This window comes from Ptychodera flava, chromosome 21 (genome assembly GCF_041260155.1).
Source record: "Ptychodera flava strain L36383 chromosome 21, AS_Pfla_20210202, whole genome shotgun sequence".
Classification (NCBI taxonomy): domain Eukaryota; kingdom Metazoa; phylum Hemichordata; class Enteropneusta; family Ptychoderidae; genus Ptychodera; species Ptychodera flava.
The window spans coordinates 515,237-659,415 of NC_091948.1; the positions used below are offsets into that span (position 1 = coordinate 515,237).

The window sequence follows — 144,179 nt, forward strand, 5'->3', positions numbered from 1 at the left end:
GAAATTCCTACTGACATATTGTTTTATGCCACAGCCAACTTCTTCAGGACAGGACAAGACTGCATTTGGGCATTTACAGATTTCTTTGGAAGTTGTTTTTGTTAGTTTATTGGATGTTTTCATTCAGATTTATTTGAATTGTGATGAAATTACAGCATTGCATCCTGAGGAACATTTTCATCACAAGTGTAGAGTTGTAAGAAAGTGGACAGTAATTATATTTATGCATTATCGAAAAACTATGATGTGAGAAGATATTGCAGTAAGATTGTCAAATCCAAATTGCTTTTGATGTTGTATGCAAAGCAGAGTAGATTTACAAGCTAATTATCCCACATAGGTAACTCATAGGACAGTGCCTTGTCTTCAATCTACCAAAGCCCATGGCTATATATGGTAAAAACACAGTGCACTTTGTTTTTAGAAACAGACAGAAAGTGCCTTTCTGAATTTATATTGTCTTAGGACACTAGCAGCATGATTCAGTGTCATTTTTCACATGAGCAAAGCCTGCTTGTTGAATGAACAACACTGACTCATAGTTCAGCAATGATGTTCATTTCCAAGGAGATTAACTGTTTCAGTTTATATTTTTAACTCACTTTTCAGTGCATATAGGTGATCTACCATTCCCGTGTTCACATGTACACAGACTGTTTTTACTGTATTTGGAAACTTTTCATGCCATCGTCCACTCCTGCAGCAAATTTTACCACCTGGAGTATGTAAATGATTTTGCATCATTTGAATTTTTCAGCTTTACAAATAAGCAGATGTTATGCTCTGATATGTTGCTGTGCTGTGTATTCATTGATTGCCAATCAAAGTTACATGGATGCAAGATGCCTTTCCATCTTCAGAGATTCATCAAAGTTGTGACAAAAATCATCTTTTAATTGGAAAATTAATCAAATGTACATATGAGTGTTACAAATAAATACTAGTATGTTTTGTACTACAGTATTACTGTTTCTTTGACCTTTATTGTATAGAAAAATATATATCACTGGTATAGCCCAAACAAGGGACTATGTTACCCAGGGCGGTGACAATTTGCCCTACATCAGAAGGCCAAACGGTCTCCTTCTTTGAGGATATATATATATATATATATATATATATATATATATGAAGGTATAATGCTTTCATTACATGCCCCTTGTTTTAATTTTCCCTGTATTCTTTGTTTATATGTGAATGACAATTATATGCTTTATTTGCATAATGGATGAAAATCCATAAAAAATATAACTATTTTCATCATTTAATGGCAGATGACTACATTTATCATTGATATATGGTTTATTGATTTTATTTTGCACAATTTTGTAAAATACCATATTCCTTATGTCATGTAATTTGATTATTATTGTAATCAAGCTGAAAATAGTTCTGGGTTTATTCCAGTCAAATGGTGACTATGTGTCCCACTACATCAGTAACAAGTTCCCATTGAGTCCCATACAATACATGATATTCGATATTCAATGCATGTAATGAAAAGGAGATAAATACTCCGATTTATTAAAGAGTACACATCAATCAAGGCTGATATGTATTTTGAAGTCCTCAGAGTATTAAAAACAAATAAAGTTGTGGTACAGCTGATAGAGGGCGCTAACAATTTTCGTTGATTCTGAGTCGGGTGGACCTCTCTTGCAGTATGTATCTCCCTGCTGTGTATTTTCTCAAAATACTTAAATGTATGAATGTACCCAGTAATATGGTATGGGATGGTACTCAACTCGTCTTTCGGATAACAGATGCTGTATCAATCTGATTGAAATGAGATTTAGCGATGGCGTCGTTTCAACCTTTGTTTTGTCCTTGAAATTTTCTGTCAAGTTGCCATATGGTCGCCTCAGGTATTCGACTTTTATAGATTTATGTTCACATATATATTTCTTATTCTCTTATTTTAGCTATTCTTCCGACAGAACTAGCAAGATTTCAGCTGATTTTGAAGATGGCAACTTAATTACTCCCCTCACATTTTAAAGGGATGGTTGAGTGGTACTTGATATTTGATTGATAAATGTGGATTAAATGAGTCTAAAAAAGACCGACGAAATAGCACATTCAGAAAGTTATGTTCAGACTGAAATTATTATCTAACCGGAACATTGAGGGGGAGGGGTGGGCCGTTAAAGTATCGGCAAAGGGCAAGTGCAGTCAAAGAAATCAGTATAATATGACGAACTTGAAGGGTATCAGAAATCGACTTCTGGCGTACTTTCTATTCCTGGAGGATGGGCAGGACTAAATAAGGTGATTTACATCATAAATGAGACAGACAGGAAATGCGCAAAAAACCTCCTGACACTAAAAACAAAAGATTTAAAATATCTAATTTTAGACTAACAAGCCCAAGGACGTCAACCGCGGCAATCCCGCTTCCTGATTAGTTTACTATGGTGGCTTCACCCTTCGACAACCACAGAATCATTGCCGACAGTGAGACAATAGAGTCCACACTAGTATTCAGGTATAAACCGACATTTGCATAGCACTTAAACAATACTTATAGGCTGATTTTCAAGTTACTGTAAAGTTTCTCCAGTTTAATTTTAGTACTTCACCGACGTGGCGGCCAGTTGTGATAGCTATATACTAAGTTGTGATACTGTCGAGAAAAGTATCTTTGTGTGGGAACGGATGTTGAAACACCCGCCTTTCCCTTGCTGGCGACGTCATGAGGCATTAGTGGTCAGATCGCTGTCTTGGGATGACGTCATTACCCACAGTCCTCTTCAGTTTGAATGAAAGCGCGCAGCGCCATTGCTTCTGTGTATCGTGTGTTCCGTTGGAGGTCGCGGGGAACCGTGAGTAGGTGATTGTTTACCGAAGAGAAGTTTCACAGAATAGACAAAAGTACTGCTATAAACGCTAGATCGACCACGTAGGACCTAACCAGGTCGAAGTTATAATTATGGCAAGTAACGGGGATGTAGCTAATCCTGCGTACGACCGTAAGTATCAGAAACAACGTTTTTATCACATCTGGTGGTAGCTTTTTTGATTCATGGGTGCCCAACGTACTGTCAATGCCATGCAACTCTCTTCCTGAAATTATTATGCGTATGCGACTCAGTCATCGATAGATTTGAAAGTACGGGAAATAATAGCATCATCAGACGAAAAGTGTCTATGTTTACAAAGTTAAGATCCATATAAATGGACCGCTGTCGAGCAATCAGGATTGCTGCCACTGAATATTAAACTGAGTAAAGATTAACGACTGCTCGTCGAAATTTGACATGGCGAGGGGCTGGACATTAGACCTGCATAAACGATGATTTCACCCACGTTTTTTCCCATCAGATGAAGACGAAAATATGCCTCACCGGGCGTCGGGCATGGAAATGGATGAAAAGCGACGTGAAAACGTTGCGTACGAATATCTCTGTCATCTCGAAGAAATGAAATTGTGAGTATCAATCGTTACCCGCCCATAGCTTTATGACGGAAAATAATACTGTACAAGCTAGTGGTGAAATTAAATTAAGATTTTAATTCCAGTCGCGTGCGATCGATGTCATATTATTTGTGGCTGTAACCCAATCAATTGTAGAATTGCGACATGAATGAGACTGAAATTTTTTGCGATCAACTTTTGAATGTAATTAGTTGAGAGTTAAAGTTTAATAAGGGAGAATTCAACCTATATTGATTAACGGTAATAACAGCATCGTGAATCAAACTGGTGACTTAATAAATTGTATCCGTTATTAAATGAATTTCCAACAAAATAGATTCAGCAGTATCTAAATTTACTTATGGATTTAAAATTCAAATGTTGGTTATGCAATAATTTCTCACAATTTTAACAACTTATTATTGAAGTTATACACTTTCTATAAAGGAAACTAAAGAAAACCAGACATAAAATTATCTGATATTTTTACCACAAAACAATCTTAGATAATTAAATACATGTAAAAAAATACACAAATGATTGAAATGTAATTTTGCTGAAACTAAAGCTTATTCAGTTCAAGCTAAATCATTTGTGTCAGGTGTTTTGACCTTTGATCTTTTATGATACTGCTTGTGCCAGCCTCTTTATCAGTTTGGTTGCCAGGAATGACTGTATATTGACATGTCTCTTTTTTACACACCAATCTTGTGGTGAAATTTGCTTCCATTACATTACTTGGATTAAAGAATTCAATTCAAACTCAATTCAGAAGGGAAAGCTGGAAATAAAAATATAACAGGGCAGTCCTTTTTGCTTTTGTATACAGTAAAAAGTCAGTATGCCGCATTTTTAATTTCCATCTGATTTTGTTTTCTTTGATTTTTAATTAAAAATGAGGAATATATTATCAATCACAACAATGTAGATAATCAGAGAAGTTCCTCCCCATGTTATAAAGTCTACTTAATCCTCTTTCTCCCAAGTTGTATTTATTTCTATGGAGCATTGTCGTTTGTTCAATATGAAGATTTCCTTGTTTCAGGTGGATTGAAGCATGTATTAATGAACCACTGCCACCCTCAACAGAGCTTGAGGAAGGAATTCAGAATGGTGTGTTCCTGGCCAAACTCTCACACTTCTTTGCACCAAAAGTAGTGCCACTGAAGAAGATCTTTGATAAGGACCAAACACGATATAAGGTGAGTCACCTTCCAATCAGAAACCTGAACAGTTTCATAGCTTGGTACCCATGATTCTGAAAGCCTGAGTGCTTTACATTAATTATCTTGTAGGGTCATACCTGAACAATAGTGGGCCCATAATTGTAGCAAATTTTGTGTACAAGGGGCCTTTCATTTTAAGGGGAGAACCATTTGATTTCTTGGGGTTGGAGGATATTGGTATGACAGAACTATTTCCTGTCACTGTGTCTGCAAATTTTTTTGCTATTGCCAACCTCTTTTCCTGCAAACCATTAAAGGATCAAATTATTTTTCCCCCTTCATCTGATAACAATTGTTTTCTCCAAAAATCCTTCAACCCCCCATAAATCAAATGGTAATGCCCTAAGCAGACTCATGCATACTTCTGTGGAACATGTACCTGGTCAGCGCTCCCCATTGATGACAATGGGTTTGGGCTAAACCATTGTGGTGAAAGGGTTGACAATATGTTGCCAGTATTCTTCAGTCCAGCCTTTTGTTTTCATCAATCAGTAATGAAAAAAGTTACAGAATTGACAGCCAGCATGTGTTTGTAATTTAACCTTCCACCAAGTACATTTCCCATAAGACCTGACCTCCCTCAGAATTCAAAACAAAATAAATCTAAGTATCCTGGTGAATTGTGTGCACGGCGGTAGGACAAATTTTTGTGGTCCTTGGTCTTAAGGAATGTACTTAAAGTAGCATTTGTCACACATTAGTGGTTTTAATAATTACCATTGCATGGTGAAAGCATTGTTCAGATAGTGACATTCGAAATTAAAAGCAGTCAATGCTCATTTCTGTAAGATTGAGTTTTGTTATCATTGTAATCTGTTTTTTCAGCCAAGCTTTGTTGCTACCGCCATGTGAAATGTTAACATAAGGTACTGGATTATACATATATGTGTAAATTCCATGCACTCCATTCCTGTACTCATCTAGAAAATCAGATTATCTGATAACCTCTAAGGCATACTATGAGACTGAAGTCCAATTGTGAATGAGTAGCCTGTATTCAACACAATTTGCTATACAGCAATAAATTGACAATTGCTTTTGCTAAAGTCCAGAAAAGATAAATAAAAAACTTGTATGGGTGTACCTGGTAGTCAGAATATTTTGGTTGACATAGTAACTACATTTCAGTATCTTTATAATTACAAAACATTTAGTTGTAACAAGAAGTGTCTGTTGATTTAAAAATGCTCTTCCTTACCAGAGGAAATATGAGATTATATCCAGCACAAATTTTTTAATGATAGTTTTATATAGTGTTTATTCTTTGACAAGTTGCCTTTCATACCAAAAAGGGATCAGAATTATTCCTTATTCAACCAGGCTTGTTATTTCCTCATCATCTGCCAAGTCAGTACAAAGCAGTTATGAGCTAAACCCTGTATGCATTTTCACCTGCTTGATGCTCTATGTTATAGCGTAGCAGGTTTAGTCAATAAAAATTTAAAATGCAACATATAGGACATGTAATGCCTCACTGGTTTAAACCAACTTGACATGATCATTACATTGATAGTGACTTACAACTTGACAAGACAGTGGTGAAAAGCTAACATGATAAACAGAGCCACCAAAAATGATAAAGTACTAGCTTCATTCCTTGTAGGAACAATTGCCAACATCCTCACATCAAAACTTAGAGATTGAAGAATATTTTTAAGTGATCTCATACAAGTAACCAAAGAAAACCTAGGACTTGACTCAGAATTTAAATTAAGACCATTCAGGGCTGTCAATTATAGCCGGTCACCGGCGGCAAATCGCCGTCTGACACAGGGCTTGCCGCCGCCTGTTTTCCTATTCAAGGCCTGCAATAATGATCTTTACACACGTTATGAATTCTTGCCTGTCCAAATTCTACCGTTGGCTGCGCTGTGCTACAGAGGCGCAGCCCCTAAGGCTCGTTGGTAGCCGATTTCTGATTGGTTTCAATCGGTACTGTCAAAAAACTTACGTGTTCTGATTGGTTTTCGGACGTACACGATCGATATGGCTACGAAAGTCGACAGCCACGTTGGATTTATGGGTCCAAAAAAGACCCCGAGAGGCTTACACTAGCTCTGGATATAAAAGTAATGTCAATATTTGTAAATCATTTTATTTTCCTGAGGAATTTCAGTGATCGGGGGTTCAATCCATCAATGGTATAGCATGCAATGTAGATTTCACGCCGCGTCTGAGCAAAGTGCCATAGCATTACATGTATTTAGCGACTGGAATTTTTTATTTGTTTTCCCGTTTGAAGATCGTGAACACTCTTTACAATGAGTAAGAATCGTTTACTCAACGCAAAACAAACTTTGGTGGGATTGACACAATTTTTAGTGAGTTTTGACTACCACTGAATTTGTTTGCACCAAGCCGCCGTTCTATGAAATGTACTCTTACGGCTGTGTACTGTGGTTGTTTCGAAGGCCCGAGTATTGAAGTTTGATAAATATTTTCCGACATCCGAAATCTTTCCTCAAAAGCAAATATCGGTATTCCGATCCTTCAAAATCATTTACCAAGACCAACATTTATTAATGTTTAGGGCAATCAAAAATTTTAGCTAGGCTTGACTTTATACTTTCGCGGTATCTTGCACGTAACGTATGTGAGGCGGTAAACCATGTTTGAATATGGATATAACATGCATGTAGCGAGCTTACCCACTTGGCTGGCGTGAGTTTCGACAAAACTCTGACTACTGTGAGGGATATCAGAAGAGATACTATGATAGTCACCAGGAGAAAATATTTGATCGTTAACTTTCACGCGCAAGGATTTACTACCTAAATAAATCAACATATTCTCATCTTGTCGATTGAGAGGCCGACGAACAACGAAGCCACGCAATTTCATTAGCGGATGTAAACTTTAGTATTGTAATTGTTTGTATGACGTAGCGTCTACTCAAATTGTCTCTGGTAATGGTCTCGTATTTACCCCATAACATTTGTAAATTTTCACACTGGAAATTCATAGCCGGTAACTCTGAGGAGAGGTCTTGAAACAGACAAAATAAAATTACAGTATCAACCAGACGTAGATCGGAATTTTTTGTCGTTACGTTATGACATCATTTTTGCAGTGGGGACAAGATTTTTTTAAATTCTAATACGATTAGCTGTTTTTGAATGGGAACAAATTACAATTATTGAATTACTTTCTGCAGATGTTGTTTCTTAAGAAATAGTTTTTGCAGATGTAGTTTCTGAAGCTACTGTTTCATCAGCCTGAGAATCACACAATATTGAGGTATTGTCAGCTGGTACTGCCATACAAGCCTTGGGCTTAGATGAGTACTCCAGTGATTCTGATTATGGTTCAGATTATGATCTTTATTAAGCATGGCAGGTTGTAATTCAACAGAATTTGTATGCAAATAATAATAACCTGGTGTATCAATAAACATATAAACTCTGTAATACTTCTGTTTGTCTTTCATAATTTTATTTCACAAGATTCAATTTCGTGTTGCTTTTTATACTTCAGTTATAATAAACTTGACAGTAAATTGCCCTCAAAAGTGCCACCACAGGTCACCACCAATTGAAGATGAATAATTAGAAAAGCTTCAGCTTCAGGAGGGGGGACACCCCCCTCCTGGCCTCCCCCCGCATGCGCTTGCGCGCACGCCTTGCTCCGCTTCGCTCCGGACAAGGCTGTACCCTCCTGTTCTTTCACTTGTACCCTTCTATTCAGAAAAACATTGACAGCCCTGCCATTACTTGATAAGAAAGTATAGATGTAGTATTGCAGATAGACTGTATGGTGAAAGCTGAGGTCTCAAGGTAGCTGTGTTAGGTTATGCTTATTTTATTTGCTGTGATAGTAAGGTATGGATATTGATGGCAATTGAATGGTACTAATAAATCAGTAAATGTGACTATATATAAAAATCACAAAACTCCAAAGATCATTATGTTAATGTTGAAGTACTTCCCCATGATTACATGCAAGTCATACAAAATGCTAAAGTGAGTCAACTTAATTTTTGAACATTTTATTTCTAATGTGTCATGCATTTTGTACTGTCAATCAATAGAAAAAAGGGAATTGAAAGTATTTTTTGTCAAATTTTGATAGAAATTTTCGAAACTATCATATGGAAACAAATTCAAACCTCACATAAATAAATCATGTTGAATTTTATTCAAGAATAAAATCACAGAGTTTAATAGTTGGCAGGAATGGTAGTATACCTACTAAGGGAAGGAGCATGTTTAGTCAGGCAGAAAAAGTAAGGGAGAAGACAATGTTTTCATAGTGTTGGCCGTGTACCACCTGTATGTGAAATTGAATAGGGTAGTTTGGTATGCCGTAACAAAGCAGTGCATTCATACACCACAGCAGAGGGGTTTACGAACAAGATTTTCCCTCTACAGAAAAGAAAAATTTCCTAAATTTAGAATTAATTTGCACTGACTAGTGTGATTTTGCTGTGTAGTTTAGGTCCACACTGGTTTAATTCCCATAAATCATTTGTGAATGCCAAAGAGTTGATGACTATCACTCCAAGGATAACATCTACATATACAGTTTTTGTTCTGATTGTGTTTTACAGATAAAAAAAATTGCCCCACTTCATTAGAGGTAGTATTGTGTTCACAGCAATCATTAATCAAAGAATTGCACAATTGCAGAATAAATCCAGAAACGGTATAGATTTCAAAAGTAAAAGTGACCTCATTGAGTGTAATAGGAAATTCTAATCACAAGACATTGACAAGGCCAGACTTTAAACTTGATATTGGTCTGTGTAATATCCTGTTTGGTTTTCATGAATTGAGTGTCAGCTGTGTGTGTGTGTTTTAGAAAAAACATCACCCTGCTCATGTTTTTGGAAAAAAGGAAAAAAAATGAGCATATACAAGAGAGCCTCTTTGGTTTCATTAGAGTAGCAACTGCATAATATATAGGGAATGAATTCCTCACTTGTGAGTGAATGTCTAGCCTATTGTCATCTCAGACCCTTCAGTGGAGACACAGACTGCTGTAATGTAGACAGAAATCATTCAGAATAGAAATCCCTGTTGAATGTAAAAAATGGCTGTCAGTGTCAAATAATGAAAATGTTAGAATGTTACAGAATGCAGCAGAGATTACAATGATATGTTCGTATGAATAATATAAGACAGGAATTTTTATCATCATTGTCACGGTAATGAATATTAATATTTCCTTCTTGCACGAGGTTACCACATAATACGTGGCTACACAACAGTCTAAGGTTAAAAAATATTATTACACAGAAAGAAGGAGTCTGCTGGTAAATTGTTCAGTTAATTCAGATACGAAATTCAAGTATTCAAAGAGTCTGTCTCAGCCTTGGGGCATACATTCATCATTGATGCTGACAAATGTACATCTTTAATACCCAATGCAATGGTAAAGCTAATAACCTCACAATGGTGTAGGGCATTTCAACACTAACCAATAAACATTGACTTGTCGCACTGAAAAACATTCCTAGAAGCTGTATATAGAAACTAGCAGAGGAATTCACACCTTTAGTAATAAGCATAAGTTTGCTCATGCTAACTTTACAATTTGAAAAATTAGTCTAGGGGTAGTCGCCTAACCTGCATCTATAGGAGGTTAGAAAACATATCTAAAGTTTACTAATAGTTTCACAGAAAACAGGACATAGAGAAAGAGAGTGAAAATCCTGCTATCAACAGTGCTTTTAAAATAATTCAATCTGTCATTAGCATAGTAGAATGTTCATAACATATTGTGACAGGCAGATGAGTATTGCATGATAAGTATACAATAAGTAAATAAATACAAGGAAACAAAGTGATTTCTGTCAAACACAAATCATCGTCTGAAATATTCTGATATGACGGCTGTCTTTACATCTTTACAGATCTGTATAGCACACTGACACTTACACACACCGGAACACAAAGTGACACACACGCGTTGACACACATATGTATATAGTAATACTAGTAATTTCAAGTACAAAGTAATATCTGTTACTTAAGTTTCATGCATCCTACAATCATTAGACAAAACTCTCTCTCTCTCTCTCTCTCTCTCTCTCTCTCTCTCTCTCTCTAAATATATATATATATATATATGTATATATATATATATATATTTATATATATATTTATATATATATATATATATTATATATATATATATATATATATGTATATGTACACAATGTGCCCTCCCGGTTATCACCATAATGGCTTTATGGCAACCTCTGAACTTGGGCACAGAGAGTACGGTTATATATATATATATATATATATATATATATATATATATATATATATATATATATATATTTATATATATAAGCATACTGAGATATCAGCTATAGAAATTACAGTGCTTGATGCTAAAAGCAGAGCGTCATATAATAATTCAAATTACTTCAAGTACAAAGTCATAATGTCTGCTACTTGAGTTTCATGCAATCTGCAATCTGTCTGACAGATAGACATATTATTACTTTGGACTTGAAATAACATATATATTATGTTTGTCCTCCAATTTAATTCCATAAATTTATGCACACAATTATTTTGCATATAACAATCTGTTCATTAAAATTTTGAGACGGAAACTAAAATGTGCCAGGGATGTAGACAATTTTCGTTACAGGTGGCAAAAATAAAAGTACAGGTGGTTACAAGTAGTGTATGTGCACATAAAGTTTGTGCAAAATGTCCTGATTTTTAGCTCCCATAGCCATATGTATATATGGCAATGGAAGCTATTCTTATAGGCTAGGGAAATGTCTGTATGTATGTATGTCTGTATGTCTTTGTGTCTGTATGTCTGTATGTCTGTATGTCTGTATGTCTGTATGTCTGTCCGTCAACATCAAAAACTCCAAAACCGCTGTACATTTCATCTTGATATTTGGTGTGTACATGGATGATGGGCTGTAGATGAGATTTTGTTCAAATGAAGTTGTCATTGCCAAAAATATGCAAATTAAGTGAAAAAATGTAAAAACAGTCAAAATTGAAAAAACTCAATAACCACTGAGCAGATTACATGAAAAATTAGCATGTAAGTACTTTGGGCTGACATGAAATGATTGTGCACATCTTGGGTCAGTATCTTGGACTTGCTATTTTTCATGAATTTTTTGTAATTTTCTCCCATTTTGGTCAAAAATCTTCTTCTCTGAAACCACAAGTCCGATTGATTTGAAACTTGGTATGGAAGTGCTTAGGAATGACCTTTCCAAAATTTGGGCAAATCGTGGTGAAATTTGCATATTTTTAGTTTACACGTCCATAGACTCCCATGTATAAGGCAGATCTCCATAGACTCCCATGTATAAGGCCACAAAAAATAAAAATTTAGTTTCTCATCATATTCATATTGCAAAAAGGATGCAGTGACACAATTTTTAGTCCGCACGGATGAAGTCCAGTGGGCTTATAGATTGGGTCATGTCCGTCTGTTCGTCCATCCGTTCACGCAGATATCTCGGATATTTGGACAAAATGTCATGTGACCTTGGTGACCTTTGATCTCAAATATACATATTTGTCCATAACTCAGTAACCACAAGTGCTACCACCCTTCATATATGGTATATGGGACACCTTATGACACCACATATTGTACCTCATTAATTATGTGCATATCTAATTTTGAGCGAGCCAATAGAGCTAGAGGTCTGATTTTTGGTATATAGGGATAACTTAGCAATACAATTTTTTTGACAAAATGTCACGTGATCTTGATGGTTGTATCACAGTATTCGATATATCTAATTCTGTATTTTTCCATTTTATATTCTGAATAAATACATTAAACATATTTCACTGTCTCCAGTACATTACATTTAAGTATTTTCACTTCATGCACTTTATCCCTTTCACACATGTTCAAATATCTGACCGGAGAACAAACACTAAATAGTCCAGGATGGGAGCTACAGTGTCATTGACGCTATTTTTAATAAAACTAAATTTTCACAGTCGGCAAATTTTAGCTGACAGCTGGTTGTTTTCTACATCCCTGAGTGCAATGTTCCATGATTAACAATGGCATGATAGGTGTGATTCCAAATCTAGGGGTAGTCATTGTGGCTTGTATTTGATGTGTATGTATAAATTAAGAAATACACATGATATACATGGAAGTCCAATAGCAATGTAAAGCTGCTATAACATTTAGTTTATTGATGTAGACAGCAAGCTCAGTTTGTCTACCCAGAATTCATCAGAGAAAACATAACTGCAAATGTTGTGCATGCAGTGTCATAGATAAGTTGACCTTGCATTACTCACACAACTATAAAGACCATCATTGTTTTTCCCTGTGGGAAGAAAATCACCTGATGAATTAACTTGGATTTATTTTGAGAGATGCAGTGTACAATGCAATCTAGTGTCTCATGGTCTAATAGTAATAGTAGAATCAATCATGGGTGTATCACGGAAATGTTGTGATTTATTGTCTTTGTTTAATAATAGATGGCAAATAGGTTGATAACACCAGTTCCTTATTTTAGAAAGTGTGATTTGTACAGATATTTCTTTCAGCCCTGACAGACTTCCATGCTATTGTTTTAATTCTCACTACATATTTGACAAAAGTAATCGGCATGAAGTGCTTTAAGTAACTTCAGTGTTTCCGTTAACGCAAAATCCTGCGTATTTTACGCAAAATTGTTCGGAAATACGCAAAAAAAATCATGACTGCGTAAACAAATACGCACTGAGAAATGCCGCCCAATGACACGACGTACTTGGCCCGCACTACATTGCCTGAACATGGTTCAATGCAGGACAAAAATAGAACATATGCACCTGCTTGCAAGTGACATTTATCATGATATTGCAACATTTTAGACTTTAGCAGACCGCAGCACTTTATGCAACATTGTATTTCATCATCACAAAACGTCATGTCAATCAGTTCTGTACAGACAATGGCACTACAGATGCAAAAAATTCGAGAATCGATCGAGTCTACGTTGTTGGTAACACAATACAGTTAATGGTCATTACTTCGCATGTTATTTGGAAAGTGTTTACGGGTGACCATTTAGACTCTGTCGGGTTGCATTCTTGAGAGGTCCCGCTGGACTTTGAACAGTATCTACTTTTTGTTGGCCCTTTGAAAACACTTATTTCGTAGCCAGAAGGTATTTTCTTTGAACATGAACTCATTGGGCTGCTCAACGATCATATACGGGACATACATAGCGGCATTGCAAACGTTCAACTACACCTTGAAGCCCCCCAGGTTGTTGCTTTTTGTTAATAGAGCATGCGCATTACAGGAAACCCCCAAGTTCTACAGAAAAGACTGCCCAGCTCACTTCAGATACTGATTCCTACCGTACGCATTTTGAATACATTTTACGCAAATAAAAACTCAGTTGCGTAAAATCGTACGCAAGTTTTGAAATTGTAACGGAAACGCTGGTAACTTCAGGATTCTGAAAAAGGCAATATTCCTAGTTTAGGACAATCTGAACATATTCTGAGTAAGCAGTCAAGTGAAAGACACAATCAATCAAGAAACAGAATATTATCAAAATATTTGTAAACTATACCTGTGCAATGCATGTGGCTTCAAGTCCAAGGCTGGATGTTATGTATGTAATACATGCACAGCATCCATGGCCAGAAGTTGGGATTTTTTCATTTTAGACATTTTTACATTTTAGTAGTGCATGTTTGACATGTTAGGTCGGAACTAACAGCCGAACTAACGTGACCAAAAAAGCCAAACTTGCAAACCTATCGTGTATCGTGCAGACCCAACATATCCGCACCTATCGTTTCTAAAATGTCTAACGTGTATGCCAGGATGACTAACGTGCCTAAAATGCCAAACGTGCAAACCTATCGTGTATCGTGCAGACCTAACGTTAAAGAACCTATGTCTAACATGTATTGCATTTTAGGGCGTACAAATAAGTCCTATTCTATCATGCCAATCGTGCAAACCTATCGTGTATCGTGCACGCAAAACATGGATGCACCTATCGTGTCTAAAGTGTCTTAAGTGTATATCATGACTGCACGATTGACATATGGTACCATTCGACTTATCTGGACATACACGTTAGACATTTTAGACACGTTAGGTCCGTACACGTTGGGTCAGCACGTTACACGATAAATTTGCACGATTGGCATGATAGATTTTGACTCTTGGACAACCTAAAATGACATACACGTAAGACATTTTAGACACGTTAGCTCCGTAAATCTTAGATCGGCACAATAGCTTTGCATGATTGCCATGATAGATTTTGACTCGTTGACAACCTAAAATGACATACACGTTAGACATTAGACACGTTAGCTCCGTGAATCTTATGTCGGCACGTTATACGATATTTCTCAAGACTCACGTGATGGCCTACAAACACGGTAAGGTCTACCTCTATCATGCCAATCGTGCAAACCTATCTTGTATCGTGCAGACCTAACGTATACGCACCTAATGTGTCTAAAATGTCTAACGTGCATGTCATTTAGGTTCTCCACATGAGTCAAAATCTATCATGCCAATCATGCAAACCTATCGTGTATCGTGCAAACCTAACGTGTACGGACCTAACGTGTCTAAAATGTCTAACGTGTATGTCATTTTAGACATGACTCCAATTTCTATCATGCCAATCATGCAAACCTATCGTGTATCGTGCAGACCTTACGTGTACGGACCTAACGTGTCTAAAATGTCTAACGTGCATGTCATTTTAGGTTCTAAACATGGGTCAAAATCTATCATGCCAATCGTGCAAACCTATCGTGTATCGTGCAAACCTAACGTGTACGCACCTAACGTGTCTAAAATGTCTAACGTGCATGTCATTTTAGGTTCTCCACATGAGTCAAAATCTATCATGCCAATCGTGCAAACCTATCGTGTATCGTGCAGACCTTACGTGTACGGACCTAACGTGTCTAAAATGTCTAACGTGCATGTCATTTTAGGTTCTAAACATGGGTCAAAATCTATCATGCCAATCGTGCAAACCTATCGTGTATCGTGCAAACCTAACGTGTACGGACCTAACGTGTCTAAAATGTCTAACGTGCATGTCATTTTAGGTTCTCCACATGAGTCAAAATTTATCATGCCAATCGTGCAAACCTATCGTGTATCGTGCAAACCTAACGTGTACGGACCTAACGTGTCTAAAATGTCTAACGTGTATGTCATTTTAGGTTCTCCACATGACTCCAATTTCTATCATGCCAATCATGCAAAACTATCGTGTATCGTGCAAACCTAACGTGTACGGACCTAACGTGTCTAAAATTAGGTTTTCAACATCGGTCAAAATCTACCATGCCAATCATGCTGACCTATCGTGTATCGTGCAAACCTAACATGTACGGACCTAACGTGTCTAAAATGTCTAACGTGCAGACTTTTACAGTGTTTAGTCATGCACGTTTGCCTTACACGTTTGGGTTCTATAAGTACAATGGCATACAACTCCCCATAGCACGATAGCTTCAACAATGTGAAACGTGCATTTTTACCAACTACTGGCCATAGCTCATGCACAGACAGTCTCATGAAACTTATTTGCAAAATTATTTTCATTTGGTGATAAGCAGTATTTATGTAGTACAGTACATCACTGCTGTTGAAATAATGTCGAATCTTGAATAAAAACAGTGCTCCAGACTGATACTGCTTGAAGGAAAAGGTTTTTCCTTCTGTAAATTTCATGTATTGTACTCTGTGTGTTGTTTCTTCATTCATGGGTGAAACATTACCTTAGGACTTGTACAACGGCAGACGAATATTAATCACAGTGTGTGACAGACAATCTGACCTGAGAAAATAACCTTTTCTTCCACAGTTTTATATTTCTCACTGTACCCAGCTTAATGAAGGAATGATTTTATAAAACAATAGTCAGATATTAGAGATCTGATAGGATCATCATAACTGTATTCAAGAAAAAATTTGTACTTGAATATGACGGTTCTCAGTCAGGTAATCAGAAATCCTCCCACAGGAGTATTTATCCTAAAACATCAGTAAGTTCCAATAGTGATTTGTAAAAGAAACTGAAAGTTTGAAGTGCTTTCAGTCATTCCTAAACAAACTCTGCTATTGTAATCAAATAAGAAATATAGCATTTTCAGTGCTGTTGTATTTCAGTCTGTAATGATTTCTCTTCAGTCTATGGAAACAGTAATTAGATAACTGTTTATTTTATTCTGTGATATGATTAAATACAAATCAGTTTCAGGATCAATGCAAACACTTCATAAAAATTTGCACTCCCATAATACACTGACTAGCTGACTTGTGAGTGTTGTAAGTCCCTGAGAGTCCCGTCAACTGCAAAGTTAGTAGCCATTGTGTTTCAGTCATTATTCAAGTGTTTTCTTCAAGCATTCATACAGTGTACAATCTAACATGCCAGAAGTATTTCCGCCTGGTACGTGTGAAAAGCTGTGTTACATGCTACACACTAAACAATAGTGTCTTGTTTTCAGCCATGGTGTGTCTCAAGTATGTGTTGTTTAGAATTACTCGGTATTTCAGTTAAACTCACTTAATTTGGCTCAATGTTTTATTGGCCGTTTACTTTTTTTGAATTTTTTTCACCAACGTCTGTGAATTATTTCAAAATTCTAAGTAAGAGATCCAAGAAATTAAAAATATGATTAGAATTTGAGAAATATTGAACTCAAAAGGTAAAAGAACGTCTATTAATGAGTAATTTTGAGCAAAAATCAGTAAAATGGTCCTTTGAAGAGAAGGGTGCTTTGGATTGTGCCACATGTTGGATCAAGAACTTTGCTGTTACAAATAGTTTGTTACTACATTTGCACAAGCTCAACGGATGAAAAAAATTGGAATTCTCATTAAATTTAGAGCAAGTTAAAAATACCTAGCTACAGTTGGAAACATGGGTAAAATGAATGAAAAGCTACAGTAACATTTTGGCCGTCTTCTCATATGAATTTTGTACACTGTCATTTCTCACACGACAGTGCAACTTTAGAAACTGGTTACTTTCTCAATAGACATCCTGTCAGATTTCTTTTATACACAAATAACATCGTAAATTGCAGAATGTATTGCAGTATATGACATGTTGTGTGTATAGTTGCAGAGTTTATTAGTACACCAGACCTACATGTATGGTGTACAGTCGTAGAGTGTATTGCAGTATGACACACCTACATGTATGGTGTACAGTCGTAGAGTGTATTGCAGTATGACACACCTACATGTATGGTGTACAGTCGTAGTGTGTATTGCAGTATGACACACCTACATGTATGGTGTACAGTCGTAGTGTGTATTGCAGTATGACACACCTACATGTATGGTGTACAGTCGTAGTGTGTATTGCAGTATGACACACCTACATGTATGGTGTACAGTCGTAGTGTGTATTGCAGTATGACACACCTACATGTATGGTGTACAGTCGTAGAGTGTATTGCAGTATGACACACCTACATGTATGGTGTACAGTCGTAGAGTGTATTGCAGTATGACACACCTACATGTATGGTGTACAGTCGTAGAGTGTATTGCAGTATGACACACCTACATGTATGGTGTACAGTCGTAGTGTGTATTGCAGTATGACACACCTACATGTATGGTGTACAGTCGTAGAGTGTATTGCAGTATGACACACCTACATGTATGGTGTACAGTCGTAGTGTGTATTGCAGTATGACACATCTACATGTATGGTGTACAGTCGTAGAGTGTATTGCAGTATGACACACCTACATGTATGGTGTACAGTCGTAGTGTGTATTGCAGTATGACACACCTACATGTATGGTGTACAGTCGTAGAGTGTATTGTAGTATGACACACCAGGCCTACATGTATGGTGTACAGTCTCAGTGTATTGCAGTATGGCACACTTACATACATGGTGTACAGTCAGGTGAGTTGTATAATGTATTGCATTATGAGTACTATGACACAATTATGGTGTACAGGCATTCATATTGTGGAAATAATAAACTCTTATTTATTGCACATACTCAATTTAGGACTGTAAACTACTATAAATTCTTGTATTGGTGCAAAAGAAAGCATGTGCTCTGGCTTGAGGATCCCTTGGATCTGATCCTAGCTGGTATGCAGGTTTTCAAGGAATTTAGTGAAGGTAGAATAATTGATACCTGCATTGGCTAAAATTTCACTGAAAGTCTGCATGTGTGTAGTTCCCTGGTATTTCATTTATGTATGTTAATGAACCATGGGAGGTCACAGAGACTGATAGAGTTTCATTATGAAATTTACATTTACCTTTGACATTGGCTTTGGACAATAGAATTTGTCAGTTTAATAGTGGAGCCAGATTGGAAAAAGCAGCTGGTACCAGCATATCTTGCACTAATGGAGTAGTTGTTACATCATCAAGGTTTGGGTCAGAAATGCTGATCTCTTTTCCCAAGGGCATTTCTCATATACATACTTTGCTAATTGTTTTAGTACAGGAAGCTTGTGGGAGGTTAAACAATGGTACAAAGTCGTTCAAGCTGAGGCACATGCTTTCTTTTTGAACACAAAAAAGTCTGGTGAAAGTACATTCACTTATTATTTCCAGCATACAAAATGTCTAACATGAATATTTAAAACCATGTTTTTAACAGGGTCCCTATGCTCTTAGAAAGTACTTGAATATATTCAAGCCTCCTGGAATAAATGCCCTTGAAAATGAAATTGAGTCCTGGAAAGTCTTTGAAACTTTATAATCTGGCAACAATTTTTGAAACTCAGAAATAATTGGTCATGATATTGTGAGAAATGATATGTAAAATGATATTGCTATTTTGTAAAAATTAAACCTGGAAAATGGTATTTTGGATCTCAAAAAGTCCTTGAAAATTGCTGAAGAAAATTCTTGAATTTGAAGTGACTGTGTGGACCGTGCGGTAAGCAGTGGAAAGATGTGTCATACGGTTCATGAACATGATTCAACCAATGAATGAAGAGCTGATTTGGCCATATTGGTATTCTTACATCACACTGTTCACTCAGATAACAGAGATCTCAGTACGCGAGGGAAATCCCTACAGTTGCTGCATGTTGTATTGTAGCCATGACATCATACTCTACTATGATATATTACACCATTACATAGGAGATAGGGTCAAAGGTTATTGCACCTTCTGTTTATACAACCATATGTTATCGATAGGTGTGTCAGCATGTTCTGTCATTCTCTGTTTAATATGTAGATATTGAATTTTTTCCTCTCTTGATCTTTTGTGTACTTCATTTTTTATCCCCAATGTTTTTTTAGTTTATCAGATTTTTTGTGCTTTACAGAGGAACTATTAGTAAATACTTTGATAATAGGAAAACATTGTTAAGCACAGCATGTCAAAATATTTTTTGTGATCAGAAAGTACTCTGGTTTCAATACTTGTATACATATTTATTTCAATATAAAAATGTGCTGGTCTCAATTTTGTTAAATATCAGGTCTTTGAAAAATAATTGTCAAATTACATTTACTGTTGATGTATTTACATCTTTGAATTAATTAATCATAAAAAAATCTTATATCTGTTGGAACTTGTTCTGGTCTCAATAACAACTTAGAAAATAATGTATCTAAAAAATAATAGTCAGGTTTAGCATGAATGTTTATACAGCTTGGGATTAACCAATTATAACTTTTGATGATATTTATGTACTGTTTATAATTGTAACAATGATGGTTTTTCCTGCTCCATAAAGTATTTGAAATGAAAAGTAGTACGTATATGATTTCAAGAGTTGTCACCGATTGAAGGAGGGAAACTGATTATATGAATTCAAATATATTTTCATGTTGTATTTAGTATTCAGTGTTAGAAGTTATTTGAAGTCAAACATCGTGATAGGCTCAGATTTTCTTTGGAAGTAGGAGAGATTTGAATGATGAATGCAAAGAAATCATTGTGTTCCCATCACAAAGAAAATGACAATCACTTTTCACTGGCCCAGTATCACCCTACTGTTGTCCAATGGAATGAGGAAGTCAACTCCCATGACATCAACAGTCTATTTTTATGCCTGCCTTATGCAACCTCAATCAGCTATTTTTTGCTTCACAAACATCAGTACATCAAGTGTATGTAAACAACATACCACTCTTATCATAAACATTTATGTGGTGTTATTGATTTGGGGTCAAGATAAATTTGATAAATTGATAACTCTGTGAGCTGGAAAACTAAGGAGAACTAATATGTGACCAGCTGTTTGTCCAGTATGTGGTAATGGATGGCTGCAGTGAAACCCTCTGCCTTTGTTGTTGTAACAATAGATCAGTGTTTACACATTGTTTACTGAATGAGTTACTGTGCAACTTGTCCGATAAAAACTGTTACTTTTCACTTCAGTGCACATGTAGCTGCCAAAGTTGTCGGAAAATTTCTGTAAATATTCACAATATATGATATACTTTTGTGAAAATTTATCTGTGCACAAGTCCTCTCCTATACTTATAGCATTGCATCCATACCCAAGGCCATCAGAATGATGCAAAGAATTTCTTATTTGTAACATACCGGTACTACAACTGTTATTACCATAATCAGCGAAACAAAAACACCAAAGTCTATAACCTTGATGGACTTCTGGATAATTGCTCCTGTAGAGTTTTCTGGATGTAGTTTCACATAATCATTACACCCCAAGAGGTTGTCTGTCTCATTATCCAATAGGCCTACTCCGGAATAAAATATTACATCGATAATTCTAATTCCAGCAGCATTCTTTTGAAAATGAGTCATTCAAAGTCTTGTTACAGTGGTACAAACAAACAAATACATACAATGTATATAACATGTGCATAAGAGTACTCATATTTCTGTTTTGGTTTTTTAGCTCCCATAGCCATATGTATATATGGCAATGGAAGCTATTCTTATTTATATATAGGCTAGGAAAATGTCTGTATGTATGTATGTCTGTATGTCTGTATGTCTGTATGTCTGTATGTCTGTCCGTCAACATCAAAAACTCCAAAACCGCTGTACATTTCATCTTGATATTTGGTGTGTACATGGATGATGGGCTGTAGATGAGATTTTGTTCAAATGAAGTTGTCATTGCCAAAAATATGCAAATTAAGTGAAAAAATGTAAAAACAGTCAAAATTGAAAAAACTCAATAACCACTGAGCAGATTACATGAAAAATTAGCATGTAAGTACTTTGGGCTGACATGAAATGATTGTGCACATCTTGGGTCAGTATCTTGGACTTGCTATTTTTCATGAATTTTTTTGTAATTTCTCCCATTTTGGTCAAAAAATCTCCTGCTCTGAAACCACCAGTCCGATTGATTTGAAACTTGGTATGGAAGTGCATAGGAGTGACCTTTCCCAAATTTGGGCAAATCGTGGTGAAATTTGCATATTTTTAGTTTACACGTCCATAGACTCCCATGTATAAGGCAGATCTCCATAGACTCCCATGTATAAGGCCACAAAAAATAAAAATTTAGCTTCTCATCGTATTCATTGCAAAAAGGATGCAGTGACACAATTTTTAGTCCCCACGGATGAAGTCCAGTGAGCTTATAGATTGGGTCATGTCCATCTGTTCGTCCATCCGTGAGTCCATCCGTTCACGCAGACATCGCGGATATTTTGACAAAATGTCATGTGACCTTGATGACCTTTGATCTCAAATATACATATTTGTCCATAACTCAGTAACCACAAGGGCTACCACCCTTCATATATGGTATGATGGGACAGCTTATGACGCCACATATTGTACCTCATTAATTATGCACATATCTAATTTTGAGCGTGCCAATAGAGCTAGAGGTCTGATTTTTGGTATATAGGGATAACTTAGCAAAACAATTTTTTTGACAAAATGTCACGTGACCTCGGTGACCTTTGACCTCAAATATACATATTTGTCCATAACTCAGTAACCACAAGTGCTACAGCCTTCATGTATGGTATGATGGGACACCTTATGACGCCACATATTGTACCTCATTAATTATGCACATATCTAATTTTGAGCGAGCCACTAGAGCTAGAGGTCTGATTTTTGGTATATAGGGATAACTAAGCAAAACAATTTTTTTGACAAAATGTCACGTGACCTCGGTGACCTTTGACATCAAATATTCATATTTGTCCATAACTCAGTACCCACAAGTGCTACAGCCTTCATGTATGGTATGATGGGACAGCTTATGACGCCACATATTGTACCTCATTACTTATGCGCATATCTAATTTTGAGCGAGCCAATAGAGCTAGAGGTCTGATTTTTGGTATATAGGGATAACTTAGCAATACAATTTTTTTGACAAAATGTCAAGTGACCTCTGTGACCTGTGACCTCAAATATACATATTTGTCCATAACTCAGTAACCACAAGTGCTACACCCTTCATGTATGGTATGATGGGACAGCTTATGACGCCACATATTGTACCTCATTAATTATGCACATATCTAATTTTGAGCGAGCCAATAGAGCTAGAGGTCTGATTTTTGGTATATAGGGATAACTTAGCAAAACAATTTTTTTGACAAAATGTCACGTGACCTCGGTGACCTTTGACCTCAAATATACATATTTTTCCGTAACTCGGTAACCACAAGTGCTACACCCTTCATGTTTGGTATGATTGGGCACCTTATGACGCCACATACTGTACCTCAATAATTATGCGCATATCTCAGTCTGAGCGAGCCAATAGAGCTGGATGTCTGATTTTTGGTATATAGGGATAACTATAGGAGAGAAATTTTTTGACAAAATGTCATGTGACCTCGATGACCTTTTACCTAAAATATATGTTTATGTCAATAAATAAGTAACCACAAGTGCTATGTCCTTTGTATTTAGTAGGATGGGAGACCTTATGACAACACATGCTTTACCTCATTAATTATGTACACATCTAATTCTGGGCAAGCGAATAGAGCTAGAGATCTGATTTTTTGGCATATAGGGATTAATTAGCAATATAATTTGTTTTTTCAAAATGTTATGTGACCTCGATGACCTTTGACCTTGATTATACATATATATGCATATCTCAGTAACCACAAGTTCTATACCCTCCAATTTTGATAGGATATTAGACCTTACGATGTCACATCTTGTTCCTCATTTATAATGCGCTTATGTATTTCTTGGCTGGCCAATACTGCTAGAGGTCTGATCTTTTTTCCGATTTAGAACCATAACTTAGACATGCCTCATGTGTTTCAAATTGGGAACAACGACATAGATCTATGTGCCCATAGATCTCAACATGTACACTCCAGTGATACTTCTTAATGACCACATTTTCCTGCCCCATCAAGACTCATACTCCTATTACAAGTGGGGACTATGTCATTGTAAATGACTTGTTGAGTTAATGGTTGTATCACAGTATTCGATATATCTATTTCTGTATTTTTCCATTTTATATTCTGAATAATTACATTAAACATATTTCACTGTCTCCAGTACATTTCATTTAAGTATTTTCACTTCATGCACTTTATCCCTTTCACACAGTCAACATGTTCAAATATCTGACCAGAGAACAAACACTAAATAGTCCAGGATGGGAGCTACAGTGTCATTGACGCTATTTTTTTGTTTTACCGTGGTCTATTCAAAGTCTGGGTTATAACCACTGTATGCTATGGTTCAAAAAAGAAAAAGTGTTCTCTGGTGTATGTACTTAGTCTTTCTTGTTTCGGAAAGTACATGTACGAGAGAGAGAGAGGCATAGCCAGGAAAGCTACATGTACTTATTGAAGCAAGCCGGGCTAAGACTGTGCAATTGAATCAAGCTATTAGTGTATGCATGAAGAATATTTAATACTTGATTGTCTAGCTGAACTTGTCAGCATTATCTAGAACTTACCAGAGTTATCTCTGCAGAATACTAACTATGTAGTACATGCTTCCAGTCAGCATTTCATGGCCTGTTGAGCTGTGCTTTACTCTGACCTGAGCAAGACATCAAGGAAGTGGGTCAAATGAAGGATTGATTTTCTCATCGATATAGACACTGGGTGAGGTACTTTATTTATGGCTGTCATCATCATATTGTGGGATTTCATTTGATTGGTGATGTCATCATCATTATACAGAAAAGAGAACTTCAGGATATCCTGTCAAGTCGGCCGGACTTCTTGACATACATGTAGTATATAAGCTTTCACTCAACCAAACACCATTACATCAAAAACAAAGGGAAAAAATTAATTGAAAGAAATATCTTTTGAGTTAAAATTCCAGCAGCAACTTTTGATGTATGTTCGATCATTTGCAAAATTAAGTTTCTAGCTCCATTCCTGAAATCAAGTCCCTATGTCTGGAGTTCAAGTTGTCAACACAGCCAGTATATCTGAATGTAACAGCCAATACTATTGTTATTTTACTAGAATTCATTTGTCTGCAATAACATTGTATATTATATCATAGATCCTTGAGATACAAATGTACTCAACAGTCTATGATTGTATATTATACACTGTGTTTGTCAGGTAAATGCTGTGTTACGTAATTTACAAGGAGACGAGTGAGAAAACGTACTGTCATATGTTTTATGGATAAACTACTAATGACACTATTATCAAAATTTACAGCTAGTTGACCTGTAAAAGTAACTTTTGTCATAAAACTGCACTTGATCACTAATAAATAATCCCCAGGCCCATTTATTACCAGTTACATTTCAAGACTCCATTTTAGTCAGGTATCAGTAAACTTTTACAAATGGAAGACTGATAGTTGTTTCACTCTTTCTGGTACACCAAATTGTTTTAATTCATCAGCTGGATGTATCACCAAGTATCCAGTGAGGGAAAGCCATTCATTTAAGTGAACAAAGAAGTACTGCATTGTGCAGTAGCACATTATATCAAAACTAGGGTATAAAATCTCAATAATTGGTAATCTGATAATTGTTCGCATCAGAATCCTGTTCGGATTTGAATATCGAATAACAGGGGCACATGTATAAGAATTATCAAGTAATTCTAACTAGAATTGAAACTATTCTGAAAAGTTGGCTGTTGAAGATTGAAAGAAATATTGGAGAATTACAAATGCCAGGAAAACGGGGCATGACTGAGGAATCTGATACATTTCCATTACTGAAAAGATTTTGTAAATGACACTGACAAATGGCATGTAGACTGGTCTTACAAAGAAGGCAAAATATGACCGGGAGTGTTGTTTCTTATTCCCTTGAAAGCCCACTTTTTATGTCAGGCGTAAATTGACGTATACTTCAAAGCCTGTAGCAGTGCCTATTAATACATGTATACTGTTTAGAAACAGAGCATCCATAAAATGGCTTGAAAGAACAGAATCACTCAAATGTCATAATCATGTGATTTTAATACTATTTTGAAATCCTGGAAATGCATGAATCTGCCATGTTTGTGGTGCTATGTTTTGTGATCTTGCAACATGATAAAATTCTGGCTATCTGATGTCAGTAATCAAGTGTGTTCATCTGTATGATTGATTCATCAATCATGATTTTCCGTTACTTTCAGAAGAGAGTGTGATTTAAATTCTAAAAGCAAGGCTTTGATATCGATAATGTGTCCCCAGGCTTATCTGTCTACTTCAGTGCAGTCATAAACCCACAAATTCTCATCATCTGAAGAGTGCATTCAAACTGTAAAACATTTGTGCCATCTCAATATTATCCTGCAATAACTCTTACATTGTAAAAATGTATACTTATTTGAAACTTGTCAAAGCATCTTTTGCCTGCCACAATTGCTATTTTCCCAGTGATGTGTATGAATAGGGAAAGAGGTCATGAAAATTTGATGTCATGAAGTGTGACTCGGGCAAGTTTCATAAAGGAGTACTTTTTATGAGTGATAAAGAAAGTTTTGAGATGACAGAGTGATGCATTTCAATCAGAATGCTGATCTTACAGAAGATGAAAGTTTCTGACACATGAGAGCACTGCAGTTGGCAAGAGAAACTGGAGACGCGCCCTAGGAAATCACTGGAAAAGTTCCAGGAAATCACCAAAAATATCAGAAACACCCGATGAGAAATGAAAGCCTAGACCTACAGATTGCATTGTAGATAATTAGTACTGGAGGTCAAGAAGGAAAACTGGTTATCCGTAAAATACAGGATATCATTCCAACTGTCTGTTTAACACTTGATCAAATTAGATGGTAATGTCCAGCGGGAATTGATGAAAGTAGAGGAAATGTCTGCAGGGAAGGGATAAACCTGTAAGGTTTCATCAGAATCAAATTTGATACAAGCTGCATGTACATGTCAGAAACAACTTTGCCCACGCCTAGGTAGTATTATAAAACACAGATGTGACATACTAGTATGATGTGATTTCTGACACAGATTTCCCTGTGGTGAATTTATGCATTTAACTGTGTGTCACAGGAGATTAATTTTGAAGTGATTATCATAGTTTTGCATCAATAAATACCAAACGTTGTGAAAGTGGTAGAGTTCAGTGACCTTTCCCTGACACTGTGTATTCCATGACAGGAAACTCCACGTCACTTTCATTTCCAACATCAGTATAACATTGAGCAAATTTCAGTAACAGGCTATAAGCCATCTAGGTTTGATTAACATCAATAAAACTGACATCATTGGGAGTTTTCCTTCCCATTTAAAAAAACCATTAAAAATATGTTTGACGTTTCATTCATGAGTCAGAAACACAGAAGTATATGTGTTTACCAGTCAGGTTCAGACTTCCAGTTTTCATGACATTTTAACACATGTACGTGTATCAAACAATGTCAGATTCCTTCTTTGACTGAAAGACTGTGTCTTCAAAACCCTTTTATTTGGGTGAAGACAGATGTTTGTTTTGTGTAACTAGTGAGGATCTTTCTCTGTGAAAATTGCCATATGTTGAATTGCATGTCATTTTCTAGGGTAAGGTGTGGTAAGCTCATATTCAAAATAGAAATATTGCGTCACTTGTTTACAAAAAGATTGACAAACCAAACTATTGCATGTAAAGTACCTGTTACAGTGTAAAATGTTCAAATATCTAAAAATTTCTAGAAGTTCAGTTTATAGGTAGCTGGTTGGCACATACATGTAGCTGATACGTAATAGTTAAAAGTAGTAGCATACTGTAATGATGTTACCTTTGTTTACCATAATTATTTATGACTGATAGCTTTCTATAAGCAAGATTATGAAAATAAATGGACAGGAAATGACAACAATATATCCAGAGTAACAAGGGTTCTGTTCTGATAACAGAGGACTCACCTAAAGCTGGTGTATTTTACAGATAGCTCTTTATGGCTCCATAGTGAAAATAAAAATATACATGTTGGAATCCACAGAAAGTATTATTTTCTTTATTCCGCATTCTAACCACAGATTGCACATGGAATGACATCTCTATTCTTCTTATTATTATTCCAGACTAGAGGCTTGCATTTCCGATACACGGATAACATAAATCATTGGTTGAGAGCCATGGAGGAAATTGGACTGCCGAAGGTGAGAGTACAGTCAGTGTGTTTGATACATAAACATTGCATCATAATTTAGAGATTACTCATGGTATGTTATGCATTACATGTCTGGTGAATCGATAGTGGTCGGAGAACTTCATGCAGATCATGAGCTTTGAAGAAATACTAAAGGACTAATGTGACATTCAGTTGTACCCTAAACGTGCTGTAGTTCTTGTGTACAAAATTTTTACTATTTTATGCCACTTTTTGTGTAATTTTAGGCCTATTTGTCATTAAAATGTTTTCAACTTTGATTCTGTTTGCACAACGTAAGGTAGTATTTTGGTAACTGTTCCCAAAACACCTAAGTGTGAGTTAAAATTCTTTGTTTTTGAGATTTGGCAGTAAACTCTTAAAATGCAACTTAAATGTCACAGTACATGTATGTATTTGCTGTTTCAATCAGATGATTACTCCGACAACTATCCAAATCTGTGCCAAGAGCCATGGAGGGGATGTCCTGTTGTGTAGAACCTCTGAGACTTATTCATATTTTTGATCAAATTTGGAGGCAGTGAATAGTTAGTAAACTTTCTGTGTGTTTACTTAATATGTGATGTCACCTGATCCATGACCATAGCAACAGAGTATCTGCACATGTGTTTCATGATCCTGTATTCACTCACAATAACATTATGACAATCCTTATATTTTTAATTTTACACATTCCCCCTAGCAACTGTTGCCTAGCAATTTGAAACTTGTAGTATCACCTTTATGCAATGTCTTCCATGATTGAAAAAAATAATTCTCCTATGTGTATCCACCTACATGTACCTGGTAGAATAAAGCAGTATGCTAACCGTAATTACACAATACCTGTATTCTGATCTTACTCTGGTGTATTGTGTTGCAGTGTTATTATTAGCAAGTGAATTCTTGTCAGGATTCAAAGTTACAGTAGTTTTTTAACAATAACCTAGAATATTGCACACATGATTTTAAGGAACACAACAAGAATCTTCATCTTACAAACAGAGAAATAAAGGCTGGAAAACTTGTCAAAAGTTATTACTAATTGAACTGTAAATGAGATTTCTCATGCTTCAAAATAAAATTTATCATATTTTATTGGTCTCTAGTGGTGTAATCGAGCGAAAGGCGAAGCTTGAAATGTGTACATAACACCTAGAAATATGAAAGAATCGGAATTCTGACAATACATGGCAGATGTTTGCATTGCAGTAGCATAAGCATGAACAGTCAGTTGTCTCGTAAAGTAATGATGAACATAAAATTAGAATTCACCTCGTGTTGCAAATTCTTGAAAAATGTACCAGCAGTGTCAAGTAACTCTAAATATATGGGAACCGATTGTTCACGGAATGATAAGCAATTAAATATTTATGAAATGAGTGATGTACTTTTTATGCAACCTACAAACAAAAAGAGAACTAAGCAATTCATCACAGAACACAAGGAAAACATTCTGAAAGGGTATACATGGACTTATGGGATAGATGTCAGACTGGTTATGAGATAGATATCAGACTGGTTATGAGATAGATATCAGACTGGTTATGAGATAGATATCAGACTGGTTATGAGATAGATATCAGACTGGTTATGAGATGGATATCAGACTGGTTATGAGATAGATATCAGACTGGTTATGAGATGGATATCAGACTGGTTATGAGATAGATATCAGACTGGTTATGAGATAGATATCAGACTGGTTATGAGATGGATATCAGACTGGTTATGAGATAAATATCAGACTGGTTATGAGATAAATATCAGAGTGGTTTTGACATTAAGTGTTTGTGTCACTGTAACACTTTTCCAGTGGTTAGCTGCATTTGTAATTTTAGTCTGCAGCACACACAGAAGAAAACTTGCATTTCTTTTAAAAATATGAAATTCTTCATCCCATGTTCAATGGTATATTATCCTTTGTTGCCAAACATTTCCGTGTTTAAGGTTGTATTTGCCTGAAATTGAAAGATTAAACTTTTGCTCAAACTTTTCACAGTGAAACTTTAAACCATCCCTTTTCAAAATCAAGAATAAAAATCAGGAGTTACAGTGCAAAATTGGATACTAGAGAATAAATCAGCCAATAATTTATGGACACTTGAAATTCAAAATGGCCGCCATCCCTGTGTTAATTCTATCAATTTCACAAAAAAGAGCCGGTGAAAACTAATTTACTCTATGAGCTTCAGAATGAACCCTCACAAGTGGTTGTCCAAAATTGTAAAACTTTTAGAGTAGCATATAATTTCATGTTACAGTAAAACATATCATATAAAAATTGTAATACAGACTACAACATCTGATCCATTGTGGCATTACATGACTACATGTATATGCATGAAAGGTGAAAGGTTAAACCTCAAAGTTTGTTGGGTAATTTTATCTAGAGGCAGAGGTTAATCAGGATCACTTAAGGAGAATCTTTTACGTTTATATCATAATCGTAAGATACAGGAGAAATATTTGAGAGCAAGGAATCTAATTTAAATACAACATTCCAAGTATCATCAATTGGTTTGACTCATGCAATAAAAAGTGACATATACTGGTAGAGTCATTTCGGAATTTTAAAAATGATGAGTGGGAAATGTTCCATCTGCAAACAATTTCATGAAATCTGTCAATCACAATACTTTAATATTCATAATTGGCACCACAGAAATAGTAGATTCATTGAAAACATGCTGTAAAGTGGAAATCTGTCAATTACTGTGAAAGGATGTTTAGTAAGAATTGTCTGTTTCAAGTAGTTACATGTGTAAATGCATTGTGTGTGCATGTACTGGAATGACCTCTTGTTGCTCTGCAACTTTGTAAAGCTCTTTCCATCCTGAAAATGTGTCAAAGTAGGGACAACGTATGCACAGGCTGTGTCTGAACATTCATGTTGACACATTCATGCAAAGCAATAAAAATTGTCTGTCTCAACAGAAAAAAAATTGTGTTGAGTTTCTAGCATTGAAATCATCAATATAGTTTTGTGTTATGCTCTCCATACAACTTTTCCATGTTTATTTATTTGCAGACTTTCTATCCAGAGACAACAGATATCTATGATCGTAAAAACATGCCACGTGTTGTGTACTGTATACATGCACTGAGGTAAGCTAGAAACCAATATGGTGGATTGAACTGTGTGACATTAAAATCTGCCGGAAGGCAATGGCACAAACTAGACTAATTGTTTTTAGCACTGCAGTTTATCACAGTGTATGTGAATATGTACTTGGAAGTTGTATAGTAACAGCTACATCAACTTACCTCCGCACTTGACAAACTGAATCAAATTTCAGTCAGTAGTGTTTTTCAAGTGCTCAGGTTTCAGTTGCCTAATATTCATGGAACCAGAGTTCGTACGGTCCTGGAAAACCCTTGAATTTTATTTTAGCCCTGGAAAACCCTGGAAAATTGTGATGTAGCCCTGGAAAACCCTGGAAAATGAAGATACTTGAGACTGATAATAAATATTCCAAGAAAGCTGAATCTACAGGGAAATGTCTTTTGTCACAAAGTTAGATAGTCTTAGGAGTGCAAATTCTAAGACTGCAAAAGAGAAAAACAAACTGAAATACAGTCAGTAGCTATACAGTTAGAAGAAAAAGCTCAGGAATTAAAGCAGTAGATAGGTACGGTGTGTCGATAGAAGTCGAGTATAAATTTGTTTTCATGGTCAAGAGCCCTGGAAAATTACTTGATTTTAGTTGAAATAGCCCTGGAAAACTGGTCAAAAAAACCTGGAAAGCCCTGGAATTTTATTTGTCCCAAGGTGTACAAACCCTGTGGAACTTATACAAAGTGCAAGGTTTTCCGTGAAGGAATAATTATTATTACAAAATTCACCATGGTTTGACATCTCAACAAAGAGTATCCCTTATCAATGTAATAAGTTCATTGGTTGATATGTCTGTATAAGTGTTGACATTCTGTATTATGAAAGAGACAGTAGCTGTAACTTTTGATGATGTAGTCACCATTTTTGTTTTGTATAATATCAACAATATCTTCCTTGTCTTCTCCCAAAGCATGTTGAAACAAACTATTCAGTTGCTAGTCAAGATTGCATTCATACATGTGTGTGTAAAGGGCACTGTTATTGTTCATATGGGAAATGATCTATGGACTAAAATTCACTTATCAACAAGAATATTGCACTTTGATGACAAGCTGAATATCTGTGTATCTCAACATGCTGTGTGGCGTAAAGCAAGAAATTGTAGTTGACATATAAAACAAAAATCATCAAAAATTGCAGCTGCTGTCCCTTAAAATGACTGCCTAACAGAACTATGTCAGTTGGTGTATTGGTAATGTAAGTTACCAGATGCCTGCATCTAATCTACATTTAATATATTGATGGCTGACCTGTTAGTTTCAGTTGTGCTGTGGTAGATGTGATTGTTCCAAGAATTACCAGACAAAATACATCTCCATAACCCAAATATTTACTCAGCAAAGATAGCCCAAGGCTGGTACACTGGTAATTGATATGTTGTTTTGATTTCAAAGCATGTCCCACACAGGGTCAGGGTATTGCCACTGCCATGACCCTATCTCAATAAACCTAAGTGAACTTTCTGCTGAACGCTTGTGTACGTACATGTACCAGTATGCAAAAACTTAAGGTTAAGGGTTCAAAGGTCAGATAAGAGCTGTTCTGTATCCAACAATGTGATAAGGTCACTGAGGTCATCCCTTCAATGCAGACCAGCCTAAAAGCTGGGCTTTAGCTCTTTGTATGATGAAAAGAGTTTACTTTTTAGCTTATCAGCCGTGGCAATGTGATTTGTTTATATTTGTGTGTGCAGCTTGCCTTTGGCATCCTTTCTGATTTTAAATGAATTAAGCTCCATAATTTTGAAATAAAATTTGTTGATTTATTTGAAATGTTATATTTTTTGATAAATTTACCTTGCATCTTCATATAAAATGTACGTATACAAATTTGAAAAAGCAACAGGTTTCAGAGGTTGATGTTAACTGGATGGAGACTGCTATTTAAATGATGTAGCCATTGTAAATGTATTTACATACATATTATTATCCCTCAACAGCATAATATGTGTACATACACTTTCACAATTTGTGCATCTGTGGCTCTATATATAAATATAACGTGTACAGGTAATATTACTGCACATGTACATGTACATCTGAGAAAATATAAAATTACACCAATGCATATGACAGCCAATGGACTAAACAGGATCTAATATTTTTGCTAACAGCAGAAATGTCTTGAACTTTGATTACAAATTGGTTTTGATCAGAATATAATGAATTTTAATGCAATAACATATATTTGATTGATGGCTTTTTTCCTAACCGTCATAATTATCAGTGTTGTAGATGTTAGATTTAACATACTGAGGAAGATGATTATTGGACCCAATGCTGATTTCTAAGCCAGTGATAGTGATATCTATCAATGTCAGGAAATTGACAACCTTCATGAGTTGTGAAGGACACAGTATCACACAACTTGGCAGTGCTCAAAATATGAAAAGCTTCAACGGCAATGACTTTGTTGATCATTTTGACTCTGAGATACTGGTGGAAATGAAAAAGTTTCATATAAAAACGGATACAAGTTCAACGGAAAGAGGTGATGTATTTGGTGGGTTAATGTGATAATATAAATCTTTTTTCTTTCCAATGAACAAACAACTATATGCTTTGTCTGTCTCTGAAATTGAATTTCATGGTCACAGCATCAATACAGAAACATCTTTGAAGGATGAAGGAACCAATCGTCTCTTAGCACCAGCCTGACACTATCTCACTCTTACAAATGTAAACTCAGTGAATTGTAATCTGAATATTGTGCTTTCTTGAAATCTCACTCTGTAAGAAGAAATTCTCCTATTCATACAGTTACAACTTTAGTTGAAGTGGATGTACATTTAGGTTTGACGATTATCAATGAAAAATTTTTGTCTCTGTACATCTGCTTGTGTATGTGTGTAGATATATGTGTAACTACTGTTAAAATAATTTATTGTGACTGATAAGGGATACTATGTGTGCTGAAAGTTTTATGTAAATCTGGTGTGCTCAGTGTCAAACAGGATTCTCAGTATCCAGTCCATTAATTTCTTGAAGTCTTGAGGAGATTTTTGTCTCTGATTTTTGTCTCTGTACATCTGTACATCTGTTTGTGTATGTGTGTAGATATATGTGTAACTACTGTTAAAATAATTTATTGTGACTGATAAGGGATACTATGTGTGCTGAAAGTTTTATGTAAATCCGGTGTGTTCATAGAGATTCCTCAGTGTCAAACAGGATTCTCAGTATCCAGTCCATTAATTTCTTGAAAGTCTTGAGGAGATTGTTTTGTGGTTTCAGAAGGTGTTCATAAAGAATGCGGCCATTTATTCAATCTCTGAATGACCTGTAGTCATTTGCATAGTGTAAATTTCATGGTACTATCACGTGGATTCAGACTCCCACCACTTTGTACAACGTCGCAATTCTCAAATATTAGTGATTTTCCACGTACGCTGTATTTACATGATCAATTTCAGCTATTATGTTTCCAAAAAAAGTATGTGTTAAAATAACCCTGTCTGAACAATTTCCTTGTGTGGCTGAAATTCCAATATGTTGACATTGTGGTCCAGGGTAAGCAAAGTATACACGTAGTTACCAGTCATACCAGAAAAACCCCCAAGAAAAAAGTTTGAGTGTGAATTCCCATCCAAGAATTCACAATAGAGTGAAATCAATTGTGAATGGTACATTTCATTATGGATGCCATTCACAATAGAGTGAAATCAATTGTGAATGGTACATTTCATTATGGATGCCAGCCTAAGGATAAACTTTGTCAAAATGCAAATGTTTTATCCACTGTGGTCATGTGAAAGATTGCCAAAAGTGTTTTGGCAGATCGTCCATGTAGCCGACACGAACACGAAGTGTCTGTGACTGGCTACCAAAAAGTATGAAAAATCATAAAGAATGAGCTACAAAATCACTATCAGTTTTAAGTTGCAGGTAGAATAAGTCTGTGCCTTTGTATAAATTACTATAAAAATAGTAGAAAGTGAACAAGCAGCTGAAAGTTAGTTGAGGAGACCTTAACCGCATATCATTTGCATCTCATTGTCGGCTACATGGACTGTGTGCCAAGCTCTTTAGATTTAGTGAATACATGTAGGGGTCTGTCCATGTCGGTGTAGACTTCTTGCCAAGATTACCAGCAACTGAAATTACATCATGTCTTCAGAATTCCTGACTTTGTCATCATGGGGATGATAGCATTTGTGTTTTGTTTTTGTAATGGAATCTATATCGTGTGAAGATTGACAACTAATTTGTTCTCATGTATTCATATTTGGTGACAGACTTTTTCTCTCCCAATGTTGAATCAATTGAAAATTCATAACAAAACCTGTGTGGTTAGTTTAATTAGTTCAATCAATACCTTTACACATAATCATATAATTATTAATAGACAATGTCAAGTTAGGATTTTGACTGTAGGGTGAAAGAAACAGTCTCAAATTTTGACTCAAAAGTACTCTTCACTTTGACAATGCTGTTTATCAACAAATGGAAGTGCCATTGTACTTAAAGTCATTGTTTTTGTCATTTTTTGTTTCATGATAGCAATACTGAGCACAGATTCATTGCATTTCAAATAAACTTTTTGGTGATAAAGTCTGCTGGGGATTTTTGTCAGTGGATGTGACCATTAGCAGTCATGTGTTGTAGGACAAAGATCAGTAGGTGTTAAGGTTCCCAAATTATTTCTTATCTCTCTCTAACCACATCTGATAGATGCGATTGGAGAGTGGTCCAGATAATATTTCCATATCATACAAAGAGATCAGTGATCTGACTCAACAATTAAATATGTTACATTGCATGTCTGACCCTGTCAATCCTGATCATTATCCAATTAGGTTATACTTTGCAATTGAAAACAATAGTATTATATCAAATTGGTTGCAAAATGGATGATGTTTTTATTTTCAATTTTCAGAATGAGCTCAGAGGGAGATAGAAAAATCTTGTGTTTTTGTATGTAATTTCAAGTGTGTTGCACTATGCCCTTAAAGACCAACGTTAGGTTTCACAAGGAAATGATGATATACAGTTTATATGCAAAAGATTTATTCTTAACCAGCATGCAACAAACACTGGGAGATTTATGCATCAAATTACAAAACCGTGTTTCAAAGTTGGTTTTCAAAGCGTTGTCTTCTTGTCTAGAACAGGTGAACAATGTACATGTACATTAAAAGCCAAACCTTTGTTGTTAATGGACATGTTTGTTGTATCATCATATGTGTTAATGGGTTCAGGTCAGCCACTAGGTCAAGAGTAAAATCATTAAAGATGTAAATTTTGATAATGTTTACATCATTCATGTTTTTGTAGAAAACGAGAATGTTTTCTTCTGCTACTCCCAAAGAGATTTGACATGTGCAGTGTTCTATCAGCCTTGCATTCTACCAGCCTTGTATTCTACCAGCCTTGTATTCTACCAGCCTTGTATTCTACCAGCCTTGCATTCTACCAGCCTTGTATTCTACCAGCCTTGAATTCTACCAGCCTTGCAAAAGCAACATTGACATGTGCTGTACTCAACCAGTCTTGCAAAAACATGTTGTGTATATTACATTATGGTTTTGTGGACAAATGCATTTTTGTTAGAACGAAAATTCTGTTGTCAACATTAACATCGGACACTGCATGCGCACAGGCTGGGATGAAAAACTGAACACTAGGCATATCCACAATGTGTATGGGTAGAACATGAAACATTAGTGTGCATTTAGACAACTGACAATTTAGTGTTTCACAAAAAGTATGACAAAATCTGTTCCAATATTTGACTATCTTAATAACCTAAATAGAATCAAAACGTAAAAATTTAGACAGAGAAGTAAAATGCTACCATTCCAATAATCACATCACTGAATCAAGAGATTCCAATTTAATTATGTTCTTAATTAACACAATGGATACAAATTAGTAATTGTCTTGATCTAATTAAGATCAACACAATGATGGAATACATGTATTGACTGATATCATACATTTTCACTGTCATAGTATCATTGACAATAAATAAATAAAATAGCAAATATTTACAGTCCACAGCTGTAATCAAATATATAAGCATCAATTTGAAAGAGCCAGGCATTTAATACAACGGTAAAATTGTGTTCAGGGCATTTCTCATTGTTGTTAAATTTTACTCATTCATATAACATACTGTCAGCTGACTTGTGCAATGGAGCACTGGCCAAGTTGACTGCATTTCAAGTTTAAAACCAACATTTGGACGAAGCTTTAACATGAATGTGCCCATAAGTGTTGAAGTATGAATTATGAACACTAATTTGTCAAGCAGGGTTTCCAAATAATATATATTGGTTAACAGACTGATACTGATAGGACAGCTTACAGAAAGGTCAAATGTGTTATTTAATTAGCTACTATAGACTATAGTCTATAGAAGCTATTGGGATGGGTATCCGTCCGGCGTCCGTCGTCAGTCTGTATGTATGTATGTATGTATGTATGTTGTATGTATGTATGTATGTATGTATGTATGTATGTATGTATGTCCGTTTGTGAGGCGTCCGTCCACTCAAATATCTTGAGAACCGCAGTACTTACTGATTTGATATTTGTTGTGTAGATGAAAATATGATTTTGAGAAACTATTTTTTTTAATTTTTTGATATTGTTGAAAATAGGCAAATTAATGCAAAAAAAGGTGTTTTTGGTAAAAAATCTTCTTCTTCATAACCGCTGGTCAGACAGCTTTGTTATTTGGTATACAGGTCCCTAGGGGTAACCTTACTTAGACTTGTTCAAATTGTGATGAAATATGCAAATCTGTATTTTTAAGGAATTTTTTGGTCATTTTTGGTCAAATTTGACTTACATTGTATGTAATTCTTGTACTGTATAAACCCTATCAATTCACCCAGAAAAAAATAATTAATATGATTTTAAATAATTGAATTAATTAGGAAATCATCAAAGCCAAAATAATTTTAGTGTAGAATTATCAGAAAGTTCAACTTTTTTTGACAGTTCATAGTGAAGTGATTACCATCTTGGAGGATTAAAACATGTAAAGGCAACTTTCCTGAATCCCAACTTTGACATATTCTGAACCGTCATTTATTGTGCCCTGTATGTTATCTAAAAGAAATTGCTCAAAATAGTCAATAGAGATAGAGATAGAGATAGAGATAGAGAAAGTTCTAATTCCATTTATGGTTGACTTGGTAAGGATAAAATAAAATTACTTTTTGAGGAAAAAAATAGAGTGGTCAATTAAAGAGTGGTCAAAGTGATAGGGTTTTATGGTAAAGCTGGGCTGTATAAAGATTCCTCATGTGCTATTTATAGCAATTATGCAATCTGTGTAAACAGTGCAATGATAGTGTAACATGATTCCTTATTATGCTTTTGATGACCTTGAACTTCTTAAGTTTCAAACCTTTGTCTCTTCAGTGTGCTTTCTCTGAGTATGTACAGTCTCAACTTATTAAACAGAACTCACAATGTTAATCAAAGATATCCACCTTCTTCATCAATACATGTGTCACAAAAGGTTATTCTCTACATAACTCAACAGAGCTCTGTCAACTGTTGAGTTGCTTGTTCTTTCAAAAACGCTGGTCAGACAGCTTTAATATTAGTTTACTTGTCCGTAGGATGACCTTAGTGAGATAATTTCATACAGTAAGGAAATACTTAATTTTGTATCCATGTCTATAGTAGCTTCAGGACTTTGGCCCTATGTTTATGATTACATGATTGTTATTCATTTACACTATGGATTGACTCAATGTACAGATTTTGTTTAAAAGGCGATATTTTATATAATATACTGTTGATTTTTATCAACAGTAAATATATAGATATCGCCTGATCCATGATTGTGTCTGTAGGATGCACAGTAGCATGTACTGTCATAGAAATCATTAACTTTGATGAGTAACTGTCATGGATGACACCATCTCCACGTATTAATTGATCACCTTTTGTTTGTATTGCAGTCTATACCTGTTCAAGCTTGGCATCGCCCCGCAGATAGAGAATTTGTATGGTAAAGTTAATTTCACAGGTATGTGACCTTCTCAGATGTGAGATTAGGTATTACTATCATGGGTATAGATCTGGGTTAATTGCTAGGTGGAGTCACTCAGTTAGCTAGAGTGGACCAGTGTGGTATCATCACTGACAAGGATGCAGTTGATACTACTACGATATTGATGTCATTGTTGTTAATGTTTCAACAAGGTATCTGAGTGTGTTCAGGATTAAATGATTATTTTATATTAAGTGCTGTTGTGATTGTGTCCAGCAACAGTTGCCAATAGTGCTGATCCAAAAACACAGAAGATCAAATTTACATTGTTTGAGACCGTACAGCAGAACATGTTGACTCATTTCATTTGTTTATTCTGAATGAGGCCAGCTACCCTGGTCCCATCATTCTCAGTTTCTGAAACAATGTGAAATAAGTAAATAAAATAAATTGTGATTTTGATTGAGTACATAAAAAAAGAAAGAAAGAAATGAATAATACATACATGTAAATGTAAATAAATGAATAAACTATAAAGTTGTGACAAAAAACATTGAGAACTAAAGATAAATTGTACCTTTTGGTCTGAATATACACGTGTGCATAGCTATTTCTGTCTGGTAGGATATTGATAAAAATTTGAGAAAACATATAAGGACATAATCCAATTGACCATGCATGCAATTTAGATGATTACATTTTTAACAAACATGTTTACACTCAGCAGTAATCTTGTTAGCTTTATAATTTTAATGCAATCGATTGTCTAAATTCAACACCAAATTGCAGTTAATTATGTTGATTGCGTGTCCCGAATAATTGCCACATGTGAGTTCAATGGCCAAAACCTCATGAGGGCCTTGTAGTACTAGTAGCCAATACTTGATAGACACATTAACCCTTTTCCTGCCAAGTCGGTGAAAATCCGCTTGAAATTCGGTGTAGCCAGAATCTAAGCACTGGTGACCGTTATTCTCCCAACCCGGTGGAAATTGGGCCCTTTTTGGGTACCCCCTTTCCTGCCAAGTCGACGGCACTACGTTTTGCTATCCCCTGTGCGTTTAGGGGTCATCGGAGGAGAGGTTTTCTGACAAGGAACGCCTTTTCCCCTCGAAATGGGTTCGCAGGGAGTCGATAGACAGGGAAAGGTGCAGAAACCTGTCTGCCAGTCCCCCACACCCGAGGGGGCTGGGGTTTTTTTACCGCTTTTTAGCGGACTTGGCAGGATAGCATGGTGACGTTTTCTGGCGGAGTTGGACGTACTTGGCTGCCTGGCACTATAGAGATTGCTGCCGAACTTGACCAACTCGGCAATGCTAATCTAGAAGGCTACCTTTCGTAAACGACTTGGCAGATATGCCGATGGTGCGAGACGAAAGTCACTTATTCAGTTGTGCGTGACTGAAAATGAGAACGTATTTTTGACGGGACAGCTCGACTTGTTCCTCCGATGGAACGGATGTGAACGACTCGGAAATACCATTACAAAACTGGTGTCCGACGTACTAAGCTGGTCTTCAGCTCTGCAAGTTCAAGCCAGGCAACGTCCTCCACCGCCTTGGCCGTGCCATTCAATGGACGTAGCTTTGGATTTTTAGCTCACATTTGGTTATACCAATGTGAGTTTATCGTATAGGCTGAAGTTGATGGCGTCTGTATGTATGTGTGTATGTATGTATGTATGTATGTATGTATGTACGTACAGTATGTCCGTCAACATCGAAAACACACAAACCGCTGCACGTTTCAGCTTGGTATTTGGTGTTTGGATGCATCCTGGGCTATAGATGGGATTTTGTTCAAATGAAGTCTGCATCGCCAAAATTATGCAAATGAGCTTACAAAATGTGAAAATGGTTAAGAATTTATAACTCAAGAACCACTTTTTGATTGCTTTGAAAATTTGTGTGCAAGTACCTTAGGTGAACCTTATACAGTTTTATGAATATTGTGAAGATATCCTTAATTTTGTATTTTTGCTGAATTTTTTTGTGATTTTTCTCATTTTCAGTAAAAATTCTTCTTCTCTGAAACTGCCAGCCCAATCGCTCTCAAATTTTGGTTGTCTTTTTGCAAGGGTGTTACTCTTCTAATTTGTTGAAATTATGACAAAATTGGGAAAATTACTATTTTTGAGCAATTTTGTCATTTTTGGTCAAAAAATCTTAAACAGTATTTCCTTTTTAAAACCCCTGGACAGACAGCTTTCATATTTGGTACACAGACGTACAGAGATGACAATAGTTAGATATGTGGAAATTGTCCTGAAATATAAAAATTTGTATTTTTAAGACAATATTGTCATTTTTGGTCAAGAAAACTTTATCTCAAAATTACTTGTTTGATAGCTTTGTAATTTGGTATAAAGTCCCTTGTTTGATAGCTTTGTAATTTGATATAAAGTCCCAAAAGATGTTATTAGATAAATTTTCTGCTCAAAGTGTTGGGAAACCCCAAAATTCGTATATTTTAGGTAATTTTCTCAGTTTGTGACCTTAAATGACCTACACCAACCCAGGATATGTTGTGAGACAATTTTGAAGGCTGTGAACATAATTTTGTCATATTTGGTATCAATTTGTAGGAAAATTTGATCCAGAAAACAAAGCTGAGGTGATTTTTTTTCATTTTGGACCAATTTTTGCAACTTTTCTGTGTAAGACATACAAGAACTGATGAGAAATTTGGATCCAGGATAATTCCAGATGTTGTAATCACTGCCCACAGTTGAAGGCATTTCACTATCTGTAACTACCTTAAGTGCTGTTTACATTAGAATGATAACACTCATGACATTAATTAAAAAATCTCCAACTTCCTGTCATTTGGTCTTATGTAATACCAAGGGGTGGAACATTTGATATTCAGGAGGGGGTAGGGTCTAGAAGATTGCTGATGTAGCATTACTTTTTTACCAGATCCCTTGTGCATTTTTTGCCCACTCCCACCTTTTCTTTTTATCAAGCCTTGTCTGTTTTTTGTTGTTGACATTTGCTTATGTATTTAGGATCTGCTTGTCCCATTGCTATAGAAGTTGATATGCATGTTCCTAAAGATGACCTCCAGTACCTAAGTTGGATACCTTATTTGCTTTTGTCATTCTTGTTTTTCCTGGTTTAAATATTTCTTGAATGGACCAATTCAAACCGAATGTGAGCACATAGTGTCCTTGACGGTATTTTTTATTTATTCCTTCGTCCGAAGTATTGGCTCTGGTTTGCAGGCAAACGTATCCTCTTGCCGACGCATTGGTAACTACGTACGCTGTTTGCGTACAGAGAATTCATAAGGTCAATAAGGTCAATGTGTAGTCTGCTACGGGGATACCGCCTGCATTTAGCAGGGACTGCTTTTGTTATGCAAACCAGCTAGCAGTACAATATGGCTGCCAGGCATGTGGACACGTCGATGGCTAGAACAATGGAAGCATATAGCGTTGCACCGTGCATCGCAAAAGTGAACTGAAGACTTGGGTGTAGTGACTGGTTATCACTGGTTAGCTGCAGCCCAAGCCTTGTCGGTACAAACCCGTACCTGACTGAGGACCACTCGATTAAGTCAGTAATGAACGGTAACACTCGTAAACCAACTCCCAACTGAGCTGGCTAAACTGCGTGGAGCTGTGCTTCAATGGCTCAGCCATGTCGTTAATACAACGGCAAAAACGTAGTTTTTGTGCTACACTGCCAAGTCGTTGCAGGTACGTATTCAATTGACCCTACCCTGGGGAAACAGGACAGGTTTGCCGGTGCTGCTGCACCCCTAGCACGACCCTCAGGGTCTCTGACTAACAGACGAGTGAGGTGATGTTTGTGCCTAGCGGACGTGCGTAATACTGAAGGAGTTTATTTCCGAAAAAATAAACATGAAACGGCAATAAAATGACGCACTCCCAGGGGCAAACAAAGCCGTGACCTCAATTTTTTTCTGCAGTAACCCTTGAGCTCCTTCCCCTGTCTACGGGCATGTAGAAATTATCGAAGTCTAACACGTATAAGTACGGCTAAAACAAACCTGAAAATGGGCGATTTCTGCCAAAATGCCTGGCAGGATAACATGCAGGAGAGCCAATCTTTTACAGGCACATATTATGGGGCGGTTTTCTACTGACTTGGCAAAATAACGGACAAGGGCGCTCGGCAGGAAAAGGGTTAAACCATAGACTGTTGAGGGTCTGCATGTATGATTAAACTCTGCACTTTGAGTTTTACAATGACATCACTTTGACAAGAGGCATGACCCTTGTAGCTTGTATGGTAGCACATTTGAATGTTGAATGCTTCTTGGATGGTGTCATTCAAGTTTTCAGAATAACATCAGCTTGAGCATTTGCTTGAATACAGCAGCATCTCTCATACAGGAACATATTTGAAAGTTGAACATTTCCTTGTAAATATCCTTCTCAACCCATCCATGGTGAATGATTACTAAAAAAACCCCGACAAAGTTGAAGATGTAATTATATCACAAAATCTGACCACTTTTTCATCTCCTCTCATGGTCTCAGCTCAAGAGAGTGAACAAAAGGGTACAGAATATTTAAATCAGTATTTTCTTGCTTCTCTCTCCAGATGAAGAAATCAGTGCCATGAGGAAAGAGCTGGACAAGTATGGCATACAGATGCCGGCATTCAGTAAGATTGGTGGCATATTAGCTAATGAGGTAAACCACCGTCATTATTGGGATCAGTTTTACTAAAGTTGAATTTAGGAATGGGAGGCCAATAAAAAAAACACAAATTGATCTCCTCAACCTGTCCACCCTGAATAACCAGTAGATAGGTCCACAATGACCAGTGATAACAATGGGTTTTGGGTCAAACCATGGTTGCAAAAGGGTTGAAATGCATATGTGATTTTTAGAGTGAAAACTTTGTACTGGAAAAGGCATATTCCTAGTGAGAATCAAGATTGAAAAATTTCAATTCATTCAAACGAAACATATAGCATATAAAGTCCTGAACAGCGAATTTATTATTTTTCAATGTGTTAGAATTACTGCTGCATTGAAACATGTCAGTTTTGTTGTTTTCATTTTAGTAGTTGGATCTTGTGACCTCAGAAAAAGGATTAAAGTAGAACAAATTATGTGGTTGCATCAATTGAACCAATCATTCAAAACATCTATGATTTTTTTTGGCCAAGGAACACTAACAGAGCAATAGCTACTCCGTGTCAAGAAATGAATCACTTTGACAAGTACAAGTATATTAGTTTAGAGAAAGCACTGGCTAAAGAACAGAAATGGAAGTTAACCCGTTCTCACCAAGTTTCCTGTAAATAGTCCATAATCACCATAGATTTCAATGGGCTTGGGCCAAACCATGGAAGTAAAAGGGGTTAGAGATGGCTTGTCTTTGCATGAGGATGGCAGTTTTGTGGTATTTAGCTAAGAGTTGTTAGAGCTTTTGTGAAAATCTATGGACTGATGTTATTGTTTGTAAATGCTGGCTTAAAATATTCCAAGGTACAGAGTATCTGCATGTTATGAAATGTAACAATAGTGGATCTAGTAGTGGCCTCTGGGTATGACAAGATAAAGACAACAACACACATGTAGGTCTCAGGTACAGTTTGGTATGTCAGCTATATGCTGGACACTCTAAAGCTACTGTCATACTCTGTATTTCTTCGTGCTAATCATTTCTGCTACTTGCAAGACCTTTCCTGTTCATATATTTCCTCATTGTGTTTTGCCTTTCTGTCTGACATCGTATTCATGTCTACCAAAACACGTTACAGTATCTGGTGCTCATGTTATACAAACACTTTGTAAATAGATACAGTTTGTTTCAGTGTATGATGTGTGTCCAACAAAATTCATGTCAAGACCTGAATTTATATTTTGCCAATAATGCAACCAATGTATGCTGTATGAAATATGCCCAAGGTCTGGCTGTCGCCACATGTATATTGTCATCTCTGTCTGTTTCTTAGTTTAACACACTTTGGGTCTTCAAAACATCAATACAGTAAAGCAGCTTGAAAAAAAAAAAGTTTAAGGCAGTGTGCACCTAAAAATAAATAAAAGTTTTAAACGCCTTCCATACCAAATGAAATGTTGAATTTTGATTTTGTCATAAACAATAATTAAGGATCACTGTATAAATTTTTAAGTGAGAAGTGAATGACCTCAAATTTACTGATATTTACTAGTAAGCCAAAATTGATTCTGTTCTATAGGAAAAAAATTAAACTAAATTTTATCAAGGACAAGATGGTGGAATAAGTTCCTATACAGTTTTCAAAGGGAGTCCACACTGACCAACAAAGTGTTGTAAGATTTTAGATTTTGAAGGTGTGTCTCAGTGGCACATTTCTACCTAATGTAAGGCCAAAAAAAGAAAAAGAAATGTTTCTGGTCAGCGCGCGCGTCACTTGAACAACAGCGCGTCACCCTTTTTTTTCCTGTTTGTGGCCGGCGGCCGTGGCTGACACCAAACCAAAATGGCTGAAGAGAAAGAGAAAATTCTTTGGGGGGCATGATCAGTGACTGCATGAACAGTATATATGTGACTATATTGATAAAACTATAAAACTGACCCTCCTCCCTCCCTTGAGGGAAAAAAATAAAAATAAAAAAAAAATAAAATGCGCGTCGCCGCACCATTTTTAGCTCCCATATAATATGCATATGTATATATGCAAATGGGAGGTATTCGTATAAGGTGGAAAAATGTCGTCTGTATGTATGTATGTATGTATGTATGTATGTATGTCCGTCCACATCAAAAACTCCTAAACCGTAGCACCTACTGTCTTAGTATTTGGTGTACAGGTGCACCTAGGGGTGGAGATGTGAATTTGTTAAAATGAACATGTCAGTGACAAAAATATGCAAATGATGGGGAAAAAGGAAAAATCCTGCAAATGTCTAAAAATCAGTAAGCAGTAGTCAGATTTGGTTGAAACTTGGTATGCAGATTTCTTTAGGTATTCTAAAGTATGTGTGCAAAAATTGGGATGAAATTTGCATGTTTGTATTTTTAGCGTATTTTTTCAGTTTTTAGTCAAAAAATCTTGTTCTCTGAAATCGCTAGTATGATTGCTATGAAACTTCATATTCATGTTCCTCAGAATGACCTCAGTCATGCTTGTGCAAATTGTATTGATATTGTCATATTTGTAATTTTGGGGCAATTTTCCCAATTTTTGATAAAAAAAATTTTTATCCAAAAACTACTCATTTGATAGCTTTGATATTTGGTATACAGGTATCTAAGATTAATCCCAATATAATGTATTGAAGGTATGTTGAAACTGGCAATTTTTTTTTTATTTTTGGGGCAATTTTTGCTTTTTTTGGTCAAAAAATTTTTCTCCTAAAACTTGTGATCTGGTAGCTTTGATATCTTGTGTACAGGTTCCTAGGGTTTATGTTAATGAGATTTTAACATGTTAATGTTAATTTAAAATTAGGATGAAATCTGCAATTTTGTATTTTGGGGGGCAATTTTTCTCATTTTTGGTCAAAAAATTTGTTTCTCAAAATTTACCAGTCTGATTGCTTTGATATTTAGTAAACAGGTTGTTAGGGTTTTTGTTAATAAGATATATTGAAATTAAGTTGAAATCCGGAAATTTGAATTTTTGGGGCAACTTTGCGAAACTGTCAGTTTTTACTGGGATATCTTTCATTTTGTATTTTTAAGATTTTTTTTGGTATTTTATACCTACTGGAATTAAGAGTATATAATGTGGTGATTTAGTAAGCATTTGATATGGTTAACTTTATTTGGTGTTGAAATGCAGTAAAAAAAATCCTGGCAGATTTTGACACAATTCCAAACAAATGCCACTAAAAAATTCAGCTAGAGAAGGTTTGACAAAAAGAAAAGGTGGGAGAGTGGGAAAAAAGAATGTACAATGGATCGGATAAAAAAGATAATGTACCTCATCGATCTTCCAGACACCATCCTTATCAAATGGTCCACCCCGATGTATTTTTGTGCGTAATTAACCATGCAGTGTATTTTATTTTAAGATGTCAAGTTAGGTAAGGATTTGAAAGGAATAGTCAAGTTCACCACAGTTTAACTTTATCTCTTGTGTCATCATCCTTGTGTACTTGGTTAAGTTTGTAAGCACCAGCTGTTCTGGAAGAAAAGTATGTTTACTTTTCCCTGTATAGGGTTTTCTGAGTAATGATTTATGTTGAAATTTCTCAATGTATCTGGTGTATGGGCAAAGTGTAAACATTGGTTGCATGTTATGTATTTCAGTCCATGTCAAATATTGTAAATGAAAAATCAAGAACAGTTTACTGTGTGCTTGTAAAAGATAACATATTTGTCAATACATAAACTGCCTTGCAGATTGATTTTCTTAAATATTATCACAGAAGTAGAAAAGGAAAAGAAACTAATCAAATTGCTGTAACATATTCACTCTCAGTGCCTGTATAGGCCTATACTTAACTATTTTATCATTACATTCAGCTGTTTGTTATATCTTTATCACTCTCCATGGGCCAAGGCACACTTGGGGTCAATGTCATCACTCTGTACAAGTCTGTGTATGTCAGTCTGTCTGTACATGTATGTCCATGTTCATACAATTGTTAACTTGTTTTGATAACTATATGGGAGCGAACAGTGATGTTGTCACCATTTTTTAAAGAAGGACCTGATCAGAAACATTCCTTTTTTTTTTGGCCTAACTGTACACTGTAGATCAGTGTTCATAGTAGATAACATAGAGATGTCTGTCCCTAAGAAACAAAAGTTGTAGGAACGTAAAACAAGTTAACTAGTTGTGGACAAAGCATAAAAAAGCCACTACTGCCTGTACAAGAGATAACATTTGCCAGATACACATACTGGTATTCCAACACTAGCAGAGTTGTTAATACACATGTAGTGTGTGTGTTTATCACCCATTGCATAGACCACAAATGGCAAATTGAATCATGTTCTGAGGCTTTGCGAAAAGCCAGGGTAAACTAAGTAGAGATAATCATAACTGTGTTTGTGTTGAACATTGCAATGGCATGTATGACTTTTGAAAGAGAGAATCTCTGAAATTCTAAAGCTAAGCCATATATGAAACACTCTGTGACATTTGGATACAGGATATTGATATAATAATTTATGTTTTGGCTGTGCTTCTTCACCGACATGATTGAGTGATTTAGCATTTTTGTGGTTTTGCTGAGACTCCAAGCCAGTCTTGCAGAGACTCCAAGCCAGTCTTGCAGAAACTCCAAGCCAGTCTTGCTGAGACTCTAAGCCAGTCTTGCTGAGACTCCAAGCCAGTCTTGCAGAAACTCCAAGCCAGTCTTGCTAAGACTCCAAGCCAGTCTTGCTAAACTCCAAGCCAGTCTTGCTGAGACTCCAAGCCAGTCTTGCAGAGACTCCAAGCCAGTCTTGCAGAAACTCCAAGCCAGTCTTGCTAAGACTCCAAGCCAGTCTTGCTAAGACTCCAAGCCAGTCTTGCTAAGACTCCAAGCCAGTCTTGCAGAAACTCCAAGCCAGTCTTGCTGAGACTCCAAGCCAGTCTTGCAGAGACTCCAAGCCAGTCTTGCAGAGACTCCAAGCCAGTCTTGCAGAAACTCCAAGCCAGTCTTGCTAAGACTCCAAGCCAGTCTTGCTAAGACTCCAAGCCAGTCTTGCTAAGACTCCAAGCCAGTCTTGCAGAAACTCCAAGCCAGTCTTGCTAAGACTCCAAGCCAGTCTTGCTGAGACTCCAAGCCAGTCTTGCAGAGACTCCACGCCATTCTTTCTGAGACTCTAAGCCAGTCTTGCTAAGACTCCAAGCCAGTCTTGTTGAGACTCCAAGCCAGTCTTGCAGAAACTCCAAGCCAGTCTTGCTAAGACTCCAAGCCAGTCTTGCAGAAACTCCAAGCCAGTCTTGCTAAGACTCCAAGCCAGTCTTGCAGAAACTCCAAGCCAGTCTTGCTAAGACTCCAAGCCAGTCTTGCAGAAACTCCAAGCCAGTCTTGTAGAGACTCCAAGCCAGTCTTGTTGAGACTCCAAGCCAGTCTTGCAGAGTCTCCAGTCTTGCAGAGACTCCAAGCCAGTCTTGTTTATGTTTTTAATAACAGAAGAAAGACGAGTCTCACATACAGACAGTTTCTCATAACCAGACAATCCCTAAGTTCATTAATTTCCTTTTTTTTTCTCTTTGATTTTCTGACAGATGCCAGTTGATGAAGCAGCCTGTAAGTATTAACAATTTCAATACATTGTAAAATAAAGTATTCAAATAATTTAACAATCCAAGTACCTCTAAATTAAAAGATCTTCATCTATGAAAAAAATCTATCAGATTCACAAATATGTAATTTACAAAACAGCAGTTTATGTCAGAATCAACTTGCTCATGAATTTTGTTTACATTGGAAAGAAAATGCAAAGATCTGTTTCCCCTGCCCTATAGAGTATTTTCAATGTATTGCCACAGCATTTTTGGCATGGCACTTGTCAAATATCTACCCACTGGTATCTCTTTTTCAACACAACCAATTGTGGCCATCACTATACTTAAAAACCATCTACTGTTGATTGACCAATCAGAGTGCTCAATTCAGGGTGTTTTACCTACTCGTAAAGCCTTGGTCACCAAATTCCGTAACGAATGACAGCGCCGTAGTAAAGTGCTGTCCAATCAAAAGTGAACATGTCATATTCTGTAGACATCTGGTACGTTTTAATATTCAAATTTGGTAACACAGCGGAAACCAGCTGCAACACAAAATCTGCTGTGCCTAGGGCATTTATATAATGTGCCCTAGGGCATTTATAGGATGTTCCATTACATTGGAAGGCTATTTCACAAATAAAAGTTTTAATTCATATCCTAAACATGTTACATTGACAAAGGGGACGGTTGACGTAAAGACATTGAAAACGAAAACATATCAGTTAGGGGAGATAGTTTTTAAGTCGGATAAAACCCTCATACTCGGGCTCTTCTGGTATATAAAGTCCAACCCTATGATAAAATGTCTCTGCCTGCGGCCTCGTCACATTTTATCGTTGGGTTGGACTTTATATACCAGAAGAGCCCTCGTACTCGGGCTTTATCACTATACAGAAAAGTGTATGAAGAAGCCATGTGTTGAAGACAAGTGTACCTCTGTTAATTTTCTGATGAATAATATCATTGAAATATTATTTCATAAATTTGCTTTTAGAAGCACTTCCCGTACTCCCTGCTGCAGTTTTAATGATTTAATTTTTCCTGGGAATTTCCGTAGGGTAAGGAGCAAATGAAAATGTACAACATTCAAAATAGATTTATAGAAAGCTAATTTAGATTTGTAATCTGTCCTGCTTGATGTGAAAGAGCACTCATATGTTGGCCTTGTAGAAATTTCAAGCCCTAATAGAACTGACATGTGTACCTTAAAATCTTTAACCCTAATATTGTGGTGTTACTTTGGTTCCATAGTACACGCAGCCATCATTGCCATCAATGAAGCCATAGACAAAGGCCAACCAGACGTCACAGTGGCAGCACTGGAGAATCCTAGCGCCCATCTACTGAACATCCGATTTAAAAATCAAGATGGCTACCAAGATATCTTGGCTGCAGCTAAAGCTAGCAAGGCAGAAGCTGTACTCAATAAGGTAGATACACTGGTGTGAATTAGAATAACCTAAGATATCCAGCTTGCTTTTCTATCATATACTGATGCAATGTTAGCGTGTTCTTTGGTGTGTATGCTTTGATCTCTTTCAGAATGTCAAGAAAGCAAAATATACTTGAAATGAACTATGTTAATGAAGAGAGACTGTTGAAGTCCTGAGCATGTTAAGTCCTGAGTACAATAGATGCAAATTTGCTCCAGAGAAATGAACAATGTGACTTGACAGTACTGGTGTATGATGTGATTTTTAAAATGTTCAAGACATGGAAAGTAACCTTGGTAGAAGCTCCTTGATGATATTAATTATATGACATCTTTTGTTGTTAGATTTTTAAAAGGAGAAGAGTCTTATTTTCACATATTTCAAGTTGCATACAATGAATTTGACAGTGACCAACTTGAAAACGTACTCTACAGGTAAAATTGACTTTAACACATAGATGCAGGGCATCTTACCATCCTTTGATTCAGGCCAGCATCTATAGATATCTTTCAGTTTCAAAGGTTTTAAGTTGGTTGTATTGTCATGTGTTGTGTTATACCCACTTTGAATTCCTTGACCAGTGCAATCTTGAAATCCCCAACCCAAACTTGAAGATCTACACTGATCATACATTTAACAGCAAAGGATTTCATTGTAAATCTGAGTATTACATCTACAATGGTAGAATTTGAATTCAAGAATCTTGTTTCCAGAGTTTCTTCTACAGACTGTAATTAACATATAAATTTGAACACTTGTTTAACACTAATGTTACATTAATTGTTCTAGTGTTCGTAGGATGAAATAGTTGATGTAGTTTGTTTGGTTCTGGGTGTTGCATGCCTAAAACGAGGTAAAAGTTGGAAATCTGTACACCACCTGAGATGATAAACTACTTCATAATAAAATGGGAATAAATTCATCAATGGGTCAAACAAGTCAGAAAACCTTACACATTTTCAAAAAATCTTCATGTTTTATTTTTTGTGATTCATACACACCAAAATGAAAACAACTTGAAGGGGTGAGCAAATCCTTTGGTCTTTGGTCCAGGGTAAGTGAGATGTCAGCTCAGGTCAGTTCATCTACAGTTCTGCAAAGTGGACAGACCAGTTCAAATTAAATCGCTTTTGTGATAGATAATACGGGCAACCACTGGACAAGGTTGCAATCAAAACCACCAAATGTTGTTTTGGATTTGCCCACCCCTTTATCATACACACACAAGCATGTGATTTTATCAAGCATGTCATGTGACTTGCATGGAAACACCTCATTGGTTTACACTCAGGTCATATCAATGTGATGTCATATCATGTCTATTTCCCTACACAGTCATTACGTGAGGGTGAAACGTTTGAGGAACGTGACGTGTACGATACATTACTGACACAGGCTGAAATCCAAGGCAACTTAAACAAAGTCAACTGTAAGTCAACATCCATCTTCACTCAGTCATACTCACTACACCACATAACACTCCAATTAGAACTTGATCTTATGAAATTGAAATATATTTGCAGATTTTAATTGTCAGTTGCACATTATATTGATGATCACAGAATGAATCTTAAAAAGGCAGCTTGCTAGTTTCTGCCAATTGATGTGGAGTTGAACAAACTACGTTTAACATACTGTGGTGAAGTTTAACAGACATTACTATACTTGTAGGCCCGTGCACATTTAATTTAGCCCCTGTCAACTAGATTCATCTTTCTAGGAACACTGCACTAAATTGTAGTTTGTTTGATAGAAGTATAATATACACAAAGTTCTCTCTCAGTGCCTTTGATTGGCTAGTCCAGTGTCACTCCAGTTCTTTCAACCAATCAACCACCACTTTCCATTCACATTTCCACACAATTCCTGGTATTCGTATTGCAAATGAATCACATTGGCTGTAGTGCATTGACCCATTGGCTGTCAATATCTCCACATTTAGTATCTATTGAAAATTAATGAATTTCTACACTGATGTTGATTACCAAATTTCATTGAACAACACTATTTTTTTAGGTCCTGTAATTTTCCATTGCATAAGTAGCACTTCCATGATATAGCTCTCCCTGGCGAATGTTGCCCGAAGGTTATGCACAAAACCAGTTTTGAAATATATGTCAAAGTAACCTTTAAACTTTCAAGTGAGTGTATAGATTAAACTTCATGAAAAAAGTCCGACAAAAAAGTATCTGAGTGATAAAATGGCATTGGAATGCACATCAAGTCATGCACTGGTATGCTTTGCAAACTAAACATAGACTTTTGAGTTGGATCTGACTCCAGGGGGCTATGATGAAAGAGCATTTGCACTGCAATCACTTCTGTTCTCTCATGGGTATCAGGACAGTCATCCCCTTAACATTTCCCACCCTGACATTTCCCACCCTGATGTAGCCCACCCAGTACGGTAGTTAGGGCTAGGATTAGGGTAAGTATCTGGTGGGTAAAAATCCAGGGGTAACTGACCTATAACCTTCTCATGTACTATTGGGTATCATAATGGTTATTCCTTGGACATTTACCACCCAGACACTTCCTATTCTGTAGTTCAGGCTACAGTGGGTACAGTTCTTTTGGGTTGGGTGGATACTGTAGTTTGGGCTAGGGTAGGTACAGTAGTTTGGCTTTGGATGGGTAGTTATTTAGGCTATGGAAGGTACATTTGGTTGGACTCGGATGGGTACAATAGTTTTGGGCTAGGGTACAGTAGGTACATTAGGTTGGACTGGGATGGGTACAATAGTTTTGGGCTAGGGTACAGTAGGTACATTAGGTTGGACTGGGATGGGTACAATAGTTTTGGGCTAGGGTACAGTAGGTACATTAGGTTGGACTGGGATGGGTACAATAGTTTTGGGCTAGGGTACAGTAGGTACATTAGGTTGGACTGGGGTGGGTACAGTAGTTCAGGCTAGGGTGGGTACAGTAGTTTGGGCTGAGGTGGGTATAGGTCTCAGATAAATGTAAAGGTCGTAACCATCCCAGGACCCTTGCATATTTACCACTCTGTAGAAAAAGTAATCGTACAGTGTTGATAGCCATTGGCGAGAAGGAAGGGGCAAAGGTTCCATCATTGTGATTTTTATATCACTAATCAAGTGCACGTTTTGAACGTTATGGTACATTAGCCATGCCTATTGTGTCCCATTCAAAAGGAATAATGTTGAAATATAGAAGATAATTTAAAAATGCCAGGAACCACATCAAAATAGCTTTGCTGTACATGCCACAAGTCCTATGAAAGGTGAACACCATGATAATGGCATGTACTTAAAGGGCCAGTAATGCTAACTTTTGATGATTTTTTCATTATTTTTATTTCATATGTCAACTGCAACTTCTTGTCTGACTCCTCAAAGAATGTTGAAACACCCACTATTCAGCTTGTCAACTTAGCGTCTATATGTATGAAATGCATTGTAATTGTGTACATTTGAATTCTAGTCTGGACCATACGTCACTTTTCAACAATCACAATGCAGTTTACACATGCACAGACTGAGTTGGCAAGCTGAACACCGTGTTCATCAACATACCTTGGGGAGTAGAACAAGGAATTATGGCCAACATTCAAAATAAAAATGCTGAAAAATTATCAAAAGTTAGCATTACTGTCGCAGCAGTTCCATGGGGTGTAAAATCAATGCTTGCAGTTTTTCAGTCGAAAAATAAACCCTGATAAGTTCTTTATTGGAATAAAATGCAAGACAACAACACTGTCACTTTGCCATTTTGGTTTAGAACAGACAAAAACAAGAGCCTTTAGCTTCACCAGTGACTGCCTGTTCATCTTACTCAAACTCAAGTCATGCTATTTCAAACATACTGTACCACAGTGGAGTACTTTATTTTGTGACAAAGTGTCATATGTCATCTTAGTCCTTTACATATGAATATTAGAATAATGATTAGCCAAACCAGCACTTTTTTCTGTCTTTTCTTTGGGAAAATTGCGAATTTCTGAGCTGACTACAAGTACTGCTGTTTTCAAGCAGCATCAGTAGATTTTTCATACAAGGAAATCATTCCATAGGATGAAATGATAAGAAGTTGTTTCTTTTAGAAATTCCCTTTTTCCAAGTGAAAATAAAATACTCCACTATAGAATCATAGAGGTAGTGTAGACCTTCAATACCAGGGACTACAACCTTACTCACATTTTACATACTTGTCCATCCATTGCTCACCATTATCACCCTGCTGAACCTGATCACCCCTTCAATCTGCTATACAGTGCAATGTACCCATTGTTCTGTATGGCCGTATGGATCATACTACAGGGGAACAAAGGGGTGGTCATGTTTGAATATTCACTGCTTTCTTTGTTTTCACATCAAGTAATCGTTCAGCTCGACATCATTAACTCTGCCATTGACAACGGCGACGAATTGGAGTTGTACGACGCACTGTCAGTTGCAGATGCCACCATACGTGACCTTGAAAAAGACAATGCCGATTGGTATCTTGATGTGTTGCGAAAACTTAAACAGGATAAAATGGAGGTAAAAAATAAATGCTGAGTTGAGCATAGTCCTAGAAATGGGAAAGTTAGTGTAGGTATTAACTATTTGTAGCCTAGATTAGTTTAGAAAGGGGTACTTCATATTTTGTAAAATGTTCAAAATCTAACCGCTGTTCTTTTCTGTAGCATGAATTTAAAACTAACAACATTAATTAAGATTTCCCACTCTTTCATACCATTGGCATATTTGTATTCCTACATCAAAGTTACAAGATGTTCACATTCAGTTTTTGGCGACACTTCTGGATATCTTCTAAACATGTCAGATTTCACCAAAGTGAGCATATCGAGTTGAAGTTCACTTAGTAAACATGGCTTTGAAATGAACATTAAGTTGGGTCAAACTAATTTATATCAGGATAAATCAACCGAACAAACCAAGGGATTATTAAATAAATGTTACATTTCTTGCACAATTTATTGCCATTCCCTTTCTGTTATGCTGAGAATTCAAGAAAAAGATATTCAACCACCTTGTCTGTGTTGGTAAGATGCTGTTTCATTACTTTGAAATGGTTCAGTCCCTTTTATGTCAATATTTAGCCATTATGCTGTGTGTATATCAGTTACCATTACATAAACAAAAAATCTTGATATCAGTGTTTCTACAAAGCAGACTTTGACTTTCGTGATTGTCCAGACCTATGGTAAAAAATTTTAGGATATGGTTGGGTAAAATTTGATGTAAGGAACACACATGTGCCAATGTACACTGACATTCTAATCCTTGGTAAGGAACTTCTTTATCTCCTGTGCTGTAAATTTCTCCTCTTTAGTAATATTCTATGTATATCTTAATACTCTGTTCGATTCCTGTGACTTAGACTTTGCATAATCATAACGTTTCTAAAATAATCATTGTTTGTGGCGTCTTGCAACTTGCTACTGTTGCTGTATAATCAGATGCTGTTGACTTTAGCATTTGTGTTAGTTTTTGCGAAGGCTTAATATACACAAATTACCCTTGCCAGATACTTACACCTTGCATATACACAAATTACCCTTGCCAGATACTTATACCTTGATATACACAAATTACCCTTGCCAGATACTTATACCTTAATATACACAAATTACCCTTGCCAGATACTTACACCTTGCATTGACCATCCAGGTATAAAGTTGAGTGTTTTGAAAAAAATCAAGAATAACGGGCTGATGTGCAGCATGTCAGAAGCTTTTATCCCATTGGTTGGCTGAATCTTTCTGTTATCATTGAATGATACACAATAGACTCCCTAAGTTGCTGTGAATGGTGGCAATCGACCAATCAGATATAACCTTCCGAGCCAGCTGCACATTGGCAGAGAGTAACGGTCTTCAAAATGGAATGTTTTGTGAAAATTCATGAAGTAACGATTTTTATGGCAAGGGGAAACTGTGTATGATATACTGTTTAATTAAATGCTGAACTCAGAATGTCTTTTCTCGACCAAGATGTGTTTAGAATATTATCTTTGAACATGGTAATAATTCTAAATGCATGTCAACATTAACAGGCTGTTCATATTGCATGAACACACAGCAATCTTGCGCATGTCCTGTGTACAATACCATTACTGATGATTCAGTCTGAAGACACAAGTTTGTATGTTATGTGTGTATGCAACTACTAACTTTGTCAGAAATGCTGGTTTCTAGCTTTGCTATGCATATATACTTTGAATTTCTAACTACCGACGCTCTTCACATTAATGTGTATTTTTCTATACTTTTACTAATCTAGAAATACATGTTATGTGTTGGTAGTCATAAATGGCATGGATCAGCTACTGCATTTTTGTGTCGGAGTTCTGCATTGAAATTATTATTATTTAAGCTGGCTGATTTTTTTAGGGAAGTGCACCCAAAACAGATGTGCTGTAGTATTTACAGACACTGTGTACATATGTTTAAAATGGTCTTCGTACGGATTTGAAACAGAAGAATGTATAAAAGTCTGTCATCATGACCAACACACACCATGAAATTGACTGTTTGTGTCATATGTATGCATCCCTTCAGGGTGTTGCAACATAGCTGTGTGCTCACATTGAGTGAGATGGGCAGAGAACTCATCACCAGGCAAGGCAAATAATCTTGGATTGAATAAACAAAGAAACAGAAAGCCAATTCTATTTTGTAGCTCATTCAAAGAAACAAGCTTGCTGTTTGACATTTATATTCAGTTGTGTGTATCATCTGATTCTGGTCACTGACAAAAAATGAAAGGAAAGAGCATTACATGTGCATTCATTATTTACAAGACAGGTTGTCAGTGCTGATTTCAAATGTTCTTGAAATGTTATCAGGAAATGGACGGAGGAATGGTGTTCCTTGACAAAGATGATATCCAGAGAGCGGTCCACCTTGCCAACAAATCAGCCCAACAATACAACAGCTGTGAGTATATCTCAAGTACCACTCTAACCCTATAACCCAACCCTCCCCATTTCCCCGTACACTCTTATTGGAAACGTCCCCTTTACAAAGTATACCACAATGTAGTCATCAGAGGGTTGAACCTGTTCACCCCTAACTCCTAGTAAACATGCCCACAATCACTATCGATAACAAAGGGTTTGGACAAAACCATGGTGGTGAAAAGGTGCAGACATTAAAAAAGTAGCTGTAAGCAAAGTGGAATTTACAATTAAAGAATGTGGAGTTGTTATGGATTGAACCCAGTACAGTCAAGTGGGATAGAAATTTTATAGAGTTTTATGACTTTATTTCAAGTACTTCTGTTATCCTTAAAGAAGGTAATCATGTATAAGATGTATAAAACCTACTTCACCAGCACTTCACTCTCTTATCGGTACAACTTTCTTGCATGTAACATCTGCCAAGATTATTGTATTTATTTGTCCATTTGCATAGATAAGGTTGTATCACCCCAAATTCTTTTCTACATGTAATGTAAACAGGGACTTTTTGATTGATTCCCCAATTCAAAAGAGTTTAAAAATGAACCAAAGTACTTCTTCTGTTTGGCTCATGGGTGAAAAAAATGATTACATTGGGGATAATTAAAGTATAGTAAAGAAAATCAAGAATGAGCAGTTCAAAGGATACCTCCACTGCAGTAGCATACATGTACATAACATACCACATGTTGAACGTCATGCACATTGTGGGATTCAATAGTAACTTGTTGATGATGAAGTGAGATGCATAGCCATCATTTGACTGAAAGTGAAGGAGAACTATTTGCAACTTGGCAACTTGGGGATTTAGAAATGATCAAATTACATGTTTTGAATAGGAAATACTGTTTTTACAAAATTATGGATGAAAAATCGATAAACTGCATAACGTTGATTTTAATATATTAATACACTGTCCGATGATGAAAATCGTTCTATCGGATTATCATTTCATGGAAATAAAGCATATGATTGGCACTTACATGTAAACCAAACATTTAGAGTGAAAACTATGTAAGAGAGGCAAAGAGAGGCATGTAATAAAAATGTTATACCGGTAGTCCAAACAAGGGGCTGTGTACCCTTGAGGCAGGAGACCATTTGCCCCGACGTCAAGAGGGCAAATGGTCACCTACCCTCAGGTACCTAGTCCCGCGTTTGGGATATAATATATGGTACAGATCAAACGAAGTGAACTTTGAGTAGTTTTATCACATTTGCCAATGGTAGCAAAGGTCAAGAGGGACTGAACACAAGGTTTTACACCTTTTGCCTGTGTATTCAGGGCTTGACTTACAAATTGCTGTGTATGTAGCCCTTGACAGCTCTAAGTGAAATACTGGACCACTATTGTGTGCCTTGTCAGACACTGTGAAAACCCCAGTAATTTCTTTGAAGTGTTTCAATGTTGCTGTACACTAGTATACTCATCATGGGACAAACTGCTGACAAACTGCACAATTCACAAAAATCTGCCACACTTGGGGGCCAAACTGCACAATTCAAAGAATAACTGCCACACATAGGGGCCAAACTGCACAATTCACAAAATATCTGCCACATATAGGGGCCAAACTGCACAATTCACAAAATACCTGCCACACATAGGGGCCAAACTGCACAATTCACAAAATACCTGCCACACATAGGGGCCAAACTGCACAATTCACAAAATAGCTGCCACACATAGGGGCCAAACTGCACAATTCACAAAATACCTGCCACACATAGGGGCCAAACTGCACAATTCACAAAATACCTGCCACACATAGGGGCCAAACTGCACAATTCACAAAATACCTGCCACACATAGGGGCCAAACTGCACAATTCACAAAATACCTGCCACACATAGGGAATTTCCACAAATGATTCAGTTACTTCTGGCATTGAGATAAACTACCATGGCTACTGTCCATCCACAGTTACACAGGTCATGACAACATTTCTATCATAGCAGATCATAAAATGATTTATTTAAGTCAGTCATCATCCCCTTTGTTTTGGAGATTTTCAGTCTTCCCTGCGCACCATAGGTCATCTGGTTATCTACCCACCTGCTGGCAATCACATAAACTGCCTTTAATGAAAATATTGCCCTGGTCCTTTCAACACGATATCTCACACCTGTGACAAAATATACTAAAACACATATTCTCTGATATAAACATCCTTATATGTATCCCTACACAAAGAGGTGGTAAATCAAATGCCAAGTTCACTTTTGTCTTCAATTTGATTAGCTTCCCAGTCACTGTCAACAGTGACAAAAATCTTATTTCAAAAAATAAAAATCAGCTGTTAATAAACTCAGAGAATACTATGGATAGTGTACCAACATGGATGTCCTTACACTTCCTCTCCAACACAGTGGCCCTAAATAGAGATAGAATTTTGACATTCACCCACAGTCTATGCATACAGTGATATTTACCTTAGCACACTACAACCGGGAAGTGAAGATTTCAAAGTTTGTGAAAAGACTTGCTTCTCTCAAAAGATTTTAAAGCCTTAGCAAAACATTTGATTGTATAGCACATTGTAGGTTGTCACCTTCCCATAAATCCTCATCCACACCACACCATATCCACTCCCTCATATTTGTTTCATCTCACACACTTCTTCTTCTTGTTTTCAAACAGTGGTTGTTGCTATGAATAAAATCAATGAAGCTATAGACCAAGGAGTTGCCGTGGAGACAGCTGCATGGCTGATGAAACCAGAGGCCCAGCTGCCCCCAATTCTACCAGAGTATGCTGCCCTCTATCAGTCTCAACTGGCTAATCTCAAAAACACCAAGGAAGGGGTAGGAGTTCAAATTTGAATCCATGATCCACAGTTTCTGTAACTTTGCCCACATTTCAGCCGGTCAATTGTAGAATCTTTACGTTTTACATGGTAAACAGAAGGAGTCATAAAAAGTGAAAAATTCAAATCGATAATGGGTTTAAAATGACATCACTTCAATTGTCTGATAACACATAAACAATCTCTCAGCTGTCTCTTTTCAATGTTGTCATCCATCAAATTTTACTTTCACTTCCTGTACATCACACAGCTGATGCAATTTAGGCTTTGGCAGTGATGTCGCCCTGTAGTGACCTATCATATACAGTCCAGCACTGTGCAAATTGAAATTTCAACTATGATCTTCACAACACCATAATCAGAGGTACCATGCTTTAATCACAGAATAGCTACTGAAAAATAACAAACTTAACTGCAGAGTTTGTCAACAAATAGAGAAGGTCCAGCTTGTTATACTGATTTGTATGCTTTGAAAGTGGATTGTGGGTGTATCTTCCCAAATGCCATCTACGCTAGTTGTACAATGGTGGCAGTATTTCCTCAGGTTTTGATCCAAATACCAATATCAACACTGAAATTTGGCCACATGTATTCTGTATGAGTGTTATAACAAGAAGATACACATCACTTAGGGAGTTAAATAAAGTGAAAATACCAGAAAAGACGGTGGTGTTTGAGCTTGATCAATTGTTGTGACAAATAAAGTTGAAGGAAGTTTCCTTTCGGTACATGTACTTGTTCCCTAAAGTACACTGAACTCTTGTCATTCTCAGCTTGAAGCTGTTTTTAGTTTCATGCACCTCATGTTGTTCAAACTCTCTTATTTTTTCAGAAACATTTGAATCATGATGAACTAACTGTCTCTGTTCAAGGTATGCTAAAACAGACTTCCTCCATCCAAATGAAATATAAGCAGTGCATCTGTTTGATTGCTGTATTTAAATATGGCGTTTTATTTCAGTTCTGGTTTCAAGGGTTTATTTCTAGCCAAAAACATTAATACCAGCCTACACAGTGCTTTGAGAGCATGTTTATGTTTACTGCTAGCCTGTGTGAGTGCTGGGTGTGGTTTCTGTGAGTGCTGGGTGTGGGTGCTGGGTGCTGATTGTGAGGGCTGGATGGGAGTGCTGGGTGTTGACTTGAACCTGAGTTTGCACAGCAGTGATCTAATTGTGAAATTTCTTCCTTTGATGTACCCTATATGTGGATTTTTCACAGTCATTCTAATACAACATCACTAGATACAAGTGTGTAGAATTTTCACATAAATATTAGTGATAATCAAGGTTATATTATATTAATCATAGGTCTTTCACAAAAGATAGAATTTTGACGTACGATTTTCATGACTGCCTTTCCACTCAAAGTTGCACCTGCTTTAACCCTTTCACCACACTTTTCTATGTAGAGGTCCAACTTTGCCATAGACAACGGTAGGATTGGGCTAGACCATTGTGGTGAAAGGGGTAACATTTTGAGGTATGCAAGTTTTATTGAGGAAGATTTTTGTGTCAATTGTTTGAAAAGAGCATTCATACACAAAGTTCATGAAATTCAAATACTGGTAAACAGAAATAAAAGTGCGACAAAGATATCTCTTTGTTGATGATTATCATTATTTTTTGTTGTCTCCCTCAGCCTTCACTGGTGTAGCTCTCATCAATAAAGCCATTGAGGCAGGTGACTCAACTGAAACTCTGCTAGCTCTGAGCAAGGCTGATGCTGATCTCAGAGGTGTTGATGACTCGGCACAGGACAGATACCAGGAACATTTAGCTGCTAATAAAGAACTTGTTGCCAAGGTAAGACAGGATCAGGAAAATTTGAAGAATTTTCTTAAGGTCAATCAAGTTTACCATGTTTGTGTACTTTTCTTTCTTCTATATATAATATGCATGTCTCCACCTGACAATATATTTAAATAGTACATATATTTACAATGCAAATTCAAAACCATGAAATTCTGCAGACTGTACAAAAACCAGTATTTCTCCATCAGTTTCAGCAAGATTTACATCATCATAGTCATGGCCAAAGTAACGTTTAGTTTCAAGTGAATTTGGTTTTCTGATAGTTTTTACCACCGATTAAAAGATTAGCAATCTACTCATGGATGGTACTGCAATGATGACCTTAAAACAATTTTGTGTGTGACTCTGATTGCAGCAAGAAGACCGTGATTATCTCACTCACACTGAAATTCAACGAACTTTGCACCAAGTCAACCAGGAACTTCAGGAAGAACAAGACCGTAAGGATAAAATTTTACATCAATAATTGACATGATTTTTGACTTTGGAAAGAGAAGTCAACGTATTCGAGTTGTTCATAATGCAAGGCGAAGCGAAAATCTTACAAAAACATTGTGTGTGGTGCAGAATGTAACATGTAATGGTGCCTGTCGTCACAGTGTGATTTCAAATATTTTATTTGTTTTTTTCTTTCAATCAACTTATTTTGATATGAAGTAAACTATGTAAATTTTGCCAGTTCAAATGACCAAAGTCACCAGATGATTTATTTTCTGGTAAAAATCAGAATATGTGCTGTGTTATGCAATCTTTCTGCACCAAGGTAACATGTACGTGTATAGCAGTGTGCATGTGGGTATTTCAAGCCCTGCTCTTGCACATCCAGTGAATAGTGCCACCAATGTTGATTTCTAAGGCTGAAAACAATATACCCTTTGAGTTTTGAGATACAATCATGTCAGCAGGGCTGGTAACTTGGCTTTTGAAAATGTTGTGTCAGCAGTTTTACTGAAATACATAGTCTTTAGCTTGCTAAAGTCTGAAATGTTTGTTTGACGTCAATATCTTTTAATAGAGAAGTGAGAGTTCTCTCAACCTGAATTCAGGTGTAAACAATACAGTTCACACAGTTACACAGTTTGAATAACAAGCCAACAACATTGAATTCAGTATGCTATAGGGATTTGATTAAGAAACAGTCATTGATACATCAAACAAAATTACTGACAGAGATAGTGCAAAGTATACAGCTACTTACGGTTGTTTTATGCTGATACACTTGGAGAAATCTCGTACTTGCTACATTTTCCGTCTCTGCTTATCTCAGGAGTTCTTGCCATTGGAACAATCAATGACGCCATTGATAAAGGAAATGCTGCAGAAACTCTACAGGCATTGGTGTTGCCAGAAGCCCAGCTACGCAGCGTTGAGGAACCACAGGCAGATCTGTATCAGGCTATATTAGCCACTGAAAAACAAGACAAAGCTAGGGTGAGAGATTGAAAAAAATAGTAAAAAGTAAAACCTGATCTAGTACTTTTTGAATATTGTTTGATAGGAGGAGAGGGTGATCATTGAACATTTGATGTTGTACACCAAAAACACAAATGAGTTGTGAGCAAGCATACATTACAATAGTATACACAAGCATAGCATTAAATGTCTATCACAGTGCAGTACCCAACCATGTATGTGTAACCACATTTACTTGTAAGCACTTTTCCATGGCGATAATCTACCATGCTAAATTTCACAGAGAACTCAAGATGAAGCAGCAGTGTTGTGGCTTGAAGAGATCCAGAATGCTATTGATGATGCTAACAGCCAGACAGTTGATGCCAACAAAAGTAAGGAACAATCCCATATGCCGTATGATATCTTGATGCAGAGAGAAGCTCAATGTTTACCCTTATAGGACCATGGTTTACCCCAAACCCATTGTTATCAATGGTGTTTGAGGACCTGTTTACAAGGAATTGGGGTGAACAGGTTAATTCCTTAGTCATTAGCAGAGGAGCACCAACATGTTGAAAGCCATACTAAAACTCCAATGCTCCAAAGTTGAAATTCACATATACCGCGTTTTCATGTGCAAACCTTTTAGATACTGCAGGAAATGCTTTTTGTCACGTCTTTTTTCTCTCCTTGACATCATACCAATATGTCATGTGCAATTTTTGTCGCATACAAGGCACACTCAACCAACATATTTTTTCTGTGTAATTTATTTTATTCTGTCCAATTCTGTTCAGTGGCTGTTGGTATTGCTACCATAAACCTTATGTTGACTGATGGTAACAGCCAGGGTTTGGTGCAGGCGTTGAGATCCCCTGACGTATTCATTTCAAGTGTCACTCCAGACTGCAGGGAGGAGTACCTCCGACTGCTAACTGGGCTTAGAAACGCCAAGAAAGAACAAGATCCACGTAAGTTGAACTCCATTTTCACTTCATCTTGCGTGAAGTCATTAGTTTGCATTGACAGCTGTTAAGTGTTATCAGTAGAAGAATCAGTGATGTTGTGGATACATTGATGATGGTGATGATGATGATAATGGTGGTAGTGATGATGATGATGATGATGATGATGATGATGATGATGATGATAATCATGATCATGATCATGATAGTAGTGGAGGTGATAATTATGATCATGATCATGACCATGATGATGGTAATGGTGATGGAATCGTGTTGTTTCATGGATTGATGCCATGCTCATGGTGGTTGCACCAATGATCATACCTTCCATAAATGCATTTGATAAGTGGGTGTGATCATTGAAAGTATTCAATGGTACTGATTAAAATGCGTTGAAGTGCGTTCTGATGTTGACAATCACAGTTGTAGTTTGTAACGATGGCAGTATGGTACTCCATGTATGTGTGATGATAGTGTAGTAGCAGGCATTGATCATGTGCTTTCACTTACAGTGGCCTCTGTTCTATCCCCGCAGAACTTGCTGATCATGGCTGGATGTGTCATTCCACAAGGGATGGCATCCCATTTTACTTCAATAACATGACAATGGAATACAGATGGCTGCCACCGGAAGACTACACAGACCAGACCAGCTATCTGAACAGAGATGAAATACAGGTAAGGCTGAATCTCATGAAATGCATACTTGATGTGCTATGACACTGAGAGGCCAATTATTTTAGTTTCAGCAAAGTGCGTGTAGGTTTCCTAGGGCAGATGAGTCTGCTACGATAGAGTGGTATCTGTTGCAGCTGTATGGGAAGAACTGAAGTGTTGACAGATGTTATTAGAAGTTTTGTATGTTCAATACCTTAAGCCACCCATTCTGCAGACCATGATCTGGATTATACAATTTTTGAATTTATGTGTCGATAATAGTTAGTTTGTGTATTATGCTGTGGTCTATAGGAGTCAACTGTTTGGTCAGAGATTCGAAATCATGAACACAAATTATGTAGTTGAAAGAATCAGGCAGTTTGCAGATCAAGTATGTAGATACTTAGGGTACAAAGGTTAAATTGATTGGTCAAAATGAAATCCTCACCAGCACTTTCATGAATGCTGCATTCTTACAACAAAGCGCCCTCATAAAGTGACATTGAAATTCTTTTGTTTTTTTACATTTTAATAATATTTGACATGCAACATTACAGCAAGTACCGGTAGTGTTCATTTTAATTTCTGCCTTTTTTCTTTTAATGTTTTTTCACTGTAAACTCTGTGTTTTCTTCTGTTCAGGGTGTTGTCAGTAAAGTTACAGCTGCATATGATAGACAGCTGCTGTTCAAATCAAATGAAGGGTTAATTACAAAACTACAAGCACATACCAGAGGGTTGCTTGTGAGGAGAGAGTTCAATACCAGAAAAGAGTTCATGTACAGACAATTGCCAGCCATCATCAGGATTCAGGTCAGTCTTAAAAACTAGAAAACTGTTATCAGACTTTTTAGTTTAATTATTTTTTATGAATCTCGTCATTGAATCCTTTCCTATAAAAAATAATTTGCTGTTATCAAAATTTGGGAAAATAATTGGTCAAAATTACTTTTAAGAAGGAGAGGAAAAGAAAGTCAAACAGGTAATTTTTTGTGTGAAAATGTTGCAGTTTAACTAGTAATTTACATTACATGTGCCTCCATATCACTGAGAAATCTGTTGATATTCATGGCTATTATTCTGCATAATTTGTCATTTAGAGTTTTTAACAGTTTTCTTTGATCATCAGAATTCACTCCGAGATTAACTTTCCCAAAATAGCTCAGTAATCAATGATAGGGCAAAATTCTGATCATTTGATGCAAATGTAAATCAAATGTACTAATGGTTACACATTTTCTGGCAGATGCTACGTAAAATGAATGCTATGGCATATGGCAGTATTATTTGAATGTGTGTTTGTGTCTATGTATGTGTTTGTATATGCATGTGTGAACTTGTGTGCAAATATGCAATTCAGTGTAAGGAAATAAAAGGGTACACATCTTTTATCCAATATTACAATCAGTGTTGATATCAATAAACTTTGTTCCTTGCAGTCATGGTGGAGAATGATCAAACAGAGGCAAAAATACCAGCATAGAAAGGGATACTTGAACTCTACTGAGAAACAAGTTGTAAAGGTAAAGCTGATTAAAGTTGTTCCCCTCTGTAAAGAATTTCATTGACTCAAATATCCAACACTATTAGTCTCAGCTTTCTATAAACAGACCCCACAGCCACTAGGCTGACTATTCTGATAAATAGCAGCCTCTGTATTTTTTTCCTTCTTTTATGTACCATTAGTAGACCAAGATATGCACAATGAAATCAGTAACGAACTGCCAGGAATATTTCTGTTCTCCTTATCAGTTTTATTGACACATGATATGTCACCTACTGTGAGCGGGTTACAAGATTATCTCTGTAATGGCTCATTCAGTGGAAGATGAGAATGTAAACGCTTCTGTATTGACTCTGTCTTTATCTCTTTGCCTGTTTCCATGGTATCATGAGACAAGGCATACTCTGACCTCAATTTGAACTTTTCTAGACATTTATTTTTCTTTTTGTCTCTCTGTCAACATTCACAGCTTCAAGCCTTGGTCAGGATGTGGCTAGCAAGGAGGAATTTCAAGGAGAGGCAAAACTTCTACCGAGACCATGTAAGTAGTTGCATCAATACTGTTATAAGTGATTGTCAAAGTAAGAGGTTATTACCCAATATCGCCTGTTCCTGTGTCGTATCAGCATGAGTGTCATTTGTGCTGCGTCAGACACGAGACGAAGTCGAGTGTCTGACGCAGCACAAATGACACGAATGCTGATACGACACAAGGAACAGGCGATATTGGGTAATAACCGATTTATCATATACCCATGCCCATAATTTTAGGGAATTTTTACTAATAGAACGAAAAACCTTTAATTTTGAGGCTTTACTTTATTACGCCTTGCGCATAAATATCATAATATTTATGTGAACAGGCTTCATTCATAAAGTATACGACGAAGATGTCAACATCACGCGCGACACCGCTGCAAGTCGTCCATATCTCAATGAAACCCAAGAAGAAAGACACCGGCATACAACAATCGTCATACAGAAGGAACATTTTAAGGTGCAATATGCTATTACAACTGTAACCGATCATCAAAAACTGCTCAGCTTTAAATCTATCCTGACTTCGATCGTCGTACGGCACGGAGCTCGCGCGGAAAGGGGACGCTATTTTGTTGGTTTACCTTTAGAGTTGCCATGTCAACAGTCATCGCGCGCGCGACATCGCTGTCACGCCACGCGCTCACTACCTGTTCGGTGGAGACCGTGCACAGTGCCGGCGCCGTGCGAACGGCAGAACGTTTGCTAGAATTTGACCAAAAAAATACCATGGGAAAACATTTCAAGACCCAACGTGATATTTCCGTAATTTGCAACCAGAAATACCCGTGTTCCTCGAAGCCCTTCAAGTTTTTACGTCGGCGACATCGCTTCGCAGGCGGGGAGCGGCAGCCATTTTGTTGTTTACGTTGTTTACCAACAAACTGCTAATGTAGTTCGGGAAAACTCTAAAACTGATGACGTTTATCGTGCATATCTCGACGTTTACCGTGAAATATCACAGCTGATATTTTACGTTGAACGTCACTAGGATGTAGCAATATGGGCATGGGTATATGTTATAAGTGATTGTCAAAGTAAGAATGGTATGAGTATATTGGGCAAAGCCAGTACACTGTTACTTTTATGTTGCTTTCCAACATTAGTATGGCAAGACATTCCTATATCCATGTTGAAATTTCCACAGACTTACAAAATTACCAGCCTACGTACATCAGCTAAGGAAGGCGAGGACACTCATTTACACATAGATATTAAGAATCTCATCTTTCATTTGTATTTTGTGGAGGGTTGTTTTCTTTTTCAAAATATTTTCAGTTCTATCGTAAGTATTAACAGTGATAAGAGCTGGAAGAAAACCAAACTTTGTTAATGAAGCAATGTAAGACTCACAGAATGGTAACCTAATGTCTGAGTTCAAATATACCTAGTACTTTTATTGAAAAAATTTGAAGTTATCTTTGACAATAATCAGTTGTTTTGCAAAATATACATAATGTTTTTTTCCCTACATTTTTAGGAAAAGTCAATTATCAAAATTCAAGCCTTTGTTCGGTCCAACATGGCAAGACATGATTACTATGCACTCAGTAAGTGTTGATATGTCTGTGGAGTCTGTGTTTTTACAGTATTATACTTGATATTTTGGATTAAAGCTTTCTACTTTCTTTACCCCTTGTTCAGGGGTAAATCTCTGCATGTTACCAAAGGTAGCCAGGGGTCAGAGTTTAAAGGTCAATGCAAGGTGAGAGGGTTTATTTCACAAGGAGTTTCAGTGCGTCAAAGTGTACTTGTTTACAGATGTCTAAAGATATCTATTGAAAAGATTTGTACTTTAATTTTTTTCTGATTTTTTTGAGACTTTGGGATCTGAAGGGAATAAGGGTGGCAATCCAAAGATAGTCACATTCTTTGAAAGTAAAATTGTAGCAAAACAAGTATTTACTCTGTCTGTTTGATGTAAATTACATTCAGTGAAATACAATTACAGCAAGTTACAGCTACAAGAAGTGGCCAAGGCAAATGGCAGCATGTGCAAATCGTCTGGTCAAAGGTTGCCAGAAAAAAATTGACATGAAGCTTTAAAGTTGGTGTTAATTTAGTTCTCTATATTATTTACTGTGTAAGTTAATTGCTAATATGTAGTTTTTATCTGTGTATCATGTACAGTGCACTCTGACAGCCCATCAGTGTCAGTTGTCAGGAAGTTTGTCCACTTATTGGACAGTAATGATGTTGACTTGCAGGAAGAACTTGGTAAGTTTTGCACATTCCCCCTCAGATGTATAATGGACAGACTTCCATACTTGTCACTTATTGACAATGCAAGCCTTTTCATAAACAAAACTTAGGGATTTCACTGACCTGTTTATGACATCTTATGCAAAATATCAGTACTCTGAGATGAGTAGTTTGTTTGTTCTGATCAAGAGACTTTAAAATGAAGTTGACATTCATTGTCACTAATAATCAGCATCATTGTCACAAATCTGGTTTTGTACACATTGTGCTTCAAACTTACACAAACTTGAGTTTTTGAAGCATGCCAAAATCAACAGATGCTAGTAGTGTTTATCATGACCTGATGTTGAAAGACCGGTAGTTGCCATCTCCAGAATAAGTGGAGAGAAGGTCAGTTGCTCTCAGTAAGCGACAACCTCCCCACTGCCCCCACCCTAGTCTGACCACGGAATCTTTTGTACAGTGTTTACAGTACCATAGAAACATCACAACTGTTCATGCTTCAAAGACTTTATTTTCAGAATAGTAAGAGTATTTAAAAACACGGAACACAAATTGTTTCAATTTTTCCTGCAAATTCTCAACGAGAATATTCAGTGACATTGATACTTGCTGTTTCAGATCTGCAGAAGTTGCGTGCCCAGGTGGTGACAGATATCCGATCCAATCAGACGCTAGAACATGATCTCAACACCATGGATATCAAGATCGGGCTGCTAGTCAGGAACAGAATTACTTTACAGGTAAACAATACTAAGACTGACAAATACTGAATTTCACAAGTATTAATCTATTTGTAATATTTCATGCATAACAATACAAAACTATTTCATTGTCAGATGATTCAACTACAATGAAACTGTCAATATTAGGCAATTGCAACAAAGCCAAAAGATAATTAATCATTCATCCTGTTTTATCTGTGTCAGAAAATACTTACCGTACGGTATTACTAAACTATCATTTAACTTTTATATGTGTTAATTAGAGGTGTGAGCCTGTTTTTCCGTAGCTAATGTTGTTTTTAAAATGATAATTTTTAAGAAATGAAAACAATAATCATTTTATCATGTATAATGAAAGTATTACAGAGGTTGACTCACTTTGATTCCTGCATATTTCTGAATATTGTATTTCTTGATATTGCATATAATATTTCTCAATGTCTTTATCTGTTTCACTTTTCACAGGATGTAGTCATGCATGGAAAGAAATTGAAGCGTGAGAAGTCAGACACCAGCCGGACAGCCAGCATGATGGGATTGAAGTCACTCAGCAAAGAGAGGAGGGAAAAGCTGGAAGCTTACCAACACCTCTTTTACTTGCTGCAGACGCAACCAAACTACCTAGCCAAGTTGATTTTCGAAATGCCCCCTAACGCAACCAATAAATTCATGCAGTCAGTTATTCTCACTTTATACAACTACGCATCAAATCAAAGAGAAGAGTATTTGCTGTTAAAACTGTATGAGACAGCCATTCAAGAGGAAGTTAGGTGAGAAACCACCAGTGCTTGAAATGTTACAACAGGGAAGGAGAGTATAATCCTTTCACTCCATTCTCTTTATACTGTGTCCATCTTTGCGATGGGAAAGAAGCCATACCAAAATATACTGAAGTAAAAAGGTTACTTCTATTGTTGCATATGCACTTTTCTCGATGAAATTTTCAACTATTGTCTCTTACCAAATCAAGAATAAAAAAGGTTGGTACCAGAGAGACAATTACTTGAAATTTTATACCGACATTTGAAATTCAAAATGGCCACCATCCCTGTGTTAACTCTATGAGGAAAATAAAATTTTTGATATTTGAAAAACTAAACAGTGAAAGTACTCCTTCAAAATGAGCCAGCACAAGTGATAGATCAGAACAGAATAATAAAAAACATTGTTCCCTAAGGTACATTGTACCTAAAAGGTTTATTCTTACAGAGAGGTTTCACAGTGTCACTTAGCTCAAGTCTGTTTCATAAATAACTATGGCCTTTGTGGATGCCCATGATTCAACGGATTGTATTTAATTTTAGCATATACTGAATTATACTCAATTTTCCAATTGGCATGGATCAAAAAACTTTGTGTGAATTATTGGTGTGGATTTGAAAGTTCAAATGATAATTTTTGTACAGTATTCTCATACATTAATATTGGACTGGTTGTGTGAGGTAAGATGTAAGCTCTGATTATTCTGCTTTGGTCTTCAATCAAATCAAATACTATATGCCATTAAAAGACATGGAAATATTTCAAGCAATCTGTATTTTATTTTGTCAGTGATAATGTATTTTGATTTACCCATACCAGTCATTGAGAATTTTCAAACTAACTGCATGCTTACACTTTTCATCAAATTATCCATTTCACAACAGACTAAAGGTGGATAAACTACAAGACATTGTGACAGGTGATCCAATGGTTATACGTATGGTCCTCCACTATAACAGGTAAGGGCATAGCTCTGAGAACTCTTCAACTACACAGACCGCCCTGTCACAGCTGTGATGAATACCACTATTCAATGAAGTACACCACAATAATGTGATTGTTCAATGAAACTTTAATCCCCTTTACAAAGTGAAATATTGTCACACTAGGTTTTTTATATCTCAAAAATATTCAGATTCATAGTCCCTGACTTTTCAAAAATAAGCATTTGTATTTGAGGTATTGATTGTCCTTGAATGGATGACATATCAGATGGAACCTGAGTGACTTAATTGCACAGTAGTCATAATTTCAACCAAATCACCAGTATACGTGGATTTTGGGAAAGGTAACCTTCTGGGAGAAAGAGGATGAATGACCTTTTACCTTTGACACCCAGGGCACAGAGAGGAGCCAAAGGTCAGAGTGCATTGCGTGAAATCCTACAGCCACTGGTCAAGGAGATTGTTGATGACAAGACACTGAATATCAACACAAACCCTGTTGACATCTACAAAGCATGGATCAACCAAATGGAATCCAAGACGGGAGAAACAAGGTGTGATATCTAGAAATTAGTTGTTTCTTTAAATTAGGACAATGTCTGGATAGAAATTTGTCCTTGCACAAACTTTTGACAACATCTTTTTCTTTTTCCTGCTTTCAAAATCTTGCAATTTTTTTAACATTATTATTTTCTAAGAAGTGGCTGTATATTTGTTGTAAAACAATATTCTATATTCTATTCGCGGTAATTCTTGTAACTCAGAGCTATTTTGCATTCGGTAGAATATTTCGACTGAATCACTCAGCCTTCATCAGCTGTTGTGTCATTGTGAATAGTACGATGACGTAACCGGTCTGCTGACCGCAGGAGGGCATTGTAAACTGCTGGAATTTCCATCCCTTCATCCCTATTGAGGGCTGGCCGTTGTGCTTTGATTTCAATAGCCTCTTTCACTCTGCGTTTGATGCAATGATCTTCGCATGAGATGATCTTGACATTGTCAGGATTGATTGAATGTCCTGTCTTCTTGCAGTGTTCATAAATTGCAGAGGTTTCTCGACTCTGATGTTCCGCGAGTCTCGTTCCTAGTTGTCTAGCAGTTTCCCCGATATAATCCTGGTTACAGACTTCACACTTAACACGATAAATTACACCACACTTTTTTAGCTTTTCCGTTCTGTCTTTGACGTGGGTAAGTATTTGTCGCATGGAGTTGAATGGCCTATGGTACATGTTGATGCCATGGGATTTAAAAGCCCTCTGTAACACTTCAGAAGTGCCTCTCACATACGGAATGCCTACATTGATGTTGACTTTCTTTGATTTGTCTGTGTCCTTGGGTTTATCCTTCTTTTTGGGGATCCTAAACATCCACTCTGGGTATCCATTGGTCCTGAGAGCTCTCTTGACGTGTTCAACTTCTTTTTGCTTATCTTGTGTTTCTGTGACTATTGATTGAGCCCTGTGAAACAATGTCCTGACCACTGATCTTTTGTGTTCGAGATGATGATTGGATTTAAAATTGAGATATTGATCTGTGTGGGTAGGTTTTCTGTACACTGTAACTTTAGTGGAGCCATCATCATTGATGTGAATACACGTATCCAGAAACGGTAGTCTTCTGTCCTGTTCCTGTTCAGATGTAAATTTAATATGTGGATCTATGGAATTCAGATGTTGGGAAAATTCATCCACGTCAAGGTCACCTAGACGGGTGAATGTGTCATCAACATACCTATACATGTACCATAGGCCATTCAACTCCATGCGACAAATACTTACCCACGTCAAAGACGGAACGAAAACGCTAAAAAAGTTTGGTGTAATTTATCGTGTCAAGTGTGAAGCCTGTAACCAGAATTACATCGGGAAACTGCTAGACAACTGGGAACTAGACTCATGGAACATCAGGGTCGATAAATCTCTGCAATTTATGAACACTGCAAGAAGATAGGACATTCAATCAATCCTGACAATGTCAAGATCATCTCATGCGAAGATCATTGCATCAAACGCAGAGTGAAAGAGGCTATTGAAATCAAAGCACAACGGCCAGCCCTCAATAGGGATGAAGGGATGGAAATTCCAGCAGTTTACAATGCCCTCCTGCGGTCAGCAGACCGGTTACGTCATCGTACTATTCACAATGACACAACAGCTGATGAAGGCTGAGTGATTCAGTCGAAATATTCTACCGAATGCAAAATAGCTCTGAGTTACAAGAATTACCGCGAATAGAATATGATTCCAGAGCAAGGAAACAATATTTTTAGTTATATTCTATGTTGTTCAGATATTATCTATTTAATGCCACAAGCTGAATCATTTTCTACAAAAATACACCGCCTGCATGTGAATATAGTACATGGCTGACCATGAGTCGAGATTGGTGGACACAAACCTTGGGAAGTTTTTTTTGCGAGAACCTCTAGCCATGTACTCTATCCATTGCCTTAACAACTCCCTAGGATACTGTTGATTAGTGCAAAATGCTGTCCGTGTCCACCAATCATCAATCTTGCCATTACTGTCTATATCAACATCATTTTGATAAATCAGTGTATTTTTCAAGGATATGGACATTTGGTATGTTCAGTGCACTATACTTACACATAGCAATATATCATGCTTTAACAAGCAGAACTGCAGACTCCTCTGAAGATCGACTCATCCTACCTGCCCTGTGGTAGTACCCTTCTTGTCTTGGCATGCCTTCATCAAAACATAACCCTTAAGAAAATATTCAGTTGTAATTTGCATTCAGTGTGACCCACTGCACTTCTGACTTCTTCTGCTGCAGATATCAGTTTGCTGCTATGTCTCGAATCAATGCTTAACAAATATGTAAGAGTTTGATGCCATTTTCCCTCAGAAAAAAGACAGAATTTAAGCTAATGGTTCATTCATTTCCATTGCCTTGACACTGTTATCAGCACCATACCTCTGCTACTAACTTTACTGTTGTCAAACACTTTTTCTCTCTCCACATGAAGATTTCATCAACTTTTTTGTTCAAATCTTTTGTTCCAATAACCATCTGTTAAAGCCATGTACACAACATTGAAAGCCGATAACCCTTGTCATTCATTCATCAAATGATTTGAGTCTTAAAAATTTTAAAACAGACCAGTGTCTTTAACCCATATCCTGCCAAATTCATATGTCAGTATCAGGTCAAGTTGCTGACAACCAGTGAGGCATAACAGGTGTCATTTGTTGCAGTTCAATAAAAACATTAATATTTGAAGGCCCTTGGATACTTTTAAAACATGATTTTTACTGACCAAACATGCTGTAACTTACCAAGCCAAGTAGGTGGAAATACGTATAGATTTGACTCAATACTGGCTCAGCATGTTGGCAAGTGATACTGTCTGGCAGGATTGGGGTTAAACAACTAAAACAGTAACAAGCATTTGCCAGTTTTTCTTCAACAACATCATTATCTTGTAATTAAATCTAACATCAGTTGAAGTATAAAAGCAAACAACAGCGTCCGTACACTCAAGGAAAGTCCTGGAATTTCAAACATTCCCGGAAAATCTCAGAAATATGAAAAATTTTGTGCTTCTAAAAGCCGGAGAAACTTAATAATGGTATAAAAATTATCATTTGACAAATGCAGTGTACATGAAGTTTGGATTCAAATAGTGATGGAAAGCTCAGTATCTTCCAAAGTAACAGAAAACTGCCAGTGTGTTCCTGGATAGCCTTGAATTTTCAGTGACATTGACTGTGTACATCTCCAATAAAAACTGTATGGAATACAAAAATATCTTTCAGTGCACAATGTAGAGAGACAATGACAGCTGAAGATTTTTTGTTGAATCACGTTTAGGGAAACATTTCTTCTCTGTAGATTTTCCATTTCTTATTAATTTAATTTATTTTTCAGTAAATTGCCGTATGATGTGACAGCTGAACAAGCACTGAAACACAAGGAGGTTCAAGAGATACTCCGTCAAAGTATTGCTACACTTCACAAACTGACTGACAAGTTCTTTCACTCCATTGTCAGCAGTGTGGATAAATTACCGTAAGTTGGATAAATTACCGTAAGTTGGATAAATTACCGCAAATGTGCAACAGAGTACACCAGTCTGTTGCTGAATCCTGATTGGTTGTCCTTGGCTGTCAAGAAAAAGTACAAAAGTGATCTCTTCATGATTGTGTTCAGAGGTGCAGTATGACTCCTCCTTCTCTTTACAATGGTACATTCCACTGAGCAAAGTTGAGAGTGAATGGTTGGGTTAGACTGAGCATCTAACAAGCAAGGAGAAAAACCATTCACACAGATTTATGTTTTTTTTATTTTTGACTCGCTGTAACAACATGGTTTTGGAACACCATATCCTTTTGTCCTCTCCAGTGTAAATATTAACATCTGAACGTTATCAATTTCAGAAAAGATAGGTATAGAGTTATGAGTAGTTTATGGCAACACAGTATCCTCTGATAGTTTCCATTTCATATCTCCAGGTACGGTATCCGTATCATTTGTAAGGTGTTGCTAGATTCTCTTGATGAGAAATTCCCTGACGCCTCAGATGAAGAAATCTTGAAGGTGATTGGTAACTTGGTGTACTACAGATACATGAACCCGGCCATAGTGGCACCTGATGCATTTGATATCATTGATGTAGGACCAGAGAGGGGACTCACCATGCAGAAGAGGAGAAATCTGGGCTCAATCGCTAAAATCTTACAATTTGCCGCTTCAAATAAAATGGTAAGGATGTGTGTGCTGCTTTCTTTGGCTGTCTGTCTGTATATATGTATGTGTGTTTGTATGTACTGTCAGGGCTCAAAATTAGCGGTAGTCCCACGTCCACAGACTACCAACTTTTCCGTGGGGCTACCAAAGTCCATGAAATGGTAGCCCACACTGACTACCAAAGCCTGGGATATGAAATACTTGGCGTGCGATGTCCGTCACTTTGGGACGAGCTAAATGCAGTCAACATGCAGTTTCATTTGTTTGAAGCAATTATTCTTTCATCTGTGAAGAGTTTTTTCTGGTGACCATAACAATTTTCATTGTTATGTTATTGTTTCACAAGATGCAGAGCGTTTGATACTAGAATGTTGAGTTGCTTTTCCGTGTGCAGTCTTTGCATGCCAGTTCACACTGTGCTGTTGATCGGCAGCATATAAGACGTACTTGTGTCAAGTTTTGGGATTTTGATGCTGAAATTTCACAAAACTGTCACTTCTGTATCAAGAGATTGTGTAATCAGTTTGATTTGAAATAGTAATATAAAATACTGTGTCAGTTAAGCTTAGCTGAGTTTCGCTGTCTTTTATCTATGGTTGTCGATCAGTATCAATGTATTACGTTCTGTATAGAGAGACTCGGGTTTAGCAAGGCATGCCAGTTCATAAAGATCATGATAATATTTTTTTCTATTTTTCTTTACTCAAGTTACAATTTCTTTGGATGTATAAGCCGATTTTGAAAGTGATAGAAAGTGTTAAAATGTACATAAATTATCATAAATTAAGCGTTCGTGACACATAACAATTAACATGGGGTTTCTTGAGTTGAAGCCCCTAGGTTTATTGCTATTTTGTGTTGCTGAACCGGGGCTTATACTTGGACGAGTACAGTATCCCTAAACTAAAATATTCATGGACTATCAGCCTTTGTCACTGGGCTACCAATTTCAGAAAATGGTAGCCCAAGTGGAGTACCAGGGTAAAAAGTTAATTTCGAGCCCTGACAGTATATATGCATTAGTGTATATGTGTGTATGTATGTATGTATGTATGTATGTATGTATGTATGTACCGGTATGTATGTCTGTGTATGTATCTATAATCTATGTATGCGATGTACTACAGGGACTTGTATTATTTTGTGTATTAATTTTTTCTTGGATATGTTGTGGTGCATGTATGATGCCATGGTGTCATTTTTGTATGTGTTTGTGGATGTGTATAGGTGTAAATTTGTATGAGTGTGAGTGTGGCTAAGTATGATTTTATGATCATCATGCTTACATGTTTTCAAGTGCCCTGTTAGAAGTGTGTATCTTGGTATGATTATCATCAATCCAGGCTTGAAGTGCCTTGTCAGGAGTAAATGGTATACTTGGTGAAAGGCTGTGAGACAAAAATAGCAAATGCTCTGCAATAGAATCTAGCAATAGCATTTCTAAAAGTCACCTCAATGATTTCAGGTGGGCGGGTCATCAAAATACATCAGATCATATACATCATCAACATCTTGCTTTTCTAAAAGCAGAGTCATCAGTGTGTAAACACGACACCACATACTTTAATTTACTTCTGTTTCACAGCAAAGCATTATGCTATTCAAATTTCAGTCAATATTAAATCCATGGACATGTCATAAATGCACATTTTTTTCACGTGTTGTGTATGTTCAATACATAATTCATTTAGAAAAATTTTTCAACACATTACAAATTACAACTTATTTAATTCATTTTTTGCTTGCTTCAATTGTTTTCTAGTTAATGTTATTTTTTTTGTTCTGTGTTCTCATATTATTTGGTTGAATTGTTTTTTTTTTCATATTTGATTTTTTTTACGTGTATGATTTTCCTAATCCATGTTAGGAGTACTCGGTAAGTCATTAGCCGGTGCACCTGGCTCCATGAAATTAAAAAAGTCAAATATTAAAATCACTCATACACTGGCTGATCCCATCACATGCATGCAGCATTGATGCATGGAGTACTAACAGCATGTAGCTTACATCCAGCTTAAACCATCAAATGTTAAGTTTAAGCTTTTCTTTTTGCCAAACAATCTTCCAAGTTTCAACTCAAGTGCAGATAAGATAAGACGTGAATCAGAGTCTGAAGATCCAGAGTGCATGTTCAGATGCATGGTTGGAAAGACTTGAGTGCTGAACTCTGTTATCCCCCAGGGCCTCCTACTTGGTCCAACCGTATTGTTTTAAAACAATGTAGTTGGACTAATGTGTAGAGAAAACAGGGATGACAGAGTTAAATGACATAGTGAATGTTTGAGAATTATGAATTCTGTTTAACATATGATAATATATTGGTAATAGATACGTAAGCATGTGACATCAGATTACCTCTGTATAAAGTATACATCTATAACTTCAAAATACGTCTATATATTTGTATTAATAGTACCATAAAGATCATTCATTCAGGTTTGAATTACCAGGATTTCACCTTCAATCTCTTACCAATGAATAAGTGATTTCTTCCACAATCTCAAATAACTTCAGTTTTCATTGTTCTACATTACACATGCACACTGTACAAGATAAACAGAAGGTAGATAGAAAGAAAGAGCTTTGTTTCACAAATAGAAGGAAAATGATGGAAAAAACTTGAAATGTTACAACAAGTGGAGCTTTAGATTTATTCTACAAAGTCTCATTGCCTACCTGGTCCTGTTTTATGTACAGCATAATTACTGTAGTGGACGTGTGTCTTTCAAATTGTATGCTCCTTAAATATGAAAGACTCAAACTTATACATAATTGTACACGTATACAGATGTCCTTGTGGGAAATTACAGTGCTTGATGTGGAAAGCAGAGCGTTTGTACTTGAAGTAATTTGTGTAAATACCGTACTCGTCCGAGTATTAGCCCCTGCTCGTGTATAAGCCCCCCTACTGATTTCAGAGGATTTTAGAAAATGCATTACATCCGTGTATAAGCCCCTACCCAAATGTAACTCAAATACAGAAAGGTTAGGAGAGTATATTTGGTCATTTAACTTGGCAAAATTACTTTTAGATAATAAAGAAACCATTAAAAGATGTTAAAACAATGGGAAACTGGAGTTCCCTTGACAGCATCGTAAGGAAAATGACACGTTTTTCCAGTACTATCTTGATTCTTTGACCCTGCTCACCCCCGTCGCCTAAATGGAATAGGTTCACTGATGTTTTCATGCTTGAAACATGCAGTTTCTTTTGTTTGAAGCAATTATCCTTTCATTTGTGAAGACTTTTCCTGGTGACTATTACAATTTTCACTGCTATGTTGTTGTTTTCACAAGATGTAGACAGTTTGATACTGGAATATTGAGTTGCCTTTCCGTGTAGGCAATGCATGCCTGTTCACATTACTGTTGCTGATCAGCAGCATACATGACGTCTTTGTTTGAAGTTTGGGGGGTTTTTGACGCTGAATTTCACCAAAATGTCACTTGTGTATTCAGAGATTGTACAATCAGTTTCTTTGGATGTGTAGGTCGATTTTGAAAGCGATAGAAAGATCGAGTGGTGTTGAAAAAAATCGTGCATAAAATTAGCATAAATTAAGCGTCCATGCCAGATAACATAGGGTTGCTCGAGTATAAGCCCCTCCCCTAGTTTTACAGCTGTTTAGTGTTGCCGAACCGGGGGCTTATACTCGGACGAGTAACGGTATATATATATGTACGTACACACACACACACACACACACACACACACAGAGTTATACTGGCTGGATGACCCTGAATTCCAAGACTTGCTTTCAACTATGTCAATGGTTCAGTACTATATTAATTCACATGTACCACATAACAGTTTGGAAGTATGTCACTGAACAATCTGGAAAATTTTGGCAGCATGATAGTGTCACTCTAACCCAGACCCAGACAAGTTTTAGCAGGCTAATTAAAGGTGCTAAGCCCCATGGTTTATTTTTGCTACACTGAAACATAGCACTGATCAAAGCTATTGTCTTCTGCCCCCTAATAGCACACACATTGATGTGAACATCTTTCTAATAGAACAAGTCTTAGTGTGTTTTCCGGCCAAGATCTATTCTATCAAACTTTCTCCTCCTGCTGTCCCCAACAGAGTGATACTTCACCAATGCGAAACTCAAATCGTCAGTCGATGGCATCAGCCACGTTCTGCACATATTTAAATATTCTTTCAAATCTTTGAAACATGGTGGTGGTGGCAGACGTTATGCTGTAACTTTTACTCTCAAACAGTGATGTTAAACATAATTACAAGCATTCATTTTAATCTTTGGCAATTCTCAAATTTTGATATTTCAGTTTGAAGGAGAAAGTGAATACATGTCTTCACTTAATGATTACATCACGCAATCACATATCAAGTTCAGGTGAGTATCTTTGATTCTCCATATCCAGATCACTGCAGTCTTTGATTCATCATTTAATGTTGCCATCTCCAGATCACTACATACGGTCTGTGGAATTGACTACTGAACATAACATGAACAACTCAGCTCACCATTCTTCTAACACCCGTCCAAGTCAAATGCACCATTTCTACTAGCATGAACACTGTGTGAAAAAGTTCTTATGCTTTCAACTTCAGACAGGTCCTGGTTATCAGCAACTTTTTCTTAAATGTATATTTTTTAATGTTTTGTGGATATTTATAGGCAGTACTTTGCAGCAGCAGCTCAAGTTCCAAACCTTGAAGCCAAGTTCAACATGGACGAATACACTGATTTCACAACCACGACAAAGCCTGTGATTTACATCACAGCTCAAGAGATCTGCGATACACACGCTGTGAGTATTTCATGACAAGATGTTGATGATGTACTGAAATTTGTTATCAATGTCTACTCTGTAGTGTATGTCTTGTTGATTTGAACTTCACACTGATGAAATAAGATATCACTGATACCTTGATAAGTTTAACCTGTTCACCCACAATTCATGTAAACAGGTCCACAATCACCATTGAAAAAATTAGGTTTAGGTCGAACCATTGTTGTTAAACGGTGAAGTCACAGTGTCAGTGTATGCAGGCTCTACATAGTGTAGAATGAGAAGATTTAACCAGCAGTTGTATTCTGATATTTTGTAGTTTGATTTTTCAATTTTGCCGAAATAGTTACATGTAAAGTGCGTCAAATTAAGAAATAAGAATAGCTTTTGAATTGTTTTCATGTGGGACACTTTTTGCACTATGTAATATTAAAAAGACACTTTGTAACTACTACTAGAACACTTTGTAACACTTTGTAGCTGCTGCTTCAACACTTTCTAACACTTTGTAGCTACTACTAGAACACTTTGTAACACTTTGTAGCTACTGCTTGAACACTTTCTAACACTTTGTAGCTACTGCTTGAACACTTTGTAACACTTTGTAGCTGCTGCTTGAACACTTTGTAACACTTTGTAGCTACTGCTTGAACACTTTGTAACACTTTGTAGCTACTGCTTGAACACTTTGTAACACTTTGTAGCTACTACTTGAATACTTTGTAACACTTTGTAGCTACTGCTTGAACATGTGGATGCCATTGCTCCTGATGCCAGTGATTCTCTACATGAACTCCTGGATGACCTTGGTGATCAACAACCAAGCATTGAACATCTCATTGGTAAGTAATAATACATACACTTCTCCATGAATATATAATGTTTATCCAAGTATAACCGGCCATGCAGTTTATTCAAAATTATTTGATTGTAATAAAGATCCATGTTTGGTGAGTTTAAACTCTCAAAGGCAAAACTTCGGCCTCTCATGTTGGTGGCACTGTTCTTTGAAAATAAGTTGCATGACGTTGGTGGCGCTGTTCTTTGGTAATCAGTTGAGTGATTTGTTGTGCATTCAGTCCCTCTACTCCCCAGCTGTGCAAATTCTACATTCTTTCTGTTGGCTTCTAGAGAAAATACCTGATCAGTGACGCAAGTCCCATAGTAGCGTGTTATCAGAACTCATGACATCAACTTGCTTTCATTGCTTTTTCTGTAAGAGGTCCAACTTTGCCAAGGAGAAGTCTAGGATTGGACCAAACCATTGTAGACAAAGGGTTAAAACCACAATGAAGACAGACCAATGGATTGTACATTATACATTGCGTGTGACTGATAATCTGATTTTGATGGTTTGTTCATTTCAGGGGAGTTACCCGGTGATCCTAATGACCCAGCCATACAGACATTCATGAAAAACATGGCAAAAGTGGAGATCTCACTGACTTTGAACAACAAGTTTGAAATGATGGCCGAGGATGACACAGACGTGAAAACTATGTATATCAGGTGAGTTGTAACCTGTTCTTTGTTGTGAAATATCTTTAATAACAAAAAAAATGATAATTATTTCATAGCTTTTTGTATATGTTGCATTTGTGAAGTGTTTTAGGTATATTTAAAAAAAATTCAAGTTTGAAAGTTGTTGTAATCAACTTTTTGTTGTAAATACAGTACAGAGTGAAGGCTGGTCAATTACTGTCTCTATTGGTTATTTTTCAACACTTGTTATACTCATAGTTTAATCTCCTATTTATTTACAATTTTTTTTTTCAGAACGAAACGTCTTATAGTCGATGTGATTGGCTGCAACCCAGGTGATACACTACCCCAGGTGTTATCCATACCTGCTACAGATGAACAGGTAATCACAAGCGATACACAAATACAGGTTGAAGAAAGCACAAATGAAACAGAAATTATTTTATCACTAGTCATTAAGAAGCTGTTAACACAAGGGTAGTTGAATGGAAACCACAACCTGTGATCATTAAGCCAGGAATTTGAGTTTCATCTTATAAGAAAACATTTGAATAAGCTCCAAACTAAAACTAGTTTTAAACTTTTTACAATTGCTGCACAAAATGATCTCATATACAAAAAAAACGTTGATGTGATGACACTTGACTGTTTCTGAAATGTTTACATTACAGGAAGAGACTCATCAAATGATGGTAAAGAAGAGAGAGGCACGAGATGAAAGAGCTGATAAGAAAGGAAATCTGAAAAGATCTCTTTCAGTTTTTGGGGACAGCAGGTGAGAAGATTGTTCGTATTCAAATTCACTGAGAGCTCACAAATAAACTAGCTTTTTAAGAAAGAAATGAAAACAACTGTCAAAATCATGATCTTTGTTAGACAAATACATGTGTCAATTTAGTTTTGAGATTTTAGGATGCTGCACATGCTATTTAGACTTAATATAAATATGATACATATATCTGCTCAGCTATTCATCTGGTAAACATCAATAGAATACTGTAATTAATCACGGCTTTCATCATGGATTTTGATTGTGGTGACCTACTGGTATTTTTCCTGGCAGGTTGCCTCTTGAAGGGAAAAAGAAGAAAATTGTATATAATCTACGCATTCTTGAGAAAGCTGGTTTGGTATCAAAGCAGGACAACTACCAAGCTATCATCAATGCCATTGTACAGGTAAGGGTCCATCTTCATCTGTCTTATATGACAATTTAACAGAGAAAAAAGACGAGTACAAGGACAGAATTTTGAGCCAGGGCTTGAAATACTGGAGTCTATGGTGCACTATGCATGTCCATGTTACTGGGTGCACTGACATTGTCCAACCAATGCGCACACTGTAAATGTTGAAAATAATGCAGTGTATATCCTGATCTGCACCTGCACATGCTCAATCATCCAACATGTGGTTGTTTGACCAGCAGCTCCATGTGGATGCAAAACCTGACACGGACGATGGGCATGTCAGCAAATTATATAATTATTTCAAGCTAGTATGATATGACAGAGGCATTGATTTGATGTTTTAGTGTAAGGATGGATATAATGAAAGCTAATTCAATATGTCTGTGACGGAACCATTTTGACATGTACCTCTGACCTTTGACCTACTCAATAGTTGATACGGTTCAGGGCATGAAGACTGGAGTTGTAGCCTGGTTGCTTTTAACTTTTAGCTCCCATAGCCATATGTATATATGGCAATGGAAGCTATTCTTATAGGCTAGGGAAATGTCTGTATGTATGTATGTCTGTATGTCTGTATGTCTGTACGTCTGTATGTCTGTATGTCTGTATGTCTGTATGTCTGTCCGTCAACATCAAAAACTCCAAAACCGCTGTACATTTCATCTTGATATTTGGTGTGTACACGGATGATGGGCTGTAGATGAGATTTTGTTCAAATGAAGTTGTCATTGCCAAAAATATGCAAATTAAGTGAAAAAATGTAAAAACAGTCAAAATTGAAAAAACTCAATAACCACTGAGCAGATTACATGAAAAATTAGCATGTAAGTACTTTGGGCTGACATGAAATGATTGTGCACATCTTGGGTCAGTATCTTGGACTTGCTATTTTTCATGAATTTTTTTGTAATTTTCTCCCACTTTTGGTCAAAAAATCTCCTGCTCTGAAACCACAAGTCCGATTGATTTGAAACTTGGTATGGAAGTGCATAGGAGTGACCTTTCCCAAATTTGGGCAAATCGTGGTGAAATTTGCATATTTTTAGTTTACACGTCCATAGACTCCCATGTATAAGGCAGATCTCCATAGACTCCCATGTATAAGGCCACGAAAAATAAAAATTAAGTTTCTCATCGTATTCATATTGCAAAAAGGATGCAGTGACACAATTTTTAGTCCCCACGGATGAAGTCCAGTGAGCTTATAGATTGGGTCATGTCCGTCTGTTCGTCCATCCGTGAGTCCATCCGTTCACGCAGATATCTCAGATATTTTGACAAAATGTCATGTGACCTTGATGACCTTTGATCTCAAATATACATATTTGTCCATAACTCAGTAACCACAAGTGCTACCACCCTTCATATATGGTATGATGGGACAGCTTATGACGCCACATATTGTACCTCATTAATTATGCACATATCTAATTTTGAGCGAGCCAATAGAGCAGAGGTCTGATTTTTGGTATATAGGGATAACTTAGCAAAACAATTTTTTTGACAAAATGTCACGTGACCTCGGTGACCTTTGACCTCAAATATACATATTTGTCCATAACTCAGTAACCACAAATGCTACAGCCTTCATGTATGGTATGATGGAACACCTTATGACGCCACATATTGTATCTCATTAATTATGTGCATATCTAATTTTGAGCGAGCCAATAGAGCTAGAGGTCTGATTTTTGGTATATAGGGATAACTTAGCAATACATTTTTTTGACAAAATGTCACGTGACCTCGGTGACCTTTGACCTCAAATATACATATTTGTCCGTAACTCAGTAACCACAAGTGCTACAGCCTTCATGTATGGTATGATGGGACACCTTATGACGCCACATATTGTACCTCATTAATTATGCACATATCTAATTTGAGCGAGCCAATAGAGCTAGAGGTCTGATTTTTGGTATATAGGGATAACTTAGCAGTACAATTTTTTTGACAAAATGTCACGTGACCTCGGTGACCTTTGACCTCAAATATACATATTTGTCCATACTCAGTAACCACAAGTGCTACAGCCTTCATGTATGGTATGATGGGACAGCTTATGACGCCACATATTGTACCTCATTAATTATGCACATATCTAATTTTGAGCGAGCCAATAGAGCTAGAGGTCTGATTTTTGGTATATAGGGATAACTTAGCAAAATGTCACGTGACCTCAGTGACCTTTGACCTCAAATATACATACACTAAATAGTCCAGGATGGGAGCTACAGTGTCATTGACGCTATTTTTTCACTCTACCACAATGTCATAGTCGTCTGTGATTGCCACAATGGATGTTGTGAATATGCAGTGTTGCAGCCAGGAATTTTAAACCAGGGGACACTGTGTCCCTCTACATTTTGCACATTTTGGTGACAACATGAGTCACTTGTCAATCAAATTTTGTACTTTTTTATCATAAATTAGTTTCACAAAACAAAACTCAAGCTACCGGGACTGCGTTGCTATGCTTTAATTTCAGGCAATCGTAACAGTGTACCGTATGTGCCTCCAATCAGAGCTGAGTCGGACTACAACCAAGTGCAACATTTTTGTTACTTTTAATCACAGCTTCGAAAGTACATAAATATAAGCCTCAAAATAATCATGCAAAACAATGGCCATCATTATACACATATTGACTGGCCATGAGGGCAACAGCATACGTCTGTACCCCGAGGGACTGTGAGTCACCCCCAAAAACGCCGATTTTACTTCTTTGGGGGTGACTTACAGACCCGAGGGGTTAAAGACGTATGCTGTCGCCCTCATGGCCAGTCAATATGTGTTTTATAACACACCTCATCTGTAGCCATGCATAAGAACGTACTATACACAAAACTTGTTGCATGAATGATGTAATATGTTGAAGTGGTTCGGCAAAAAAAAGTTTTTTCCCGACAGGGTCGCAATACTTTTGCAAAACGTTCAATGCACCGTTGATTATTGTTTTCGTTTGTTTCGAGTCCTTGTTGGAAACCAGAGCATTCAGTTCTTCTTCAGAAAGTAGGATAAACCGAGAAATTTCTCGACTATCGTTTCGCTCGGCCGCAGACGACATCTTTGTTTACATTCCAGTTCGTGCATGCGCCAATGTTTTTTTGACGTCAGCGGGCATCATTTTTCGGAACTGATGCCTGGCAGGCAACAGTTCCGACAAATGATGCCTGATGACGTCGTTTACGTGGATCAGCACAAAAGAACACATCCAACGTGACTATCAATTGGCAAATTAGAATACAGACTGCGGATGAGGTGTGTTATAACAGTAATTGATATTACTTGCAGACTACATCCATTAAGCACAGTCAACTCGTTCAACTCCTGAGGGCGCCTGAGGTGACCCGCAGTGCCCGAGAATGCGGGACAGCGGGTTCCGTTTTGGGGACATTGTCGCAAGGGCTCGTCTTTGCTGCAACACTTGAATATGAGCAGTGTTCAATCAAAGCAAGAAGATGTCAGATCCAAAAATAATTTGCCAGCACAGGGCTCGAACTTAACTTTTTTACCTACTTGCCCTGCGGGCAAGTTTCCAGAAATTTTACTTGCCCGATGAACAAACTTACTTGCCCGATTTTTTTTTGGTCTGTTTACATTGTTTGGGCAGAGATCACGAAGACCAAGCAATCTCAAAATGTGGCCGACAGCATCATATCAATGCAAGTTCTGTTTTGTCTGTATTGATAATCGTGTTAATTTTTACGATCCATTAGTGTTGGTCTTCGTGATCTCTGCCCACTCATCCACCAATATTCTAGTGCAGGATTGGGGTCATATAGCTGAAGGGGTGGCCCATCAATTGATATTCGCATCAGCAAATCTCTTTTCCTGAAGTTTTGAAACTTCCGTTGTCGTTTCCTTTCATATAGGCCTACATATCGCACTTCTGCTTCTTCACTTAACTTTCCACTGAACTCGATGCTTCGATCGCTCCATTAGCTTTATCACCGACGATTTCTGAGTGGCCAGCCGGTTGAACCTGTACTGTATCCCCTGACACAGATCCTGTTCCGGAATCTGTGACTTTATCTGGCGTAGATTTCAAAATTATACATGAAAACAGGGTGCTTTGCTTCGCTATGACGTACAGTCTGCGTTGTCTCAGTCAGGTCACCACGTGCAAAGTGGCTGTTGATATTACTGACCAACACCCCCTGGGAGTCACTAGCGACAAACAAGTGCAAGTAATACGTTACTGAATTAGACTTCCCGAGGGAGGAAAGACAACAACTGGATATCACTTTCTGAATGTTGACGTCCGGCTTGTCGGTTGTGATACCCGTTTCAGTTAATTGAAACTCAATAATAGCGAACATTGTTCCACAAAGTTTCTTGAGTTTTTTTATTCCCAGAACATGTAAATTTGATCAAAGTCTATCACTTGCCCGACCGGGCAAGTGTAATTTATTTTTACCAGCCCGATGTCAGGTTTTAGTTGCCCCGGGCAAGCGGGCAACCGTTAAGTTCGAGCCCTGCAGCATCTTTGACAACAAATGACTTATGTACAGTAACTGAAAGAAGTTTACTTAGCAGTTCTCTTCTGTGTAAAGGCTGCACATATCTTCCTCATCCATCATCAGAGACATTTTTCCACTTTGTAGGACATAAGGAACCAGAGAAAGTATCGTCAGAGACGCAAGCAGGAGATAATGAAACTGAGGAACACTTTGAAAGGATTGGAACACAAATCCAGCTTCTACCAGGAACAGATTGACTACTACAACCAGTACATCAAAACTTGTCTGGATAACCTACAACGGAAAGGAAAGTAAGTTGTGACGATATTAGAGCCTTAACCATTTCATTGCCATTTCATGCTATGATAAGGACTAGCCATGCTACAGAAAAACAATAGAGCTCTACTGAAGTTCAGTGGTTATGGGGTGGTGTACACTCCGGGAAAGTTCTTGAATTTCAAAGCTTCTTGGAAATTCCAGGAAAAGTCCTGGAAAATGAAATTTAGTCCTGGACAGGCCTAGAAAACTGATAATTCACCAACAATTTTCAAAAATGACAAGACAAAATAGATACAGACACATCTGGTATCTACTGGGAACAGCAATATGACCCAAGCCAATATGACATTCCACAATGCAAACAAATTAATTGTGACTCAAGCAAATGTTTTGGTTCACATTAAAAGATACCACTTTAATGCAAAGAAATTTCCACAGTTCCTCAAAATGATGCAAAGTTTCCAGAAATACATGTTTTTTTACCAGGAATGTATGATACTGAGCAGAAAGGCTGGTCTGTGTGTTCTGATAAATCAAAACTGTCAGCATACAATACAGTTAAGATTGTATTTGATTCTCACATCATGTGTGATCAGCATTATTTTAGTTTATGAATGAGTTTTAGGTATTCAAAGACATTGAGACACTCCTTAACAGCAACTGTGTACCTTGAAGCCCTTCTAATGTTAAAACGTATAAATTACCGATTTAGCACAGAAATTAATCAGTTGTACACTAATACTCACAGATTATATATTTAAAACATTTCATATCGCATAAACCACAACTGGTGTACAGTGTAAGCAAGCCTTGCTTTGAAGGTTGTTTCCTTGGTGACTACTGGTCTCGGCCAAGTTAGAAGTCACATGTAATTGCTATAATTTCAAGTAAACTTTCAGCAATTTTCAGTAAAATTTTTGAAATGTTCCAGCTGTCTAAATGGTGAATTTTGATAATTTCTGTATATCTGTTGCTCCTTTCAGCAGGATCACATAAGAGTTTAAAAGTTTATTTCCCTGCAATTAACCGTGATGCTCCATTGTTTATTTCAGGAAATCACAGAAAGCCAAGAATCCATTCGCAGGTGGTGATGCAGCCAGGATACAAGCCTCTCAGAAATACAGCGCTGCTAAACTGCATGAAAAAGGTGTCATTTTAGAAATTGAAGAGTTGTCAGAAAGCCAGTAAGTGATCACATTTCAAAATTTTTAATACAAGTGTGAGATTTCAAATAGCATCATATTGACACATGTGACATATAACAAAGACAGTCTGTGACAGTTTTGTTGTTGTGGACATTGTTAAAATACAGACCAAGAGTTCAATGTCACAGCAGCATGACCAAGGAGATTGAGATTTACAAAGGTTTATCATGATAATCAGTCTTCTCTGAAAACCAACTCAACCTTCACAGTGTTATCATGTATGAAATCAAGCAATAATCAAGGCAACCTTACTTCACTTTTTAATAGTAAAACACAGTATGTACCTTTGCATATATGTTAATTGGTCTGCAATTTAAAATGTGTATTTCTGCCTTTCAAATAACATGACATGATAACCAAATTGTGTGGATTTTAATGTGAAATTCTTGATTTCTAATTTGATTTCATGTTTCTTGTCTTTCTTCACCCTTCAGATTTAAAAATGTAATGTTTGAAATCAGTACGACAGATGTTCCTGGCACCTTCGCAATCTCAGCCAAATTTATGGGTGTTAGCATGGAGAAAGTTGAAGTGGTATTCCAGGTAAGTGCTTCATTGTTGAGGTCAAAGTTCAAATAAGATTGGGCCAGAGGTCAAATCAGATTGATGAGGTCAAAGTTCAAATAAGACTGGATCAGAGTTCAAATCAGATTGGTGAGGTCAAAGTTCAAATAAGACTGGATCAGAGTTCAAATCAGAGGTGGAATTCTTTTGCCATGATATACTTTCCTTAACATAATCTCAGTAAGATGACATTGCAGTACTATTTTTTTATGCATGAGTGTGCATTGGGACAGAATGCGTAGGATATAAAAATTATCATGGAAATTTGTTGTGTCACCAAATCCATACTATTTGAATGTGTTTGTGTCTAATGCTACACTTTTGCATAAGTGCAGAGGAGTAAAACACATGTGAATGGATTTGTACTTGTAAAAAGTACAGCTAAAATTCAAGTGATCACTAGTAGTATATTGACACAGGCTATTGATGACCACAGAGTCACTCTAATTGCTAAAACAAAATAATCATCCACAAAGAAGTGATGTTACCGAGCTGACTGTACAAGTACTGTACATTTGCATTGTCTTTGAGCACAAGAACTGTAGATCTCTTTTATTCAAATTTATCACACAGTCTCTCTTTCAAATTTATCACACAGTCATATAAAACCTGTAAGAGATACTGTCATTGGCATTGTAGTATCATTTTGTGTCCATTGACTTCACTCCATGTGTCAATTAATTTATCATTGATGAATGTATGGTTCAAAGTTCAAAGTTGACAACACAACTGTGCAAAGTGGACATTACCACTGATACAAAGTTGCATAGACAATTGGATGGCATCTGTTATATCTTCCCTTGCAGGATTTACTACAGCTGCAGTATGACGGTGTTGCAGTCATGAAGATGTTTGGCAGAGCTAAAGTCAATGTCAACCTTTTGATTTTCCTGCTCAACAGAAAGTTTTATGGGAAATAGAATTAGGCAAAATAGAATTAGTATTACAATTTCAATGTTGGTTAATATCTAATATCAAAGCAGACATGACTGTTGTTTATTAAGAGTGCTTTGATTCAGAAACTGGCATTTGTGGGAACGACACAAAAATTTCACTCTGAAATTTAGACAGACAAGCAATTTCAATTCAAATTTTTCTTGTAAACTGTAGTATTGACTGTTTTAGATTACATTTTGCTCAGTTATAAGAGTTTGGAGAATTGGATGTTGGATGTACTCTTAAAAAAATCATGAAAGAATTGTTTTGTAAATTTAGGAAGATTTGTAGTTTAGTGAGCAATCTAGAGAACATAATCATGTATTTTGTGTTTTTAAGAAAAAGTCATCACTTTTGATCATTTTATTCGATATGAGATTATCTTTTTTGCATGACAAAATTTATAAATTGTTGTCATGGTTACTGATCACCATGACAACAGTATATTTGTGTTGTTACTAATTCATGGTAATGTATAATGCCACCATGTGTAAAACACTATCATCTGTGTTGGGTCACATCCTAAAATGACCAGTTGCCACAAGTATTATGTTTTGCCTCAATTATCCTGAAATTCTGATCCTAATCAATATTTTGTACTAGTTTTGCAGATGTCATCGATGAACCACATGCTCCGACAGGTATAGATTCTCTGCTACATTCAAAGATACTCAGCTCAGTTCAGTATGTTTCCAGTGTTAATGAACAAGAAGTGCAGTCACATGCTTGAGGTCAGACTAAAACCAAATGCAAAATAAGATATTGTCAATGTGACCTGCATACATTTGCTGTAGAAAGATTTGTAGTCCTCAAATAAGGTAGAAAAAATCATATCATTGCTGTATAGATTTCCAAGAGATATTTTTTGACTGTCATCAGATCTTAAAAGTTAGTTTCCAGCTTAAACTTCCTAAGTCTGTTTTCAATGCTTTGTTAGAAAGAAATCCAAGGATGTGACTCACGATAAATTTGATGTAGTTTCTCTTCATTATTCCCATCCTCTGTGACACATCTCTCTTCAAAACTGTAGCCATGGTCATTGACTTTTGTGTCCTCTTTCTTTTTCGCTGCCATTACCACTACCTCCTCTGTCTTCTCCAATTTTTCAAAGTGCTTTTTTTTATAATTTCTGATGTACAGCAAAACTTTGATTTTTCATATATGAGTTTGTGATGTATTAGTACTGTCTTTGCATGTGACTACACTCTGTTGTATGATTTGTTCCTAATCACATTCTTTCCTAAGGCACAGTTGGATTGCTGAACAAGGAAAGGGGAGAGGTCAAATGTTATTTAAGAGAATAAGAATAAAAATATATAAAGTGGGAGTTTCTTTGATCTCTGCCCTTTAATAAACTAGATCTGAAATCACCCCATGGTTGCATAATTTCAATAATCTAACAGCTCAAAAGTACAGCCAAAACTGATGCATGTTTTCTTGTTTATAAAAGTATTATATAATTATCTAGTTGAGAAAATAATATCACTTTTGTGTGGTTCATCATAATTACTAAACCTGACCAACCCACTGAACTTGTTTATTTCAAAATTCCATTCTGCATTTCTTTCCTCAAGATTTGAACTCATTCTGATTTCCAGGGAAGGGACTCTTTCCATGTGACAAAAAAGTGATGACAACTATGTTTTTTTTAAATAGTATAATTTAGCAACTATGGATTGCATCAGCTAGACTTTTTAGTATGTACTTACTATGCATGTAGAAGTGACAATGATACAAGCACTTATGATATTATTTAGGTTGTGTAGACTATAGGTGCTTTGTAACCAACACGCTGCCATTTACAGTACTTTTGTCTTCTCAACTAAGTTTATGTCTGGTCTAGTCAATAAATCATGTAATATTTTGGTAATTTGTATTAATTATATGATTTTTAAAGTTATGCTAAAAGTTATATATAGAGAAAATAGGCACGTTGAGCCTGGTGCTTCTATTTGGGGAACGTGGTCATTTTTTGCACGCCTGCCTCTAAAATACTGTAAAGTGCCTTTTATTGACTTACAGCAAATTTTATAATTAACAGAAGAAAAATAAAGCTACTTGCATTGTAGTAGAAGTGAGGTAAAGTAAGGTATAAAATTTTTTATTGAATGATCTATTGATAATCTCATCCAAAATTAAACTTTCTGTGTTCCAAAACTGAAATTATACAACTGTTGAACAATATTCACACATTGAAAATTGTGTAAAATGTTCAAAACAACCATACGTTTTTTATGAGAAAGGGGGTTTCTTAAAGGGCTTATATGTTTTCCATCAGTTACCCTGATCTTTATTTAGTGGCCCTCCCCCTGTGAATGGTTACTATTATAATAATATGATTTCCAGAATGCACCAAATGATCAACATTTGCCTTTAAGTTTCAGTTATAACAAAGGAAAGTTGTAGTTTTCTCCAGTTTTCAGTGGTATTCATGTGTTACTATTTTTATTTCTTAGATGTATTTTATTGTCAATACTTGTATGCTGTATAGTTTTCTTTGACTTTCACACTTGTCTTGAATTACATTGTCCGAAAAGTTTGTAGCTTTTTCCTGTGACTTTGCGATAACAATGAAAATAATTGTCTAGGAATTAAATAAAACTGGAAAAGAGTTTCTTAATCATTGGATGTGATTACAATCATGATCTTTTTTTATTATGGTGTATCAGTACATACCAACTGCTCACTCAATCTGGCAGATTTTTTTGAGGGTGATTGAGATTTACCCAAGAGGTAAAGGGGGGAAAGGAGCGCCCTCAACCAATGGATCTTTCAATCTTGTTTTAACTGTCAACCAATCTGATTAAAAACATATGTAGAGATGGCAACATTTCCACCTTTGCTGTTATCATCAGCAGACATGGTTTTACGATCAGTTTAGCAAGGACAGTGAGAACAAGCAATCGGAAGAGTTTTCCGATCAGTTAACGAGAACTGCAAGAACGAGCTAACGTAGCAACCTACTTCATCTTATTCTGATCAGATTGCACATGAAGAATATTGGTGTGGAAGGGTGCCCCTCTGCTTGTATTTTCAGCATTTTTTCATGCTTATCTTATTTATGGATAGACCCAAAAATTCATAATTTATCTTGAAGTTTTACAAGTGCCCTCTCACCAAATCCAATGCAATGACTTGCTATTAAAAAGTCACACTGTTATCAAATCATGCTTCACAGAAGCATGTAACATCACATTTGCATAAAATAGGTGAGACACTCCTAGCCTAAATGTGGAGACACTCCTAGCCTAAATCGACACTCCCAGCCTAAATGTGGAGACACTCCTAGCCTAAATATGGAGACACTCCTAGCCTAAATATGGAGACACTCCTAGCCTAAATATGGAGACACTCCTAGCCTAAATATGGAGACACTCCTAGCCTAAATGTGGAGACACTCCTAGCCTAAATATGGAGACACTCCTAGCCTAAATATGGAGACACTCCTAGCCTAAATGTGGAGACACTCCTAGCCTAAATATGGAGACACTCCTAGCCTAAATATGGAGACACTCCTAGCCTAAATGTGGAGACACTCCTAGCCTAAATATGGAGACACTCCTAGCCTAAATGTGGAGACACTCCTAGCCAAAATATGGAGACACTCCTAGCCTAAATGTGGAGACACTCCTAGCCTAAATATGGAGACACTCCTAGCCTAAATGTGGAGACACTCCTAGCCTAAATATGGAGACACTCCTAGCCTAAATATGGAGACACTCCTAGCCTAAATGTGGAGACACTCCTAGCCTAAATGTGGAGACACTCCTAGCCTAAATATGGAGACACTCCTAGCCTAAATGTGCAGACACTCCTAGCCTAAATATGGAGACACTCCTAGCCTAAATGTGCAGACACTCCTAGCCTAAATATGGAGACACTCCTAGCCTAAATGTGGAGACACTCCTAGCCTAAATATGGAGACACTCCTAGCCTAAATGTGGAGACACTCCTAGCCTAAATATGGAGACACTCCTAGCCTAAATATGGAGACACTCCTAGCCTAAATGTGGAGACACTCCTAGCCTAAATATGGAGACACTCCTAGCCTAAATATGGAGACACTCCTAGCCTAAATGTGGAGACACTCCTAGCCTAAATATGGAGACACTCCTAGCCTAAATGTGGAGACACTCCTAGCCTAAATATGGAGACACTCCTAGCCTAAATGTGGAGACACTCCTAGCCTAAATATGGAGACACTCCTAGCCTAAATATGGAGACACTCCTAGCCTAAATATGGAGACACTCCTAGCCTAAATATGGAGACACTCTGAGCCTAAATATGGAGACACTCCTAGCCTAAATGTGGAGACACTCCTAGCCTAAATATGGAGACACTCCTAGCCTAAATATGGAGACACTCTTAGCCTGAATGTGGAGACACTCCTAGCCTAAATGTGGAGACACTCCTAGCCTAAATGTGGAGACACTCCTAGCCTAAATATGGAGACACTCCTAGCCTAAATATGGAGACACTCCTAGCCTAAATGTAGAGACACTCCTAGCCTAAATGTGGAGACACTCCTAGCCTAAATGTGGAGACACTCCTAGCCTAAATGTGGAGACACTCCTAGCCTAAATATGGAGACACTCCTAGCCTAAATGTGGAGACATTCCTAGCCTGAATATGGAGACACTCCTTGCCAAAATATGGAGACACTCCTAGCCTAAATATGGAGACACTCCTAGCCTAAATATGGAGACACTCCTAGCCTAAATATGGAGACACTCCTAGCCTAAATGTGGAGACACTCCTAGCCTAAATATGGAGACACTCCTAGCCTAAATATGGAGACACTCTGAGCCTAAATATGCATTCCTATGGAATTTGTCCCTGTGCTGAAGTATGATTTATTACATGCCTTGTATATCAAACGTCATGTGCTCCATAGAATTCAATGGTAACTTGTTGATGACATGGTCGGCCACAGTCATCATTTGACTGAAAGTGAACCAGAACTATTTTCAACTTGACAATTTAGGGATTTAAAAATGATAAAATTACATGTTTTATGTAGGAATTACTTACAAAATTATGCATAAAGAATTTGATAAACCGCATAACAACGTTTTAAATATATCAATGCTCCATTTGATGATGAAAATCATTCTATTTTTTCAACAGATTTTCATCTGACATGGAAATAAAGCATGTAATTGTCATTTGTATGTAAACCCAAAAACTTGGAGTGAAAACTATGTAAGATTTGCATGTAATAAGAACATAGGTCAAACAAGGGACTGAATGTATGTACCCTCGGGGCAGGAGACCATTTGCCCTCCTGACATTGGGTAAATGGTCACCTACCCTCATAGTCCCTTGTTTGGGCTATACAGTAATATGGGTAGGTGGTATCCATGGGTCATAAGGCAGTATTACACCAAACAACAGTTTTCAAATTATTTTATTAATAAATTTTGTAATGTGAACATTAAATAGAAAATAATATTTCTGTCATCATTGTCTACTTACATGAACACTCAACTGCACCGGAATCCTTAATGATGTACACAATTTATGCCAAATTTACGTGGCTGGAGCACAGTCCCAGATCCTGGTAAATATGGTCTGTAGTGGTAGCATTGCACAATCATGCATGGCCATAGTATCACCTTGGCAAACATCCTTGAGTGCAGTTGGGGTGGTTATGTCAACATGTTCACATTTGAAATTTATCAATAACATAGACAATTCTACGCTTTTGTACAACTAATACTGCCTTTTGGCCCAATGTGGTATCTAGAAGGTTGTGTCACACTACAGCTATCCTTGATATCAGATTTAGCTAAAGAGAAAACACCTCAGATGGGCTCAAAGCAGGGAGTTCTGAAATACTGTTAACAGTGAGTTTCAAGTAACGTTACAGCCCATTACATTCACATATACACTTATTATCAATATAAGAAAACAGCAGTGATAAATATTCCTACATGAATATACAGACCATGACTGAAGTCCAGAACTTTCGTTCACCGTCTTAGGACTATGATATGATAAATAATCTGCCATCTAAAGGCTAGGGAAAGACCACAAGTTCTAATCAAGCACACTAACAAAGCCATGTAAAGGTTGGGTGGATTCGTCTGAGAAAATTCGATTTTTACAAGTGCAATATCTACTGTCTGGTGATTAAGCAACATGATATATCTAATGAAAGTAACAAAGTGGCCTCCTAGACTAGTACATGTCTTTAATGAAGAATCCTCTTTGGTTCAACAGCCTGACCCTAACCTGTCTAAGCAAGGGTCCTGTCACACCTAAGCATCGTCACATTCAAAGGTATACATGTACACCTGAATGTAAAATTCATCAAATGTAGCATTGACCCCACAATGGTTACAGTAACTGTTCAGACTGACCATAAAAAGAAATTCTTGAATCCTCTAAAATATCATTCCTTCATCAAAAGAAACTGTTAAATTGGCGATCAACTTCACGGTTGAGTACGGCAATTGCAAACACTAAAATCAGCAGGTAATCTCAATTGGTGTCAATTGTGATTTATCCTTCATTCGATTCAGTTTATTTTCTAAGATACACCATGAGAAAAATGGTTTGTACCACAGTGCGATGTTTACGCAGCCTGTAGTATCAGTATCAATTTTATGGCCAGAGTAGGGCTTCCTGCTGACTTTTTTTACTTGTTATCTGGCCAAATGACTCTGTTTTATAAGGCATTTTGCTAAATGGCTTGACGGTTATTAATGTGGCGTTCTAAAAAAGGAATTAACCATCACCAATGAAGCTATAAGCGGTAATTGCAGTAAACAGATGATCATACGAAAACATGTTTTAATGTCTAAATTATTAATTAGGACAAATGAAAAATGATGAGTCATGAGGTCAATCGAGGACATGTGTATTTCTTCCTGGAAACACAATGACTGACCCTGAACCTGCTCCATTTTGCTGTTTACAGGCAAATTGTGTTTTCCCTGTTATGCTTGTCATAAACACAACTGCTCTCAGGTATTTAAGTCATAAGTTAGTGTTTTTAGGGAAATGAATCACAGATCATGTAGATATCAAGCGATTGGTGACACCCATTATTTTTGTATTTGCCCTCAAGTTACATGTGCATGTGCCATATATATATATATATATATATATATATATATATATATATATATATAATATATTATATGTGTGTGTGTGACAAATTACTTCATGTACAAAGTAATTATATATGTTACTTAAGTTTCATGCATCTAGCAATCGTCAGACTACTTTTACCCCTAGGATGAAATATAAAATATCCTAAGGGTTAAAATAGTCTGACAATTGCTAGATGTTTGAAACTGAAGTGACAGATATCACTACATATATAGGTAGATGGATAGATAGATGTATAGGTTTTTTGTAGACTGAGGCAGATTTTTGTAGAGGCATTAACTTTTGATACATTACATAAATCATGAAAACGGATACGAAATTTTGATTCTGTTTATTGCAGGAAGACTTAGATGGAAATGTCTGCTTAAAAAGTATGTATTAAGGTTGTAAGCATCTTAAAACGGACAGACTTAAACTTTCGCATAAACTCTCCCAAATGAAACTTTCAATTATTGTATTTCAAAATAAGAATAAAAATTGGAGGTTATCGTTCAAAGTTTACATTTATCGACGGTTAAAATTCAAAATATCACCATCCAATGTGTTAACTGTATGAGGAAAAATTATATTTTCAATTTTCAAAAAAATTAAGAAAGTGGAAACTTTTATTTACTTGATCTAAATCAAATTAGCTCCGCTGTCAGCGACGCGGAGCTTATCAAATAGGTTGATTTTCTGTCGTCGTCCGTCGTCCGTCGTCGTCGTCGTCGTCCGTCAACAATTGCCTTCTCCTCTGAAACCGCAAGTCCAATTGCTTTGAAATTTTATATGCAGTTCACTTTAGGTGACCTTACTTAAGTTTGTTCAAATCGTGGTGAAATTTGCATATTTGTATTTTTGGGGCAAATTTTGGTGTTTTTGGTAAAAAAATCTTCTTCTCTGAAACCGCTTGTCCGATTGTTTTGAAATTTGATATGCAGTATACTTAGGGTGACTCCAGTCAGATTTGTTCAATCATGGTGAAATTTGCATATTTGTATTTTTAAGGCAATTTTTGTCATTTTTGGTAAAAAAATCTTTAAAAATCTTCTTCTTCAAAACTACCAGTCAGATAGCTTTGATATTTGGTACATATGTCCCTAGGGATGATCTATTTCAGATTTGTTCAAATTGTGCAGAAATATGCAAATTTGCATTTTTAAGGCAATTTTTGCCATTTTTGGTCAAAAATGTATTTCTCAAAAAGTACTGGTCTAATAGTTTTGAAATTTGGTATACATGTTTCTATAGATGAACTGAGTAATATATATTGAATTTCTGATGAAATCTGAAATTTTGTATTTTTGGGGCAATTTTTGCCATTTTGGGTCAAAAAATGTGTATTTCCAAAACTATTCATCTGATAGCTTTGAAATTTGGTATACAGGTTCCTACAGATAAACTACATGATATTTATTGAAATTATGATTAAATCTGCGATTTTGTATTTTTGGGGCAATTTTTGCCATTTTTTGTCAAAAAATGTGTATTTCTAAAACTACTCATCTGATAGCTTTGCAATTTGGTATATAGGTTTCTACAGATCACCTTAATGATATTTGTTGAAATTATGATGAAATCTGCAATTTTAAATTTTTGGGGCAATTTTTCCCATTTTTGGTCAAAAAATGTATTTCTCAAAAAGTACTGGTCTAACACCTTTGAAATTTGGTATACAGGTTTCTACAGATGAACTAAATTTGATCTTTTGAAATTACGATGAAATCTGCAATTTTTATTTTTAGGGGCAATTGTTGCCATTTTTGGTCAGAAAATTTTATTCTCAAAAAACTACTCATCAGATAGCTTTGGTTGACATGTTCTTAGGGATGATCCGATGTGATATGTTCAAAGTATGATGAAATCTTCAATTGTGTATTTTTGCATCTTATTTTAGCCACTTTTTCCTGGCCACTGCATTGAGCTATCAAAGATTTCCACCTTCTTCATCAACATGTGTAAAAAATAGTTATTCTCTCCATAAACACAGCGGAGCTATATCGGCCGCTAGGTCGCTTGTTATGAGTAAAATATATTGTTGACGTGGATACCATATTTCACATTAAAAACGAAAGGACAAGGAATTTGGTGTTACTTATTCCATTGACAGGTAAGGTCTATTCTTAAAGGGATACAGTCGTCGGAACTGCGCTCAATGGTCGTATGGGACCCGTACGACCAATATAAATACTGTATCCAAGGTACGATGGTGATTGATGAAAGTTAAAACATGTCTGTCATAATCTACATCGTATAATTAAATACCGCAGCTATGATGATGAGTCGCGTCTAGATATCGTGCACAAAATACATTGTTCGTAAACAAATTCGCACAGGTGCAGTTCCAACGACTGTTTCCCTTAATCTAAACACTCTTTGGGTGTGCTGCTGTATGCCATACTTCCTCACAGGGCAACGTCCTAGTTAAGTCGATGTCACTGACATTAACGGCAGCAATTAAGCAGTCCTAATGGAAGTGTACATTAATATTTACCGAGTGAGTCTTAGATGTGTTGTAATACAATGCTGAAATAAAAATAACGGGACGCTCGATATCAGTGCCGCACGCGCGGAAGTGATTATTGCTCAAGTGACTTTTTAACGTTATTACAATTACTTTCAGCAAATATTAATACGTACAAAGAGCGAGTGATCATGAAGACTCTGAGTACGTCACGCCATTCCCAATTGTCTATGAACAGTTCCGTGTGGTTCTCTCTCGGCTTCTTCTGGTCTTTATTTCGATTTGAAGAAGAAGACTGAAATAAAGCTTAGTTCTCTTGGAAGCTTACTTGAGGAAAAAATCGATATCGGAATTCAAAGTCGAATGACAAACTCAGGAATCAGAGTTCTATTCTGATGTTGGTTCGGCTGTCGGTCCGGATATCGACGGAATACTTACTCCTTCACATGCTGGTTCGGCTGTCTCGTGTAGATATTCGCCGAAAGAAAATGCAATGCAATAAACGGCCACTTTGGTGTTAAGAATGAGTTGCGTTGATCGGCGGGAAGCCCGAGATGGCTTGATCTTCAGAGAAGGGATTAAAGTACCACTTCCAAACAAAAGTTGAAATAAAAACTCGCGCGCAGTAATCAAGATACAGAAATATGAACTATTACATTTTAAAATGGCAAACCGCAACTTCCCTAGTTAAGCGATGAATGCCGAGTTTTACAATTTTATTGCCTTTGGAAAATAAGAATCGTCGTTAAGTCGGAGGCAGGTTGTAGACAGTTTTGTCGAATATTAACTGACGTTGAACTTGGAAGGATGACAAGCATGTGATTGGCTGAAGACATCAGAAATTAACTTAGCAACAAACTATGTCTATTGTTGACTGTATTGTTGTTGAAATTTAGATGATATTTACGTATGGTCGAGTTTGGTGTGGAAGCGATGGAGACGAGGCACTTGTTTACGTTTTATTGTCCGTGCACCAAATGATGAGGTTACCAAGACCCTATCACAGCCCTTCGTTTACGACACACTTCATCCGTGTAAGTAAAGCTGACTAATAAGCCGGCCAGGCTAACGCAGAGCGGAACTTGGCTTCGCCGGCATTGCTGGCTCTCTCAGCTCGGCCGAACCTCGGCTCGAAAAGACCCGAGATTGGGATTAACTATGGTATTAAGAAGATTATGAGGTGTTTCTGTCTTTTGTTCTCCTTTGAAATTGCAATCGTTATATAAATATGTTGCTAGATTTTTGGATTAAGTCCGCACCGGGCATGGTCTATGGTGTGAGAAAGTTTAGGGGTTTAATATTCAACCATAATCATGATAATCAACTCTCAGATTGGTTTTCATCTAGTGTAATTAAACCCCGACGTTAAATTTCATGCTAATATCCCTTTATCTATTGCAATTTCATCGTCAACAATATACAGGTCAAAATACAACTGTGCGATGACTGCAGATGCAACGTCATCTTAACATTGATAACCGGTGTAAAAGTCACCGTTCTTCAACTCCATTCCTCCAAGGTCACGCCCACGCCACAGGACCACAATGCACAATGACGTCACTATGTACAAGTGCAATGACTTTGTCATTCGATCATTTCCTTCTAATGCGTGTCATTCAAATCCTCACTCAACGGATAGTTAAGCTACAGTCAGTCTCGGCGTTCGCAGCATGGTAGCACTATAATTTGCTGTCAGTTTAGTAGATTGTAAATTTTCATTTCATCATTATCAAATTCATGTATCAAATGCATTACTTGCCAAACGATTGGCTAGATTTCAGCCTCTTTTCGAAAGTCAAGCTTGTGTGCCCCTTCTCCAGCTGCTCCCCCCAACAAACATATAAGAATGTCCATCCTTTCGAATTTCGACGACTGCGCCCTTGTTCTGTAGGCTTTCATCATAATTCACCTTTTCAGTCCAATCAGACTGTTTGGGTTCTTCAATGTATTTGTCTATGTTTATATGCAAACGACAAACTTTCGGGATACATATCTTAGCTGACGACTGAAACGGAGAATGTCTGATATGATCAACTCTCAGATGTTGTTGTTGTTGTTGTTGTTGTTGTTGTTGTTGTTGTTGTTGTTACTACTGCTGCTGCTAATGATGATTGCGATGGCGGGGGGAGACGATAACGACGTCGGCGTTTAGGCGATGAACAAGGTGATGACAAACTTAAGGCGCCCTTCTCAATCCCAGGTTCTTGCATTAACGAATGTGTCAACAGTCCATTAACAGTTTGTCATTCTTTTGTTTTCCATTGAATATTTTTATCAAGTAAATAATATTTATATTAGATAAATCTGATAATTGAGTGGGGGCTTTAAGACGGTTCTCTAACCATTGAGGGCAGAATGCAAAACCAAATCACTACTTCCAAGTGTAATTAGGCCTACACAACTCTAAGATTTACTTCAGACACAACAAGACGTCCTTTAAGTCCCCGGGTTTAAGTCCCATACGGACATAGTTTTCATTATCGCTTTGAAATTGACCTGTTCTCTGGCCCTCCATCCGTTGTTTCTGTCGACCACATTGCGTAAACACCCTGAAGATTGTACACAGTACACAGTCAAAACTAGAGGTCCATACGGGCCATGTGTTGACAGATCACATTTTCTCAATCACATTACGCAACTTAACTTTTCTTCTCGATTGCTAGATCAAATTTGAAGACACTTATGATGGATTCATTTCAAAACGTAGAGGGCTCATGACCTCGGTGACGAACTCTTCTTGCATTATGACATTAATATTATGCCAGAATTTCGTATCACCGGAAAATTTCCCTTTGTTTCCACAGAGCAGTGTTCGTAAGTGACATTCAGGTAAATGTGAAGTACTATGTTACTACGAGACGTCAAAACACGACAGTCAAAAGTCTATAAACAGAACGTCCATTACTGTTCACTGGTTCTCCCCTCCCTCCCCTCTATGTACATGTAATTCTTTGATCCGAACGGCCCCTCCACCACATGCAGGGTCTTTGGTCTGAAGAACCGCACGGCACTAATCTTCACTCCCATTAACCCCACTGATTTCCCACGCTACTCATTCAGTCTATCTATGCCGTACCACGGCGTTACAGGACACCTTTACATCTTCCGTAAACATTCTCCCTTTATCGGATTTGGAGGATTTGTCCAAACCCTATAAAGGGTAAATAGACAGATGTTCGTAAAAAAGGAATGTCGTTGACCATTGTAACCCAAGACAAATATCAAGACTTTCCAAAGGTTGATCTGGTGAACGTCAACCAGCGACCACCTGGCTGTGTGATCATTGAGTTTTTTTTGTGATCATCAAAGTATAATCTACCACACCAAAGTATTGCGACCTTCTGAATGAATAAAAGCAACTATTCACTAGGATGCGATAAGATGGAGCTTTCACCAAGGGACGTTACATAAAACCTACATAACATTAAAACGAAAGTGGAAGGAAAGTCAGCTAAGAAGTAGAGCAAACACTGATTTTCTTATATGTACCAAGAGTACGCCGACAACAATAGAGACATGATCTTCCAGTTCTGTTCCTTTGTTAATATACTTCCGGATATGAAGTGGTCAGTTTGTCTCAAGATAACACGGCTTCTTTGTCTCCATGGAGTGACCGTATCCAATCACCATGGTAACTAATGCTGTTCAAAATCTGCAGACCAAAACATTATCCAGGTCGCAAGGAGAATCGTTTGTCCAATGGTATCATGATATTGCAAGGAAAATTTTCGACATTGCCACCTCATTACACTCATTACACTGGAATAATTTTTAATAGGAACGTGAAAATTCAAATCACTTCCTTTACTTCCTTTACTCTGTTTTGCATAATAGTTGATGACTAGAATTAAACAAGACAAATTATCATCATAAACACACACACACACACACACACACAAACATATATATAGAGAGAGAGACAGAGACAGAGACAGACAAACAGACAGACAGACAGACAGACAGACAGACAGACAGACAGACAGACAGACAGGCAGACAGACAGACAGGCAGACAGACAGAAAGACAAAGGGACGGGGACAGAAAGAGAGACAGACGGATTGATGGACAGAGAGACAGAAGAAAGATAGCCAGAGAGACAAGCAGACTGAAGGGACAGAAAGTGAAAGGAGTGAAATTATTCTAAATACAAATATGTGATCAAGGAAAATTGATGTCCTGGATGAAACTATCTCCATACAAGGTGAATTTAAAGCCCTGTAGCTGTAACTCTTGAAATTTGTTGACCTGAAAAAGGCTTTCTATTTTCTCAGGGTTTCTTTAAATTCTACAGATTTAAAGGATATAGTCTTTTCCCACTGAAAATTGGATAAGTAAATTTAAATTTTGACCGTTATTTTGATTTCCCGCCATTTTTAAAAACTGGTAATATTACAAAGAAAATATAGCATATGGTGTCCCAGTGGAAAACATTCAGCACTATATGCCTTATATTGGACTACTCTGTTGTTTCTGTGAAGATTCCAAGGCACATATGCACTGCGTACTGCGTTTTGCTTTATCTGCATGAGGGCGCCATTTTTTGTTTGGGCAAACATTTATTATTTATCTTGCTCAACATTGCACATGTAGTCCCAGTGGACAGTTTATTCTACCTGTATAACCACCCCTCAATGAGTACATTCCCATGAACTTGTTTTAGTTTGGAAGTAAAATCACAAAAATATTGCTAAAAGATACAGCTATAGGGAATTTAATAGCGAGAATAAGATTCCTATACTAAAACAACCATTGTATCCTGTCTTATTTGTTATCATTTATTATCAACATCTGGGTCGATTGCTACATTCCCGTTCTATGGTGCGCATAGAAGACAGTTTATTCAACGAATTGTTGAACATCGCTATCTTAGGCGGCCATTCAATAATCACCATTGGCGAATGCTTTTGAGAGACCTGACGTCTTCGAAAATATTTCAGTACAGATAAGATTAACAGTTAATAATTTACAAGTAAGCATGATGAGAGGAAGCGATGATCATTTTTAAAATGTTATCATTTTTAGAACCACCGTATAGGACTTCCATATATTGATGGTTTATCCAAGCCCGTTCTTTCGTTCAGAATGGTCGTTTCGTTGCCAAAATGATTTCACTATTACTTTCAAAACATATTTGCACAATGATCAATACTGTCCTAAACTAGTATTTATAGGCCTGCATAGTGCCAAATTGAGCACTGGCACAGCCACTTCACCACAGATAGTCTGCCATGAATATAGCTGGCACAGTCCCTCCACCACGGACTTGTCTATGGTATTGGCCACGAACACAACTGACAGCAAAATAAAGAAATGACAATTTCTCCCGCCCACGCTTCCTAATTAATTATTTTATCATTCGGTACTTTTTACATTATGATTCAAAGTGTTTTCACTCATTTTCAGTGACAGCATCGATGCGTTGCAAATTAACTCAACAATAATCGGTGACCTTGCAAGAATAAGGGAGACATCATAACTTCTGGTAAGGGGCGCTCTTTGGTGGCTGACATGACTCCGAGACCATTTACCAGAAACTTAGTCCCTCCATCACGGAGGCACTGTCTGGACTATGCGTAAGAGCATCGCTTATTAACTTTACATATCCGCCATATGTTCATCACGATGCTTTACCATGGTCAACTAAAGTCATTAAGATATAACATTATTTGCATGGTACCCGAGTTGTCGGCAATTTGTGATACGGTAAAATATGACGTGAGAGGGCATCAGTCACGTGGTAGTGTATGACCTGTCGTATGTAAAATTAACAGCATAGGGTTTTCTGGTGTTGGGTCACCTGTGAAATGGGACGTGAAACGTAACGTTGAGATTTTGTCTTCATTTTAGGAAAAAAACTTAAAACTTCCACGTCTGCCGCAAAGATTTGACAAAAACTGGAAACTTTATACACGAAATGCCATACTGATGGAATTTCATTTCAGCAAATAAATCCAAAGCTACCCAGGACCTGTTTCTAAATTGATATAAGTAAAGCTAGTAACAGTGCGTGTTGATGAAGTGACTGTCTTAGGTAAAAATAATAGCTATCAACAGTACCCTGCGAATTCAGGAAATATCATTGACAGCAAAATCAGACATCACCAGCCCATAAATGAAAATTTCCTTTGAAGGTATGTATTAAATGGTGATGCAGTGTTCAGCATCTTACCATTGATATGAGCCTTGCCCATCGTTTGGTCCGTTTGATCGGCGTGGTACAATCTCCTTGCCCGGAGAGTCCTTGCCTGAATAAAGAGTGCTTGGCTGGCCATCACGAGTTTGCTGGGGCAAGCAAAGCAAATGTACTCTCGAACATACACTACAGCGGTAATGCAAAGACACAGACTTTCATAATCCAGCGATGGAACTTCCAGCATTTCAGATGAGGGTATTATCATTCTGAATTTCGAATCAACTGCATTGAGACCTGGTATAAACCATCAACATTAACTCTCATCGAAGACCATTAATTGACGCTGTAACAATTCCTATCAAATATATAAAATTCGAGTTAAATTTGAGTGTCATAAGTTATTACAATTTGTTCAAAGAAGAATTAAAGTATATACGGTATATCTAATTTTGGCACCTATTGAAGGGACTCTAACTTGTGGCAAGTTTTTCAGTATTCTGCTTCTGTATATCAACTACCGTGTCTGACCCTAATCCGTTTGTCATGCTGAACTTTCGAATATTTTTTGTCAACACAGCTTGTATTTGTGTAGTGATCATCGTTTATTGTTTACGAATGAATTCTAGTCCGGACTTGAGTACAATTTTCAACAATAACAATGTAGATTATAGGTTGTGTTGATATGCTAAATACTTCGCATTAAATTAGAGTTTAGGGATTCAATGCAGAAACTGTAAGGAAACCACAAAACAAAAGTTCTGAAAAAATAGCTATACGATACAGTTTACAGAGCTTTAATGATTGCACAGAACTTCATGATTGTTCAAAAGAAAGTTTTCAATTGGTTTGGCTTCGAGATGTCTACCCCCTGTCAATTACGAATGGTTACGCCATTTTCTGGATGAGCGGCGTTTGCATCCGACCACCCCTACCAACAATGCGATGTACATTCTATTAAACACCTGGCCTGAGAAGGAGGCTTTTTAAAATTCCCTTTGTTTGTGTTAAATAAACGTCTTTGGATATCGGTAAGAGAGGAGGCAGTTTAGAGCTCAACGTTTAGTGCTCGTACGGAAATTGAATTTTTCGTCAGTAGTCTTACAAGGCCTGTCCTTAACGCTACTGCAGGCTTTTGTCTTGCCCTCTTGAGCATAAAGCCCTCTGAATTTGCATCTGGGGAAATCATATTGAAAATTATCCCACGGAGCGAGGCTTTCTGGTCTACTTACAGATCTATTTAATTCTCGTGGATACGATAGAGAAACGCTTCAACCTCCTCCGCCACCTAAAAAATTCAACACGTTCTCAATGTTATGTCGAATAGTGACTTCTACCCGCGGCTATCGTCGAGTACTGCAGCGCTAACCGTTACGGTTACTGGAGACGATCTGTTCATCAAGGAAAGCGCTCCGCCCGCTGTCATGATGGCGGACGCCAAACCGGTTACTTTCAGTGAATTACTGAAGAAACAGCTGCAGACGACCACTGCTCACGGCCTGCCCCGCATCGAAGCAGCGGACAAACTAGTGAGGAAGTTGTACTGGGCTTTCATCGTCGTCGCTGGTCTAGGCATGTTCATATGGCAAAGTTCTGTGATCATCACCAAGTACTACGCCCGCGACACCACCATCAGTATTGAGATGAAGTTCGATACGAGTTTAGATTTCCCCGCCATTACGATCTGTAACATGAATCCGGTCAAACTTCAGTCATTGGAGCGCGACCCATACTTGATGTCGCTTGTTGGATACGACAATGATGAAGACGACAATCTGACAGGGCGAAGACGGAGACGTAAACGGAACGTTGAGGTCAGTAAATCTGTAGGCCTAATGTAGTCTAATAAAATATATCACATATGTAAACTTTCATCACGGAAAGCATTGTTTGGGCACTTTGTCTTTCGTTAGGTTGTGTCAATGGGCAAACGGTTTAAGTTTTATATTATTCTCTTTTTCATGTTCCGGTTATTAGGGACAGACCAATGTCGCACATGGGTTTGGTATAACAATTTCTTTGTTGTAGTTAGGATTTGCTCCACAGAACGTGTATTATATTTTTTGTTTTGTCACAAGGTGTATTAAAACTGACAGTGATACTGAATTTGAAGATACATGTTCTTTTGCTCAAAAAACAACCCACAAAAACCAGTCGGTTTCTGTACCATTTTGTTGTGGTCGGCAGGACTTTGCAGTAAGAAGGTCGACTTGTTGTGGTCGAGTTTACTCGTCGGAAGGTTTAAACCATGCGCGATGCAGTTTGTAACGACGGAGACAAATACAGCCGGAAATGTGATAACTGCCTGCCAGAGACATGCCGACAAATATATAGACTTACGGATGGGAGTTCAAATGATTATCCACAAAAATAACCAGAAAGGCCGGGTGCGGGGTATGTGGAGGTTAGATGTTTTTACTTTAATATTGCCTTAAAAGTCATCCATTCCGTATCATCGTACATAATATAATATAATCTTTCTGCAGTTATAATAACCGAACCATGCAAATGTTCAGCTTTTTCACAGTAAAAAAAGGGCTTCACCCATTTCACATGTGATCGAGAAAAACGAAAGTTGAAAGTTCCTACCGAAAGCACGGTGCCACCTAATTAATTTGTTAAGCAGTAGCTCATCATCTATTCCGTAGCGACCAAGCGACCAGAGTGAGTCGGTATTCTCTATTTGTCATTCGTCCTATGTACAGATAATTCTCATTAGAAACCTGGAGTTGCTGTTCTCAACACACTGTGAAAATATAACAACTGCCTTTGTTAATGTCAACTGAGATACGGCTCTTGCCAGTAATCACCCCAGAGAGAGAGAGAGAGAGAGAGAGAGAGAGAGAGAGAGAGAGAGAGAGAGAGGAGAGTGTGTGTGTCACATGCGTAATTTTCAGTAATTTCACTTTCTGCCTTCCCTAATAGTGTGCTCTCTATTAATTAGGATAGATTTTTACGAGTCTGGCTAGAAACTGTAGGCGATTTAATCAATACTATTAATCAGAGAAGTAATTGTGTTATCTGGGGTTGTACACGGATCTTAAACATCTTGTATAGAAAATACTCTCTTACTGCACTTGACCAGAACTAAATGATGATACAAAAGTGGAATGAAAAGTACGAATTTAACACTCTATCCATTTCAACTCCCTAACCACTTTGAAGGATAGTTTCGGAACCCTAGTATTAATAATACAGCAGTATGCAGTGTGTACCAAGTCACTTTACACAATCAATAGGGCAAATAATTCAGAAAAATAAGGTAATTGATTTATAAAGTATTAATATACACAGCATACATCAGCCTTTACTGGCGACGTGTTTGACGTCAGTCTGTATTTGTGTGTAACGAGGTCGGCTACCTAATTATAAGGGGATTAATTTACAATATCATCGTTAATGGGATCGGGGCATTATCTGCGTAAGACAGTTCTCAATCACTATACCTGCAGGCGCTTTGTGCTTCTCACAGTGGGGTTGTGAGTGGCGAAACGTCCAACCACTGGACAAACCGCCATTTTAAATGTAAAATGACAAAGTCGTTTCATCATTTTTCACCGTGTCCGAGATAAAATAAACATTAACTCAAGACAGCAGGTGTAACGTCGCTGAACTGCATGTCAATATTTTCAGTTTTCTCAGGCAACGCGACTTTTCGCATTATTTTGGATATTTTACCTTTTTAAAAATAAGTTCATTTGGGCTAATTGTACTGAAGGTAGTAAGCTCTTAGAAATGTAAAGACTTAAAGCGATGGGGTAGTCGGAACTACGCTCAAAGGTCGCATGGGATTCATACCACCAATGTAAACACTGTATCCAAGGTACGTTTGCAACCGAAGAAAGTTAAAGCATGTCTGTCATAATGTACATCCTAAAATTTCAATGTTGCAGCTATGTTGATGTGATGCATCTACGTATCGTGCATGGAATACATTGTTCATAAGCCAAAAAAAACACATGCGCAGTTCCGATGACCTACCTCCCTTTAAACCTGTGCTAGAACTTTCCGTATGGAAACTTTAAATCACTCTCTTTCGAAACCAAGTATAGAAATCAGGTGTTACTGCATCTAAAGAAACAAATTACCCAATATTTATCTACAAGGGAAATTCAAAATGGCCGCCATCCCCGGCTGTGTTAAGTCTTTAGGAAAAACATAAATTTTCGATTTTCACAAAGGTAAGCCAGTGAAAACTTCAATTACTCAATGAATTCCAGAATGTCCCAACAAGTGGCAGCCCGAAAGTAATGTGTAACAGGTCTGACCCGAGAGCGAGCGGAGCGTAGGGTATATCGTCATTGATGTTTTCAGGCAATAGCATGCTAATTTCTGTGTTTGATGCATGATGCATATCTTGGCCATTGAGGTTGAATTGTTGTGAATTGTTTTCTAGAATAACATTTAGGGCCTAGGCCTATAGCAATTTAACTCGGAAATGCCAACTTCACTAGCGAAAATTATTTAAAACTGGTAAATTATATGATTCCGATCAGTTTATTATATTAAACAGGGGAGGGAACAGAGGCACTGGTACTGGCAGTCTAGTTAATGTAAAACACGTACTTGATATTCCCGTCGGTAGCTCTCAGCACAAGATTTTTAATTGTCGCGTGAGTTGACCGTTCGTTCTCGCGAGAATAGGCTTGTTTCAAAATGGCGGTGCCTTGTGATGACCGAACCGGGCCTTCAAAAGTGATCGAAAATAGTCATTTTGAACCAAATTTCACACTTTCTTTGAAACAGAGAGATTCTTTTGTCGGAAATACACATTGTCGAGTAGGATTTGTGGTAGATGATATCTTTAATTTCACGCAATCCGTGTAAAAGTATTCAAAATGGCCGCCTCCATGCCCGGCGGTGGCAGTCCCCGGTTTGGTGGGTACCCATGCTTGTTACCCAAGTTTGAAAAGTACCCCCTTTCCTAGAATATTTCTGAGAAAAACACCCCCTATTTGTGGCAAATCTGGGAGAAATTAGCTGTAAAAAACATACCCTTATTTTCAAAATCTAGGAGGTTAGTACGTTGACTTCCAGGGTTGCATGACCCTGGAGGTTGACTTAGGGACGATTCAGAATTTACTTCCAGGGGAGGGTGGAGGATTTTCTATTTTCTCGGTGATTTTTTTCCATGGCCCCCCTAGTAAATTATAGAAAAAATCTATGGCCCCCCTCATCTTTCCTGGGTTTTATTCCATGCCCCCCCCCCTAATATATACATGCATGCTTATACGGTACATCATAGACATATCTAGTCTAACAAGTTGCAGGAACTGTAGGGCCTAGTGGACATTAATCGATGATATAACAAATCATTTCAGGGTTATGTGACTATAAAAAGAATGATTTTCAGGGACTGCAAGTGGCACACTTTTGGAAAGGGTAGCAATAAACATATCTGGTTGTAAATTTCTGAAGAAAAGTTAATTACTAAATATGAATACTTTTTTCGTTATGTCTCACTGATACATATGATGCACACAAAGACAAGCAAAGATGTCAGTTAGAAATGGTGAACAGAAAATCAGAGGAGCAGATAATTGGCAAAGTGATATATATCTTGAAGTTTAATGGTACATCTCATTTGCAGATATCCAGATATTTCTGGAAAGTGAGATGTACATGTACATGCACAAGTTCAGCATACATTTTCATTTCATGATGCTGAATATTTGCAGACTCACGGTGAAAGTTTTAAACATTAGGAATTAAAATTGATGAAAGCTAACTTGTTTTTAATTTTCTCTTTTCTCTTAATTGGTTGTCATAAAACCAAGTAGCTGCCACTGAAAGCAACAATGCTGAGGAATATTTTAGAACATTTCTTGAACAAAACACCTTATCCAAAACATGAATTCACATGTTATTCTGCTCATTCCGTTCACAGTCCAATGTTCATATTAAAATGCAGATAACCCTGTGTAGGTTAAAGTTCACATTTTGTCAGCAGTATTTTTCAAAATTGACAGAGCATTCATATTTCAAATTTTTTTAACAAACTTTAATTTTAAAATAGTCATGATGCGCATGTTTTCAGATGACACGAAACAATACATGTTATTTGCCTTTTCTGCCAGCCGCCACTGTGAAATCTTTGATTATACATATCAGAATGAATGGGACACAAAAGTATTAGCATCAATACACAATGTGTAAGCCTATCCACATTTCTCCTAGCCTCATACACACTGAGATCACTTCTTGGACTACAGCAAATTTCTTGTGTACACAATATTTCACAATCCGACACCATAGCATTGGTGCAGTGCCACATGATCTTCTGGATGCACATACAGGATTATTGGAAAATCAACCCTTTTGTAAATTTTTCACCATATATTTTTGACAGTAATACATAATATTTTTATTTTCAACATTAAAACCTATTCGTTGAAAAGCACCTTGAAGATGAGACGGCCATAAATTTATTTTCAAAAAAGTTATAGTAGATGTAAGCACTGTAAAAAGTTATGTAGAACATTTAAAAAATTTAGAAAGGGTAAAATTGATGAGAATGAAACATAGAAAAAGGAGCAGAAAAGAAGAGTAGCAGTAGCAGTAGTTTACTCAAAGGATGAAGTGGGTGTATATTTGGGGTAAAACCTCCATTTTTGTATTAATGATAAAAATTAATTTAAGTCGAAAACTAGACAGTATTTTCTGAAATGTAATATTTCACTTGAAAGGATAGTATTCATGTAGAAAAAACAACTATTTTACTTGGCATTATCCATCTTCATTTTAAAATTGTAGGGTTTAAAGACTGACACTCTAATAATTGATTAAAATCATGATCAGCAAAATTAAAATGCCTCTTATTCAAAATGCCTCTTATTAAAAATGTAAGAGCTTTATTGCCAAACAAACCCAATTGATAGTTGTTGTGTTATATAGCATTTAAAAAACATAATGTGAAATTTCAGAAAATTTGACCCAGCCGGAGTGGAGTTAAATTCGTTGGAAATTTTAAAATTGGGAGGCAAAAGAAGCCAAGAAATCAGGTGATTTGCATACATTTGCATAAATTAACACTTCTTTATCATGCAACTTTCAACTGCTTTACAAGCTACAAGGTAAACCCAACCTTAAAAAGACATTTGCTGTAATTTTTAGCATTTGTTCAATGTTCATCTCTGTGTATCAGCATTTGTTTGTTATTCTATCACTACATAGAACACCCAATGCTGTATTTAGCAACATACCAGTGTGAACATAAATGACCATTGTTATTGTTGATAAATGAATTCTAGTCTGGACTTGATCTGAGATCTCTTTTCAACAAAACAACCCTGACTGTTCACTGTATGGTTTGTATTGACACGCTAAATACTGGACATTTCATAACGCTTCAGGGAGGAGAACAAGATACTGCAGTAGATGCATAAAACAAACCACTGTGAATATTACCGAATTTGGCAGCTAAAGGAGTTTAACTAAACATGTTGAGTTTATGTGTCACCCAGGTAGCGTCTACGGTGCTCTTTTGTAGAGATCAGAAATTCTGGGCAAATATTGAATTGATGTTTTTTTTCCTTGGCCCCCCCTAAAAGATTGTGGTATTTTTGTCTGCCCCCCCCCCCCTAAATTTTCTTGGGAAAAATGGGTGGCCCCCCTGAAAATCCTCCACCCCCCCTGGAAGTAAATTCTGAATCGTCCCTTAGTTTGTATACATGTAGGCCTACATACATCACAAATGTTTGTCCTCACCCGATTTTAGTCACAGGCGTACGGAATGTTTCCTAGATCGTCGTCGGATGGGAAGTGACTGACACTGTACTGTGAGGCCGAAGGCCGAACCCCGGTAGTATAAGAATACCGAGGTTCGGCCTTCGGCCTCACAGTACAGTGTCAGTCACTTCCCATCCGACGACGATCTAGGAAACATTCCGTACGCCTGTGATTTTAGTCACATTCATACACAATCATCTTCCTTATCCGTTTGGATCTGGAGTTCTCTGCTGGCTCCTGTGTGACAATACACCTCCCACCATGAAAGGACTGTACCCCTAATCTCATAGGTTAGGCCTACTCTGAAAAAGTACCCCTTTTTCTCGATTTCACGGACCTAGAATCTCCGAGATGACTGAAGAAAAACACCCCCTTTTCCGTGAATTTGTTAACGCGCATGGGTACCCACCAACCCGGGGACTGCCACCACCGGGCCTCCATGAAAGTGCTCTCTTTTCAAACTCATAGGTATATAGAGATTCCATTCTAAATTTCGTGTAGGCTACACGCGTTAGTCTTAATGCTCGCTTCGCGAGCGGCCGCTGCGCTCGCTATTATAAAAGTTTGAGAGTCGACGAATATCTGTCCCCGAGGCGCATTCTTCCGCAGTTAAGGATGTTTTTATAAGTTTAATAAGCTGGATCTGGATGAACATGATTAAACAAAACAAATGATAACCGGGTTGCCCCACCTGTCGCGTGCCTGTTGCGTGTCTGTTGCTGCAGTACAAGCACATACAAGCGAAGGGTAGTAGTATCGGGAACAGTGAGGTTGATAGATGCATATCGTCATGGACACTTTCCATCTCCTGCATGCATATCTCTATAATACACTCTTGAATATTACGACTGAAATGCCATGTACACTTAATCAGTCTCTGTTTTTCTCATTTGTTCTTGCGACACTGTTAAAAGATAGTGTTCATGCCCATTAATCATATCATCATGTAGGCCTATAGTAAGAAATTCCTTCGGTTTACTCCCACGCATTTGATAGTGAGAGTCGTGGCTCTGCAGTCGATATGGTAACCGTAGTAACGATTAAGTACGGGTAAGTTGGGGCGTTGCCGTGCCAGTCAGTGTCACCGTAGACTTCCCATGATGGTGAGTTGGAGACTCAAGCAAGCTGTTGTGCCCTAGACTGCCTAGAGCAAAGCGCTTTACTCTTCAGTGCTCAATATGCGAAGTGGGTGATGAGTACCTGATCTTAAATGATTGAGTAAAAAAATGACTGAAACAGTACCAGTATTTTCATACTCCGCTCTCTCTGGCAGCACTGGTAATATTATTACTAAATTCATTTTGTCCGTTTTCCCTTTCACGTGTTCCTTTTTTAATTTCATTCTAATTATGTTCGCATTAACTCTTTTTGTTATCGACTCACACGTGTCTGTCTCCCCCTACAGGGCAAACTTCCTCCACCGCCCGCGACCTCCACGCCATCAACTCAAGACCTACCCCACTCGACACCTCAACCCCACCACTTACTCAAACCGAACAACCCAAAACAACCCTACAACAATACTAATGCAATCCCATTCTCCTACAATCGACAGCGCAGAGACAGCTCAAGCCCGTACACCGTCACAATCAACAGCCGATCATCAAACTCCGTCTGCTATCACTCAGTCGCACGCCTTTTCTACCGACAATGAAGTCTCTCCTCAGAGTCCGTCATCGACACAAACAACTCTTGACCAAACCACGTCTTCTTTCACCGCATTACATACCACCAACGATAAAATGACAACACAGACATTAATTCAGCAACAAACATCAACCGATTACATCGCCGCCTCTGATTTAATTTCAAACAACACTATAACAAGTACAGACATAAAATCAGAGTATCCCCACATCTAAACATAATAGAACATTATCGTCATCCCAACAGACTCCGACGCCGGCACAGCTAACTACAGCACCCCCATCCGAGGTAACAACAGTAAGGTATGTGAACTGGGATAACAAGGACCTGAACTTCGAATCGCAGAACGGTGACTTTGTGATGGCAGAGGAAGTCCAAGTGTACCTTGCATCAATGAACTACACAAGCAGAGAGAGATACGGCCATATGCTTAACGATTTCCTTTTCGACTGTTCATGGATGGGTTATCCGTGTAGTCCCAGGTAAATACCATTGAAAGAAACACAGACAGGTTTTAACTCGCTCGCTTGACAGCAAGATACACTGGGAATCCTTAAACTGTGCAGGCTTTAAAAGCACGAGTTTGCACAGAAAAGACACTTTCTTGCTCTAAAGCCCCTTTTTGCATTTCACTTACCAAACAAAAATACCCTCCAATCTTTGAAAAGATGTTTTAGATTTTCATTATTAGGACTCGGCCATATTGACACTATTTCAATTCCTAGCGATTCAGCCGCTTACGGGTACAAAATAGGGCGACCATATTTGAGTTGCAACTCGTAAATTATTTAGCAGTTAAAATTGAAGTTGTTCCTTCATTGTCGGTGTTTGAAAAACGTTCTGTAGTCACACTCCAGTAAGCATTTTTACAGAAGATGAATTTGATTTCAAAGCATATTTTTTTTTGGGGGGGGGGAGTAAAAAAGATGCAGCTAATGGGGCTTCACCTCCAGAGGACATGGCGATGATAAATGGTATCGGAAATTGCGGTGATCTTTGAGTTGAGTAATTACAATAATAGATACAGTCTGTCTGAAATGTCAAACGCACACCAGAGCATGTAGCTACGTTTTCCAAATTATTGAGTGACGTGCAATCTCAAAGGAGAAAAATAGCCATGAACTCAGAACGTAAAAACTTTAAAGTTTCACCATGCCATTATTCTGAAAGACGATAGAGATTACCAAGAATATGATGAGATATTTAAAGTTAGACTTTGCAACTGATAGTAGAACACCCTTATTATCAATATATATACCAAGTTTATCCTAATACTTCTAATTTCTCAAAGAAACTTCAGTCATTTCTTCAACTATATGTACGGCAACTGCTACACATTCAATTCAGGAATTGGTTCAGTCTTATCAACGAGCAAATCTGGTCCCCTCTACGGTGAGCAATAACTATGATTTTGTTTTATTATTCCTTATGTGTTCTCTCCTTTCGCCTGCTTTCTGAACCATTCACCGTTTTGGAAGCTCTTCTGAAGAGCTCGCCATCTCAGCCTCTGTCGGAAAATTTCCTTTATGAGGTCAAAGTTACGGTATCTGTTAATTTTGCGAATATTTCCGAAATTTTTTTTTCTATGTATAAGCAAAACTTCCTAAAATTGTGCCAAAATATCAAATGGTCATATGCTCCTTAGGGCCTCGCTTGGATTCGTTTGTTTCATTGCAGCAGCTTATTGACAAACGTAACATTTGGTATTCCGGATCCGACATAGTCATTATAATTGCAGGCCGTAGACTTATATATAAGGTAGCATACGGAACAATAGTACAGAGTCCATATTAATTCATTTATCGCACATGTCTTGATGCTGGAGATACTAAGACAGCGCGCCCTGTATTAAGGTAGTTCGCGCCTCGAAAGTGAAAAACTTATGCTCAAACTTTCTTCAAGAAATCCTTCAACCACTCTCTTTCAAAATAAAGAATGAAAATTGGGGGTCACGGTGCAAATTTTGGTACCAGAGAAACAAATAACCCAAAAATTTACCTATATTTGAAATTCAAAATGGCCGCCATCCCTGTGTTAACTCATGGGAGAAAAATAAAAATTTCGAATTTCGAAAAACTAAGCCATTGAAAAGTTTGTTCTTACACGAAGAGTTTTGAAATGACCCCCACAAGTTGTATATCAGAAAAGAATTGTAAAAGTTTAAGAGTCCGAATATCTGTCCCCGAGGCGCGTTCTAAGCGGCCGTTTCTTACACTGCCCTGGTTGTGGATGAGATCTGACATATTTGTACTGTCTTTTTCATCGCTCGTTTAGGTTTAAGTCTGGAACTTTACATAGAGGAAGAAGAGTACATACCAGAACTGCAACAATCATCTGGAGTCAGAGTCATCGTCCACTCGCAGGGACTGATGCCTTTTCCGGAAGACGACGGATTTCTGGCAGCACCTGGATTTAAAACCTCTGTCGGATTGAGACAGGTATTGAATTGTCTTGCTCAAACAAAAGGGGAAATCGCTCTAACCCTCAGCTTAAGTGAGGTTACGGACCTTTGATAATGAAAACACGCGTATTACAAAAGCAACCCGTGACAATCCGTGGCAAAACACGTCCAGTGGGTTTCCTTTAACCTCACGTTTAAATGTAAAGTGGGATACGGACATCTTTTTATGTTTTTCATTTAAACGTTATCGAAAGATAATAATTAGTCTATAAGTCCGTTTTCATTTCATAACTGCTCATTCCGAAAATGTTATGACAAAGCAAGGGTAAGCTTACCCCTCTCACCAAGGGTGGGGGGTCTAATTGCGTCCATTTGGTTTATCGTGATTGCCAATATATCACTTACAGCACTAGACACTCGAAACAAAGATTTTCGAGTGTCTATGCCTACGGAAAGAAAACAAAAAAGCGGTATGTTTTGTATTTTTCCTTTCTCTCTCTTTCAATGTATAATAAGACATATTCCGTCCATCGCACATATATTTTGTCAGGTTCGGTCTCTACACGCTAAAGGCTCAATGTATCACGTATAAAACCGTTTGGTTTGCAACTAGGTAGTAACAATGTTGCGACACTGCTATCGCATTAGGCAAGAGTATAAAGTAATTCCTTTGCTTTGCGCCCCTCTGTCCGTTCTTTGGTAAAATCTTTGCTTTGTCCCATTCTTTGCAAGGTACTAGGTACGCTGTGTACGTGCACACTTTGTAAACGGTAATCACATAGAGAAAATTCACAAGTTTTAAAGCAAATTTTCAGAGTCTAAGAAGCGTTTTACACTGATTATCTCAGCTAAAGTGGACAAATTTGACGCTTAATTTAATGTCGGCTAGTCAGTATATTTTTATATCCTGAGAATTAGGAACATATAGCTTTGCATTAATGTGCAAATTTTCGGTGTATAAGAAGCGTTTTATAAACTCAAAAAACCCACTCCTATTCAATTCAAATTAAAGCTTTAAAAATTCCATGAAAATCTAATAAACAACCTTGCGCATGGCTGCATATCAAATATCCGGTTCACCTAAGGTCATGATCTCGAAAGACGTTTACCCCAAATCGATGCGCTGCGCCAACAGAGACCGATTCGTTAATTGACTAATGGCGTGGAATCGATCTTACTGAAATGTTCTTGAATTGATCTGAAGTGCTAGAGACATTTCCGTGAAGAACTTCGACCAACATTTGGCGGGTAAACTCACATCCGAATAACGTCGTTGTTCTATCGTGTTCGGGCGGTTTTCCGTAAAAACACAAAAACACATGTCCCATTTTTGCCGGGATCGTAATTAAAAAATTTGGCGATTCGATTTGGTGGGAACTCAATTAGATAGCGCAGTGTCTGCGTACAACAGTGGCCAGAAAGATTTGGACAAATATAACAAGTTCTGCGGTTTGTAGTTATATTGTGGCAAACTAAGTAATTAAATGGGCGTACAGTACATTTACTTTTGATAGAACACTTATACATTTACACTGAAAGGGAGAAATTATTTGAAGCCAAGTAAACATGGAAAGGAAAAATACAAAGGCACAGCTTTCTTTGTTTTCTTTTCCTAGACATAGACACTCAAAAATCTTGATTATATATATATATATATATATATATATATATATATATATATATATATATATATATACGTACGTACGTACGTACGTACGTACGTACGTACGTATGTATGTATGTATGTATGTATGTATGTATGTATGTATGTATGTATGTATGTATGTACGTATCAACGTTTATCAGAAACCGAGCCTACGAATATTGTCATAACGTTACCTCTCGTTGCATTTATACTTGGAGACGGTAGATGTAACAGCATTTTTGTCATTTCAGGGATTCTGTAGTCTGATTCATTTATTTGTAACTTAACGCTGACTTTGTATCAGTTTTCATCAAAGAAGTTTTCTCTCAGTATTCATATAATGTGTATTTCTGTAATAATATAAGGCATTTGATTTTCACTATAGCTGAGGTTGGATCGACAGCCCCATCCGTACAGTGAATGTGTCGACACCATATACGGTCCTGATAACATTTTCAAGGATTTTTTCGAAACCTATTACTCCAGAAAGGTAGCCGCTTTCTTTCTCACCTTTTGACATAACTGTGACGCATTCATGTATGCATGCAATGGCTATGCTTATGCTGTGATTTTTTTCCGTGAGTTCAAGAATGGGTAAGTGGGCGAGTCAGTTTGCCGTGGTCGGAGATCCAAGAAAATCTCTTCTTCCTCCCCCCCCCCCTTTCCGAAAAGTGGATCTGCCATCCTACTGGTTGAGGAAGGCCACAGTGTTCCTGATATCCCACTATTCTATAGTAAATAATTTATCACAGATCAATCGAACGAGTTCACAAGAAAAGTGGAATTACCTTAAGACTAGTCCTGGGGAGTATTCACTGCTTTGTGGACATCTGTCCTGTCGTATTTGGAGATAATTTTTCTCTTCGTCTGCACCTTTGTTTCCACCTTACAGACAGACGCGGACACAGTCACAGACACACAAAGAGAGAGACAGACAAATTGACTCACTTTAATTACGTAGTTAGCAAAAACAAAAGCAAGAGATTGCAAAATGGAAAAAAAATTCTCCACCATACATCATATTTATATACTTATACTTTTCATGAGCTACAAATTTACTCGAGTATGTGATATTTCACGGGATTCATTTGTGAGACAAATAGAAAGTCACAGTCATTACAGGAAAATATTTAGAAAGCATATATATCAATGCATATGTTTTTGATGAGGTCTTTCGACAGAATTTTAAACCTACTAAAAGTAGCAGCACATTTAATGCATATTATATTGGCGGGGAATTCCGTGCTTTCGCCACATGATTCCGGTAACTTACACAATACTACAACTCAAACCGGAGTCGTGCACCATCATTCGTTAATTATTACGTCATCATTATTCTCATAAAAAAATATAATATTTATTCTCTCTGTACTGTAGGCATGTGAAAAGGATTGCTTGAACTGGGCTGTTCAGTTTCATTGTAACTGCACAGATTTACGGTACAGATATTTCCAAGACTATCCTGTTTGTGATATATCACAACAGAAAGTAGGTAGGTATTTTAGGACAGTGACCTATCAGCTCTGAGATGAAAGGAAAAGAAAAGAAAAACGTGTTTTTGGTGTAACTGACCTGACATACTTTATGTGCAGATCTTACGTATTTTCATCATGTAGATAAAGTCCCGTGAGATAGGAGGGAGTCCACAGATATCGTACTTTTTGAGGTTCAAAAGCTCTAAAATTCAAATAAATGTGGAAGATTTTCCTCCCCTATGCGCAGAAATGTTGTCACAGTGAACACACAAATGTTTATACATACTTGAATTTTGCTAGGCAAGTATAACTCGACTGAAAGCGGAAGTAGCTTCTCTTAAGAATTACGATATGACTATCTCTTTTGAAGTTTCCAGCTGACATCTTTCTTGTACGTATATTTCAGTTGATTGCATTAACACGGTGCAAGGAAAACTGGAAAACGGTCAGCTTAGTCCAACCTGTCCAAACACGTGTTCACAACCCTGCTCGTGAGTAAAAGCAAGTATTTCTGTCGAGTCATGCTGAAGTTTCATTGTACAGACACTCTCTTTAATCCGATCAGTGGCAACGATTTGGATTCAAGATGGTATCAGCCTGTACTATACCGATTGAGAATATGGATCAATTCTGTTCTGCACTCTCTTCCCTGGGGATACTATGAGATATTAGGGAGCTGTCTTTATTTATGGCCTGGGAGGGTCGGAGGAATTTCTTCGAAAATTCTGAAATTTCGAGTAACCCCCTTGCCAACCATGATGAATTTGAGAACCCCCCTCTCTAACAGAAATTTTGACTGACCCCTCCCCCACACTTAGAAAAGTTAAATATCAATAGATGTATTTGTTTGTAAACTTTACAAAAATACAGCAATAGTAAAGACCTTTCAAATACTGATGCACCCTGCTAGATTATCATCGGTTATCTCATGAGGGTTGAAGAAGGTGAATCCAACAAAATGAAATTCAAAGTGACAACAAAAAGCAGTTATAAAAGCTCATGCTATAACCAGTATCCAACCACATAGAACTGTTTCATTTAGATGGGTATCATGACGGGGTTTTCACTACGATATCTGACTGGACAGAATTTGAACGTACAGGGGGTGAACACGCGAGAGGTTGAGGGTAAAAGTGTCAAAGAGGGATGTCCCCTCTCTTGCATGGAAAATTTTGAGAAATTGATGTGTGCAACGGTGAAATCTGAGAGGTGTTTTCAATTTGCAATTTACTAAGTAAGACTGTTAGAACACCACATGGGGGAGAGTACGAGAGGGTGTGTCTCCCCTCGCATGAAAATGTTGAGAAATTGATGTGTGAAATGGTACAATCTGATAGGTGTTTCAATTCATTTTGCACCAAAATTTGAGTCATCCTCCTTCTTCCTCTCCACATTTTGAGCAACCCCCAAAGCTTTAAGTTTTCAATTTTTGAGTGACCCTCCTCAGATTCCTCCGACCCCGCAGGTCGTAAATAATGACGACACCCTTATACCGAGGTCTTGCTGAAGATACAGCTTAATCATTGCATTTTTTGTTTATTTATTTATTTATTTATTTATTTATTTATTTATTTATTTATCTATTTATTTATTTATTTATTTATTTATTTATTTATTTTTATTTTTATTTTTATTTATTGTTATTTATCTCCGACTTACATTTGTCGTAAGATTGCAACCATTCATCATTCTCATTAATCCATAAGTCGATGGCAAATCTCGCTGTACTTTTTGTTACAGAGAAATCACTTATGAGGCAACGGTATCGAACGCTGTCTGGCCAAACTCGGCATATCGAGTAAGTAGACTACATTTGGACTTCTTTTACTGGAATTGAGTCTATACGTGACGTGTATGTGTGCCTGATGGTAAACAACAATGCTATAGACATATCGTACACTGCATAGTCCTGTTGGGGTCTTCTTGAATGCAACATATGCGTGTTTATATATTTTGTTCTCATTTGCTCATTCATGTACGGTTTTTCGCTGTTGACTTCTTCTGCTTATGTGTGACGTGTTTTCCCGCATTTATTGTGTTACAATCCTGACAACCATGTAAACAGAGCCATCATTTCCACAAGAGCCCCGTTACTCTTGCATATCGTTCTGGCTAATGTAATGTTTTTCCAGCACTGTGCAATAAAATGTTTTGTTTATTCAAATTTTTCTGTTTCTTTTAAATCCATAGAATGTTCTGCTCAGAGATTTGATGCAAACCTCGTCTGAGATCAGATACAAGGTGGAAGCTGATGACACCTTCATAAGGTAATGTCTTACTAACATTTAAAAAAAAAGCAAACTAACAGAACACGAAAGTTGAATATTGTAGATTTGCAGTTACTCAATAAAACCTGATATGCATAAAGTATACAATTATATTGACAGCGTTAAAGATAAAAATGGCATCCTGAACGGTCAGCTTGATTAAAATGTGCGTGTGTCTGCACACGTGATGCGTGTATGTATGTATATATATACACACACACACACACACACACACACACACACACACATATATATATATATATAATATATATATATATATATATATATATATATATATATATATATATATATTTATATATTATATATATATATGTGTGTGTGTGTGTACATTGTATATATGTATATATATATATATATTTATATATTATATATATATATGTGTGTGTGTGTGTGTATATTGTGTGTGTGTATATATATATATATATATATATATATATATATATATATATATATATATATATATATATATTATATATATATATATGATAATACCTTATGACTTCATACATACATATACACTTGTATTTACACATGGTATGTACAGAAAAAGGAAGTTGTCAAGAAAATCGTAGCATTAATATAGAGCAGTTCACATTTGTTCTTGTTTTCCTATTCCACAGTGACAATATGGTAAAGATAGATATTTATTATAATGACTTAAATTACGAAGCCATTGGAGAAAACGTTGCATATACCGTAAGTAATAATGTCTGGAAATTATGAAGCATCGAAGAAAACATTGCCTTTTCTTTAAGTAAGGCCAAAATATATAGATGTGTTTCTTGCCATCGCAGGCATCACTTCGACATCTGTTCGTTGTGTCTCACCATCACTCACCTTAGCTTAAACTTTTGGTCATTTTTTCCCACTATTTTTGTTTTATAATATGTCCATTGGAAGTTCTCGTTTGACGCCAAAAGAATGATGAAACACCAACTATTGAGCCTGCCATCACAGAGTGCATATGCGTATAAAATGCAGTTCTTCTTTACATTTGAATTCTAGTATGGATCAAATGTTCGCTGGTGAATAATGACAATGCAGGACATGTACAGGCTGAGTTGACAAGTTGAATACTTTGTATCTCAACATGCTTTGGAGAGTAGATCAAAAAACTGCAGTTGACATAATAAGACAAATATTATTATTATGTTCAGCAAAATCCTAGATTCTCACCATTGATTTTAATTCATATTATCGTACCAGAAAATTAAATACTTACAAAAAATCTATATGTGAAGCTGCCTTTCCTGCATACCCATAAAATACTAAATAAAAGGAGATATTATTTTTGCAGTGCGTGAAAAAACCATCAATAACTGTTTTGGTAACCTCATATCAGAGTAGTTAAAAATGAAAAAAGAAAAGAAAGCGAATCATTGTATCGATCACTGTTGTTCAGTAAAATGATAATTAAAAGGAGAGAGAATTTTGTCAAGTGCTGAGGACCGGAACCATATCTCGTTTTCTCCCAGCCTAATGGATCACGTCCTTGACCTTTCCGTTATTTGTAAAACTGGTATACTCCATGAAGCTTCCCTTATTCGATGGGACTGGCACTGAACAATACTCCACGGCATCAAAATAATAAGGTCAGGAAGTAACACATATGCTGTATTATTGAACTTCATTAATTCCTCGCTTTAATATTTCATGTCCACAGGGTGGTGATGTTATTAGCAACCTCGGCGGCCAAGTAGGACTGTGGATTGGAGTGTCAGTCATGACATGTTTTGAGTTTTTCGAGTTCTTATACGACGTCATGGTTTTGTTTCTGATCAAACTGACACGCGCTCCTCAAAGGAAAAGGGTTTCCACGCCGATTATTCCACTGCGTCACAACAACAGAATTGACTTTTCTTGAAAATCGAAGTCATGGAGAAATGTTGAGATTGATGGAGCAAACAGCAGGATGATATTCTACAGTGAGGGACTCTGATCTTTGACAGTATACAAACTCTTGACAGCCGATATTGAATTCATCAGCTATGATGCCATCTTCTGAACTTGATCTGACCATCAAATTGCATCTCTATTGCGCCACATCAACACGATTATAGATTTTTACCCTTGATTTCGATATATCAAGTACATGTATGTAGTATCTACATATCTTGCATTGAATCCTGAGGTGGAATGCTCTAGTCCTTATAATTATACAACTTCACAGTCAGTCCTATTGCAGGAGTTTGATGTTTGTTAAGATATACTATCTATTGTGAGAAAATGCTGCCAAAATTGAATTAGCCTTCACCTGATAAATATCATAACAACATTCGACCCTTTTTGATAGGGTAATACACTTATTCTCAAGTTGCAATGCAGGGACGTGCGACAATTCTCAGCGTGTATAACTCATAAAATCATCACTACGTCGTTTTATAAGAGGTCATGTATTTCAGTGATCCAACAAATTTTCCAAACATTGAGAAACCATGTTTGATTTGCAATAATTTTACAGGCAATCATAACTGTCAAATATTTTTATGAAGATACCACAGTAACAATTCATTTAATTGTAATTCTTTATAACTAGTTATATGGGACGACATCCACATTATATCTACATCTTCCACGGCACCATAATGTCTTACAATTTAATATATTCAGTGCTCTCCGATATATAGAATAGTCACTTATATTGCAGCTGGCATTTCCTAGTTTTTAGTGTCACATAGAACAAATAGAGTCGCTGCCACAGAATGGATCATTATTTGTTTACAATTTAAATTTGAATTTTTTTCTTATCGAAATAATACGTGTGTTTTCGATTTTGTTTTTACGACGGTGTAGTAAATGCGGTATTTGTAGACTTTAAAAAAAACCCTGTTTACATGATTTTCTTTTATTTGCCATTGCGCATCATCATCTTCGTTGATAACGGCTAGAAGCTGTATTATATTTTGACTTTTGAAAGTATATGAAGACACTTAATATTTGGTATGCGCGCTGTCATTGATGAAGCATTGCAATTGTGGTTCGGGGGACAGTTACTCTAGCACACATGGGATGGGTTAACTGACAATAAAATGTGATGTACGTTGCTAATCATCCCACTAAAGACAATTTCCTTCATGTCACACTGTACGAACTCTCGTGGCATCGAATTTGCATCAGGTAAGCGAAAATTATCTTCCTACGAATCTTTTTACCATAAGAATTCCTGCAGGTTAGAAAACTCAAAATCTGACACTCAAGTTATGCAAGCAATACTCAGGTAGAAAAATCAAAATCAGCTACTACCGGTATACTTTCTTTACGTACTATCTTCGTCGGAAAGCAAAGCACTCCGCATAATTTGGAGGAGCCATGGAGCTAGAAACGTTTCTAGCTCAATAGAGGAGCTGATGCTCGAGTGTTTCCTACTTAATATCTTCTATTAAGATTGTCAGTTTCTTAGTTTTTTGACTACATTGAAGCCACTACCTTTAGAGGCTTTCATCTAAACATTGATCTGCTATGTGGCTGTGTGTCGAAAAAGGTATATTATAATCAGTGGACCCTTTGTATAGATAGATCAGTGCGTTCACTGTCCTGCGCAGTGCTTTAGTATAGGGAGTTAACGTCAGAAACTGTTGTCCCTCTCACGAAAGACGAGGCGAGTACTAGGCCGTGCTCGGGCGTTTTTTGCTACCCTAAGCAACAAATAAGGCTCCGCCGGAGCGGGTGAACAGTCCCAAAATGGCCGAATTTTCCCATTTTTCTCTCGAAATTCCAAAAGGTAAACTTTCTAAGCATGGCAAGCTTATTTTCAAGCATATGTTTGACCTATTTCCGACAAAAAAACACTTAGTAGGTCAATATTTGGATGATAGCCCCCACAGGTAGGCAAGCTGTAATGCAGTCAAAAACTTAGTGTTGCGTGACTTTTAGAAGACATTTAGCTACAAAACCAAAGGACCTCGTCCCCTATTGAACGGGGAACAAAAGGGCCAAAAATTACATGCCCAAAACTCCTTGTAGGGTCAATTACCCCGAGTGACCCCATGTCCAAAGTGCTGAAAATTGTCTGTTGTGTTGCTTGTTTTTTGTGTCCTGTCTGAACATTTTTACAGTATGGGTGGATCCTTTGTATAGATGAGTGAGTTGACTGTCATGCGGAATGCTTTGGTTACCCAGGAAGATAGTCTGTAAAGAAAGAAGTGCCTGATTTGAGTTGTCTTTAAGTTGTGAGCAATACTCTTGCCCAACTTTGACTATTGAGCTTCATCAGATTTGAAAGGTTGGTGATAAAAATGAGTTTTAACTGCCAATATCATATTCAATGTGGTTGGAAAGTTTGTGGAGATTAGTAATTTCACTGTCCTGCGGAGTACTTTGATTATTCATAGTCGGCAGGCCAAGCATTACCTGGAGTTCTAGCTTTCCGACATGCAGAAATTCTTGTTTAACTGGAAATTAACCTGTGAAAGACACGTGATAAAAAGCTGCTCCATGCTACTAGTGATGCATAAAGTGAGGTAGGGAGTTAGCATCAGAAACTGTTGTCCCTCTCAAGAAAGCCGAGGCGAATACTTGGCCGTGCAAGGGCGTTTTTTGCTACCCTAAGCAACAAATAAGGCTCCGCCGGAGCGGGTGAACAGTCCCCAAATGGCCGAATTTTCCCGTTTTTTCTCTCGAAATTCCAAAAAGTAAACTTTCTAAGCATGGCAAGCTTATTTTCAAGCATATGTTTGACCTCTTTACGACAAAAAAACCACTTAGTAGGTCAATATCTGGATGATAGGCCCCCACAGGTAGGTAAGCTGTACTGCAGTCAAAAACTTTGAGTGTTACGGGACTTTTACAGTACATTTAGCTCAAAACCATCTAGCAATTGTTCCAAAAACCCTACGGGGAGAACCATTTTATTTCTGGGGGGGTATGGAGGATTTTGAGAAAAAACATTTGTCACCAGGTGAGATAAAAGAAAAAAAATGATCCTGTCATGGCCTGAGAAAAAAAATGTTATAACAGGCAGAAGTGAAAAAAAAAATTGTCACATGCACCAGAAATTAGCAAAATTTGGAAACCTTATTCTCATGTATTCTTTGCCGGCGCGCCACCATAGGCGGCACAAATGTTTTTACCACAAGCAATTCTTATGTTTTTTTCCCAGCACTTATGATGTAAGCATGCACTACATAGGTCTACTTTACACCTCAGTACACTCAATGTTTTCCTTCCCTTTTCTGACCCAAGAAATCATATTTCAGGATTTCTGTTGCAACATCTCAATGGCATAGGCACTATCTGAAGGGGACTATTTGACTTCTTTAAATTGTGAAAATTTAAAACACAAGACGGGAGTCAATAAACTAGTGTTAAAACCAATATATTATTCTCTCAATATAAAATATGTTAGAAAGATGTACAAGTTGACAATGAAAAACTGAGGAACAACAAATATAATGAAATACAATGTGTGAGCCTTGTTTCTCTGACCACAAAAGATAACATCTTCCCCGAGAACTTACATCGATGCTTGGTCATGTTAATTATAATATGACACCACACACCGGATCGCTCACTATAGAGTCCGTCAATAGTGGCGAACTCTCTCAATAACTAATCTGGCTTCTCCTCTTTGAGGACGAACAGGTGCAGCCAACGAACAATGCACTTTTAAAAAGGTCCTTACTATGATAAGATATATTGTGCATGACAAATAATGTGAACTGACTAATTTTAAGTCAAGAGGGTAATTAATTAGCTGTTCATAATTTGCCCTCCCACAGAAAATTTTTCGACTTACCTTCCCACACTCAAACTTCATTTTTACCCACTCCCCACTTATTTTTGCCTGTTTCCCCTCCCCACTGTGAACTTTTGAAGCTCCCTCGCCCTGTGGTGAAAAAAACTTGCCAATTTCCCCTGCCCTGGAAACAATTCCCCTCAAAAAGTTTTTCGCCAAGCTCTGTCCCCAGGACAATCAACCGATATCCGCCCTGCCCTACAAAAAAAACTAAAAGTTGCTCCCCTACCACCTAAAAACATGTCCCCGGCCCTAGCAAAATTAAAATTCCCCTGCCCTCAAAAATTGCTCCTTGAATAGCTTTTTCGATGAATAGCTCCGTTGGCTGCACCTGGACGAAGATGACTTAATAATCACACAACCAAGCGGAGGGGATACAAAACAAGAGAGCAACTGATGAAGGAACCCCATTTTTGGTTCTTAAACACCGTTAAGACGAATCAATCAATCAACAAACCGGTTTACCGGGGACTGAGATCACATGACCAGGGTCAAAGCACTATCGATTCACCGGTGTCTCGCCATGTATTCGGAGGAATGTGAGGGGGGAGGGGGTCACTAAAAAAATTAAAAACTTCAGGGGGCGTTACTCAAAATGTGGAGAGGAAGAGGGGGGCGGGGTCACTCAATTTTTTGTGCGAAATAAATTGAAACATCTCAGATTGCACCATTGCACACATCCATTTCTCAAAATTTTCAATGCGAGAGAGGGACACCCCCTCTCGTGCTCTCCCCCTTGGGTCTTCTGACAGTTTTACTGGTAAAAGACAAATTGAAAATACCTCTCGGATTGCACTACACTGCACCGTGGCGCACATCAATTTCTCAAAATTTTCACAGGATCTAGGACAAAACTGAACTGTTGTGAATTCATCCTTTATTATCACAGAAACATGTTTATTTTAAATCAGTTCAATGGCCATTTTGACAGTTAAACATATTCAGGCTTTTCATTAGAAGCTGGCAGCTGGAGAAATGACACAAGAAGGTCACAGATTTTCCGCGTTCCTGTATATTCATTTGTCTTCAGTCTCAGTGGCAAACAGAACTGTTTTTCACAAATTGTATTGTCATTGTTTGGCTGTTGAATATTGTGACACAAACACTGATCATGCAAAAAATGTAAAAATATCAGTGTTCAAGGTCATTTTCAAACAGTTTTACTGAGTGCAAAATAAAACGAAACTCCTCTCAGATTGCACCATTAAAACACATCAATTTCTCAAAATTTCCAATACGAGAGGGGGAATCCCCCTCTCGTGCTCTCACCCCTGGGGTATTCTAACAGTTTCACTTAGTAAAATATTAAAAAAAAACCGCCTCTCAGATTGCACCAGACTGCACCATTGCACACATGAATGTCTTAAAAATGTCCATGCTAGATAGAGGAAAGCCCCTGTGACACTTTCCCCCTAAGCCTCTAGCTTGTTCTCCACCTATACTTTCAAATATCCTAGTGAAAACCCTGTCATAATAATACCCATCAAAATTATACAATATACTATATGGTTAGATACTGCGTGAGCTTTATATCTTTATTTTATTGTGACTTTGAATTTCATTTTGATGGGTTCACCTTTTTTGAACCATCATCAGATAACTGATTATAGTCTAGCAGGGTACATTAAGATTTGAAAGGTCTTTATTGTTGCTGTATTTTGTAAATTTTACAATTACATGTATTGGTATTTAACTTTTCTAAGTGGGGATCAGTCAAAATTTCAGAGTTAGAGAGGGAGGTTACTCAAATTCGTCATGGTTGGCGAGGGGGGTCACTTGAAATTTCGGAGTTTCAGGCCGTAAATAATGACGACTCCCTTATATACAACTCATTACAAACTTGATGACCAATAAAAAATTGCACTGTTACTCCATTTGGAAAAAAAATTGATGCAGGTCTGACAGTAGGAAAAAAAATTGCCGTCACTCTGACAGAAAAAAAAATTTCTCCCATACCCACTTCCTCCATACCCCCCGCCCCATCGAAATCAAATGGTTCTCCCCTAATTACTGAAAGATACCGTACTGCAATCAATGTAGCACTAACGATATTGAAGATGAAATGCACTTTTTATTTGTCTGTCAGAAATACAAAGTTCAAGGAAAAATCTTTTTCAGTAAAATTAATTTCCGAAGTGATACAACTGAAAATCAGCCTATTTCTCAACTAACGAGACAAGGGTTGTCTTTTAATGAACAATTTGGAGATTATATTTTTACTTTATATAAACAAATAAATGCCTAGTTATATTTATTAGCTATTATTATTATACTGTATTATTTTATTTTTTAAAGTTTGAACTTATTTTTATTTTACACTTTTATTCAATAAATGTGATATAAATCCTATATTTACAAGCAAGCGAAGAAACTAACTCACTACTGCGCAGACTCAAAGGCACCTCGATCCATCGCTAGGAAAACCGTAGTTTGGCTGCCAAATATTCAAATAGGTTTGTATAAAATAGAACAGACACAAATTGATTTTGTTTGTTTGTTTTTTTGGGGTTTGATTAATTCACCGACTTGACCCAAGTCTGATTCTCTGTGACTGTACGAGGCTTCTCATTGCTGATTGGTTATATATGCTTGACCTCTGTGTCAAGATGGCGACGTCCATTGTGGGCCACGATGTAAATAAGCGGTAAGTGAACTTGTTTTTGTAAGGTTTTGTAAGGTGCCGTCGAGTGCCAGTGTATAGCGTGCTGTTTAAAATACCCGGGCCTGCGTACCTGACATTTTTTCAGTAATCGTCTGAGACACAGGTGCGTGGAGTTGCCCTGTAGTATACAGAGAGAATATTACAGTTACACGGCAATTGAACTCCACGCACCTGTGTGGCAGTGTGCCTCCATCAATACCTTCAACTTAAAACTGATAGTGATTTTGTAGCTCTTTCTTTACTATTTTTCATAGTTTTTGGTAGCCGGTAACAGACACTACGTGTTCCTGTCGGCTACATGGACGATCTGCCCTCCATGATCATGATCATGGTTCATTGGTTGGAGCACAGGCGGCCCATACACTATCGATAAGCTTATTATTGAGTTTTTCTCAGTTGTCTCTTTCACTGTCAGTCCCCCTCCTTTTCTTCATGCTCTGACTGATCTTAGTAAATAAAATAAATGACTATATAGCCTAACCTATAGCTTCTTGACTCTTTATTTATTTTACACCCCATTACAAGGACGTTTATCTCTGATATACAGTGTTTCCGTTAACGCAAAATCCTGCGTATTTTACGCAAAATTGTTCTGAAATACGCAAAAAAAATCATGACTGCGTAAACAAATACGCATTGGAAATGCCGCCCAATGACACGATGTACTTGGCCCGCACTACATTGCCTGAACGTGGTTCAATTATGGATGTAAAAAATGCAGGAAAAAAAATAGAACATATGCACCTGCTTGCAAGTGACATTTATCATGATATTGCAACATTTTAGACTTTAGCAGACCGCAGCACTTTATGCAACATTGTATTTCATCATCACAAAACGTCATGTCAATCAGTTCTGTACAGACAATGGCACTACAGATGCAAAAAATTCGAGAATCGATAGAGTCTACGTGTTGGTATGAAACACAATACATACAGTTAATGGTCATTACGTTGCATGTATTTTGGAAAGTGTTTACGGGTGACCATTTAGACTCTGTCGGGTTGCATTCTTGAGAGGTCCCGCTGGACTTTGAACATTATCTGCTTTTTGTTGGCCCTTTGAAAACACTAATTTCGTAGTCAGAAGGTATTTTCTTTGAACATGAACTCATTGGGCTGCTCAACGATCATATGTTGGACCACAGTTGCGAGTGGAGTGATACGTACCGGCCGCCGCGTACTATGCCCCTTAATCTATGCATAGTACGCGGCGGCCGGTACGTATCACTCCACTCGCAACTGTGTGCGGGACATACATCACGGCATACTATGGAAGACCGGTCACGACATGCGACATGCGACCTGCGACTTCAAAACTGCGACCTGCGTCCCGCGAGTTTGAAACATGCGACCTGCGACTTCGGCATTTAGACCTACGTGTAACCTGCGACTTCACAACAGCGACCTGCGTGTTTGTCAAACTGCGACCTGCGACTTCACAACTGCGACATGTGACAACAACACGTACGTTTCATGGTGTTTTCCTCAGTATTAGATTGGAGGCGTCTTGCGTGAACTTTAATCCTTTGAGCGCCAAAGTCTATTTTTGTCCCCTTTATATAATAAACCCTAGTCAATTTTTCTCCAATTTTTGCAAAAAAATTGGGAAAACCTGTAGCCAATGAAATGTGATGTCGATTTGGTCCAAAATTATCAAAATATTACAGAAAAATCATACAATTGGTAAAAATTTGCACTAAAATTTTGGTGGGAGAAAATTACAGCGCTCAAAGGGTAAAACGTGGAAAGGAGATTTAACGTTCAACATCGATCAATTAATAAGCCATTGCTTTCGCTTTGGTAAATCGTTCACCAAGTCTGGCAAAACTCAATTCATGTACACACCAGTTCACTCATTTTCATCTGGAGAGATAATTTTATGACGGAAATGTTGACAGTCCGTGTTAATGCATGGAAAATAATATGCTACGTGATAGGCATTTATATGTTTATATTATAATTTCAAATTATTTTAGATATTCTTCGTCTGCCTTACCTCGCTTCTTTCCTTATGTTATCGACAAACTTTTTGATTTTTAGAAATCTCTGGTATTTATCCTCATTTCACTGTGGTATAACCATCTAGCTGTCTGTTTAATTCATCAGTTGTCCCCCCTGTATCATAACTGCGTCAGTGTCATTGCAAACATTCGAATTTTCAGTTATTGTCGTTCATTTTCTAACATTTCCAATTTTGTTCCAATTCTCTAGTGATTGATCATCGGATGTTGCCATCTTTTCGTCTAATTTCATTTTTACTTTTCGTCAAAAAATCGAATTGATCCAACTTTTGTTCTGTTGGAAAAATAAAAATATTCTTACTGGTTAACTTCGGACTACATTTGTCTACACAAATAACATATGCAAAGTAAAGCAGTTAAAATAATATTGATATTGACAGAAGTGCAAACATATTTGCTAACCATGAATAGCCAGAGACCGACTCAAGTTCTTTATAGATAACGCGAGTTAAAACTGTAAAACAGGACATAATTAAACCCTCCTACAATCCTATTTTCAGTCTTTAAGCCTAATATGTACATACTATAATATGTACATATTATTTTTTGTGTGTATATAATATTTTAGATCATGTAGGCAGAAAAGTTCCAGAAACTATTAAACACTGATGTAGACGTTTAAAACCCTATTGCTATTGCATTATTTCAGATCGGTTTGCCTTTCGTAAGAAGGAAAATAAATTTGTGCTCTTCGTTTGTGGAATTCTCTACCGTCACAGCTTCATGCACTTCTATCGCTGGTTGAATTCTTTCGCTGGCCGATTTTTGCGTAGGCCAGCGGTGCGAAAATAATGCTCTGGTCGCGAGAATGCGGTAAACCAGCTGTTTTAATATAGTGCAATGGTGTCCCTCGTGTTTTTCAGGCTCGTGTTCAGAGCAATGGTGCGAACAAATCAAGACTGATATCGCAGTTTGACAAACACGCAGGACGCAGGTCGCTGTTGAGAAGTGGCAGGTTAGGCCTACACCTTGGTCTAAATGCCGAAGTCGCAGGTCGTATGTTTCAAACTCGCAGGACGCAGGTCGCAGTTTTGAAGTTGCAGGTCGCATGTCGCATGTCGTGACCGGTCTTCCATAGCATACCTTACGGCATGGCAAACGTTCAGCCACACTTTGAAGCCCCCAGGTTGTTGTTTTTTGTTATTAGAGCATGCGCATTACAGGAAACCCCAAGTTCTACAGAAAAGACTGCCCAGCTCACTTCAGATACTGATTCCTACCGTATGCATTTTGAATACATTTTACGCAAATAAAAACTCAGTTGCGTAAAATCGTACGCAAGTTTTGAAATTGTAACGGAAATGCTGGATATACACATCTTGTAATTAATCAGTCAACACAACTAATTATGCTAATCCATGGGCTTATCAAGGATTGGTCAACATTGCAATAACCTTTCCTATCTTTTGCGATGTTGACCAACCCGTAAAATCCCTGATAAGTCCATGGATTAGCATAATTAGTTGTGTTGACTAATTAATTACAACATGTGTGTATGAGAGATATACGTCCTTGTAATGGTGTGTAAAATAAATAAAGAGTCACAGAGGCTAGGTTAGGTTATATAACCATTTATTTTATTTACTCCGATCAGTCAGAGCATGAAGAAAAGGAGAGAAAATGATAGAGAAAACAGTGAGAAAAACTCAGTAATAGTTTTTGGGCCGCCTGTGCTCAAACCTCAGATACAAGGCCATATGTTGGCAAATCAACCTGACCCTGCTTGAGACGGCGTTCAATTGAATGCCATCTCAAAGCACAAATAGGCCAGGTATGTTGGGTAATTCTGGCTGACCCCTGGCTGACCCTGCTTGAGACGGCGTACAATTGAACGCCATCTCAAACCTCAGATACAGGGCCATATGTTGGCGAATCAACCTGACCCTGCTTGAGACGGTGTTCAATTGAACGCCATGTCAAACCTTAGATGCTAGGAAATGTGTGGGTGAATAAGAATAAGCCTTTCCCTGCTTGAGATGGCATTCATCTCAAAGCACATGCAGGCAAGGTACATTGGGTAATTCTGGCTGTCCCATGCCTGACCCTGCTTGAGACGGCGTTGGATTGAATGCCATCTCAAAGCACACTAGGCCATGTTTTTGTGAATCAGGCTAGCAAGACTTAACATTTAAACATAGGTCAACTGTCTAGTTATTTATTAGATTAAAATAGGTAAAAAACTCAGCAAAAACATACATACACAAATTTTATCATAATTTCAACAAATCTGAGTCAAGTCTACCCTTGGACTTGTGTAGAAAAACAGTCTCACAAGTAAGACTTTTTGTTTTTTTCATACAGGAAACAAATAGTGTCCAAAAATAAAGTATAAATCGTTTCATTGCAATATTTACATCACTGATATGGATAGTCCTCTATGCACCTTTATGGACCTTTATGTTCAATTCCACAGTAATCTGGCAAGAGATTTCAGGGGGAAGCAACAAATCTTTGAAACCTATAAGAAACCTCTGAACCAATTTTCAATCTAATTTGACAAGCAGTTTCAGAGAAGATGAATTTTGATCACAACTTTCCTTAAAATACAAATATGGAAACTTCAGCAAAATATTAGGAGATCTGCCTGAAGTCACTGCTAGCGACCTATATACCTAATTTCACATCAGGTGGACAATTTCAGATTTTTCACCAAATAGACAAATTGCAACAAAATCAAAATACGCAAGATTTCAACAAATTTTTCAACAAATTTGACTGAAGTCATTCTAGCAATATGTACACCAAATTTCAAATCAGGAAGACAAAACTTTCAGCAAAGAGAGCAGAACTTGCTCCAAGTACAACACAATTTGAAAAAGTGACCTAACAGCTGATACAGCTCCTCTGCATTATATAGAGAATAACTATTTGTGACACATTTGTTGCTGAAGGTGGAAAATCTTTGAGGTCGTGTCAGTGGCCTGACAAAAAATGGCAAAAATAAACAATTGAAGATTTCACATAATTTGTTTCTCAATGAGTCAATCAACACTATTGCATTATTGCTTTCATTGGTCATCAGACTCCTCCAGTAACTCTGACTGGTCCCCTTCAAAGTCATCATCAAGGCTGCCAACAGCAAGTTCGCTCTCCTCCTTTGTAGCTCGTTGCACTATCACGTTAAATTTGTGGCTATCTTCTTCAAATACTAAACATCTCCTTCCTTGTTTAGGTGAAGCAACCAGTGTTGAACCTGTAAGTGTGATTGACACATGCTTTAACATTTGTGAATAAATAAAATTGATATGCATCAGTCCCGTTTGGACAAGAAATTGCATCTTTAAACATTATTTCAAAAACACACATTGATTACATTTTTTAATAAACTCTCTCAAATTGTTTTGCACTTTTGTTCCAGCTGTTAGCATAGTCCTCGCGTTTAATATCTACAGATGATACTTTGCACATACGAGATCTTTTACATAACTTTGATTTTGCAATCTATAAATTCCTGGACACTGTGAAGTGTTATATTTCTTTGACAACATCATTGTTTACAACTTTTTATTTCAGGTTTTATATACTGCTTCTCTGAGACCAAACCAAATACACATATGCACACAATTATGCCAAGAATATTGTCACTGTGATTTTTTTGGGAGATAGTTTACAGACCTGTTTACTGTCACGCTCTTTTGCACAATCATTTTATTGAAACTGATTCAGAATGGCCAGATTTCAAAACTTGGCCCTGTAATTGGATGTTGACGTACTTACCGTGAAGATGTAATTGGTTTTGTAAATGTCATTATCAAAACAACTAAAACAAGTAGTTTTTTTTTCTGGAGCTCTGTCCCTATGTTCTGCAGTTTGGGGCATCTTTAACAATAACTATCCATGCCACCATGCTCCTTTTTTTCATTCCTCCAATGATACACTTGATAGTAACACAGCAAACATCAAAAGTTTTGTTATTCATACCTGTACTACTTGCCACTTCTATTAGCCAATCCCCAGTCCTGGTGAATAAGGAGATAAGTTTCTCTAATAGTTCAACTGGTCGCTGATTCTCATCTATGACGGAACCGTCTTCATCCGTTACAGGGTTGTCCTGGTGAACATTGATAAGGTTGTGCTTCGGTTGCCCGTTGAAATTCACCTGGTTCTCAGCTACTCTGCCTGATGACGACCAGTACGTGTGCCACAACTGCACCATTTACACTTTTCCAGAAAGTGTTGCTCTCTGTAGTGGAGAAAAGAATTTGTATTTATACACAAAATATAAACTCGATAAACAAAAGCGTAACTTTGCACATAACAGTACAGTCAACCTGGTTATAAGTACAATAAGTGTCTCTTTATAATGTGTAGCTTCAATTAAATGTCATCTATGGTAATTTCATAAGTTTCTGCTAACTCACTTGACACTAGTTTCAACTTTCCACTCAGCTTATCACTAAATACCATCCCATTTTTTGCTCACATGTTTACACACGTGAGCATATGTCGCAGCGATGTCTGTCTGTCTGTCTGTGTGTCCTTGTGTCTGTCTGTTTGTCTGTCTGTCTGTCTGTCTGTTGGTCCGATATCTCAAAAACGGCTTATCAGATCAGAATCAAATCTGGTACATATATTCAATTAGCAAATGGCAAGAACTGAATAGTTTTTGGTGGGTGTGGCTTGCAGACTTTTTGCTCATTTGCATAATGAATGATTTTAGAAAAAACGGATATACATTAAAAACGACTACACGCAATTTGATGAGATTTGCTACAAATGTTGATCACACCAAGATATATCAGCAGTGGGAACCATTAAGGGGTGACATGAAAGATAAATGCTAATTTGCATATTTAATGAACTTTCCTAACTAGGGATATGTGTCTGATTTGACTCGATCAAAATTAACCAAACTTGGTATGTATATTAAAGATACTATGATTTAACATTATTGAAAGTCGTTAAGCGTTTTAACTTCAACCAATTCCTAATTTGCATATTTCATGAACTTTGTTAATTAGGGATATATATTTGAAATGACTGGACCAAAGTTGATGAAACTTGCTACATGTATTGAAGCCACTATGATACAACATTTTAGCGTGATCTTCTTTCCATGGCAGACTTGCGACGTACTTGTTACCATCATGTTTTATTTTGCTGTCACGTTCGGTACTCTTCAAAAAATATCTTCTTTCCATCTTTCTCTTCGGGAATCGATATCCCAATTGTCTCTAGTTCCCAGTACTTTGACGTTAGATCTTGTTCGTGTTCAGTGTCGGCCAGTACTCTTATTATTGTTGTGTTCATGACGGACACGTTGTTTAGTTTGGTGGGTCTCGAAAGTAGATAGCCGAGTTTTGATGCTACTGCTGTTGGGCCATCGCCTCTGACAATGTGGTCTTCTACGATGGACCAGTAATAATCTGCCCCGATTAGCATCTCAATTTCAGACGTACCTGACTTCACTTGTGGAGCGAGTGGCAATTGCTGTTAATATAGATGTTTATTTACAGCTGCATCTACATGGTTTCATACTGGTGAACTGATCTTCGGTACTATCAATGTTCGCATGGTAATGTCGCCTGACTTTGTCTTCAGTTTGATATCTGTAGCTTTGATTGCTCGTATACCCGTGTCTTCATTTCCGAAAGAACCCAAGTTGAGATGTTCGGTCTGGCAGTATTCATCTCGAATACTTAAACCGCGTGCTGTTTCTTCAGTTATGAAAGTTCGTTGCGCCCCTTCATCAAGCAAGACATTCACGGAAATTGATCGGATTTCTGAAGACACTGTCCATCTGGTTGTTTTCAGTAATACAGGGCCTTGCGTAGGTGTTAATTTGACTTGTGTCACGTTCTTCTCACCATTTCTGTTGTGGCTCTTCTCATGTTTGGCTTGATCACAAATGGAGGTGTGGTGTTCCCTACCGCAGTTTCGACACGAGAATTTACTCCAGCAGTCGTTGCTCTTGTGTCTTTGGCCAAAGCAGTTGAAGCATGATTTATTTCTTGATAGAACTTCGATGCGTTTATTACGATCGGTAATTGTAGTGCACCTGCCTGACGGATGTGGCCCATGACAAAAAATACGGGATTTCTTCAGTATTGGTTTGGTTCCGATATGAAACGATGTCGCCGTTGATATTGGGATGTCACTGATTTCCCTCAGGTTTTCGGGATCTGAAGCCACTTGGTATGCTTTAATCTCTTTGTGTATGGCATCTTTCAGTTCTTGAATCGTCCAGGCGTTGTCGCCGTGAGCAGGGGAGATTTGGGTCTTTACACTCGCTGGTAACTTTTCAAACACGATTGGTACAAGTAATTCGCCATAACTATCTTCTGATTTACCCAGTGCTTTCAGACCCCTGGTGTGTTTTTCCAGTGAGTCATAAAAAGCACGGATGCTTTCGGTGTTGGTACTTGGTATTGGTAAACTCCATAACGCCTTCATATGACATGAAATGATTTTATGTGTTTGTCCATACCTGTTTTTCAGTAGCTGCATTGCTTCTGTGTAATTTGCATTCGTCAGCTGGAGCCCTTCTATGGTGCGAGCTGCTTCACCGACTAGCTGTGCTGACAGGTACTGGAACTTCTGTATGTCTTCCAGTGTTGGGTCGTCATCAACGGCTGCCTTGAAAGTGTCGATGAATGTCGTCCACTTCAAACAGTCACCGTTGAAAGTTGGCAATTGGAGTTTTGGTAGATTTACCTGTCGTCTTTGTGTTGATGGGGTGATTGACGCTATGGATACTGTATCTGCTGAGGCGATTGGTTGTGTGGTTCTCTCGGCTGCAGTCGTCGATCTTTCGAGGAACAGCTTGTATCGGATCAAGTGTTCGTTGATTTGAATGTTATAGTCGTCTGCTTCTTCGAATAAATGTTCATAGGTTTCTTCGTCTTCGGTCGCTTGTAGGATTATTTCGTCTAGATCTTCGATAGTTTTCGTTCTTTTTTCTATGTTGGATATAGTTGCTGTTAACAGGTCTAGGTCGTTCTGTTGAGGCTCACCTTTCTGTAGAATTCCGTCAGCTTTCTGCAACTGTTTAGTCATCTGGCCTCGGTTGCTCGATCTTCTCTTGGTAGCTTGCTGGACATCCATCACGGGTTGGTCTTGGTTCTTCCCTGCCATGCTTGGTTGACGCTTGGGTCAATCTTGACGGGTGCGGCTAGCTGGCAGGGTACGCTTACCCATTCCGGACACCTGGTACCACCACTATTTCGTGGTTCAAGATGGCCCCATTGCCTTTGTCATCATCTATATGTTCCTTGGACCTGGTAAATTTCACAGTTTACCTTGAATGCATAACGATTCTTGGACCTGATTTGATGTCTATTGGTTTGGTCAAATCACTCTGGATCCTGGTCTCGGCACCATAAAATGTGGCGAAGGGAAATTACGGCTGTGATGGGAGGACGTACAGACAAGCCGATACGAGGTGTTGCTTTTGAACACTAACTAAGAAGTCCTACTTTATTCACAAAATCTAAGGGTTTATATACATTTGTGTTGTGTAAGTCACATTTACATATATTAAAATTCATGTCTTAAAGTCTTTTGGTCAGGTGTGATTGCAGGGTGGTCTTTGGATACACAAATACAAGGTGTAAACTTGAATTGCATGAGGCCTGGAAGGTGTTGGTAAATATACTAGTTGTATATCGGATAAAGTGTTGATAAATCAACTAAAGGTATATATCAATCAAGCAAACATCTTTTCATTTCCCGACAGTAGGGTTTGCACTGTTCGCGACCATATACACGTTTGAAATTAGAGTAGCTGGCTGTCCTCGGCCATCGAAATACACTGACTGCAGTAAATTTTGGATTAATGGTCATGACTGGCCGCAACTTAGTAATTTCTGAAAACATTTCAGGAGAGCTTCTTACCTTCCAATTTTAGTAACCTTTCCTATCTTTCGCGATGTTGACCAACCCGTAAAATCCCTGATAAGTCCATGGATTAGCATAATTAGTTGTGTTGACTAATTAATTACAGTATGTGTGTATGAGAGATAAGTCCTTGTAATGGGGTGTAAAATAAATAATGAGTCACAGAGGCTAGGTTAGGTTATATAACCATTTATTTTATTTACTCCGATCAGTCAGAGCATGAAGAAAAGGAGAGAAAATGATAGAGAAAACAGTGAGAAAAACTCAGTAATAGTTTTTGGGCCGCCTGTGGTTGGAGTCGGGTGGCCAAGCCCATACCACAGCCCCATGGACTGCACCCACGTATCCATTACACAAACAAACCTGCATGCAGAGCTACATGTCAACTACAAGTCTCTATTTTAGCTCCCAGAAGGTATGCGTCGGACGTTGTTGAGCTCTGAGTAGACTTACCAAGTTCTTCTTTCACTGGTGGAGTTCCGCAGAAGGTTCAGGAAATACGTCTGCTTGCTTCGGCGGTGTGGATCAATCTGCTGTTTGATCGAGGGGAAATGTGTAATGTACCGGTACATGCAAGGCATCCATGAATACAACGGTGGCGTGGCGCAGCACCTGTGCAGGAGCGCGCCGCCAAAGGCCGAAAGCCCGCATTTCACTACACAGCGTTATATAGCCTAGTGAAAGGGGTCGTCCGCTGTGTACGTATCGACCGTGCATTCAGCTATGATTCAGCCAAGGTTCTGCATTAGCTTGAGGTTTTGCCTGGGGCTGTAGGTTGGACGGGACCCTAAACTCTGAACACGGTTACTGATCTACCATACCCTGAACAACGTTACCCTTCTAAATATTTATCTGTTCAAATCATTTTTGATTAATACCCACTTGTGCTGAGAGTTATTCAGTTTCTTCTTATAATTTGTGTATGGACCCACATTTGTAGTTAATTATCCCCTATTTGTATTACCTGTATTAGCCTACAATACGCTGTCTGTTACCATGCTGCTAGGTTGCTGAATCGGAACCTATATATACTATCACACTAGTTTAACTTACACAAGTTTCACTGAATTTTCATGTTGTCATGTAGTAAGCCTGTTCGCCTGTGGGATGAAAATTAAGAGTTTATAGGGGTTGTTTATTGATTTGCGTTCATCATGTCCCAAAACGTCACTGCTAGTGGATCATCAATCATGTCCCGAAATGTCACTGCTAGTGGATCATCACCTCAAAAATACACCATTAAAATTGATTAGGGCAAGGGTGATTTGGCAAAAAATATTTAAGGGTCCACTTGACTTGGGTGCAGGGTCCAGTTGACTTTGGTGCAGGGTCTATTTGACTTGAGTACAGGGTCCAGTTGACTAGGGTGCATGTCCAGTTGACTTTGGTGCAGGGTCCAGTTGACTTGGGTGCAGGGTCCAGTTGACTTGGGTGCAGGGTCCAGTTGACATGTAGGGTCCAGTTGACCAGTCACCATACGACCAATGTAAACACTGTATCCAAGGTACAATCAG

At 37.3% G+C, this 144,179-nt stretch overlaps 3 protein-coding genes across 4 annotated transcripts in view; all 3 read left to right on the forward strand.

The window, feature by feature from the left end:
* Positions 1–2,413: 2,413 nt before the first annotated feature.
* LOC139121047 (ras GTPase-activating-like protein IQGAP1) lies at positions 2,414–94,164 on the forward strand. Of its 2 annotated transcripts, XM_070685637.1 has the most exons (43): positions 2,788–2,969; positions 3,322–3,427; positions 4,461–4,617; positions 27,996–28,073; positions 31,095–31,171; positions 39,100–39,167; positions 43,703–43,794; positions 49,269–49,290; positions 50,523–50,701; positions 52,040–52,133; positions 55,043–55,206; positions 57,518–57,608; positions 60,273–60,436; positions 61,271–61,310; positions 62,077–62,240; positions 62,605–62,689; positions 63,517–63,680; positions 63,946–64,036; positions 64,442–64,615; positions 65,145–65,287; positions 65,909–66,079; positions 66,706–66,789; positions 67,240–67,311; positions 68,788–68,857; positions 69,438–69,524; positions 70,131–70,252; positions 70,700–71,004; positions 71,881–71,955; positions 72,336–72,494; positions 74,584–74,628; positions 75,838–75,978; positions 76,422–76,671; positions 80,950–81,017; positions 81,303–81,435; positions 82,154–82,259; positions 82,785–82,926; positions 83,194–83,281; positions 83,571–83,674; positions 83,963–84,077; positions 88,697–88,863; positions 89,884–90,015; positions 90,471–90,579; positions 91,407–94,164. In XM_070685637.1, exons 1-43 carry the CDS (start codon positions 2,930–2,932, stop codon positions 91,518–91,520), a joined length of 5,052 nt encoding a protein of 1,683 aa, XP_070541738.1. In that variant the 5' UTR covers positions 2,788–2,929; the 3' UTR covers positions 91,521–94,164. The 2 variants fall into 2 exon arrangements, with proteins under 2 accessions (XP_070541740.1, XP_070541738.1); XM_070685639.1 differs by lacking the exon at positions 74,584–74,628 and having other exon boundaries at positions 2,414–2,969.
* Positions 94,165–108,403: 14,239 nt separating this feature from the next.
* LOC139121024 (amiloride-sensitive sodium channel subunit alpha-like) lies at positions 108,404–127,226 on the forward strand. Its single transcript, XM_070685608.1, has 11 exons — positions 108,404–109,040; positions 116,848–117,083; positions 117,893–117,993; positions 118,876–119,039; positions 121,033–121,137; positions 122,025–122,139; positions 122,529–122,613; positions 123,863–123,920; positions 124,313–124,389; positions 125,031–125,106; positions 126,074–127,226. Exons 1-11 carry the CDS (start codon positions 108,543–108,545, stop codon positions 126,272–126,274), a joined length of 1,716 nt encoding a protein of 571 aa, XP_070541709.1. The 5' UTR covers positions 108,404–108,542; the 3' UTR covers positions 126,275–127,226.
* A 5,408-nt stretch (positions 127,227–132,634) lies between these two features.
* Positions 132,635–144,179, forward strand: part of LOC139121054 (nuclear receptor 2C2-associated protein-like) — a 48,659-nt gene continuing 37,114 nt past the window's right edge. Inside the window, exon 1 of the mRNA XM_070685653.1 lies at positions 132,635–132,788. Coding sequence (XP_070541754.1) covers positions 132,730–132,788 — 59 coding nt within the window. The 5' untranslated portion in view covers positions 132,635–132,729. The remainder of the gene's footprint in view (positions 132,789–144,179) is intronic.

Excerpts from the sequence above, each read along its gene's own strand:
- LOC139121047 (XM_070685637.1), top strand. The coding sequence starts at position 2,930 with ATGGCAAGTAACGGGGATGTAGCTAATCCTGCGTACGACC. Across the intron at positions 64,037-64,441 it reads GACAGTTGATGCCAACAAAA|TGGCTGTTGGTATTGCTACC; the intron begins GTAAGGAACAAT and ends AATTCTGTTCAG. Across the intron at positions 69,525-70,130 it reads TGACTTGCAGGAAGAACTTG|ATCTGCAGAAGTTGCGTGCC; the intron begins GTAAGTTTTGCA and ends TTGCTGTTTCAG.
- LOC139121024 (XM_070685608.1), top strand. The coding sequence starts at position 108,543 with ATGTCGAATAGTGACTTCTACCCGCGGCTATCGTCGAGTACTGCAGCG. Across the intron at positions 122,140-122,528 it reads TATATCACAACAGAAAGTAG|TTGATTGCATTAACACGGTG; the intron begins GTAGGTATTTTA and ends CGTATATTTCAG. Across the intron at positions 125,107-126,073 it reads GAGAAAACGTTGCATATACC|GGTGGTGATGTTATTAGCAA; the intron begins GTAAGTAATAAT and ends TCATGTCCACAG.